Genomic DNA, 144,179 nt, shown 5'->3' with positions numbered 1-144,179 from the left:
AGTGCATTCCGTTCAACTGCTCTTCCAAGTCCTTTGCCGCCTCTGACTGAATTTCAATGTCATCAGCAAACCTCAAGGTTTTTTCTTCTCCCTGGATTTTATTTCCTACTCCAAATTTTTCTTTTGTTTCCTTTATTGCTTGCTTAATATACACATTGAATAACATTGGGAACAGACTACAACGCTGTCTCACTATCTCTTCTCAGCCACTACCTCCCTTTTGTGCCCGTGAACTCTTATAACTGCCATCTGGTTTCTGTACAAATTGAAAATAGCCTTTTGCTCCCTGTATTTTACCCCTACCACCTTCAAAATTTGAAAGAGAGTATTCCAGTCAACATTGTCAAGAGCTTTCTCTAAGTCTACAAATGTTATAAACGTAGGTTTGCCTTTCCTCAAACTATCTTCTAAGATAAGTCATAGAATCAGTATTGCCTCTTTTGTTCCTATATTTCTACGACATCCAAACTGATCTTCCCTAAGGTTGGTATCTACCAGTTTTTCCATTTGTCTGTAAAGAATTCATGACAGTATTTTGCATCCATGACTTTTTAAACTGATAGTTCAGTAAGATATTCCTGTAGGCGGCACCTATTTTGCTCCTAGTGATATAAGTTTCTACATTCTTAAATTTGTTCTCTAGCCATTCCTGCTAACCCATTTTGCACTTCCTGCCGATCTCATTTTTGTGGTTAATAAGACAATAAAATAAATAATGTTAAAACATAAATTTATTCAGCTCTAAAATTACAAAATATAGATTTCTCTATATAAAAGATTTTATTTGTTTATTTTTAGTTTTTCAGCCAGTATTTAGAGATATTTTAGAGTAATGTCAATCATAAAAGGCAGAGGTAAGTCACTGCTTGCTCGAGTCTGCAAAATAAATTGCACTGGAATTGGAAATCTAAAGGTTATTTATGGAATAATGGGAAACACAACATGGTGGTATATAACAGGCAACCACATGTGAGTGGAAAAACTTGGCTTAGGATGGAAATGGTGTTACATGAAGTACTCTCTGCTGCATCCTGTACCATGTGTTAATGCTGTGGCTTTGTCAGCACTCTGGTCAAACCCTGACCAATATGGCTGTGTATTCCTGTTGTTGCAATTCCAAACATTTTTGGCTTTCCAGCTGCTGTTGCAGTAAATTTTGAAGCACCATCTGCATAGTTACTGTTTACTGTTTTTTGTTTTGTAATCTCTAGCTATTTCTAAAATGTATTTTTTTTTGTAGTGGGACCTAAGTTACTGTTTACTGTTTTTGTTTTGTTTTATGTATTACCATAAATTCTGGCCAAAAGCTTGTAAAATTGACACATTCCATATCCTGTGATACTGTCACAACATGGATCACCGGAACAAGAGATAAATAATAAATAAATAGACCTGTCTACTGTCATTGCGTGTTGGCAATGTTCACACGTGAAAGTCCAACTGCCCTCATAATCACTTGTGCAGTACCAGTAATTCCACACACAAAGAACATGCACAAAGCTTTAGCCATATTAATGTGAATACAGTTCTATTATTCCCTACAAGTCCAAGTTCAAGCCAGTCAGAGCCCAAGACACAATTCGTCACGAGACTGGAGTTATAATGTTCCTCTGCTTCTGGGAATAAACTTGAATATTTAAGTTTCATAGCTGTTTTTTGTCAGACAGGTGGTGTCACGTTTCAGAAAATGAATACCCTTCCTTCATGAAACATGCCTAGTATCCAAATTCTTGTGACTTTTGTGATACATTAATTATTAAAATGATGCAGTCAACATGATGGAGTTAGTCCTTCACCAATTTATTTCTACAAAGACATACATCAAATATTATACATGACTAACACAATACTGGTCTAATACTGCACTAAGACTGACAAAATACTGACAAAAAACTAACACATAACTAACTTACCATGGCTACTGCTGCTGCTCCTTATATAACATCCAACAATCACAGAATGTTCTACATATTGTTCAAACTGAACATAATTAAACTTACAAATGAAATTTATGTGTTGTCATAAAACTGGTTACAGCTTTTAGCTTGACAAATTGTAACATCCTTGATGTAATTACTATGTTGAAATAATTCAGTCCTTGCATTTAAATTTCATGAAACATACAATGATAACAATACAGTGACCATTTTCATTAATTACTTCATAATTACACCATTATGTTTGATGTTAACAGGATTTTGGTGTCTTTACATTGGGATCTATTGTTATTACTACTGGTCTTTTGTATATTATTCTTTTAAAGAAGGTTCTCGGTATTTTTACATGCTGGAACTCCGCAGCGTACAGACTCGAACTAAGGAGCGTAACAGATTCGAACTAACTGGCCCTCTGGTCTGCAGCGGTGATCCTACATACTGGTGGTTGAGAGGACGTTGGCGGCATGTTTCCAGTGAGTCGTGTCATTGGTCTCTATTGATTCTCTCATAATCTCTAAGCCATGTGGTGTGCTGGCACTAGTGTATGCCAGCAGTGTCAATTAATACACTGCATTTTTATGTCCTTGACTTAGTTGTAACATTCAATGAAGGAAATCTTGCAATGCGTGAAGTCCAGAAAATACTTCTACAAACGTTGGTTGTTTCACAATGAAACACAATTAATAAGCTATTTAAATAAGTTTCCAATTGCTGTGATACAAGGCTCTTTTCTGTATGGTCCTCATAGCCTCAATGCTGTGGAAGTATAAGTCCGCTATGTTCACCATGACGGTAAGGACAGTGGAATCCCGAGCATACCCCGCCATCTGGAAAACTGCTGCCAGGACACACGTCCAGACCCGAGGGCATGTGCTGGTGCACTGACGGCGATGGCAATGGTGGGTCCTGGTCCATGGGGTCGGCAAGTGGGGATGGCGGGGGCAAGGATGCGTCGTCCTCCTGGGGTGCCCTGGTGGCACCAGAGGCCAGCTGCAAAGGCTGCGCAGTCCCATTAAGCCGTGAATCTGAGGGAAGAAAAGCAGCAGAGTAATGGGGCAAATGACATGTGCGAATTTGGTTCTGGTGGTGGTGCTGCAAATGATCGGGACCTGCAATTAAGTACATGTATGAGCCAATGCATTCCTGGATTACGCCTCTTTCCCAGTGCCCATGGTTGCCGTAAACCCTGAAAAGAACAAGAGACACAATGCAATATTTGTGGACCATTGTTGGTACTATCCGCTGCTGTGGTAGTAGCAAGTGTAGCAGCATCCAATGGCAGCAGCCACACAGAAGTTCTGCTGGTGATGGTCCATCTCGTGGGTGGGAACGATACAAGGTGAGAAAGAGTTGCAGCAACTGTTCCTGTGTGTGGGTGGTGCAAAGCCTGGCAATCTGTTGCTTGAAAGTGTGTACAAAGCGTTCTGCTTCTCTGTTGGACAGCGCGTTTAATGGAGCACTCATTAGATGACGAATGCCATTGCACTGACAAAACTGTTCAGAGTCATGTGAAGTGAACTTTGGTCCGTTGTCTGACACAAATACTTCTGGCAAACCTTCTATGCAAAATATTGAGGACAACACTGGAATGGTGCTACATGATGTGGTAGAGTTCATAGGCACCACAAATAGAAACTTGATGAGAGTCTACTATGAGCCAATGAATGTTCCAAAATGGTCCTGCAAAGTCTATGTGCATTTGTTGCCATGGTGATTGAGTCTTATGCCAAGCTGCAAATGTCTGTGATGGAGCAGATTGGTTCTCTGCACATGCATGACACTGTGACATCATCTGTTCAATGTGGGCGTCTATGCCCTGCCAAGTACAGTGCCAGTGCGAATAATTCCCCAATTTCCTTGATAGAGCAACCGCACCATATCCTTTTGCAACACTTTGGGAATAAGCACACTGGATTGTTCACTGTCATTTTGAATTATAATCATGCACTGTTGAACTGAAAGACTATACCGATGTGCAAAATATGGGATCACAACTGAGTTCTGGGCACTGTTCAATGAACGAGGCCAAGATGTGCGAATATAATGCAACAAAATCTTCAGCTCTGGGCTGCTTCCATCGCCTGTGCTATTTTTCTGTAGTGCAAGAAAAAAGATTCCAGCAATTCAGAGTGTGGGCCAATTGGAAGGCGAGATAGGGTGTCTGCATTGCCATGCTTTGCCATAGGTCTTTAAACAATTTCATACCGATACTGAGAAAGCAACAAAGCCCATTATTGCAATTTCTGAGCAGTGCATGTAGGAACCGGCTTTGATGGATGAAACAAGGACTGCAAAGGCTTGTGATCCATCATTAAATAGAACTTGCGACCATACAAATAGTGACAGAATTTTGTCACATCAAACGCAATAGGAAGAGCTTCTTTCTCAATTTGAGAATAACTGCACTGAGTTTGAGTTAACAACTTTGAGGCAAAAGCAATAGGTTTGTCTTGTGCACCAATTATGTGTGAATGCATAGTGCCGATTCCGTAGGAAGAAGTGTCGATTTGCAAAACTACTGGAAATGCACTAAACATCTGTCACTAAGCAAAGTTTTTTTGACTTTCTGAAATGCATCTTGACAATCTTTAGACCACACAAAAGGCACATTTTTGCAACACAAATGATGTAATGGACCCGTGATCTGAGTGGTATTCTGTATGAACTGAGTGTAGTATGTCATCTTGCATAGTACTGACTACAATTCAGACACATTGCGAGGAACAGGCAGGCCACGGATTGCAAGCAAATGAGATTGGAGGGGATACACACCCTGACTGTTTATTACATGACCTAAATATTGTTGTTCACTTTGAAAAAAAGTCATACTTTCTGGGACGACACTTGAGTCCTGCTTCTGACAACACTCGAAAAGGAGCGCACAAACTGACAATGCGTTCCTCTGGTGTATGACCTGAGACAACAATATCATCAAGATAGTTTGAGCAAAATGGCACTTTTGCAGTCAGCTGTTCCAAGTAACATTGAAAAATGCCAGGTGCAGAAGCACTGCCGAAGGGTAAATGCAAATACTTGAACAATCCTAAATGTGTTTTTACAACAAACACTTTCTGTGATTCTTCATCCAATGGAATTTGCAAATAGATATCATGCAAATCTATCTTAGAGAAGTAACATCCTGCACCAAGCCTGTCCATGAGTTCCTTAGGGTGAGGTAATGAATAAGTGCCAACTACTGTCTGTGGGTTTTAGAATTGAGGTCAGCACAAATGCAAATGTGACCAGAATGCTTAGGCTGAATGGGAGCTATTAATCATTACCTTGCAATTCTTCCAGTTCAGTGGCTTTCTTGTCTCATAAAGCAATTTGAACAGGGTGGGCCCGAAAAAACAGGTTGTGCATTGTCTTTCAATGTAACATGTGTTACAAGTTATTAGCTTTTCCCATTCCTTTGGTAAATAGTTCAGGGAATTCTGTAAGCAAGCTATCTACATTGGCTTTTGGATCAAAAGCCCAGAAGGAAAGTACATTGTCCTGGATGCTAAGGCCAAAGAAATCAAAGGCATCTGAACCGAAAGTGTTCTCACTGTTTTTTGACTTTGACACAGTAAAATTCACTGTCCTGATGTGAGATTTGTAAGTGGCAGGCAAACTACACTGTCCAAGCACTGGAATTTCCTGTCCATTGTAAGCAGTGAGGTGTTTGCTAGATTTGTGTTTACATTTTGCAGTGTGCAGTTGCAGGTGTAACAGTTATAAAGCTAAGCACTGACAAAGTTATTTGTGCCCTGTTATCCAGTTATTAAATTTAATAGTTTTCAGCGGTGTTTCGTGCTGTTTGTGGTGAAATAACGATTCAATAAACTTTCGGGAATGTTCGCTCACTGTCACAGATTTTTTTGTGTGTTGAAGTCCTTTAGTAAATTTCGTGGTTTAGTTTTCAGCTGACATTTCTTACTGTTTATAGTGAAATGTTTCAGTAAAACTTTCATTCAGTGTTTTAACTTCATTGAGTGTTCCAGTGGCTACTTGAATTTTTGGTTTTAGCTAATAATTTTGTGATGTTTTGTTGGTATTGATATTAACTTTGGTGAAGTAGTATTAAAACAAGTAGTTGCTTTCTTAGTAGACAGAATTTTGAGACCGCTATTGTTAGTTCTATTAATAGTTCTACTGGTGTAACTGAACTCAGGTAACATAGACTTATAGTTTTTTTTTCAGTAACTGTGAAATTTTGCCATGAGTGAGAAGTGTGGGCTCTGTCATAGGTTTGTGAGTAGTGTAATCCAGTGTGGGATTTGTTCACAGTATTTTCATTGGGGGGAATGCAGTGAGGAAGCCAGTGGGCATTCTGGTGAGATCCTCTCCTGGGAATGCAGAATCTGTAGTAGAAATAAGTTGATAGAGGAGCAGGAGCATAAGATATGTGCCCTTCAGGTGCAGTTACAATGAGCAAAGGAGGAACTAAATAGGTTGAGGAGGATGAAGGGTGGTGGGAAATGGGAACTGGCAGTTGGTAAGAAGGCAGCTAGGAGGAGGCGGTATTCAGACAGTTATACTTTCCGTACGTGCAATAGATTAGACCAACTGTCAGAGCTGAGTGGAGAGGAGCCTCTTGTAGCTGTGGATGTAGGGAACATGCAGCAGTCCTCGGCAGTTAGGAGGCCTAGCTCAGTTGCAAAGTCTAACAGAAAGAAGAAGGTTCTGCTGCTAGGTAGTTTGCATGGTACAGATGTGGGCCAGCAGTTGCAGGAAGTTTTGGGGAGTGAGTACCAGGTCACCAGCATTGTGAAGCCTAGTGCAGGGTTGGCTCAGGCAACTGACAGCGTAGGGGAGTTATGTAGGAATTTTACAGAGGAGGATAAAATAGATAGTGGGTGGAGCAGTGAACAGTGTTGATAGGAATGAGGAATATGATGTAGATGGTGACCTGGTAAAGATAGCTACTCAAACTGGTGGCACTAATGTGCATTCGTGCAACTGTATCAGCATCATGATCAGCCTCATCTTAATACAGCTGTTGGGCATGTTAACATGGGGCTGGAGAAGGCACTGGTGGCAGAGGGCATGGGTTACATTTCAGTAGTGCCAGTTGAGTTTATCAGTAGATCAAGTTTCACTAGGCATGGCCTGCACCTCAATAGTTATCAGAAGGGGAGGCTGGCAAAGCTTATAGGTGACCGTGTAGTGGGTGATGGGTGATGGTGGGATCACTCATGGAAAAATTCCTGTGGTAGTTGGTGTTCGAGCAGCAGCTTTTTTAGATTGAAGTCAGCTGATAGGTATACCTGCTTCAAGGAAGTGCCTCTAACTAACGGCTCATCTTCAGAGGACGTCATCTTTCCAAGCAGAGAAGGAATTGGCATTTTTCATGAAAATATAAGAGGTATTAGAGTTAAAGTTAGTGAACTGCTTATAGATGCTGACCCCCGAAATTATTAGTATATCGAAGCAACACTTAAATAATTTGACAATTCAGAGGCTTCCTTTACCAGGATTCAGATTAGCTGGCTGTTTCTTCAAGGAGTTCCTTGCAGGGTGGGGGAGTGGGGAGTGGTTATGCAAAAAAAGAGGTATTCCATTTAAGTCTACAGACGTATTATGGCACTGCACTGAACATGAATGTTGTGCAGGGGCAGTTGAATTTAGTGAAACTAAACCTCTTATTGTTGTTGTTTATAGGTCCCCTAACTCTGATTTCAGAGCATTTTTACTCAAGCTAGAGAAGGTTCTTGATTCACTTTGTAGGAAGTACCAGAAACTAGTTATATGTGGTGACTTCAGTATGAATTTTATATATTACGGCACAAGAGAAAGGATGTTGGTAGTCCTCCTAAATTCATATGATCTGATGCAGATTGTGTTTTTTCCAACTAGGGTGCAGGGGAACAACAGCACATCCATAGACAATAATTTTATTCATTCTTCATTCTGTTAGTAAAATGGTGAATGGCCCTTCAGACCATGACGCACAAATATTAACACTAAAAGGCTTTTGTACTCAAACAAGTGTCACATGTAATTACAAGCTATGTAGGAAAGTTAATCCAGCAGAAATAGAGAGTTTTTTAATCCTTGTCAAGGAACAAGAGTGACAGGATATTTATAGTGCCGATAAAATAGATGATAAATATAATGCTTTCCTTAACACATTTCTCATGCTCTTTGAGAGTTGCTTTCCATTAGAACATTCTAAATTGGGTACTAGCAGTAAAAGGTAGCTCGAGTGGCTGACTAGTGGGATAAGGATATCATGTAGAACAAAGCGGGAATTACATCGAAATGTTAGAAGTAGTCACAATCAAGCTACAGTAGCCCATTACAAACAGTATTGTAAGGTGCTTAAAATGTTATTAGGAAGGCAAAGAGTATGTGGTATGCAAATTGAGTAGCTAATTCCCAGGGTAAAATTAAAACCATATGGTCAGTTGCGAAGGAAGTGTCTGATCAGCAGCACAAGGTCGACGATATAAAGTCAGTTCGTAGTAAAAATATTTCTGTTACTGATAAATCAGATATATGTACAGTATTTAACAATCATTTTATGAGGATTGCTGTTGAATTAAATAAAAATTTAGTTTCTACAGAGGGTGACTGAGTCAATAATTAAATCACTGAAGACTAAGGATTCTCATGGATCTGATGGTGTCCCTAGCCGAATATTAAAGTACTGTGCTGCACATGTTAGCCCTGTATTTAGCCATATTTGTAATTTTTCTTCAGGAATGGTCAGTTTCCTGAACGATTAAAGTACTCAGTAGTACAGCCGTTTTATAAAAAGGGAGAGAAATATAATGTAGACAATTTTATACCTATTTCTATGCCACCAGTGTTTGCTAAAGTTATTGGAAAGGCTGTGTACAGAAGGATAATTGATCATATTATACCACATAATTTGTTATCAAATGTACAGTTCAGCTTTAGAAGTCACTTAACAACTGAAAATGCTGTATTCTCTTTCCTCTGTGAGGTACTGGATGGATTAAACAAAAGTTTTTGAACGCTAGACATATTTTTTGATTTAACTAAGGTGTTTGATTGTGTTACTCACAAAACATTGCTCCAGTAGTTGGACCATTACGGAATATGGGGAGTAGCTCACAATTGGTTCACCTCTTACTTTAGCAACATACTGAAAAAGGTCATTATTCATAATGTTAAGAATGGCTGTGATGTGGAGTCTGAGTGGGGTACTGTCAAGTGGGGGGGGGGGGGGGGGGGGGGTGCCCCAGGGATCAGTGTTGGGGCCACTCCTGTGTATTATGGGTAACTCTAAAATATTTCTGATTGCTGATGACACTAGCTTGGTAGTAAAGGATGTGTGTGCAACACTGGCTCAGTTTCAAATAGTGCAGCTCATGACCTAAGTTCATGGCTCGTAGAAAATAAACTAAAGCTAAATCAGAATAAGACTCAGTTTTTACAGCTTCTAACACACAATTCAACAAAACCTGACATTTTAATTTCACAGAATGGGCATATGATTAGTGAAACTGAACAGTTCAAATTTCTAGGTGTTCAGATAGATAGTAAACTGTCATGGAAAGCCCATGTTCAGGACCTTGTCCAAAGACTTAATGCTGCCGTTTTTACTATTTGAACGGCATCTGAAGTGAGTGATCGTTCAACATGAAAATTAGTCTACTTTGCTTATTTTCATTCGCTTGTGCCATATGATATTATTTTTTGTGGTGATACTTCCCATTCTAAAAGGATATTTTTGGCTCAGAAATGGGCGGTTCAGGCAATAAGTGGTGTAAGTTAACGAACCTCTTGTCGACCCCTGTTCATAGGGTTGCCATAATCCAAGGAAGAATATCAAGGACAAAATTCGGTGATTATAATGGTGTGGTTGAAACACGGACCGATATGTTGTGCAAGTGACCATTGGTTTGCATTTCAGCTGAATCTTCATCATTACTTTACAGTGATAATTATGAAGATGTGGTTGAAACCTGGATCACACAATGTCCTTTCACCTTTCTGCACATCAGCCAAATCTTCAAATCTTCATAATTACCATAATTCAAACAGTAATTCTGTCAGCAAAGAAGTTGTGATTAACAAGGAAAATTAATCCAAGCATTAATGGTATCTATAAAGGAGTGGTCAATGATGAAGAAAATTGACATTAAATAAGTTTTTAATTAAAGCACTGAACACAAATTATTAACATGTACACAATCATGCTGCTACAATTGATATATATCTTTCACTTTATGCTTTAAACCAGTCATATTTCTCTGAGCCCTGGACAGAAGAAAGAAACCGTTTCTGAATCAGTCTATGAAAATCTGTGCAGTTTGTGTTTTTCATGTTATATAGGATTTGGAGCATTGTACTGACTGATGTTAAAGCTAGCCTGTTTCTTTCTTCTGTCCACTGTACATTCACTACGGAAAACACTCTCTCCACATTGGCATTATGCCCTGGAATGGAGAAATAGTACTGCACAATAGCAAGCAGTTCTGAATACTGCTCTTTAGAAACACATTCCTCAAAAAATTTAACCCACTTTTTGGGTCGACAGAAGCGTCCGATCACAAGCGTCGGCTTTGACCCGTGACATAAGGGTGTTGTGGTGTGTGATGTCATAACAGCGCGGAGTTTGGTTTGTGACTGTGGCATCTTTGTAGATGTTGTCGTGTTGTGGTTTGTTGTGCCCTATGGTGGTACGTTCAGGGTTTTCGTTTGTGTGGTGTAATGGGCTGTTTGCTCTTGCTCATTATCCAGAATTGTTAGAGTGTCAGCTGTGTTTGTAGTGGAATTCGTTTCAGTGAGTTAATGATTTTGTGTGAAGGTTAATTTAGTGTTGTTCACTGTACGTCATGTGATAATTTTAGTAAAATTAATCGGTTGTTGTTTTTGTTCAGGAATGGATATGACAGATAAAATTAATAGTGCGCATCTGAGGGATATGATGGGGAACACTCCTTTGGAACTGATCAAGTTTTTGCAGCTTTTCGGTTTAATTATCGAGGTTGTGAAATGCTCTATTTGTGGTGAAGAAATGAAATTGGCTAAAGTTCCGGCGTCTCGGACCAGGGATGGTTATATGTGGCGCTGTCAAAAAGACGACATTTGGCGTTCCATACGGCACAGTTCCTGGTTTGAGAAGTCTAGGTTGGGCATGCGCGAGATTGTACTGGTGACTTATTATGTTTGTTATAGATCCCCACACAGTTTTTGCACGCATGAGACTGGTGTGAGTGAGAGGAGTGTGCTCGATTGGTTTTCTTTTTGCCGTGAAGTGTGTTCCGAGTTCATTAAATACAGGGGTAAGCTGGGGGGGGGGGGGGGGGGGGCCTGTTGTTCCGGGGTGTGGGTGTTCTGAATGTGTTTTTTGGGTTCTGGAAGGGAGGTCTAAGGCGGAATTAGTGGGGTTAATTGAGGAGTACATAGAATCGGGGCCCACAGTAGTTTCAGATGCATTTTCTTCGCATAGAAATTTGGGTGTGAGGGGATTCCATCATTTAGTCGCTAACCATAGCTTACAAGAGTTCAAAAATTATGAGACGGGGGCTTGGACAAATACAATAGAGGGGATGTGGGGGGTGGGGGCTGTTAAGTCAGTTCTTGGGAGGGGGAAGAGGCTTTCTTCCAACCTTCAGTCTCATTTAGATGAGTACTGTTGGTGGAAGAGTGTCCCTGAGGGCTATTGTATTTTTCGGGTTTTCTTAAGAGCTGTTAGTAAAACATGTTGGCCGAAAGTAGTTGGTTAGGGTCGTTTGGGTATGTGGGTGGGTGGCTGCGGCTCAGGGTATGGTGGGTGGTTTTTTCCGTGTTAGAGTGTTGTGGGGGGGGGGGGGGGGGGGGAGGGTGAGAGTGTTGGTTTGTGTTTTCGTTGTGGAGGATCTGTTTTGTTAAGTTTTTGTTGAGTTGTAGTGTGTGATTGAGATTTTTTATGTTTCATTTGGTTTTTGTTTGTGGGTATTTTATTTTGGGGTGAGGGGGGAGGTTGGTAGGTTGGGGGGAGGCTGAGGTGTGGGTGGGTCAGGTCTTTCTTTTGGTTGAGTATTTTTTCGTTGGTTTGTGTGTGTGTGTGAGATTGTGGTGGCCAACCTAGTTTGTAGCACCGGGACTTTTTTGTTGTAAGTTTTTATTGTTTTCTTTTCAGTGTGTGTGTTGTGGTCTAGGGAAGTGTTTTATTGAAATGTGTGACTGTGAATGTTGGTATTGGTATCGGGAGATGTTTTTGAGCTATATAGGCCACAGGAAGTGTTTGATCCTAATTTATGAGATCGGGAGCTGCTGTTGAGCTATATAGGTCAAGGGAAGTGTTCGATCCCAATTTATGGGATCGGGAGCTGCTGTAGAGCTATATAGGTCAAGGGAAGTATCCGATTCCAGATATTGTGTTTAGTGGTATTTGGGGAGTTTTGTGATGTCGTTTTTTTTTTGTCGTTTTGTGTGTGGTTTTGTATGGGGGTGGGTGTCTAAATTTGTTTATATTTAGTTTGTCCCCACCCAAGCCCCCCCCCCTTTCCGCGCTTGTGTCATTAGGCTTTTTGTGGAAAGTGTGTGTTTGTTTGTTTTCCGACGTATTTTCGTCCTCATAATGTGTACGTAACGACTTTATATGTCCCATATTGGAATCGTGGTTTATGGTCGTTTCCGCCATATTTGTGACGTCATGGGTCAAAGCAATAAATTACTTTGAACACCTTGTGTAATTTCAAAGTATTGGATCAGAACAGGGAACATTCTTGTGATTACTAGCATCTGTACTGATCCCAACATAGTTAACTTTTGACAGACTATTTTTAACATTGTCTTTCATGATATGTGATATAACATTATTAACAACTGCTTCAGTTTTAGTTTTTGCACTTGAAAACTGAACTGCTACCTTTGAATCACTAAAAATTTCACTAATGATTTTTAATGTACAATACGAAGAATTGTATGAATGATGATGTTTCACAGCATGAAACGCGAATGTTGCTTCTGCTGCAGCAACCTTTTTGGTTTCTGTCTGATTAACATTAAAAAAACTGGTCAGATGTTTGGAAGTTGAAGCAGAATTCACAGCTCTTGTGTGTTTCTTGTTTGTTATATGGCCATTGATGGCTCGTTTCCCTATATTGGCGATTAAAATGTAGCAACTGTAATGAAATAATTTAGGATTAGTTGCCATTTAACCAAAAGCACGCGAATTAATATTTTAGTTTATGTAAGGTATTGCGTAAAAGTGCACAATCTATTGTGCTATGTTTCGATGTGTCACAACTACTAAATTTTTACGCCTCAGGTGTTTGACAGCTCACCCTGAAAACTAAATTTGATGGCACGGTGAAAATATTTTTTTTCAATAACTGAAAACTATCGCCAGAAAATAAAATTGCGGGAGACTTGGTTTTTAAACACTTACAGTTCTGTAATCTGATCAATTATAATACTCATTTGTATGCTTTCTACAAATGATAGGCATTGATTACTGTTACATACCTACAATGCATTGTACTTACCCACACACTTTGCAAATAGCCTCATGTTCGTTTCTTCCACGTTTAATACTTGGAAACGCATCAATATATTTCTCTCGAAAATGTGCTTTTCGTTTTGACATAAGGCGCGTTTATACTGCGTTCGCAACATCGTTCGTGCACTACCAATGTCCGCAGCACAAAATCAATAATCAATGTTCCACATTGATTTCATATTCGACGCCGTGAGCCATCTGTTGGCCGAATTTCGTACTGCACTCTGCGATTTCAGTGACAAGTCGCCGTTAGAAGTCGCAAGTGCAGTTAACAGTGCCATCTATTGGCCAAAGTTCGTACTACTCTCCTTCCCTGATTTGCTATCGAGTCCAACTGCGATTTCTGTGAAAAGTAGCAAATAATAAGCGCAGTTAACAGGGCCATCACTTGGCCAAAGTTCGTACTACGCTCATCTCTGCGATACGCTATTTGGTCCAGCTGCGATTTGCGTGACACGTCACAACTAAAAAGCGCGGTTAACAGTGTCATTTGTTGGCCAAAGTTTGTTCTACGCTCTTGCTCTGCGATTTGCTATGGAGTCCTACTGCGATTTCTGTGACAAATCGCAACTAGGAGTCGCAAGTAGCAACTGAAAAGCGCAGGTAACATACTTTTCCTAGTGCCATCTGTTGACCGACGTTCGTACTTCGTTACGAGATCCTTCTCCCTCACGAGATCGATGTCCTGTGTTGAATGTGTGTGCATATTATATGACGACATGCACATTCGGCACCATTTACGGTGTGACTCTGAATGTATTATATTAATAAATGTAACATTGCCGTTTTCTCCTGGAAATATCATTTAGAGACAAGTAACCAAAAAAATGTGTTTGATTCTGTTTCTAATATGACAGTTTTGGTTAATACTCCACATTCCTACAGGACTTTGCAATGTTGACACAGCAGAACTCAGACATCTGTAGAAGTGTAATCAAATGAAAACAGTAGTATTGAGTCATATGAATGCCTCACTCTTGTTCCGACGCAGTTCAAATCTCCGGAGAAAAGTTTTACACCTGGTGTTCTGCATTGCAACTGCACACACAAGAACTTTTTGTCGACACTACAACCACCTACACAAGTAAGCTTTTCCTGTGTTACTTTCAAGTCCTGTACTTAAATTATTCCTGATTTAACTGGAAGATATGTATTTCCCACTTTCATATCAACAGCCTCAAAATGCATGTTCTAGATCCCGGGCTATGTTACAGGTCAGTGTCACATCAAGATTGTGTGGTCGGGGGAGGGGGGGGGGGGGGGGGCGGTTTCACTCACTCTCCAACGAGTGATTATCAATAAATAAGTGGCAGAAAATTTACGGGTATAGGACGGCTTAACATATGGAAAATGAGATTTTCATTATTCACTCACTGTATTTAACATTTATAATTCCTTTAAAATCACATAACAACTTCAATTAAACACAGTTTAATGCCTAATTCTGCACACTGATTTCATAATTATGGCACTTTTAAACTGCAAATCCTTAAGAGCTATCTTGAATCTTCAAGATTCTCTCTCAAGAGCTTTGTGGATAGATTCGTACAGCAATCAGTAATCTGAGTCGAAACTGCGTCTGCAAAATCACAAGGATTATTTAACATTTTTGCTGTCACTAATTACAAGCAATGTAATTGACAGAGTAGTATTGCTAATATTTGCTGTAATGAAAGCCACTCAATGGGGTATATTTCACATTTGCAAGAACGATCTCACTAATTAAGTTCATCCAAACACTTAGAAACTAACCTCTCGTCTGACGAAGACAGTCTAAAGACGAAGTGGAAATTTCTCCAGATCTGTTGACAATGATATTTTGAATTATCACTTTACTGAGTGACTGAAATATAGTTCGGGTACCTGTGAACATAACAGTATGTTAGAATTCATTTTCTAAACACTAACTATTATGGTACTGTATGGCTACTTACATATTAATTACACTATCAACATTTTCATAGTTGTTTCTTTAATACAAAAATAAAGCTAACGGAAGAACAAATGTAAAACATACTAATGACAGTTTTGTTGAGATGCAGTTTTCTGTGTGGACAAATGTAACTTTTTCATACGGTGGTAAGTCACAGAAATCGCAGGAGTCACAGAATTCGCAGAAATAGCAGTGATAGAGTGCGGAGGGATACACGACCTGGATTCCTGAACTGCGACAAATCACAGTTACGAATAACAGATACTGAAAATTAGCATTCACAGAAATCACCGATATCGGAAAATCTTAGCCCATCAATGCGTTCCTCCACTTCCACTGCTGCGTCGGTAGAGATCAAAGAAACATTGTTCGTGGCCTACTACCATTAAATTCCGCTAAGCAGCGCTAGTGTTCGTTTGCTCTGAGTGAGTGTTTTCAGTTTTGGTCTTTGTTTCCCTGGAGTGTAGTGGTGCGTTTATCTTACGCCCCTTCATTTTTAGGTGAAATGGAGTGGTCACGAGACAAAATTTTCCAATTCATATCGCTCTACGAGGCAGAGGAGTGCCTGTGGAATGTACGTTGCGCAGGTTACAAAAATACTAAAATCAAACATGATTCATTACAAAAAGTCGCTGCGGTGCTTGGCACCAGCAGCAGTGGCGTGGAAAAAAAATTAAATCTCTGTTGTCTCAGTACTGACGACAGAAAAGAAAAATAGAGGAAAGTAAAAAATCTGGATGTGATACTGACACACTTGACGAAACGAAGTGGTTTGGATTTAAATATCTATGTTTTCTGGATGATATCCAGGAACCAAAGGAGACCCGGGACACAAATGAAGAGGTAAACAAGGTTGTCAGGTTCAGCTAAACTGGTGGCTGTCCGACCTTTGCTTAACATGATTCAGAAGAATAAAGACCTTCAGTTCAGCAACAATAACGTCATTGTGAGCGCGTATCTGATGACGCCCGGCATGCATGGACTGATCGGAGTTAACAAAATTTGCTTCCGGCTTCTACAGAAGGATCCTTAATCCTGGGAAAACTTCCGTAGTTATTGGAGAGAAAACAGTACTCATTCACCCAAGCCAGGAGGCACGGAACTACTAATTAACTCAAAAAACAAGGAATAATAATAGTAAACAGAATGTATATAAAAGCTAGAAAACACAGCGCCTCTAGAGGTTGGGCGCAGAACTACACAGATGTCGTGTACAGTAATTACGACCTCGCAGCACTGCACTGACACACGCGCATCACACACACACACACACACACACACACACACACACACACACACACACACACACCGGCGAGCTTGAATTAGCGCGCGGCAGCGTTGCTACATCAGCCCTCCGGGCGGAAACGGAGCGTCGGCGTCGAGATACCGCGTCGGAAAGTGCACCCGATGTCGAGAACAGGTCGTCCGCATCGGAGGAGGAGGAGGGACAACGTCAGGAGGCAGATGTTGTGCTGCGTTGGGCGGCGGATGTTGAAGAGCCGGCGCCGGAGATGTGGCGTCAGTGTCTGGAACAGCGGTAGGTGGATGCCTACGAAGAGGTGCCGCTAGTGGGGTGTCAGGAAAAACATACGCAGGTTTAACCCGATTCAACGCAACAGTTGTGGTTTTGCCATTCACTAGGACAGGGCTTCACAACATACATGCTCGCGGAGCAAGCTGTGAGCAGCAAGGCATGAGCACGAAGCAGCACAAGCAAGCTACCCCCACTACCGGACCAGAGCGGAGAGTGGGGAGAGTCACGTGGGGCACACAACAGCTGCCGCCAGTCAACGTAAAACCGTGGATACCTGCAGGGATATCACTCACGAATTATTACTGTGACAAATGAAACAAATGAAGGAGAATGTAAAAGTGCTTAGTATATGCCTCTACATTCGTATTAATTTGTGAACTGTTACACAATAAAAGGTGTCACTGAAGTGTGGGATTCTCGGTTATCTTGTACTTTTTGCCCTTTACAGTTGCGTCTGTGTTCAGAGTAATTGTTCTTGTGCATTGTAGGTGCAGCGTGCAGTTTAAATTTCGATCAGACAATGCGTTTCTCAGGCACATCTTGTTACATTTCATTGCAGAGAACTGTTGTTCACAAACATACGTGGGACCGAACATTGATATTATTGTAGCCGCCAGTTTGTGCAAACAAGGAAATCTATCCTGAGCGAAGTGTCTGTACAATTCCAAAATGTTTTTCTTGTTCTGAAATTTGTCTCTGTATTCTCTGTGACACTGCAGGTCAATAATTTCTAGTTGTGGCTCAGGACGAATCTCTTCAATATTCGCTGAATATGGAGAGGAGAACAGATCAAAACCACTGTCTAGTGCTGTCAGGTCTTGAAAGCGTTGATCAAATTCTTCCTTAAGGGCAACTAAACTATGTGAATAACGTTCACAGTCTTTGTGAACATCTTGCATGGATGATAATTTACGAAAGTGAGCTAGATTTTCTGTTTCCAGCTGACTCACCCAAAGTGTCAATTTCATTTTAAAAGCTCGTATTCGATCTATGAAATGAGTAATTAGCAGATCTTTACCTTGTAGTGAAATGTTCAAAGCATTCAGATGGCTAGTTAAATCCGCTAAGAACGTGAGATCACATATCCATGAAGGCTCTTTCAATTCAGGAACACACATGTTATTTATTTCCATGAACATATTTACCTCATCTAATAGGCAAAAAAGTCGATTTAATAATTCGCCACGACTAAGCCAGCAGACCTTGCTGTAATAAGGCAGGCTACCATACTGGCTTTCTACATCCTCAAGAAAGCTTTTAAATTGCCTGCTTCCTCATATAATTGGTTGTATGAACAACAACATTCACCACATTTTTAGAGTGATACTCTTTGCACATTCATTTTCCTGGTGGATCACACAGTGAACGCCCCTTATTTCATTCGGCACGGTCAGTTTTTGCATTTTCTCCTTCAACAGCGCAACGAAACCTGATTTTTTTCCCTGTCATCGCTGGCGCACCGTCTGTAGACACTGAAACTAAAGAATTCCAAGACAATCCTATATTTTCAACACTTATCGAGGAGCTCCTCCCTCACCTGAAGATCTCTATTAACACCTCTAATAAATATGGCAAGCTGCGCTGTTCCAGTAATATCAACACTTTCGTCCAGAGCTAGAGAATACGCCATAAAATCTTTACAGATATTTGCAAGCTGGCTCTGGACGTCGTCTGCCATGTCCTGTATGCGACGCATAATGGTCATGTTAGATAATGGCACAATCCGAAACTGTTCAACTTGAGATGGACAAAATATTCCGCGGCAACTACCAAATATTCTTTTATTAAATTGCCATCAGTGAAGGGGCGCAGGGATTTTGCTAAAAGCAAAGCAATTTTGTAACTCACTCTGAGAGCTGCCTCAGTTGATTTTTCTTCATCGTCCAGATTTTCTTTGGATAGCTTCCTTTTAGGTTTAATAACTTCCTGTGCACGATCTGGTCCATCACATTTTCCACTTTCGTAGTTGTTCGCGTGGTATGACATAAAATGTCGCTGCAAATTAAATTTCCTAAAAGAATTCAGCGTTTTGTGACATACTAAACATTTTGCAACACCATCTTCTTCTGTAAACAGATACAATTCCTCCCAGTGGGGGTTGAACTGCGAAAGCATGGTTGGGGTTACACAACGGCGACTTGACATGATTCTTAACCAGCAAAGTGACTGTTAGAGCTGATCGTAGTACTTTAAACGTTACAAAGTCAGCGCGAATTCAATAGGCACGCTGCAGCCCTATTCAAACGTGCGCGCGCATTTCCCCATCCTCCCCTCCCTCCCTACTCTGCAACCTTGCACCTGCTCGCGAGCACGTGCCTGAGCAGACGCGAGTACTCGCGCTTAAATCCGGCCAGTTGTTGAGCCCTGCACTAGGATATCCATCATGTGGGCACTGTGCCGTAGCACTTCATATGGACCAGAATAAGGAGCTTGTGGAGGCGGTTTAACGCCCTCAGTGTGGAGCATGACATGACGACATTGTTCCAGGTCCTGGTGCCCGAAAGTGGACGGCTTGCGATAACGTGACGACATTGTCCAGGTCCTAGTGCCCGAAAGTGGATGGCTTGCCATGACGTGTGGCTTTCGGAGGGCGAATCTTTGATACATGGTTCCTCAAGCATCGCAAGAAATCTGGCTGGCCAGTTGCAACTGTCTCTATGGCATCAGCGTCTACAAAGTCACCAGGAAGGCGCAGTGTTTCTCCATAAACCAGTTCTGCCGCTGACGACCCCAGGTCTGGTTTGAAAGTCGTCCGTAAGCCTAACAAGACCACTGCTAGTGTGGTTGTCCAGGTTTCTTCGTGGTACATCAGCACGGCCTTCAAACAACGGTGCCAGCATTTGATCATTCTGTTGCTTGCTGGGTGATAGCTTGTGGTTTTATGGTGGGTGTAACCACAGAACTTGGCCAGCTCTGAGAACAGGTCTGATTCAAATTGCCATCCGCGGTCAGTGGTAATATGTAGTGGGCACCCAAATCTTGCCAACCAAGTCAATGCAAAAGGAAGGTAATGTGTCTGCTGTGACATTATCCACCGGCACTGCCTCCGGCCATCGTGTAAAACGGTTGATCATTGTAAACAGATATCTTTGTCTGTTCGAAGGTGGAAGTGGTCCGACTACATCCAAATGAACGTGGGCAAAGCGGACGGTGGTATCAGGAAAATCGCCGATCGGTGCATGCACATGGCGGTTAATCTTGCAGCGTTGGCACTGAAGAGAAGATCGGACCCGCTCGCGGCAGTCTTTTTGTATGCCCGGCCACACGAAACGTTGCGATACTAGGCGGAATGTCGGGCGTACCCCTGGATGGCACAATCCATGTACTGTATCAAAGGCTTGTCTTCTAAAAGCCGGCGTCAGAAAGGGATGAGGTCGGCCGCGAGAAACGTCGCAGTATAGCTGTGTATCTTGCCCCGGAACATCAACGAGTTTCAGTTGCAATGTGGAAGCCGTATCTTTAACATAGGCAAGGAGTTCTTCGTCGTCTCTCTGTGCCTGTGCCAGTGCAGGAAAGTCTATGGTACTGGAAACACTGCTGATCCGTGATATGCAATCCACAACAATGTTGTCGATCCCAGAAATATGTCTAATGTCGGTAGTAAACTGGGCCATGAACTCACGGTGATGGAAGTGACGGGGGAAGCAGTTGACACTATTCTGACGGAAGGCGAACGTGAGTGGCTTGTGGTCTGTATATATCGTGAAAGTTCGCGCTTCCACTTGGGAGCTGAAATACTTCACTGCTTGGTATACCGCCAGGAGCTCACGGTCATATGTGCTCCATTTTCTCTGTGCAGGCGAAAGCTTGTGGGAATAATACGCCAGTGGCTGCCATGCGTTGTCCGACCATTGTTGTAGCGCAGCTCCGATCGCCGTCTGGCTCGCGTCTACAACAATTGCTAATGGCGCATCAAGCCATGGCTGTGCGAGAAGCGCCGCGTCGGCTATGCTCTTCTTTGTTGCCTCGAACGCAGAACACATGTCCTTTGTCCACTGTATCAGAGACTTGCTATTTACTTTAGGGCCTGATAATGCCGCCATCAAAGGTTCCTGCAGCTCCGCAGCGTGGGGAAGGTGTCGTCGATAAAAATTGAGCATCCCCAAAAAACGACATAATTCTTTGATTGTAGTTGGTTGGGGTAGCTGCAAGATAGCGTCCACCTTCTCGGACAGAGGAAGAGAGCCTTCAGCAGAAATCTTATGGCCAAGAAATGTCACCTCTGACCGCCAAAAACACAGTTGTCCACGTTCAAGATGACACTGTAACGCTCCAATCGCTCGAAAATCTCACGCAGATGTTGTCAGTGTTGTTCATGGTTAGCAGAGAACACTAACACAACGTCCAGGTAGGCGAAACAAAACGGCAGCCCCTGGAGAACCGAGTCTATAAACCTTTGCCAGGTCTGAGCGGCATTGCGTAAACCGAAAGTCATAAATTTGCTTTCAAATAAACCGAAAGGCGTTATTATTGCAGTCTTTGGAATGTCGTTATTGGCCACCGGAATCTGTGTATACGCCTTAGCGCAGTCCAGAACTGTGAACACAATGGCACCATGTAAAGCGTGATTATAATCCCTCAGTAACGGAACGGGTTATCTGTCTGGCACTGTTCGCGCGTTAAGCACACGGTAGTCACCGCATGGGCGCCAAGCTCCACCCTTCTTCGGAATAAGATGTAATGCAGAGGACCACGGGCTCTTAGATGGCCGCATTATGCCCTCGCGAATCATGGCATCAAATTCTGCCTTCGCTATCGACAATCGGTCCGGAGCGAGACGCCTAGGTCGGCATGCTACTGGAGGACCATCAGTTGTTTGAATGTGATGCATCGTGTCATGTGGTATGAACCTGGGAGCACTGGGCGGCCTGGTCGAGTTCGGATAGTTAAGCAGTAATTCAGTGTACTCAGCCTCCGTAGCATGGACCAACTTGGCACCGTGCGTTGCGGTGCTGCGACGGAAACCCGTGACTGCTAAGCCAGTGACGCTGTCCACCAAGCGTGCGTTCGCGACGTCCGGCAGCAGGTGGCAGTGCGCCAGGAGGTCAGCCCCGACGATCGCCTCCGTGACGTCAGCCACTGTAAGATTCCACTAGTACGGGCGACGTTGGCCGAGATTAAGCTCCGTCCTCTGTGTGCCATATGTTGCGATGGAAGAATTGTTGGCAGCCGACAGACGGAAGGCAGTTGGCGGCCGGCAACGATGTACGGCTGTTCGTGGTATGATACTCAGGTCCGATCCAGTGACAATTAAAAACTTTACGCCGGAACTCCTATCGGTAACGAACAGGCGCTTGGAGGATAACTGGCAGTCAGTTGCCCCTATTGTCGACCGCCAGTGGTGTTTGGTTGCGAGCATGGCGATGTGCACTTCCTTGCCTGATCGCCGAATCGTCGGTGGTACCAGCACAACAGTACCTCGCCTTGCGGAGTGGTGGTGCTGCCGGAAGATCTGCTTCTCGAACGCCGCCGTCTGTATCGGCTTCTTCTCTTGTTGTCGTCATCACGTGCCAGCTGCACACTGACCTGGGCGCACAAAAGCTCAACCTTGGCCGCGAGTGAATCACGGTCGGCCCGTGCTACAGACGCGGTACTCTTTGTACTGTTGTCCAACTTTGCTGCGTAGATGTCTCAGGTATTGAGAAGACTTCCTGTCGCCAATTACTTCCTGTGTCAGAACCTGACGTATCCGGTCTTCTTGTGACGCGGCCACCCGTCGAATCAACTCTGATTTTAGCCTGGCATAAGCTCCAGTCTCAGGCGGTGCTGTGATTATGTCCTGCATCTCGGCTGCGTAACGTTGGTCGAGCTGGCTCACAATCAGCGCAAATTTAGTTGCTTCGGCCGTGATTCCAGCGCAGCAAAAACTTGCCTCTGCCTGCGCAAACCAGAATACCGGGTTGTCGGGCCAGAACGGCGGCAAACGGACTGCAATCCTGGAGACGGTCTGCTGTTTGGTCATTATGTGCTCGTTACTTACGTAGCTCACGCCTGCTTCTTCTTAATCACGTCGGTTTCTGCTTGGATCACGTCGTAGTCACCACTTGTTGGGTTCAGCTAAACTGGTGGCTGTCCGACCTGTGCTTATCGTGAGTTAGAAGAATAAAGACCTTCAGTTCAGCAACAATAACTTTATTGCGAGCACGTATCTGACGACGCCCGGCATGCATGGGCTGATCGGAGTTACAAAATTTGTTTCCTGCCTCTACAGAGGGATCCTTAATCCTGGTAAAACTTCCGTAGTTATTGGAGAGAAAACAGTACTCGTCCACTCAAGCCGGGAGGCACGGAACTACTAATTAACTCAAAAAACAAGGAATAATAATGATAAACAGAAAGTATATAAAAGCTAGAAAACACAGCGCCTCTAGAGGTTGGGCGCGGAACTACACAGATGTCGTGTACAGTAATTACGACCGCGCAGCACTGCACTGACGCACGCGCACACACCACACACACACACACACACACACACACACCGGCGAGCTTGAATTAGCGCGCGGCAGCGTCGCTACAAGGTTATACTTGCGTATGATCAATTTTATTCACGTGTACAACAATTTTAACTGTAATTATTTTGCCATGGAACAGCTCCTTGTGGGCTCATAAAGTATCTGGCAAATTCGTCGCGAATTTCCTTGAATGTTTGAGATGTTCTCCATGGTGTATTTCAAAGTGCAGTAATAGAGGATGCATTAGCATCTCGTCTCCATGCCCCTGGAATGACTTCACCTGTTTGTGGACAAAAAGAATCGAAGCTTACTGGTGGGCTGTTATAACTTCTTGACTCCGAATTTCTTCTTAAATAATTGTGCAGACATACTGCTGTCATTGTGATGGTTTGTGCCTTTTGTGGTTGTAATAGCATCAGTTTGCCGAAGACACGAAACACTGAAGCCATAATACCAAATGTGTTTTCCACACACATCCTTTCCCTTGACAATCTGTAGCTATAGACTCTCTTTTTCCAGCCTCTGTTGTGCCTACTGGGATACGACTTCATGGTGTTTTCCTGTAATGGGAAAGCTCATCTGCCGTGAAAACGTATGGTAGTGGCTTTGTACCTCCAGGTAAACACTCGTGACGTGGCAAGTTCAGTTTGTTTTTGTGAATTAGCTCACTTATGGAGGCATTCTTGAAAACACCTCCATCAGAAATCCTCCCTTGGCAGCCAACGTCAGCATATAAAAAGTTGTAGTTGGCGTCAACTACAGCAAGCAACACAATGATAAGCGATCCTTTATAGTTACAAAACTCGCTCCCACTAGCAACAGGGCACTGTAGAACAATGTGCTTCCCATCAATTGCTCCCACGCAATTGATGGGAATGCCATTCGTCTTCAGTAGCTGGCATCTGAAACAAGTAAATTTGGCTTCAGGTTTCGCAAGAGGTACCTCAACATGCAGCATCTGAAACAGAGAAACCTGCAGAGAAAGATGACGAGGACAGCACACCACCTCCACAAAAACGGGCCAAGAGGGGAGGGTGGGGGGGGGGGGGGGGGAGGGAAGAAGCGACCCCATACTTAATGCAGCAGAAAAGTTGCATAATATTATGCAGCAGCAACATCAACGCCGACAACAACAGGACTCGGCAACAGATTTCGGAAAACTTGTTGTCACTAAGTTGAAAGAGCTTCCGTCCTATGAAAGGACGGTGCTACAAAACGAATACGTGATGTGCTGTACGAGAAAGAACTGAATGCTCTGAGGAAGCAGCAGCATACAGTAATAAGCATAGACACTGTAGGATCATCAGTGTTAACTTCAACTGCAGATTCCCCTGTCACATTGATTGGCTTCATATCTGATTTGGATTCTGAAGAAATTATATTCATGGAATGATGCAAATATGTAAATGCTAATATAAAAATAAATATCTAAACAATTAAATACGTCGCAACCTGACAAGAACAGTGACACAACTCAAAAATGCAATATTTGAGAAAATACTTTTAAAGAATTATACGAAACTTATAGTGAAGTATAACAAGCTTATTTTACATTTTAAGTGAGTGTTTAACGGCATTATATTCTGTTATATTATATACAAAAGTAATACTGTAATTGTATCCATATTTTTCAGTGACATAAACTCAAAACTGCCATTTTCGAGTTGTGTCACTTTTCTTGCTGGGGTATGTGTTTCAGTGCTGCTAACGTAGCTTAATTACCTTCACATAATCCTTCAATCCTTCAACCAAAGCTTCACTAACTTCCGGAGCTATATGAGATATGGCTGGTTTTGAAATGTGGAATAAATATGAAAGGCTGTGATAGGAGTCTCTTGATGCCAGAAAACGAAGAGTAACAGCGAAAGAGTAACAGCAAGTCTTTGCTTCACAGGGATTGCTTTTCTGAAATTTGTGTCTTTCTTTGAAACAACTCGTCCTGTAACATTCAACATCATTTCAAAATCTGACGGCGACATCCTAGTGAAGTTACGAAAGCCAGAACCGTCTTTCAAATTCAGCTCACAAAGCATGTCATTCCCGCCACGTCTTCTATAGTATGTTTTTGGTCCACCAACGACGACTAAGTCGTTTTTCTTCGTCTGTTCATTTCGTTAAGTATTATTTATGCAGCACCAAATGCCATTAATTCTTCCTCTTCACTTGACATTGATTACTTTGTGTATTCACATCAGGAGATACGCTATCAGTTCGCCTTTACACGACCTAAGTACATCAGATACCGACAGCAGAGATGTTGTAAACCAACAGCGGAAAACTGAAACAATCACAAAGAATCGATTATTGCACTGCTTCCACAGTCTGTTCTGAAAATAGCCGAGCGATTCTAAAGTGACACGGAATATCAGCACAGGTTTCAACGGCTATCGTCACGTTTTCAGGAGTTATGAAACACTTGATCGGTGCCAAGTGGCAAAACTTGCGTAAAAAAAAATTTTTTTTTCTTGCTATCCACTTTTTTCATTGACATTTTCCTCTTCGTCCAGGACACCCGTCTTCGAGCATGAAATCGCGGACTGTCCGCCAAATCCACGACGTATGGTAACCCTACCTGTTCACAAGTCTGGGTATTTTGACATTGGCCACTCAATATATATATTCCTTACTGTCATTTCTTGTTAACAATATTCCCAAGAATAAGCAGATTTCACTCAGTTAATACCTGGCAGAAATCAAACCTGCATTTGGATCAGACTTCCTTAAATCTTGTGCAGAAAGGTGTGCAGTATCCATTTTCAATAAACTACCACTCGAATTCAAAAATTTTAGCAGTAATCCAGGCCCTTTCAAATTGAAACTGAAGAATTTCCTCATGGGTTCAAATGGTGCAAATGGCTATGAGCACTATGGGACTTAACCTCTGAGGTCATCAGTCCCGTAGAACTTAGAACTACTTAAACCTAACTAACCTAAGGACATCACACACATCCATGCCCGAAGCAGGATTCGAACCTGCGACCGTAGCGATCGCGCTGTTCCAGACTGTAGCGCCTAGAACCGCTCGACCACCCCAGCCGGCCTTTCCTCATGGGTCATTTCTATTCTGTCGAGGATTTCGTTCAAAAATCAAGCTTATTCTTGTTGTATTGTTGATTGCGTTTACTTAACCTTATTGCTTGACTTTTTTCAGGTTCATAAAGACTTTATTTTTATCTGTTATTACTATCATGTGGTAATTTCATGTACTGACATGTTTCATGACCTTGGAGATTTGTTCCTCAATTTGGTCTTATGGAACTATGTAATGCCTCTAGCATTTCGGGGTAAATTCTAGAGACACTCGTATTTCACCGTCTCTAACACACGATATTTTAAGGATGAGTGTGTGAGAGTGGTAATGTGTCTACTGCGCCACGGTTTATGTGTGTGCAGGATGGGTGTGTGTTACAAGAAGACTTAAGTTGTAGCGGTCTATCGACGCTGACAAGTGGTGGCCATGCATGCCTTGGAAGCAGTACAAGGAGTAATCAAGGGTTACTCTTTGGCAGCGAAATATAGTGACTGTTGGGAACAAATGAAATATGTTTTATCTAGAGACTCATATACTCTGTCGTTTGACTTGCTAGGAGCAAGGACTGTTTTGACAAGTTTTATTAAAACCAAAAGAGACTGTAATGGTAATGTTAAGTACTAATGTTTTCCAGATGGGGTTGATTTGTGAGACTTGAAAGTGCATGTGAAATTTGTGTTGTTGTTTTATTGTGAAGAAGAAAATATGGCGAAATTGGTAAGAAAATATTCTGAGAGTAAGAAATCATTTCAAAAGTAAAGAAGTAGTTCAGTATCATTTCCCTAACCAGTACGAAATCTTTGGAGAAGGAGCATTTTGAAGATCACATTACGTAAATCACCCATGAGAGACGTGTGAGTCTTGCACTCCAGTACCACACAGTCTCCGGTCATCCGGAAAATGTTAGAACTTGATGTGTAAATAAATAAATAAATTTAGAAAGACTTGGTGAGCCTAACTGTTCATATATGGCACGATTAAGCAAAGTGACTGATGCACCTGTGTCTAACTGAAGGTTCACACGATGGCCAGCAATGCATAATGGGACAAATAGTTTGTTAGAATGTTGTTGCACAGCACTAGGACCACCTTAATCTTATGTTTGTAAGAACTTGTTGTATGTTTGGAAAACAGAATGTTCACTGCATGTACACGAGCCTGTTTTTTTCTGGGATTGGGCAAAATTGGTGTGTTTGTGCCATTGCAAACAAACTGTTTGGACATGGCCTTTTTTTCCACACATATAACATGTGTTACGTGATGGGCAATCTTACCTTTTATCATGAGCAAAACATCTAGGGCAAGACTTCACTAAGGTCACAGGTCTGTTTACATTTTACAAGGCTGTCCACACGGCTGTGTTCGTTCTCACTGTTGTGGCTGCCGGGGACGGTTCCGAGCAAGGGGCGACTTGACCCAACAAATTGGAGCCCGATCAAATTTATTAGCCTCTATGGTACCTGAATCATATTTCTCTAAGATTCGCAACATTTGAGGAAGTGAAGGATCAGAGTATTTTAGGATCTGTTTCCCATTGGGGACACTGATTTTATAGCACCTCGAATTATCAGATCACTGTAAAAGTTGCCACAACTACACTTAAATTTACACTTCCTAGTCAGGCATGTTAATTCTGTATACCACTGACAGTATGTCTGTTCCAGCTTTTTCTGCAAATGAAAAAACTGGTATCTGGCTGCAGCTACTTGAACTTGCTGGTCATAGTACTTGGTTAATGCAGCAATGACTTCGTCATAACTGAGTTCGTCAGGAGATGCAGTTGGGAATAGTTTTTGCACTAACCTCACACTGGTAACCCCACAATTGAAAGGAAGTATTGAAGCTTCACAGTACCTTTAATGTAATGAACTGCACAATGAACTTGGGACAGTATCAGATATTCATGCCATTCCTGTTCCGTGTCGTTAAATTGCTGGAATGTAGGAATGATGGTTGGTGGCACTTGTTGGGTGTATGGTTCAGTCTGTGGGGCAGCCACCGTTGTTTGTGCAGCCAGAAGTTGTACTGTCATCAGCAAGGCAACAATTTATTGGTTCTGCAACTGAAAAGCTTGTGTTGGATCCATGACATTGGCTGTCTGTGGCTGAGGCGCAGGGGCATGGTAGCCATGGTTTACACAAATATGTTATAGCAAGAAGCAAGCAAAGTCTCTGAAAAGAGGAATTTGATTAGTTCTGCGGTCCCCACCCTGGAATACATGCAAGAACACAATAACAAATTTGCAATTAGGTACACCTGCAATCTGAAGCACAAGAGATGCAAGCAAATTTCTTCTTCACTTAAGGATTCTCATCACCTCTGTTGTATTCTCTTTAGCCACTTTCATGTCATCTCATTGTCTCTGTTGAGATGTACCATGGGAAGCAAGGAGAAGACAGTGGTTGGTGGCCAGAATCCTCGATCTATAACACAAACTGCACGCAATTAATAACTGGGCTCTTTATTCATAAACAAAGAGCTACTTAACTTTAAGTTTCCATGTGCTGTGTTATAAGCTCTCTTCTGTATAGTCCTCATACCCTCAATGCTGTGAAGTAGAAGTCTGCTATGTGCACTATAAGGTTGCTATGTGCTGGCTGTCTCTGTGCTAGAGGCTAAATCTGCGGCTCTGTCTTGGTGACACGCTGGAACTCCACGGCGTACAGACTTGAACTAAGGAGCATAACAGGATTAAACTAACTGGCTAAACTGACTGGCTAAACTGGCCCTCTGGTCCGCAGCAGTGATCCTAAATACTGGTGGTTGAGAGGGCGTTGGCGGCGTGTTTCCAGTGAATCTTGTCATTGGCCTCTATTGATTCTCTCATAATGTCTATGCCACATGGTGTGCTGGCACCAGTGTATGCCAGCAGTGTCAATTAATGCACTGCATTTTTGTGTCCTTGACTTAGTTGTAACATTCAATGAATGAAATCTCGCTATGTGTGAAGTTCATAAAATACTGCTACAAACTGTTAGTTGTTTCACAATGAAACAAATGTTAAATTTAGATAAAGAAAGATTAGGCCTTCGGGGAGAACTGTTAGAGACCCTGAAAGATGGGGAAGACAGTGCTGATGAGCAGGAAAAAGGAAACTGCAAGATGAGATGGAAGAGGCAGTGCTCAGACAAGCCATAATATGGAGCAGGGATGCACTGCCAACTTTATTGACTGTTTCTCATAAGTGGTATTTCTTAAGAATAGAATGCACTTTTTCTTGGCTCCTACTTGCCAGAACTTGTTCAAAATTACAGAGTGTACTCTTTGGCGTATTGTGCCTATATTAACATAGGGATTTTATTATTTTGAAAATATTAAAGAAGTTAGTCTTACATACATAGAAAAATGTAGATTTACGTTGTTTAATATACTGAAAGTGAGGTTATAAGGCACAACTTGTGACGAAAAACATCAAAGAATAGTATTGGAATTGGGGTACTAACAATAATAAATTTTATTAATAGCCAAAGGAAACTTCAGATGTTCTTGATTAATTTTATGTGCTAAATTGCTGAAAAGTGGAACAACATTTCTTCTCTAGTGAAAATATATAGGCACTGCATACAAACACATCAAACAATATTTATAAGGGAATAAGAAGAGTCTATTTACCATACCCTGTACATTTGTTCTTGCATAACTAATAACATCATAAATAACTGCATTTTTCTCCATTGTTAGAACTGGCATTTTCACTTGAAAATGTTATTTAATCAAAAGTCCTTAATCAACCTTTGTTATTATTTATACACAGTGTATGTAACAGCTCTGTTCTGTTATTATAAAACTGAAACAATTTTACAAAAAATATTTGTTGCACAGATTTTGTGTCACGTTTTCATTTACATGGTGGTGTGCATTTTCGTGGGTCCTTACCAAATTTGACGTGATACCAGCAGCTGTTTGATGCTGTAGGCGAATGGTCACAACTTCTTGACAAACGTTGATGCTGTCATTGTTTGGTGATTGCTGTTTGCAATGTGGGAACTTGTGTAGTTCGTTCTGCTGACTGAGACTGCAACAATGCTAAATCACAGCTGATGTGTTATCCTGTTGCAACATCAGTGTTGCAACTCACTTTGAGGGATACTTCTGTGCTATCTTATCTGTTGTTTGTGCTAATGCATTCAGATCTCCTGGACACTCTATTAATACACTCTGTGCATCGGCAGGTAACTTCAACAACCAGATACTATGTAACACATCATCACTGTCTAGTGTGCGTAGGTGCTGTAGGAGCTACCACAGAATGCAGTCTCCTAGTTCTTCCACCCATTGAAGTTTCTCAAGATGCATTGCTTCAACAGAGACAGACATTTGATCAGAACATTCCTTATAGCAGCATACCGTTCAATTTCTGGTGATGTCATGAGGATATCTTGCACCTCAATAGCCAAGTCTTCCATTAGTGCTGCAACCATGTAATTATACTTCATTTCACTAAAATGAACTGGCTCTCTAGCTACACAGACCATAATAGTGGACTGTGCTGCCAGAAGGGCGGTGGTTTTATTGTCTCTTCCAGTCGTCCTACTACTCTGGGATGCCTCATTTGCATACAAAAATAAACCCAATGCGGCTGGTACAGAAGTAACATGCTTATATGGTAGTACTAATCTATCCACATCACTTCAGGGTCACCAAATATTTGGTAGTCTGCTCAAATATAGATTTATTCCATTGGTTGAATAACTAAATACAGATTTCTGCATTATTTTGGTTAGATATAACATTATCCATTGGTTAGCTATACCATTTAGCCCATAAAACGTCATTTTATCTAGGACAATACTGTGATTCATACAGTCAAATGCCTTACATAGACCACAGAAAATACCATTTGGCACTCTTTTTATTATTTAACGCATGTAAAATTTAATGTGTAAATGACATTCCCAGTACAGCAACTCTTCTTATATCCAAACTATGATATGCTGAGGATATTGTTGTTGATTAGGTGAAATTCTATTTTATGATCAGGGGCAGTAAATGAAGCAAGAAAATAAGCCTGTTTCTGCAGGCTATATATGAAGTTAGTATCTGTTCCTGAAAGAACAGATACCATTGATGACCGTGCAGCTTCTCTAGAATGAGATGATAATGAAATCGACACCCTAGCTGCAAACATGCATTGATATACATGTATATCAATGCCTGTTTGCAGCTATGGTGTCGATTTAATTATCATATCGAAGTATTCTTTACAAAACATAAGAATGAAATTAAAGGTTTGATTAGGAATTTTATTGCAACAACTGGGAGAGAAACTGGTCTGATGTCCTTAGCTTAGTTAGGTTTAAGTAGTTCCAAGTTCTAGGGGACTGATGACCTCAGAAGTTAAGTCCAGTAGTGCTCAGAGCCGTTTGAAACATTTGAAACTGGCCTGAAGATTAAAATTCTAAGGAGTGATAATGGACTAAAGTTTATGAACTCTGGCTTAGGTACATTTTTGAGTGAAAATAGCATAACCGATCAAAGAAGCATTGTGTAAACACCACAGAAAAATGGAACAGATGAAAGGCAAGTGCACATCTTGGTTGAAGCTGCTCATTCAATGATTTCAGGAATGGACAAACATTTCTGGGCTGAAGCAGTTAACACAGCGGCTTATGTACTAAATCGTACTGGTCCAAATCCTGTAGAAGTTAAACCTCGTTTTGCAGCTTTTTACGGCAGAGAATTATCCGTAGCAGATTTGAAAATATTTGGAACTCATGTGTCTGTCCTTTTACCCAAAGAAACGAGACTGAAACTAGACCCTAAAAACAAGATCGGTTTATTTATGGTTTATGGTAATGATGTGAAGGGGAACAGAATATTTATACCTTCCATGAAGAACATTGAGGTGCATTGAGATGTAATTTTTTTGCCACCAGCAGTATCTGAAAGGAAGAAGAAAACTGATGTTCACATTAGAGAATAAAATACCATTTGTTGTGATGAAGAGAACATATATTAAGCTTCAGATTCAGAGGAACAGAAAGAAGTAACAAGGACTGAGATTGTGGAAGAAAATAAAAGTCAGCCTAGAGAAGAACAAGAAATTGATGAAGACAGTTAAAACAGAGACATTTCTTTTGAAGATACAGAGGAAGATGTAGTTTTTGATGACAACAAGACATAGAATATTAGATTCTGGAGGAAAATTCAATACCCGAATTAGTTGGATGATTATGAGTTAACAGCGGTGAATGATGAAGACCCCAGCACCTACACTGAAGCAACGTTTTGTAGTTAAGCTAAAAATTAGAAAGATGCATAGTGAGGAGCTGCAAGCCCTGGAAGAACACAACACACGGGATTATGCACGCAACTCAAATGATAATGTTATTGACACAAAGTCCAGTTTTAGGTGAAAAAGAGATGGAAAAAGTAATGCTGGTTCTTATAAAGCTCATCTTGTTACAAAAGATTTCCAACAAAGCTTGTCTTATTCAGAGATATAGACTCCAGTAGCAAAACTAATTTCCGTGAGAGGTTTTTTTTTTTTTGTAATGATAATAACTTTCCCATCCACCGACTGGTTGTTAGTAGTGCATTTCTCTATGGAGAGAAAGTTGGAGACGTTTATGTTAAATTACTTACTGGATGTTGCAGTAAAATGAATGGTTAAGTTTGTAAACTTAGAAAGGCTCTATATGGTTTAAAGGGCTCACCCAAAAATTGGATTGTTAAATTTCACACATTAATAACTGGCTTAGGATTTGTAAGAAGTGATTTTGAATATTGCTCGTATGTAAAGAGAGAAAATAGCTGCAAAGCATACATACATGTTTACATAGATGATCTGCTGATAGCTTCAATTTCCCTGAGTGAAATTGATAATTTGAAGCTGTTATTAAGTGGTAACTTTAAAATAAAAGATTTGGGTATGGTTAGGAACTATTTGGGTATGAATACTGATGAAAATTTAAGGGAGGGTACTATTACTGTTTGCCAAAGTATCCATCTTGAAAAAAATGTTGAAAGTTTTTGGAATATTTGAATGTGTGGCGTCTCTGGCGCAGAGCGCTATACCTTTGGGAACCTTTTTCTTTGGAATAGCTAGTCTGGCTTGAACTTTCTGCTCATGTAATGTGTAACAGCCATAATTGTCATATGTACAAGTGTTCAATAACTGTATATTTCATATCGAAGTGAGTTATCTCTCGACTAATCTCCCATGATAACCACAGTGGTGACCCCAACACCTTTGACGTCTCATCGACTGTTATTTGTGCTTGTTTTCGTCATTCACTCACATTGTATGCCAGACTGCATTGTTTACGCCACAATGCATCTACCTGTGGCTTTGGTGCCCCATTAACTCTGCCGATTGTGACCATAAGTGGACAAGTGTACCTCCTTCGAACTTGGTTAAAACTGAAGAGTTATTTCTGCCCATCCATGCCGGTGGCCACCCAACATCCACAACTTGGGGAATGTTCCAGTTAAAGACACTGCAGTCTTTTTCCTTCATGTACATCATTACCTCCTGGATGGCTTGTAGCGCCAGCAAATTTTCAGGACTGTGAGTCGAACATTACAGTGCATGGTGTAGCACATTCTCTTTAACATAGTGTCACAGCACCCTCCCCCCCCCCCCCCCCCCGCTCACTTTTGTAATTTTGTAATGGCTCTGGCCATTCCAGCCGTGCCAGTTCCTGGGTCTGCTGGCCCATGGCTCCACCACAACCCGCCCCCCCCCCCACCTCCCCCGGCCACTGTTGCAATGGCACCGGCCATTACACCACCTGCACCGTGTTCTTCATCAGGTTTGCCAGCTGGACAAACCTTGCTGGCTTATATGCCTGCCGCTGCCTCCACTCCCTCCGTATCGTGTGCTGTATGCGGCCACCAACCCACCCATACCTTGGGCGCTGCACCGTTCACTGCTACCGCACTTTCGGCGTCGGAGACATCCTGTTCCGCCCACACTGAAATCCAGCTGCTGGTGCAGACTCAACATGTGTTACCAGGCAGGATCCCTAAGCTACCTACATTGCGAAAAGACAACCCAAAATCTTGGTTTGCCATAGTGGACCACCTCCTGGACATCCACGGCATTTCCGACGATGGCGCCCGTTTTGTCTGCCTGGTGAGCCATCTCCACACACATACGGATCTCATTAGCGACTTGCTCCTCTCACCACTCGCCTCGCACAAATAATTGACAGCCAAATCACTGCTCATTGAGCTGTCCGTCACATTATACACAAGGAGCATCTTGATGATCCACCCCTTTGCAACTTTGGCGGCATATACTTGCTTTAATTGACAATGATGCTTTGCCTGACGCCGCAGTTTGCACGCTGTGGATGGTTAAAATGCCTTCAGATCTGCAGCTTCATCTCCTGTCTCACGCCACTGACCCACTCGAGGTGTGATTACGTATAGCGGATCAGGCTTACGCCACCATTCATCACTGACACCATCTGTCATGAACGACATCTCCACCTCCGCCTCCCACGCCCAGCTGGCAGAGGCCGGGGCGCTCGCCTCAGCTGCCTGTCAGTAGCTGCCACCTAGCAGCCTACAGGATGTCTGCCAGCGGGCTCCCGACACCCACAGACCTCATCCGAGCAGCGGTTCGATCGGCTACTGGCCCCACCGCAGCCATCCACTACTCCTGCCCATACCACGCCGGCCCATCACCCGGCCTACCCACTGTGCTGGTTCCACACTACTTACGGTGACGCCGCCCACAACTGCCGCATGCCATATGCCTACCCAAATGAGACTGGCGGGTATGTTTTGGTGCCACGTCCCACCATTTACCTTCATGGCGCCTATCTGCCGACACTGCACCACCTGCTTCAGCGACACGATGCTTCTATGCCATAGATATCTCGACTGGCATCTGCTTTCTCATTGACACTGACGCCGATGTTAGTATCATCCTGGCCAAGCACGCTGTCGACGTGGTATCCCCCACTACCCTCTCCTTGATCGCTGCCAACCAGTCTCCCGTCGCAGTCCACGGCTCCGTCAAGACGTCGCTTCACCTCTCACCAGTTCACACCTTCCCTTGAACCTCCCATGCTGCCGACGTGGATGAACCTGTGATTGGGTTGGATTTTCCACATCATAACGATATTTCACCAGAACTGCAGGCCGCTGTGCTCCACCAAGCGTCTGGCTCTACAGTTCCATGCACACCCTTGTTCGGCACCACTCCACTCTCTGTCTCCTTGGCTGCGCTTTTCCACATGTGCTTCCTTGGTCGAGTGCATAACCTCATGGCTCTCTGATCTGTGAGACATGTCCTCTCAGACCGATGAACCCCGCACTCTGAATGATGACTTACACACATGCATTGCCCCTACCTCTGCAGAATTGTCACATGCACAGTGTACCATACATCGCCTATCTGCAGCCCACAGCCAGGCAGCCCAGCACTCGTCCCTGCAGAGTCTTCTCACCATCGTACTTCAGTGTTGAGCGTCCCACCGCCTGCTTTGTTTTTTTACATCACTGTGGACAAAAGATGTAGCTGCATGCACCTCTCCAGATTATTCACTCCTCTTCATTTTTGCTTCACGCTTTCACCAATTACAGCCAGTGCCTTGCCTACGTCGGTCTAGTTCATCAAGGTCAGTGAACCGACGTTACCAGTGGATACCTTCTTGACCCCTCATGCCAACTCCCCTACGATATTATTGGCCATCAGTAATGGCATTTGCCATAAGATTCCCATCACCTGTTCATTATAAGGCCAGACGCCTTAACGCTTCCAAACTTCTGCGCATCAAGGATATCGTTCAGGATCTGTTGGCTTCGGGCGTCCTCCGCCTCTTCAATAGCAACTGGTCTTTCCCTACTTACTTTGTTCCCAAAAAGGATGGCACGTTACGCATCTGCGATGACTACAGGTTCTTTAACGCCCACACCATTATCAATAACTACCCCATACCACATATCCAAGATTTCACGCAGTTGCTTCATGGTTCTACCTACTTCTCCTTATTAGATTGTTCCAAAGCGTATCATCAGATTCCTATGCATCCACTGGATATTCCAAAGACAGCCATCATCACAACCTTCAGCCTATTTGAATACTGTTACATGCCTTATGAATTGAAAAATGCTGCACAGACAAGGCAATGGTTCATTGATTCCATTTTGCTTTCCCTGCCTTTTGCTTATGCTTATTTAGACGATACCCTTATCTTCCCTTCTTCCACTGAGTTGCATCAAGTTCACCTCACTACAGTCTGTTTGGCCCTAACTTCCTCTCCCCCAGGATTATGCTTAGCTCCGTCATTTTCTGGGTATGGCAAACTTTTACCATCACCGTTTTCCTTAAGCTGCCTCCGTCCAAATGGCCCTCACCGATGCTATCTCCAGTAAGAACACCACTGAAAAACGGACGTTGGATTGGACCTAACCAATACTCAGTGCTTTTGGTGACCTTATAACTGCCCTAGCAAAAGCCGTCACACTCACCCATCCTGACCCTGAGGTCATGTCTCGATCACGACTGATGCCAGTGATTCAGCTGTGTGCGCCGTTTTACAGCAGCACACTGCCGACTCCATCCAGCCCCTCTGCTTCTTTTCCAAGAAACTGACTAAGAGCCAGTGCATTTGACCATGAGCTGCTCACAGTGTATGGGGCGATTAAACATTTTCGTAGTAACCTCTATGCCAATCACAAGCCACTTATGGACGCTATTCATAATCTGGCTAAAGACCTTTCGCCAATGTGTTTCCGCCATATGGCCTACATCTGTCTACACTCTTCCGATGCATGCTATATCCACAGTGTGGAGAACGTTGTGGCAGACTACCTTTCCCGCTTCTGTGTGCTAACTGCACCACTGAATCTGAAGTAGCTCGCCCGACTACAAGTCAATGATGATGATATACAGCAACTAAATTCAGACACTGGTTCATCGCTGTCTGTCCAGCCCCTGAAACCACCTGGTTCCGCAGTCCCTGTTCTTTGTGACACCTCTATGGGTGCACTTTGCCCCTGGTCCCTGCTGCTCTTCGCCATAGGGTGTTTACCATGTTGCATGGCTAAGCTCACCCTGGGACATGAGCTACAAAGTGGCTGGTTATGGAGTGCTTTGTCTGGCTTGGTGTCAACCACGACTGTCACACTTGGAGCTGTGTGTGCATTCCGTGCCAGGGCAGCAGTGTCGACAGGCACCTCCTCTGGGCAAGTTTGACGTCTCTAAGGGGCGTTTCCGGCACATCCATATCAACATCGTTGGTCACCTTCCTCCATCCGAGGGCTACAGATATACCTTGTCTATCATCGACTGTGTGAACGACTGCGTCGAGGCGCTCCCCCTTACTGACATCACGGCCTAGACCATCGTCCATTCCTTTGTCTTGGTGTGGGTTGCTTCCTTTGGCTGTCCCCTATCTCTAACTACCAACCAGAACGCCAATTTGAGTTTGCACTCTTTGCATGACTGTGCAAACTCTGTGGTGTCGCCAACTTAAATACCACAGCTTACCACCTGCAGGTGAATGGACTCATCAAGTGGTGGCACCACATGTCCAAGGCCACTCTAATGTGCCATGGAGGCCTGGTTGGAGGCCCTCCTGTGGGTCCTACTAGGTATTCGCTCGGCTCATAAGGAAGTTGTTAATGCCTTGTTCACTGAGGTTCTGTATGGCGAGCCACTTCTCCCCTCCAAGTTAGTTGAGGATTCACCTCCCACCACATCTGAGGATCTCCCTGCCCTGGTCGGGTGTGTCCGCATGCACGTTGTGCACCTCCACACCGCCCTGCCCAGCCCCTCCACTGCCTCCCCCCCCCCCCCCCAGTCTGTTCGTCCATGAGGACCTAGCTATTGCTATGTGCGACTTTGTTATGCTGTGGCATGACATTGTGCGGATAGCCCTTCATCCACCCTATTTGGGCCCTTGCTGTTTGCTACATTGTGGTACCAACGCATTTGTAATCCACCTCCAAGGACGGCCCAGACAGTCTCAGTTAATAGACTTAAATCGGCGTGGTCCCTCAAGAACAACATTCCTCTCAACACAGCCACCCTGCCTTTGGCCGACTCGTCACCACCCTCTGTCACCTCTCACAAGCAGCCATTGGAATCCCCAGGCTGCAGCACCACCGACACTGCTGCTCCACTTTCCGTGCCAGCAGCCGCCACCTACGCCCACTGTGTTGGCACTGAGATTACGACTTCATCCCGTGAACCTTCCCTCCACTGTGCTCTGCACTACCTTGGTGGGTGGGGGGTGGAGCTCTGTGGCGTCTCTGACACAGAGTGCCCTATCTTTGGGAGCCTTTTTCTTTGGACTAGGTAGTCTGTCATCAACTTTCTGCTCGTGATAAGTATAGCAGCCATAATTGTCGTATGTACAAGTGTTCAATAAATGTATGTTTCACATACAAGTGAGTTATCTATCGACTAATCTCCTGTGATAACCATAAATGTAATTCTGTTTCGACTCTCATGGAGGAAAATTTTGATCACAGTATGTAACAAGAGAAAAACCTGAAAATGAAGACATTCACAAAAGGCATAGAAAATTAATAGGGTCAGTGATGTATGCTATGTTATGTTCCAGACCAGATATTTGCACAGCTATAAGTATTCTACACAGGTGCCAATCATTTGCAAGTCTGGTTTTATGGAATGCTATACAATGTGTCTTGTGTTACATTTAGCACTCCGTCTTCAGACCACGAGTGGCCTACCGGGACCATCCGACCGCCGTGTCATCCTTGGTGGAGAATATGGATAGGAGGGGCATGGGGTCAGCACACTGCTCTCCCGGTCGTACGATGGTATCCTTGACTGAAGCTGCTACTATTCGGTAGAGTAGCTCCTCAATTGGCATCACGAGGCTGAGTGCACCACGAAAAATGGCAATAGCACATGGTTACGCATCCAAGTGCCGACCATGCTCGACAGCGTGTAACTTTGGTCATCTCACAGGAACCGGTGTAGCCACTGCAACAAGGCCGTTGCCTTTGTGTTACATTAAGGGAATCCTAAAACTGAGTCTGTTATCTGCTAGGGATGAAAAGTGTACTGATCCTGCGTTTATGTGGACTCTGACTGGGCTGGTGACAGAGTAGACAGAAAGTCCAGAAGTGGGTATCTTTTCAAAGTTTTGGGTTTTAGTGTTTCATGGGCATCTAAGAAGCAGCCTACAGTGTCTCTGTCATCAACAAAACCTGAATTTGTAGTCTTAAGAATGGCAATTAGTGAACCCTGTTGGCTCAGTAATTTGTATCACAGTCTTTCTGGCAGTCGAAGAGCTGTTGTACTTTATGAAGACAATATGCCAGTAATAAGCCTTTGCAAGTACCTACAGTTCCATCATAAATTAAAGCATATAGATGTGAAGATCTTATTTGTGAGAGTGAAAGTTTTCACTAGGAAAGTTCTGTTAAAGCACATTAGCAAAAATGACCGACAAGCTGATGTTCTAGCTAAGCCACTAGGTAAAATAAAATTTGAAAAATTTAGTCTTGTTAGAGCTACTTAGAGCTTGTTTGTTTTTGTGACACTGGGAAATAACATTGAGAGATGGTGTTAATAATACAATATTAATTTTATCTTAAAGAAGTAACACTGTTTTTCTTTGATTTGTGTTGTCCTCCATTCGTTAGATGCTTTGGCTTTTGCTTTTTATTGTGTGTGTCGTTGCCTGCCATTAGTTGTAAGCTGTTACACGTTATAATAAACTTCGCACAAACAGGCTTATTTTCGTGTTTCATTTATTGCGCTTGATCACATTAACCTTAAACAAACCAATTTTTCATATAGTGTGATTGGAGCTCATAACACTGTGTTCGTTTCAGTAATTCTGGTTGTAATTTGACGGACCAAATTTTAAAAAATTGGTGCTTCAATACTGTAAAATATTTATAAAATGCGGATTCCTCTTCCTTGCGCTTCTAGCGGTACCGTTCTCGCTTCCCGTGCACAGGGCCCCGGGTTCGATTCCCGGCGGGGTCAGGGATTTTTCCTGCCTCGAGATGACTGGGTGTTGTTGTGTTGTCTGCATCATCATCATTCATTCCCATTCCTGTCAGAGGAAGGCAATGGCAAACCACCTCCACTAGGACCTTGCCTAGTACGGTGGTGTGGGTCTCTCGCATCGTCCCCTACACTCCTCGGAGTATGGTACCTCATCATCATCATCTTGTAAAATGAGTGAAATTCCCCTTCTATACCACGTAATGACAGCATTTTTCGAACCCACAGTTTTTTAATTTTTTTTGCATTCGCAATTCTTATTTCCTCTTCTAAAATACGAACTACCTCTACAAGCAGCAAACCGTATTAGTCCAATAAATGTCATTTACGCACAAATATGCACTCCTGCATCCGCATATATAAGCTACCACACTGCATACGCATATGCGCATTTTCTGTTTAAAAACAGTTGATCATCTCAACAGACAAGGGCAGCGTAAGTTCTCAGAAAAATAAAAAGCAAAGTTCTTTGTATATGGACGAAACGAAAATGTACAGTGAGTGTTAGTTACATTAATATGGGATATATAGGTGCTACGGACTCATAAAGACAGCTTGGCGAAGAACATAATTCCCGCGACAAAACAGTTTTTAACAGCCGTGCAACTTGACGTGTCAGTGTGAATATACCTTGACGGCTTGACGTGACAGTGATGTGATGTGATGGTGCTACGATGGCCAGTGTGAATTTGCCTTTAATCGTCTGAAGTCGGAGTTGTCGAATGTTATCATGCTTAGTGCTTATTCATTGAGAATCTTACTGTTGTACTGTTGTTGTATACAGCTGCATCCTAATAATTAGAAATATGTCCTCTATACAGGTACACAGTAGCGAAAGGCGGAAAGGGCAGGGCAAGTTCTCAGACAAATAAAAAGCATATTGCTTTGTATACGGACGAAATGAAAATGTCCAATGTGCTATAGTTATGTTAATATGGGATATAAGGGTGCTGTGGTCTTTCAAAGACATTGTGGGGACATAGAACATTGGCTCTGCCATGGAGGTAGGATAAGGGGAGATGGCGCTACAGACTTGCGCTGCACATTGTTTTGAAGCCAGTGGACGGGGCCTGCCGCCATCTTGGTTCCCCCAAAACATCAGCAGACGAGTGTTTACAATTGCTTCTTGTTCGTTATTTATGTCGTGTGCACGTGATATTTGTTTTATATAGTAAATGTTACTCGGTTTTATTGAACAACACAGCATAAGGAATGCAACTTCAAACATTTTTCTGGTCTTAAATGCGTATTCGATACAGTAATACGTAAAAATATTACGCTTCTTGCCTCAGTACTGTAATTCCTTTTTGTTTACACACTTAGAATAACCGAGAAGAGACGTATGTGCTATGAAAAGCGTGCTTTTGTAATCCATTTCTGTTCACTTTCATTGTGTTTGTGTCGATAATTGATAAAGCCAGAGCTCCAAAAACAATGATTGATAGTTTAGAGGCACCGATTTGTATTCGTTGCATTTTCAAGTCAAATGCAAATTTTAAATGTTCACGTTTGCAAGAAACTTACCTTATTTCCTTTGGTGTCCCATAGATGTATGCAGGGATGATATAAACAAGCCAGCTGTCATGTCAACAAAGTGAAAAATACGTTAAATTACGAAGGAACAGAACTGAATTTAAGGTTGTCAGGCCCATTGCAATTTCCACATCTGCTTTCTTTTTAAATTGTACCTACCAAATGACATTCAGTGTGGCAAAGAACAGAAATTTACAGGGTAATACAACAACACAGTGATTAATGTAATGATCTAAGCCTGGACTTCGATAGGGGACTTTGCTTTAACAAATATGTAACCATTTAAGTACTTATAATTTAACCACTGTAACAGGTGTTCCACACATTTTACTGAAGATTTAATTAACTACATGTAGTTACATTAGTTTTATATTAAATTATTGCATTTTAAAACATTAGTCCCCATTTCCAGGATATTTCTTGCCAGGACTTTTCAGTTACTTCAGAATAACCACACAGTGAAAACCAAGTGTAATGCTCACTTCCAGGCAGCTCTTCGCCTTGGATTGATAGGAAATCTAAAGTTAAATCACAGAAATAAAACCATACTGTAAAACTTTACAGTGCATCAGAATTTCAAGTATATATAAGAAAATAGCGCTTAAATAAGTCCACTTACGAATGAAATGTGATTTGTTTAAACTTTAGACTACAATCAGAACGATTAGTACACCCGTAAGCGACGCAGCCGGCATTTTTTTATCAAAACACTTCACGACTACACGGAATCAAACCACCAGAAGCGAATGTTTTGGGGTAGCTAACATGGCGGACCTTCTCTTGGGTGGGCTTCAAGTTTGTGACGTCATGACAACTCCTCTTATTTTTACCTCCATGGGCTCTGCCCTCCAATAATATCGCTGCCCTACTGCAGCTAGAATAACTGTATCTTTGCCAGATCAGTTCTCTGTAGTAGGCGCTCTATGCTAAACGCATTTAAAAAAAATAAAAGTATCTGTAGTAAGCGATGGAAGTGCGAGTGATTATTTATCGTTGTAATTGCCACTCCCTACATCTTAGCACAGAAAAACATCAAGGGATGATATGATCAAGTCCCACATCTGGCTTCATGCTAGATTAAGTGTCCAAAAAGATTCTGATGTATTTTTAAAGTTTGGCAGTTTTTCTTTGTGGTTCCTGTTCGCAATGCATATCTAATGAACTTGCGTTTCCTCTTGTAATTATTAAATGAACAAAAGAAAAGGAGCATTTGTTGGTAAACTTAGCCAAAGAAATTTTACAGACCTAGTGCAGTATCAAGAATATGTTTTGTGAGGAATTTTATAGCTTTGTTCTTCAAGATAACAATTCATCTTTTTTCTCAGCAGTACAATCTATTAACAAAATACGCTTTCAAAGGAAATACTACTGGAGAGGGCTGAAAATTACTTCACTGTAGTTGCATCATATTTGTAACAATTAAATACCGTTGCTTAGTACTACAGTAGATTTTCAATGTATTGTCTTCTGCTCATACTGAGATTAAAGCCTGCTTATTACACCATTGTGTAAAACATAAAAAGTTTATTGATTCTGAAATAAATTGTCAGACTTCCTCAAAATATCACAACGAACAGGGGAGCAAGTAGTGTGTCAGAATCTCTTTGGAACTAGGTGACGGATGAAAAAGAGAGTCTTTGTTGTTGTTTTGCAACGTAGTAATTTTATAATTATGTGGATTCACTACTTGGAGATATCGGAAGTGATTGAAATGAAAAAAATATAGTTACAGAAACTTTTAATAGGTTACAGAGTGTAGTACCCACAAGTAGTGACTCCAACTACAGTAGAAGATAAATCAATTAAGAGTGAAATCAGTTCGCCTAACGAGGCAGAACGCATATCAAGTGTGAGGAAAGAACATCAGACTGTTGCACAACCAAAATTAACGTCCGAACTAGTCATGGACATTCCGCCAAGTGGCTGCATTGCATCTTCTGCGTCATGTAGTAAACTCATTGGTCCGACGTGTATGCCGCAGGAGTCATAGATACTTGGTTCTGAATTTTTGAGCTCTCTTTCAAAACCTACAAAATCGTGGACAATACCATGCAATTCCTCATCACCGTGGGAACATTGGACTCGCAAACGTTATTGTTACTAGTGCACATGGTGCACAATACGTCCCCAGAAGCAAAATATACACACATCAAAACCAATGTACCCCAATGAGTGCGCAAACTGATGCACATTCGCATTCAGCAAGTACATCAAAGAGTAACATTGGGAGGCAAGGTTCCTTCGGTCTTTTAGCAACGCCTATGATCTCTGGTTTCCGCAACTAAGGTTTTTGACGCTACACTTAGAAAAGTTTGGATTGGTCAGTTACCTTCTGCATTTCTGGCGCCTCCTCTTCGTTCGACTCACAACTGCTAATCACAAACAAACTTTATCATGCGCTGATGCTCCCAGACACAAGAGGAATTCCACATAGTTTACTGAGTATATACACAGACGTTGAGGACTACGATCAACAATTCCCACTAGAGGAACAGGTGGGTGTGCTGTGATGGAACTTTGATACTCTCCAGCAGCATGTCTGTACAGTTCCAAACCCTTTGACTGGCTCCCAACCTGAAAGACGGTAGAGAACTTGAGTTGACAGTAGCCAAAAGGGGAAACTGTGCTGGTAAAATGTATGCTTTGGGCAGCTGGCATGCAAATGTAATCAGTCATGTGCTTATTTAAATGAGTAAAGCGACCAGACTTAGACATGGCCTGTCACGCCAATGGACAGTGCCTGATATGTGATAATAGCGCTCCATTATGCCAAAACCATGTGGTTCCTAGCATTAGCAGTGTATCTGTGTTGAGGTGGACAAGTAAGCACTTTCGACTTCACAGTATCCTCACATTACATGGACTTTATGTCAAAGACAGATACTACCGTCTCATGTATTTAGTTGACACAGGCTTGGATGTCAACTTCCTTCTGGCAATGGCAATTAATCATTTTGCCATACAACCATGGCTAACGGCAGCAAATAAATCAAGGATTTCTATATATGACAATGAAGAGTCAGCTGCAAGTCTAGGTTTTTCACGAAAATTAAGATGGACTTTCCTGTTGCTGACGTCTTGAAGCTGATTTACTAATACTGCCATCATATCACAGTATTTATATGAGATGCTACATTGCAGATGAACAGTGAAGTGGTACATTGGCATTTGAGGACGCTGCGAAATTCTACAGCGTCAACAACTACCAAAACACAAGTTCATATAATTGCAACAGGGTTTATCAGACTTTCTGACAGCCCTTGGGCAACACCCCAACGTCCAGTAAGGAAGAAAAGTGGGTCGTGGTGTCCATGTGGAGATTGCCATGCCCTGAATGCAAGTTCCACAACAGACCGTCAGCGAGAGCGCACCGCTAGTTCCTGCTACTAATAAGGCGAGTACACCATTCGCTTATTACATATTTTACGAGCTACATACAGGAGCGACTTATTTTCAGTTATCTGGGTAGTTACTAGTTTATTTTTGTAATTTATTGTGTATGTGACTGCACACTAGGCACAACCATTTATTTCAATAGCAGTGTAGTGTACAGTACCGCCGTTGCTATCGACCCTCGTATCGTACAGGCTTTTGATTGTTTGGTTGGAACAGCTCAGTGTCGGTTAGACCGTCGGTGAGAGAGTACTTCGATTTCCCGCTGCTAATAAGGAATGTACACCATTGGTTTGTTGCATATTTTTATGAGCTTCAAACAGGAGTGGATAGGAACTGTGATTGTTGTGTACAGATGCTAGCTGAGTTGGCGACCCTTCACTCACAGCTCCAGGCTGCTTTGGCTTCCATCACACAGCTTGAGGCTGCTGCCAAGGGGCGTCACTGTGGGGGATCAAGCGCAGGGATGTGAGGGACATCGAGTATGTCCCATGTGTCCTCCAATCAGTCCACTGCTGTGGCCACCCCAGGTACTGCCTGAACTGAGGTTGACACCTCACCTGTGTTCGCGTGGGAGATCATTCCAAAGTCTGGCAGGCAGCAAAAAACAATCTGAGGGGCTGATCGTAGGGCCTCCTCAGTTCATTTGACAAACAGGTTTCGGGCGTTATCTGTGGCTGATGATGTTTCTGAGTCAGATGCAGTCGTCCCTGTCCCAGAGGGAGCTTCTCAGCCCACAAGTTCTGGGCATTCACAGAGGGTGGGTCTGCTGGTAATTGGTAGCTCCAATGTTAGGCGCGTAATGGGGCTCCTTAGGAACATGGCTGCCAAGGAGGGGAAGGAAGCCAGTGTGCACTTCGTGTGCATTCCTGGAGGAGTCATTCCGGATGTGGAAAGAGTGCTTCCGGATGCCATGAACAGTACAGCGTGCAGCCAACTGTAGGTGGTGGCTCATGTTGGTACCAATGACGTGTGTCGCTTTGGATCAGAACAGATTCTGTCTGGTTTTGGGCGGCTAGCGGGAATGGTAAAGACTGTCAGTCTTGCTTCCGAGATCAAGGTGGAGCTCACCATCTGCAGCATCGTCGATAGAACCGACTGTGGCCCTTTGGTGCAGAGTTGAGTGGAGGGTCTGAATCAGAGGCTCAGACGGTTCTGTGACCTTGTAGGCCGCAGATTCCTTGACTTGCGCCATCGGCTGGTGGGTTTCTGGGTTCCGCTTAATAGGTCAGGTGTCCACTACACACAGGAGGTGGTTACATGGGTAGCGGGAGCTGTGTGAAAGGGACTGGGCGGTTTATTATGTTAGAGGGTCTCAAGGAACCACAGAAGGAACGTCCGTCTAAAAGTGGGCAGGTAAAACACAGTTAGGTAGTTGTAGAAGCAAATTGGTATTGTAGTTGTAAATTGGTGTAGCTGTGTTGGGAAAGAACCAGAGCTCCAAGCCTTAATAGAAAGCAATGAAGCTCAAATAGTTGTAGGTACGGAGAGCTGGCTAAAGCCAGAAATAAGTTCAGCCGAATTTTTTTCAAACGATCTAACAGTGTTCGGAAAGGATAGATTAAATACGGTTGGTGATGGAGTATTTATTGCTGTCAGAGGTAGTTTGCCTTGAAGAGAAATTGAAGTAGATAGTTGGTGTGAAATAGTATAGGTAGAGGCTATACCTGACAATCGGACTAAACTATTAATTGGATCGTTTTACCGACCATCTCCCCCCCTTCCCTCCCGACTCGGAGGATATAGTTGCTGAACAGTTCAAAGACAACTTGAGTCTCATTTCAAATAAGGACCCACTCATACAATTATAGTCGGTGGTGAATTCAAGCTACCCTCGATATGCTGGAAAAATTATGCTTTTGAAGCTGGCAGCAGGCATAAAACGTCGTCCGAAATTGTACTGAATGCTTTCTCAGAAAATTATTTTGAACAATTAGTTCATGGTTACAAAAGCATACTTGACCTTTTAGCAACAAATAATCCTGGATAAAGCGTGGGTATTGTGGCGAACACAGAGATTAGCGACCACAAGGCAGCTGCTACTAGGCTGAATACCATACCACCCACAACCATCAAAAAGAAATTCAAAGTATATCTATTTGAAAAAGCTGATAAAAATGCTCTTAACGCCCTTTTAAGAGACAGTCGTCACTCCATCCGATCTCATCATATAAGTGTAGAAAAGTTGTGGAATGTTTTCAAAGAGATAGTATCGACAGCAGTTGAGAGATATATAACATATAAATTAATAAGTGATGGTACTGATCCCCCATGGTACATAAAACGGGTACATCGTTGTTGCAGAAACAACGAAAAAATCATGCCAAATTTAAAAGAATGCAAAATCCCCAAGATTGGCAAAGTTTTACAGAAGTTCGAAATATGGCGCGCACTTCAATGCGAGATGCTTTTAATAATTCCACAACGAAACTCTGTCTCGGAATATGGCAGAAAACCCAAAGAGATTCTGGTCATATATAAAGCACATTAGTAGCAAGACGCAATCAATACCTTCACTGTCCGATAACAACGGTGAAGTCACTGATGACAGTGCCGCTAAAACAGAGTTATTAAACACGGTTTTCCGAAACTCCTTCACCAAAGAATACGAAGTAAATATTCCTGAATTCCAATCAAGAACAACTGCCAAGATGAGAAACATAGAAGTAGATACCTTCGATGTAACGAAGCAGCTTAAATCACTTAATAAAGGCAAGGCCTCCAGTCGAGATTGTATACCAGTCAGGTTTCTCTCAGAGTATGCTGATAAAATAGCTCCATATTTAGCAATTGTATTGAGCCACTTGGTCACAGAAAGATCTGTACCTAAAGACTGGAAAATTGAAAATTGCTCAAGTCACACCAATACCCAAAAAGGGAAGTAGGAGTAATCCGTTGAATTACAGGCCTATAACACTAATGTCGATTTGCAGTAGGGTTTTGGAACATTTACTGCATTCGAACATCATGATGTACCTCGAAGAAAACGATTTACTGACACATAATTGGCACGGTTTCAGAAAATATTGTTCTTGTGAAACACAACTGGCTCTTTATACTCATGAAGTAATAAGTGATATCGACAGGGGATGTCTAATGAATTCCATATTTTTAGATTTCCAGAAGGCTTTCGACACTGTTCCTCACAAGCGTCTTCTAACCAAACTGCATGCGTAGGGAGTATCACCTCAGTTGTGCGACTGGATTCGTGATTTCCTGTCAGAAAGGTCACAGTTCGCAGTAATAGACGAAAAGTCCTCGAGTAAAACAGAAGTAATATCTGGCGGTCACCAAGGAAATGATATAGACCCTCTATTGTTCCTGACCTATATTAACGACATAGGAGACAGTCTGCGTAACCATCTTAGATTGTTTACAGATGATGCTGTCATTTACAATCTTGTAAAGTCATCAGATGATCAAAACGATTTGCAAAATGATTTTGATAAGATATCTGTATGGTGCAAAAAGTGGCAATTGACCCTGAATAAGGAAAAGTGTGAAGCTATTCACATGAGTACTAAAAGAAATCAGCTAAATTTCGATTATGCTATAAGTCACACAAAACTGAAGGTTGTAAATTCAACTAAATACTCAGGGATTACAATTAAAAATAACCTAAATTGGAACGATCACATAGATAATATTGTGGATAGAGCAAACCGAAGACTGCGATTCATTGGCGGAACACTTAGAAGGTGCAACAGGTCTACTAAAGAGACTGCTTACACCACGCTTGTCCGCCCTATTCTGGAGTATTGCTGTGTGGTGTGGGATCTGCATCGGGTGGGACTGACAGATGTCATCGAAAAAGTACAAAGAAGGGCAGCTCGTTTTGTATTGTCGTGAAATAGAGGAGATAGTGTCATAGACATGATACATGAATTAGAGTGGCAATCATAAAAACAAAGGAGTTTTTCGTTGCAACGGGATCTTATCATGAAATTTCAATCACCATTTTCCTCCTCCAATCGCGGAAACATTCTGTTGGCACCCACCTACACAGGGAGAAATGTTCATCACGATAAAATAAGAGAAATGAGGGCTTGCAAAGAAAAATTTAAAAACTCGTATTTCCCACGTGCCTTTCGAGAGTGGAACAGTAGAGAGACAGCTTGAAGGTGGTCCACTGAACCCTCTGCCAGACACTTTATTGTGAATATCAGAGTAATCACGTAGATGTAGATGTAGATCGTTATACAATTCCGCACTTGCATGATTTTACCACCACAGCGGCAGGTTACAAGTTGTTCAGTGTTATTGATTTTTAGAAGTCATATCATCAGATTCTGGTAGCACCATAAGATTTGAGAAAGACTGCAGTTATCACACGTTTCAGCCTATTTGGATATGTGTAAATGCCATTTGGTCTTAAGAATGCCACACAGACCTGGAAAAGGTTTGTCGATAAGGTCCTACTTGGCCCAATATTCTGTTTTGCATATCTGGTCGATGTGTTGATATTTTATACTTTTGCTTCCGGGCACTAAAACACCTACAGATGATTTTTGGAAGACTTACTGAATATGTATTGCAGATGAACAAAGGAAATATGTCCTTCACAAAGAAGCAGTGAATATTTTAGGACATTGGATAACCCTGGAAGAAATTAAATCATTTCAGTCTAAAGTAGACTCATTACAGACAGTACTGCTTCTGGAAAGATAAAAAATTATGCTGGTTCATGGGTATGGTCAATTTTAAGAGATGTCATCTATCACAGACATCTGAGGTACAGGTACTGCTTGCAGCAGTGCTTTTGGGCATCAATTTGTTGGGACAGCGAGCTATTGTATGGACTCTGGAAACGTTAGCTGCATTTGAAAAAGTGAAATAATCATTGTGAGAAGCAGTACTTCTAGCTCATCCCATAGCTTTGGCACCACTAGTAATGGTCGTCGACACCAATCAGACTGCTATAGGGACGGTGCTACAGCAGAAGTTAAGCAGATTATGGCAGCTGTTAGATTTTCTTCTCTCGGAAGTTGTCTGAGGCCCAGACGAGATGACGTGTCTTCGACTGGGAACTTATTGTAGTCTATGTAGCAATCACGCATTTCTCAACACAAGTTGAAGTGCGACACTTTACTGCTATCATAGATCATAAGCCTGTTTCCTTGCAGTTCAATAGCCCAAGCAATTCCTTCTCTCCTCGACAGTTTCGCCACCTAGAGTTTGTGGCACAATTGACAACAACCGATATCCATCACCTGAGAGGAACAGACAACATTGTCATGGACTATTTCTCTAGAATCAATACATTCTCAGCAAATGTGGATCTAAAACTGCTGTCTGTGGCACAGGAAATAGTTGGAGGAATGCAGAATTTCCATTCAATACAAATTATGGGGATGCCCCTAGAACAACTACCGTTGGGCTATTTCCTCATTTGGTGTGATGTGTCTCAGAGCCGATCCTGCATCTTCATGCCTCCAAGTTGTAGAGCGTAAGTGTTTGATGCAATTCATTGACTAGCACATGCAGGGGGCAATGCAATCATTTTCACAGTGATGGGCAGATATGTGTGGCTGGGTATACAACGAAATAGCCATCTAAATAGGATGTCGTGCTTATAAGCCACTTGGTTCAGTTTTGGAGCAAACAGGTCGTTTTCGTATGAGCACATAGAACTCATAGGACCACTACCACGGGTGCAAGGACTTAGCTATGTTTCACGGCTATCGACAGGTCTACCCGATGGGTCAAGGTTGCTCCTATTCTGGACATCAAGGCAAGAACATTCTTCACTGCATGACTGTTCAAGGTTTGGGTACCCGGCGGATGAGATGACAGACCAGGGCCATCATTTTGAATCAGCCCTTTTCAACGTGCTGGCCGCACTATGCAGATTTGTTTATCATCATTCCAGTTACTGTGCAGCCATCAGTGGCATGGTGGAATGCTGGCATAGGTCACACACGTCAACATTAATCTGCCACAAGTCTTTCTGGTTGACACTTTACCACTGGAGTTACTGGGATTACACACAGCATTCAAATCTGACCATGGTGCATCAAAAGCATTCAAATGTGACCATGGTGCATAAAGTGTGGAAATGGTGTGTGGTGAAACCGCAAGACTGTCTTTGGATTTTTTTCTCCATGCAACATGGATACCATACATAGGACCCTGGCTCCTTGGTGTTACAGATGAGAAACTGCATTCTGAGCTTTTTGGCCTTTGATGCCGTCCCCCCATGGGCAACCGCCAATATTTGTGCATAAAGACCATGTTCACTGCGTCCATTCCATACTCTACTTGGTTTGCGTAAGAGGGCCCTATTCAGTTTTAGAAAGAGATGCGCACACAAGGATACTCTAGATAAATACCAAACCAAACAATACGTTTACTGAAAGGGATAAATGGTATCTCTCTCGCTGTCAGAAGAGACAGTACACCTAAAACCACTCTGACAGCCAACAACTACCACCAGATCGTGTCTCGATATATCAACCTCTACTACATCAGTAAGATGTTAACATGTGGGTCTGATCTTTTATATTTTACTTCTCTAACCCTCTCGTTATGTGGTGCTCAGATAGGCACAGGATGTCTGTCTTTTCAGAGCTATCTAAATTTTCCAAGTAGACAAGAAGTTAACCTACATTGTTACTAAAGCATTTAATATTCTGTTGAAATAAGTTAACATTACCTTGCAGTGCATTCTGAATCAATTTGTGAGCTCTTGTATTGTTTTACTTCCTTTACAGCAAGGTGCCAGATTCCTGACCCCTTATAGAAAGTTACGCCTATAATAGGATGGAATATTTGCAAATTGTTACGAAAAAAAAGATGAAACGTGGAATTCATTACTATACCTTTAGTGAGTGCAATGAAGATAGGTTAACTTCCAGTGTTAACAGACGACGACATTGTCAACCTTTCTTTTCGAGAAACCTCGACAGTGACATAATGTGAGGTGAGGTGACATGTCGTTATGTAATATGACATGAAGGTCCATTGATGGCCACTTTGAATGCTCCCATTTGTAACTCATAGTGGAATGTTTTGACGTGACGTGATGGCAAGTGTGAAATGTCCCTTACTCACCCACTACCCGCTGGAATCGGTCAACTTATTTAGAAAATTTGACTTAAAACACACTGAATTAGTATCCTATGCCTTCAATTCGCTTTGCTCCTTGTTTGCTTCTATTATGTCGTTCACTTTTTCCCTGATAACGGATCAATGCCAGTCACACTGGCCGTCGCGTCACTTCAGAACGTTTCACAATGTATTTCAAATGGCGACATACACGCAGGTAGAGACTCGTCGAAGTTGAATAAGGTCGTGACACAGTCTGTCTACTCACCGTCACGTCAAAGCTTCTCGGGAATAACGTTTTGATGGTGTCGTCGTTTGTTAAGATCAAAAGTTGATCGATTTCTGCCGCGCTCGTTCGTGGAATAGTAATGGATCTCATGCTTTTGTTTCTTTTTAATATTCATTTTATTATGGTGCTTATTTTCGCAGCAAATTGCAAATGTTCCATGACACCTTGGACAGTTTTTCGAATGAATTTTTGTTCCAAAAGCGTGATTACATATCTGAATGCGAGAAACAATGACGTGCGTCTCGCGGGCCCCGAGGAATCGCTTCATGACGTCATCAGTAAGGCTGAAAGCGTGACAGCGCTGCCTGGTGACTAGACCTGTAAACAACTGTGTTGACGTATGTGACGTCACACGTTGGCCACAGCGTTTATACAGACTTGCCATCAGCTGTCGTTTTGGAACGTCAAATCAATCCAGATTGTTTGAATGAAGCTTCCATTAACATAATTAAATGTAGAAAGAAGTTTTGAATGCGAATAATCTGGATTATAGTGACATGATAAATCCGCAGCATAGTCAAGTTACATATTAGAGTCGTACGTGATAACAACTGATAACAAATTATTGGTCGAAAGGCAAAACACATATTACGCATTGAGGACAATGTGTATAAATGTTTTTAACGCATTAACTGCAGCTTTCCAATGTAGGCTAACTACCACTGAGACGTTTGCAGCACGAATTTGTCTTTGAATATGTAGTGGAACGCCCATTCCATTTTTCCAGTTTGTGTACGATATCTGTAAGTAATATGCATCAAAACACGTCGGATGATTGTTCATTTTCTAATATATGTTTTTTGGGGATGACCCAATAGTTTTATTTTTTTATTATGAGAAATGCATTAAATGTGGGAAAGTGCATTTAAATACGCCGCAAACAAATATTAGGCAAAGCCACACGTCTGTCTGTTATCACAACCGTTATTTCTCATTCGCTGTGTTCCACAACTGTCGACGAAATTATCGCTTTTCAACCTAATGTAGACCTCAGACTATGCTACAAATAGTTATTACTCCAGCCAAGGTTTCTAGGGAAAGGGGGGGGGAAGGGGGCGAAATCCAGTATACTGCTCTAGCCCAGATATGTGCTCTTGCCCAGTGTGTGTTACCGATATGCTGTTTTTCTGTAAACAAACAGCTATATGCCAATCACATCTCCCTGTAAGTAGTTTCTCAAAAATCCAGTTTATGTGATCTTAAGATAAAAAGAGCTCAATGAGGGAATATTAATAGATCCAAGCAGTAAGCCTACTGACATCTCCAAATTGTAAGACTGCTATAAATGCAAGTCACTGATTGTCAGAGTGTATCAGTGGGACAAAACATTTGAAGTAAATCACAAAGCTTAGGTTAGTTCAACTATTACTTCTTAATGTAGTAGGCAGTCACAATTTTCTTCTGTATTTTGATGTACATACATACTACACAAGCAACCAAATGGTACCTGGTGGAGGGTACCTTGTACCACTACAAATCATTTTCTTTCCTGTTCCACTCGCAAACAGAGAGAGGGAAGAAAGGCTATCTACCATCCGAACCCAGATTTCTCATGCCTTCTAAATTTTCTCAATAGTGTTGTACAAAAAGAACATTATTTTCCCTCCAGGGATTCTCATTATACTCGCACATAGTTTGAAACTACTGGTAACTTATATAGCATCCAGACTCTGAGTTGCTTCAATGTGTTGCTTAAATCTGACCTGGATCTCAAACATTGGAGCAGTACTCATGAATGTGTCACATAATTGTTCTGTGTTGTTGTTGTTGTGATCTTCAGTCCTGAGACTGGTTTGATGCAGCTCTCCATGCTACTCTATCCTGTGCAAGCTTTTTCATCTCCCAGTACCTACTGCAACCTACATCCTTCTGAATCTGCTTAGTGTATTCATCTCTTGGTCTCCCTCTACGATTTTTACCCTCCACGCTGCCCTCCAATACTAAATTGGTGATCCCTTGATGCCTCAGAACATGTCCTACCAACCGGTCCCTTCTTCTGGTCAAGTTGTCCCACAAACTTCTCTTCTCCCCAATCCTATTCAATACTTCCTCATTAGTTATGTGATCTACCCATCTAATCTTCAGCATTCTTCTGTAGCACCACATTTCGAAAGCTTCTATTCTCCTCCTGTCCAAACTATTTATCGTCCATGTTTCACTTCCATACATGGCTACACTCCATACGAATACTTTCAGAAATGACTTCCTGACACTCAAATCAATACTGGATGGTAACAAATTTCTCTTCTTCAGAAACCCTTTCCTTGCCATTGCCAGCCTACATTTTATATCCTCTCTACTTCGACCATCATCAGTTATTTTGCTCCCCAAATAGCAAAACTCCTTTACTACTTTAAGTGCCTCATTTCCTAATCTAATTCCCTCAGCATCACCCGACTTAATTAGACTACATTCCATTATCCTTGTTTTGCTTTTGTTGATGTTCATCTTATATCCTCCTTTCAAGACACTGTCCATTCCATTCAACTGCTCTTCCAAGTCCTTTGCTGTCTCTGACAGAATTACAATGTCATCGGCGAACCTCAAAGTTTTTATTTCTTCTCCATGTATTTTAATACCTACTCCGAATATTTCTTTTGTTTCCTTTACTGCTTGCTCAATATACAGCTTGAACAACATCGGGGAGAGGCTACAACCCTGTCTTTCTCCCTTCCCAACCACTGCTTCCCTTTCATGCCCCTCGACTCTTATAACTGCCATCTGGTTTCTGTACAAATTGTAAATAGCCTTTCGCTCCCTGTATTTTACCCCTGCCACCTTTAGAATTTGAAAGAGAGTATTCCAGTCAACATTGTCAAAAGCTTTCTCTAAGTCTACAAATGCTAGAAACATAGGTTTACCTTTCCTTAATCTTTCTTCTAAGATAAGTTGTAAGGTCAGTATTGCCTCACGTGTTCCAGTGTTTCTACGGAATCTAAACTGATCTTCCCCGAGGTTGGCTTCTACTAGTTTTTCCATCCGTCTGTAAAGAATTCGTGTTAGTATTTTGCAGCTGTGACTTATTAAACTGATAGTTCGGTAATTTTCACATCTGTCAACACCTGCTTTCTTTGGAATTGGAATTATTATATTCTTCTTGAAGTCTGAGGGTATTTCGCCTGTTTCATACATCTTGCTCACCAGATGGTAGAGTTTTGTCAGGACTGGCTCTCCCACGGCTGTCAGTAGTTCCAATGGAATGTTGTCTACTCCGGGGGCCTTGTTTCGACTCAGGTCTTTCAGTGGTCTGTCAAACTCTTCACGCAGTATCATATCTCCCATTTCATCTTCATCTACATCCTCATCCATTTCCATAATAATGTGCTCAAGGACATCGCCCTTGTATAGACCCTCTATATACTCCTTCCACCTTTCTGCTTTCCCTTCTTTGCTTAGAACTGGGTTTCCATCTGAGCTCTTGATATTCATACAAGTCGTTCTCTTATCTCCAAAGGTCTCTTTAATTTTCCTGCAGGTGGTATCTATCTTACCCCTAGTGAGATAGGCCTCTACATCCTTACATTTGTCCTCTAGCCATCCCTGCTTAGCCATTTTGCACTTCCTGTCGATCTCATTTTTGAGACATTTGTATTCTTTTTTGCCTGCTTCACTTACTGCATTTTTATATTTTCTCCTTTCATCAATTAAATTCAATATTTCTTCTGTTACCCAAGGATTTCTACTAGCCCTCGTCTTTTTACCTACTTGATCCTCTGCTGCCTTCACTACTTCATCCCTCAAAGCTACCCATTCTTCCTCTACTGTATTTATTTCCCCCATTCCTGTCAATTGCTCCCTTATGCTCTCCCTGGATCTCTGTACAACCTCTGGTTCTTTTAGTTTATCCAGGTCCCATCTCCTTAAATTCCCACCTTTTTGCAGTTTCTTCAGTTTTAATCTACAGGTCATAACCAATAGATTGTGGTCAGAGTCCACATCTGCCCCTGGAAATGTCTTACAATTTAAAACCTGGTTCCTAAATCTCTGTCTTACCATTAAATAATCTATCTGATACCTTTTAGTATCTCCAGGGTTCTTCCATGTATACAACCTTCTTTCATGATTCTTAAACCAAGTGTTAGTTATGATTATGTTGTGTTCTGTGCAAAATTCTACCAGGCGGCTTCCTCTTTCATTTCTTAGCCCCAATCCATATTCACCTACTATGTTTCCTTCTCTCCCTTTTCCTACACTCGAATTCCAGTCACCCACGACTATTAAATTTTCGTCTCCCTTCACAATCTGAATAATTTCTTTTATTTCATCATACATTTCTTCAATTTCTTCGTCATCTGCAGAGCTAGTTGGCATATAAACTTGTACTACTGTAGTAGGTGTGGGCTTCGTATCTATCTTGGCCACAATAATGCGTTCACTATGCTGTTTGTAGTAGCTTACCCGCATTCCTATTTTCCTATTCATTATTAAACCTACTCCTGCATTACCCCTATTTGATTTTGTGTTTATAACCCTGTAGTCACCTGACCAGAAGTCTTGTTCCTCCTGCCACCGAACTTCACTAATTCCCACTATATCTAACTTCAACCTATCCATTTCCCTTTTTAAATTTTCTAACCTACCTGCCCGATTAAGGGATCTGACATTCCACGCTCCGATCCGTCGAACACCAGTTTTCTTTCTCCTGATAACGACATCCTCTTGAGTAGTCCCCGCCCGGAGATCCGAATGGGGTACTATTTTACCTCCGGAATATTTTACCTAAGAGGACGCCATCATCATGTAATCATACAGTAAAGCTGCATGCCCTCGGGAAAAATTGTTCTATACGGGTGGTGTAAGTGATCTTCCCCTCATTTCCAGTCACAAACTATATTCATCTTCCCAGAGGAAAGAAGTAACAACCCTGAAAGCTAGAAAGGTTTTTTTTTTTTTTTTAAGTGCTGTTTTTCTGTCATACTTTATACAAGTCATTTCATAATTTTACAATGAGTACTGTCAGCTGTTCATATAATGGTAACATTAAAATCCTGTTAATTTGAACCTTAGTGTTAACATTAACTAGCAATTGCAGTCGTGAGTCGAAACATTATGTTTAATTATATTTATAGAAGGAGAAGCTAATAAAATATTTTTTTTACTTTGTATTTTTTTATTACCTTAGGATTTTCAGTTTTCTGCCTGATGTCTAGCAGCAACCTGTTAAAGACTTTCAATCAGAATGTGATATTCCATTCTGAATCGTAGGCAGGGATGTATAGCCTACATGGACATTGTTTTTACTTCCAGTATTTTGCAAGTTCACCTCACTGAACAGAGTAAAATTACCCCTATTATGAACAACAAATACTTTTAGGGAGTAAATATGTTACATGTAAGTGAAAGACTCCGAAGGGCTCTGAAAAGACTTTTGTAAGAAGCTGCGCTATCAATTTTACACAATAAGTTTACTCACATGGATAAAAAGTTTTGTTAACTTGCCACATCAGATTTGAATAAAATCGCAAGCTTTTCATAGCAGCCACCATCATCGTCACCAGTAATGGTACTGGTGTGGTGTACTGTAGCAGCACATTAAAAGTGAAACTTCCTGGCAGATTAAAACTGTGTGCCCGACCGAGACTCGAACTCGGGACCTTTGCCTTTCGCGGGCAAGTGCTCTACCATCTGAGCTACTGAAGAACGACTCACGCTCGGTACTCACAGCTTTACTTCTGCCAGTATCTCGTCTCCTACCGTCCAAACTTTACAGAAGCTCTCCTGCGAACCTTGCAGAACTAGCACTCCTGAAAGAAAGGATATAGCGGAGACATGGCTTAGCCACAGCCTGGGGGATGTTTCTCATTCTGGAAACATTAAAAGTGTTTCAATTGAATTGATTCTGCATTATTTCTCGGGTCTAGTGCAGCAGGGGATACAACTTTGTCGGCTTTGAACAACGACGTCATTCCTTAGTCATAGATAGTAATGTCTTCACTTCGAGGCATTGATAATAAAGCAGTTCTGTGTTCTAATAAGCGCTATCATTAAAATAATTGAATGTGAATCTAAAAGCTATCGCTTGATATTAGATACAGATGCTGCAGTAGCTGATAAGTGTTTTTTGGCTTTAAAAAAAATCTCACGAGACAGAATAAACTGATCAATCAATAAAAAAACTAAACTAAAACATAACAGCAAAAGACAAGTGAAACACAAAGGTTAAATAAACAATCAAAACATATAAAACGAAACAGGTTGCAAATGTAACGTACGTGTATTTCCACCTATTCGTAAGTAGGATCAGTTTATTCTATCTCGTGAGATTTTTTTTTAAAGCCAAAAAAACACTTATCAGCTACTGAAGCATCTGTATCTTCTAATGGGTGCGGGAGTTCCGACTCCTTGGGAGGTGGGTGGGTGTGAGTCGGAACTCCCGCACCCATTAGAAGATACAGTTGCTTCAGTAGCTGATAAGTGTTTTTTGGCTTTTTTTAAAAAAAATCTCACGAGATAGAATAAACTGATCCTAAGATACAGATGCTTCAAAAATCTCACGAGATAGAATAAACTGATACTACTTTATGTTAGTAATAGCGCAGACCAATTAAACAGCACATCTACAATTTGTATCCCGTGTTCCACTTAGGGTTTACTGAAGCGGAGGATACATCGTTCAGGTGAAGAACAGGACAGTAATGCTAGTGAAAACGAAGAAATCGCCTTACGACAAACTCGTATTCCGGACTGTACTTAAGCAACACACTTCGAATGAGCTTTTAATTTGTATCGGGTTTCATTTGCGGTTTAGTGAAGCAGGGGATACATAGTTCAAGTGAACAACAGGACAGCAATGCTGGTTGAAACTAAGAAATCGACTACGCTGAACTTGTATCCCGTACTGCACTTAAGCAATACAGTTCGAAAGACTTTCGAGATACAACTGACATACACGTAACGTGATGTATTCTTTGCTAGTAATTTCATTCATTTCTTTCCATTGTATTTTGCGGAGAAATACTAAGATACAAACACGCGATATCGTTAACGTGAAAATACTACTGGCCCTTACATATGTGAAATAAAGCTTATCTCTCTCGCATTCCTTTGTTATTCAACATTCTCCTCAGCTCTTTCATCTTTCTAATACATGCTCTCTGGCGACTTGTGACGTCATTGTTCAAAGCCGACGGGTTGTATCCCCTGCTGCACTAGACCCGAAATTTCATTCTTTGTGCCTATAGTATTCTGATGCATTATGTTACTCAGTAAAGTTTCTTTCAATGCATCTATGTGGATTATTTGTGGTAACGGCGTATTCTCATAACAAATGGCTTCGGTATTTAAGTTGCAATCATCGTAACTTTTTCCTGATCAAAAATTGTGTAGTAACTGTATTCTAACAGTAACCTGCACATTTGAAAACTTTTGAATGTTCACAATTAATCATTGTTCATAGTCAGTATTTTTGACAGTAAAATAGATATGAATTGCAGTGACTGAATCCAGGTTTGTGCGTGGTGTAATGTGTTTTTGTAATGGATGTTTCAGAGTTTCTGAAGTGAAAGTCCAAGGAAGAGAAGACAACACAACGAGAAGTAGCTTTTTTTGTCTGTTTCATGGTTTATAGGCCTACTGGGGAAACTCGCCATGTAAAAAAACGAGTAACGCATCCAGCTTGGTACCTCCATGGTGATGTGGAAATCCGAGCATTGTTAATAAAGAAATTAAATCTGTATGTGTCTTTCTTTTGATTCCTTTATCATGTAGCTGCTTCTCACAGGCAAAGTATAAATATTCACCATCCTATGGCATGCGTGTTCACTAGTCAGTTATGGCAAAAGAAATCACTGACTCAAAGCATAATTTGCTTGGTAGACATAATTGGAAATGGCCTTTTTAGTTATAAGTTTACATTATTAGATTATAGTACTCCCTGAGAGATTATCTTCTGCATTTCTTGGCCCTGACATAATTGGGTCTGGAATACAGCATTAAGTGTGCTGCTCTGCTGTCAGCAGCATGGTAGCCAATGTGTTAAGCAGTCGTTTAGGAACTAGTGTGAAGTATATGCATCTGTACAGCCTTGGCTAAAAAGATACAGCTAGAATGCTAATTACTGTTTCAGGAATTATCCTTTACACAGTTAAATATATTATGTTAAATATGTATCTAAAACTGAATTCATGAATAACTTTGTAGTCATTTAAATAAAAATACCGCAAACCGAAAAATTGTCTTGAAATGGTAAGGAATATCAAATATAAGTAAATATTTTTCCTTGGTAAGATTAAAGTGTAAAATTGCTGATACGTGGTTGTTACCATGAGATCAGTGCTGGCCCCGGCAGAGCAATCTGCTGTGACCACCGGCACCTTCATGCCAGCCAACGGGTTAATACACAAAACAGGGCAGTGCAAGACTTGGTCCGTAATTGTCACTGGTTCAAGCAACTAAAATTAAATTTCTGAGGTATGCTGCAACTGTGTTATTGGTATATTCCCCAGCATGATTTAAAATCTTTGCATTGAAATGGCACTGACAGTGTGTAATATATTTTGCAACCGACAATAGATAAAAATTTATGTGGGAATATATTTCAAGAACCCCTTTCAAACCAAACCTGACAATTATATTGACACACCAGTAAACCCACCTGAATGGCACATTGGGTTACACTAGCATTAGCTGTAGAATAGGTAATTTACACAGAAAACTTTTCATACAAATTTTATTGTAAAGCACACTGAAGTTAAGGGAAAGATGCAATGCCTAGATGAGATAAATATGGACACACAATAACTCGTTTTGCTCAGATATATGGAAAATTAACTGTAGTATTATATGATGTATAACACATATATGACATATAACACATCTGAGGTGCAAATTTGTGTAGAGGAGAGATTACATTGAACCTGTTGTGTATGGTGCATATTTTGTTGCAGTGCTGGGATGATGTCACCCAGATTTCAAATTTAGGGGCCTTGTAATGAAACTCTCATCAGTTTTAATATTTAAAAATAAACACGCCTGAAAAAGGAAGCTGAATAGGACTTTAAATTAAATAGCAAAAATTTTCTTGTTTTGGACATTCACTGCAGCTGACACTTAAAAGCTCTTATTGACCTTTGTGTCAGCCACAGTGAACATGTTGAAGATTTTGAAGTAACAAAGTAGTTGTTGACATTCTGATATTAATGGATGGCAGCAGGAAACACAGCAACGAAATAATGTGAATGACTTAAACCAGGAATTAAACAAGTCTACATAGCTTTGAACACAGTCATTTCACACTTCTTAGTCACTGCATATTTGTGTGCTATAACTAATACAGCAACCTTTCATTTTCTCATCTTTGATCTGGGACACATGTCACATCTTACTTATTTTCCTAGAGCAACTCTAGGTTTACTAGATCCACATTTCAGAATTCTGGTAATTGTAATCCTACTTCATGCTGAAAGTGTGGGTTCATAGCTGTCTCTTCAGATATGATCTCATCAACTGCCATTTCAGAAACTTGAAGGAAAAATGTGATTATTAAATTTTCTGTCAGTGATGAATATATCACTAATGTATATACCACACAAATATTCATGATGCTATAGAATAGTGCAGGGCCATCTTCTGGAACACCTGCTGGGTAGACTAAACAGTGCACTTCGCATCCAGTGCATCAATTTCTTCATAGTACACTATCATCTCAGGCTTGATTGTTGCGATGCTCAGTGAAACAGCATTATGCCTTGAAGACACTAAACTAACAGCCTTCTTAAGTTTTTGAATGAAGGATATAAGTAAGTAATATATCCAAAAACAATTAAGTTTTACATTTTGCTTTAAGAAACTCGTTTTGAATCTTTCCTTTTATTATTTTGTACATGTGTGACCTTTTTGTGTCCTCTTCCCAGTTTGACAAGTACATCTGATTTACTTAATGAGGATATTTATGGTTACAAACAAAAAAAAGAAAAAACATGTGGTGACAATGCAACCTGCGACCAAAGATCATCTTCCAAAACTTTACGAGCCTCCTGCGAACAAAGATCATCTACCAAAACTTTACGAGCCTAGGAAGTAAGCACAATGATTTGGACATAATAGCATGTTTTAATAAACCAGATGTTTCAGTTATTACTGAGCACTGGTGTACCAAAAAAGAACCTTATTATGCACCAATTAACAAAAAATTTCTGCTCGTCTTTCAGTAGGGATATCAAACCTTATGGTGATGTTGCAAAAGTGCCAATAGTTGGTGCTCAATTCCTTACATGTTGAAGGTGTTACTGAACTTTCTGCGATAAGCTATAGATGGGAAAGCTAATCTCTATCAATTGCTTGTAGAGAGAGATAGTAAATACTCTGGGAAAACGGCTGGGTAATAATGCTGACAATTGTTCACAGTTTAATAAAACCTTATCTAACACAAATCAGTTTTCACTCTTAAGAATGGCGAGTGGCATACACTGGATCTAAAATTACTGACATGTAATACAGGGTATCCAGGACTTTGTACTGAGATACTTTCTTTTGTCGATTTATGTAAATGACAAAATACTGCTCCCCAAATTCAAGGATAGTTCTGTATGCTGATGCTACATATATTGCACGCAAGTGTAAAAGTCATGAGCAACTACAAAAACTATGAAACTGTATTACAAATGAAATAATTCAGTATTTCTATGAAAGTCATCTCATTGTCAGCACAAGATAGCAGCAGTAATGGATTTTCACCCCACAAGACAGATTTTGAAATTCAGTTTTGCACTGGAACTGATATTGTCATCAAAGAAAACTACTGCTTGGTTACAGTTAAACTTTCTATATTTAACATGTTATTACATGGAAACTAATTACTGTACAAGAACACAACTTGGTAGCATTAATGTCAAGAACATGAGCAAGAGAAATAGGGTCTAGTGCAGCAGGGGATACAACCCGTCGGCTTTGAACAATGACGTCACGAGTCGCCAGAGAGCATGTATTAGAAAGATGAAAGAGCTGAGGAGAATGTTGAATAACAAAGGAATGCGAGAGAGATAAGCTTTATTTCACATATGTAAGGGCCAGTAGTATTTTCACGTTAACGATATCGCGTGTTTGTATCTTAGTATTTCTCCGCAAAATACAATGGAAAGAAATGAATGAAATTACTAGCAAAGAATACATCACGTTACATGTATGTCAGTTGTATCTCGAAAGTCTTTCGAACTGTATTGCTTAAGTGCAGTACGGGATACAAGTTCAGCGTAGTCGATTTCTTAGTTTCAACCAGCATTGCTGTCCTGTTGTTCACTTGAACTATGTATCCCCTGCTTCACTAAACCGCAAATGAAACCCGATACAAATTAAAAGCTCATTCGAAGTGTGTTGCTTAAGTACAGTCCGGAATACGAGTTTGTCGTAAGGCGATTTCTTCGTTTTCACTAGCATTACTGTCCTGTTCTTCACCTGAACGATGTATCCTCCGCTTCAGTAAACCCTAAGTGGAACACGGGATACAAATTGTAGATGTGCTGTTTAATTGGTCTGCGCTATTACTAACATAAAGTAGTATCAGTTTATTCTATCTCGTGAGATTTTTGAAGCATCTGTATCTTAGGATCAGTTTATTCTATCTCGTGAGATTTTTTTTAAAAAAAGCCAAAAAACACTTATCAGCTACTGAAGCAACTGTATCTTCTAATGGGTGCGGGAGTTCCGACTCACACCCACCCACCTCCCAAGGAGTCGGAACTCCCGCACCCATTAGAAGATACAGATGCTTCAGTAGCTGATAAGTGTTTTTTTGGCTTTAAAAAAAAATCTCACGAGATAGAATAAACTGATCCTACTTACGAATAGGTGGAAATACACGTACGTTACATTTGCAACCTGTTTCGTTTTATATGTTTTGATTGTTTATTTAACCTTTGTGTTTCACTTGTCTTTTGCTGTTATGTTTTAGTTTAGTTTTTTTATTGATTGATCAGTTTATTCTGTCTCGTGAGATTTTTTTTAAAGCCAAAAAACACTTATCAGCTACTGCAGCATCTGTATCTAATATCAAGCGATAGCTTTTAGATTCACATTCAATTATTTTAATGATAGCGCTTATTAGAACACAGAACTGCTTTATTATCAATGCCTCGAAGTGAAGACATTACTATCTATGACTAAGGAATGACGTCGTTGTTCAAAGCCGACAAAGTTGTATCCCCTGCTGCACTAGACCCGATTTTCATGTGCAAGTTTTCAATGCACGTGGGAACGTGTATTTCTCTCATGAAATGTGGTTTCGTTCAACTTGATGATCTTTGATGTAGTGTTGACATGTTGTTAGTAACCATGTGGGTTGTGTGAGCGTGTGTTTAGTAGGTTAATCGTGAGCTTTGAATTGTGTAACTTCAGATTTCATTGATAAACTGCGCTTACAGGTGGAGTCGTATTTTACGTGATGCAGCACGACGACGTAAGTGTTTAAGAATGTGTGCTGTCATCTGTTTAATAATAAATATTTATTACTTCAGTTGGGTTCAATTAAGGTTTGGTTGTCGGTTTTTCACTGTTCCAGGTTGTGTGGAGTGTTATAAATAAATCTTTCTGCTCATTCAAAGTTAAGTAAGTACATTACCGTACACACTCAGGCCTTACTGTTATGTTCATATAATTTTTCAGTCCAAACGAATGACTATTTTAAAGTGAAAGGTGTAAACATGAAGTTCGTAGAGCCAGTTTCATATCGTATGATACAGGTCATTTATGAGTCTGTCACATGTTTTCACTATTTCAAAGTTGCTAATAAAATTATAGATGAAGGTACATTTGTAGCTTAAATATTTACTTTTTCTGTTTATTTGTATAAATGAGGACATTTGTGAAAATTTCATAATGGAAAGGAAAATAAAAATTTGTAAATAAGAGAGTTAGTAATATGAAATTATTTTTAGTCGTAACATTGTTCACAATACTGGCCTGTAAGAAATGATTAACAGACAGACTTTTGAGCTTTATTTTCGTTTATAATTTGGGGAACTGAAGGATGTAAGTAACTTTTACAAACTTAAGAATTTGTTTGAAAATACCAATAGTTATAGGATGTTAACCATCCTGAGAAATAATAACGTGGAAACTCGACAAACTGCCAGCAATGATGCTAAAGTCGTAGGTTCTTAAAATATCGAAATATTTCTTAATAAGAATTAAAGTATCGGAATTTTTTGATTCTTTGTAAATTTTTCTCCAAACCATTCTAAATATTTCAAAAATTGCGTGGTAAATTATTTGGTCATTGTACTTGCAGAAGCTACAGTTAGCATGGCCAATATTTAGCATTATGGAAGCGTTCTATTCCCCTGCCTGCTTTGACCCAAGATGTCATCAATATTGTGGAAACGGATACTTACAGCGTGTACGAAATGACTATTATTTAACTACATACATACGTCAAAAAACACGAACAAATATAAAAATGACAACATCTCACTACAAAAATAAAATGAAACTAACAGGACAACAGCGGAAAATTGGGGGTTTAGGGCGGGAACAAGCTATATTGACAGCAATGAAAAACGCTGCATTATAACCCAACAAATAATTTAAAAAAATGTAATTACAGCAATCTGCTACACCAACACAACCACAAGAATTGAACATTTCCATTCACGTGTATAGATCTACCGCAGCTACCGATGGCAAAAAATCAATCACGCAACACCACAACTGTGAAAAGTGTAACGAAAACCCAAACAACTCAAAAACCGAAATACCCCACATTCACTACATCAGTTAAAATATAACTGACCTACCATAACCATTCAACACACAAAACATCACAATTACTATAGAATAAAACAAAACAAAAATTACTTACCAATAAAAGCTTTCAGCAATGCCACCCACGTCAACCGCCACTTGCACGTGCTACGCCACACACACACACACACACACACACACACACACACACACACACACACCACCAAATGTACATGTTTATGCTTTGAGCTGCTGGAATTCTCGTCAACCACATGTTGTTGTCACATATGTGATACCTAACATTCAGCAATAAGACCAAACATGTGCAGAAACTGTATGACAGACATCATATCGTCAACCATCTCGGAGTGTAATGATACACTTGTGAACTTCACTGTCATATCCATACCCGACAGAAAGAAATAAAAGAATTAAATGGCTACCCGCACAACAAACTAATCAGATCTGGTTTTAAATGAAATTAATAACCCACTGAAAACACTTCCACAAGCCACATTACCGCACCAACTACCTAATTGCAAAACCATATCAGCATGATAACCAAAACTCAATTGAACCCAGTATCACACGTTAAACTCAGCACATCCACATCCATCAATCACCAGAAGGCACCATCAAATACAACACATCTGCAAACACAATCAACTCGAAAGCTCTGCGCCACAGTGACGTTGCGCGCACCACCACCGATATGTCATAGGTCAAAGCAGATCAGTGGAATCGGATGCTTCTGTTCACTCCAATCTTTTTCTGTACAAAATGTGAGAAAGGCTTGAGTTGGCTTAACTGCACTCAAGATCAAAAACAATTGAGTAAATCTAAACAATACACTGCTAAAATGAGTTCATGTGTCTTTTATCATCTGCTTCTCATTGAACTTGGGTAGCCAGGTTGAATTTACATGTGAATAAGAATGATCCAACAAGAGCAGCACTTGAGAAATGGAAACTACACTGATTAGCAGATGACTATTTGGAAGCATTTATCGGACTATGAGGTGCGTAAGTGGACTGCTACACGTTGTAGCTTGTGAGACACTAGTTGTTTTTTCCCCACCCATCGCTGATTATCTCTCTCTCTCTCTCTCTCACACACACACACACACACACACACACACACACACACACGTGAAAAGAAGTTGCTCAGAATGAAGCCTTCTAAGGTGTACTGCTTTTCATGCTCAGTAACAGGAATTTCTACTACTTTGCTTCAAAGAGGAACACTATTGTCTCTTCTGTAAACAGAATTCCCCTAATGTACGTTTATTGCGAATTAAGCGTTTTATGGTTTGTAGTAATTTTGTTGTGGTCTGTGCAAATCCAGTAGCATCTTTTATAGCATCAACAGCTTTGTTCTCGAAGTTAAATTTTGTTGCAAGATGTTTACAGAGACTTCCTCCCCCATCACAGCATTTTTACCATGTCCAGTTGCTGAAAGTATCTGTTTTCTTGGCTTATTTTCTGAACGGTATTTTCCTAGATCATGAAACCAGTTTTTAAAATGTGATGCTGCACCATCTATGCTACTTCTTCAGTCTTGTTGACAGTGTAGTTTGCATGTATTCTGTCATGGGGTCAAGAGGAATATTCGGTATGAGTCGTCAGCTTTAACCGCTGCCACGATGTTAATGGCTGCTGTGACGTCATCTTTTGGTGTTTATATTCACAGATTTGTTGTTTGTTGGTGAATCCAACAAATGTGGAAGTTAAAAATTCTGGTTGTGCGACAGACTGTTGTGTAGCTTAGTCCAAGGTTTATGTTAGGTTGGAAGGTGGCAATTTGATTGTGAGTTATCTGTAGAACATTTGGGTTGGTGGTTGTTTATGGTATTTGTTGCACTTTTCTTACACTGCTGGTCAAAGCTGAGGACTCGTAATGAATATTACACTTTATACATGTCAGTCAGGAAAGAGGTTATCACTAATAGAGGTTCGAAGGAAAAGAGCAACTTGTGAACATTTACACTTCTGATGATTGCAAGTGGTAACTTCGAACTTCATTTTGCTAAGCAACAGAATACTTCTCAGCGAACTCAAAAAGAAGCCTGTGGCTGATTTTACTTCTGCTGTGGCTTGTCTCAGAATGCTGTGGATATGAAGGGAAACTAATCCTGTCATGACTCAATGGTTAACTTCTGTTTAACTCAAATTCGTGGCTCCATTGTCTGCATTGCCAACTCTCCTCTTTCTGACAGTGCATAGGTTGTGTCGTCGTCAGTATCCTGAAGGTGTAATGCTCCAGTGGTGATCTCTTCAGCATCAAGACACATTGCACACTCGTGCAACCAACATTTTTCTTGTGACTTTAGATGTATACACAAAAGCGTCAGGTATGGCTCTATGTACTTCTTCCCTGTGATATGACTTTTGATGAAACAAGGTATGTTTCAAATTAGTGCAGCACATGTGTATGCATATTTCCTTGGCTGAAGTGTAGATCAGGGCCGGGGATAGTCACGACTGTGCTTAACTACTGCTCATAGGTTGACAGTGTGTCAGTTTTGCGTAGCCACTAAGGTAAGACTGACATAACAAGTGAGAGGTGAGAACAGAGGCAATTTATTTCTAGAGTGGAAACTGAAACCATTGTCTTGTTTGCTGTTTTGTGTATTCAAGAGCTTTTAGAGGAGTACTTTGTGATTATGGCAGTGAGCGCTATGAAGTGAAGTGGATTGATTTAAGTGATTTAGTTCTGCACGGTGACATTGCCTGTTGGTCCATGTTTCATGGATTAGTTTCAGAGACATGAAAATGTGTCAGATGTGGTGGTGAAATGACTTTTAAAGAATCAAAGGTTTGTGTGGATGGAATCATGTGGAACTGCAGCATATGCTGCTACTGTGAGTAATAGGATCAATATTTGTTAATGATAGAATCGCAGGTTCGATATATTAACAAACAATGAGCCACCTACCTTCTCCCATGATTTAATTAAAAAACACTGATCCATGTATGTTTTCCCTCGATTTAATTTAAAAACATTTATTCACGTACTGTGCTCTTGCAGATCAGTTGTGTGGCAACACAGGAGCAGAGAAATATTTGACTGCTTCTTCGAACATATCATGGGTTGCGACACTGTCCTTGGTTTGCAGGTACTAGCACAGTTCAAAAAGCTATGATTCAAACAAGGAACAATAAATTTCTGATCACTATTTACAGCAGTGTTTCATCCTTACGTTGGCTGTGTAACACAAACAGCTGACACCTACATTTGTTCCCATCATACATTATGGCAAGTGCCGACAATGTTCCTTCACAAAACACACAAATATGCCACTAGCCTTATTCCAGACATAATGTTTCAGAGCAACATGAAATGTATCATCCAGAAATGGATTTTCATAGCAGGAATGTCTGGGTGTGTCCAAATAACTTTTTCCTTCTGCTATTTCACCTACTTTTGAAGTTAAGTGTTGTGAGGAAATGGGTATTTATTTCTGTAACTGCTGCTTGAATAGCTGTCTAATACCAGTATCAGTAATTGTACGAGGGTAAGTCAATTATTATCCGTAATTTAGTTATATTTTTGTTTATTTTGGCAGTACTGTCATTTTATATTGATGACACATGCTTTGTTTATTTGTTGTTTTATCTTTGCAATTTTCAAGCTGCTAAGCTAGTTTTGTGCTCTGCCATGCTGTTAATCATGGCTGCTCTCCTATCTATTTGCACCAAAGAAGAGCAGTGTTCAATGATACGTATTTTGTGGTTGGAAGGTGTATCAGGGGCCGAAATTCATCAAAGACTTTCGGTACAGTACGGCAACAGTGTTTTGCCACAACGGAGTGTCTACAAATGGATTGAAAAATTCTGAAATGGTCGCACAAGTGTTACGCACAATGAAGGAGCCGGACGACCGTTTACCGCCACAAATGAAGAAACTATTGAGCGTTCACATTAAATGATTGTCTTGGACAGACGATTAACTATTGATGAAGTGGCACATCGTCTGCAAATTAGTCACTTTTCTACCTGTGAAATCATCCACAAAAGATAGGGGTTTCATAAAGTTTGTGTGCAAGATGGGTCCCAAAACAACTCACACAGTTGCATAAACAAACATTCTTGGACATCTGCAAAAAGCATTTGGATCACTATGGTAATGATGGGAGCAACTTCTTGGACAGGATCATTACTGATGACAAAACATGGATCCATCATTATGAGCCGGAGAGTAAACGGCAGACTATGGGATGGAAACATCCAAATTCGCCGTGCAAGAAAAAGTTCAAGACCCAACCATCTGCAGGAAAACGGATGCTTACCGTATTTTGGGACGCACAAGGTCCAGTACTGGAACATTACGGGGAAAGGCTCACAACAATAAACAGTGGATGTTATAGTGAGATGTTTGCTGCCAGGCTAAAGCCTGCAATTCGAAGCAAACACCGAAGATTGCTGTCGAAAGGTGTTGTGTTGTTGCACGACAATACCCTTCCGCATACTGCTGCCCACACTGCTGAAACACTCCAGAAGCTCAAATTTGAAGTACTGGATCATCCTTCATATAGTCCCGATCTTGCCCCTTCTGTACTTTGGCAACTGGCAGCTGGTGAAATTGGAAACACACAGTAAACAACCCCCATTGTCCTGTGGAGTTGGCCAGGCAACCATGCCTACCACTAAGCCAACATATGACAACACCTGCAGTGATTTGAGTGCAGTGACATCATACCACTCCCTATCTTCAGCCTTATTGAGCTTAGTATATACAGGTCAAATACCCTGCTTGCAATGTTTTTCAGGCTCTTGGCATCACTCCCCTTCTGCATCAGTTTCTACTCAATGCGCAAGTTGGCAGTTCTGCCCAGATTCTCAAGTGGTCCATATTAGACAAGATTACCCATATGCAGACACCACGTCTGGAGTATGCCAAAAAACAGGTCATTTGGCATTACACTGTGGCAGACCCAAATAAGGTGAATGTTGAAGGCTGCATGTGGCAAGTTTTGCGTTGAGGAATAGGGCCAGGCAATGGAAAATTTTGTATGAGAAATTATGCACTTGAGAGGAGTAAGGAGTTCCTGAGACCCTATAAGATGGTGCAGGCATTGTAAGTAAAAGTTACGTATAAACAGAAAATTCTTCACACATTACACATTGGCATGGAAAAACTATATTCAGTGTTATAGAAAGTGAAGCTTTACATGAAAATGAATAACAAGAATTTCTATACTGTAGCAAAGAAATAGGAAAATCTTATGACATCCTAGAGATATGACACAGCTTAAGATATTTAATTTGTCTTTTGAAAGGAAAGGATACTACTAGCAAAATATATCTGCAGTCCACACTTTTTATATCTGCATCAGTTATCTATCCTACTTCTTCATCCGTGATGTTACACATAGTTTCCATTCTGTTATAAATGATTTACAATTTGTTGCAGTACCAAGACTCAGAGATTCTGCAGAAATGAGTATAATGTCTCAGGGTTGTGCAGTAGATCAGCCTGTCCTCTTGCCAACAGTCAGTATGCAACTGTCAGAGAAGAAAAAGGAATTGTCTATTTGTACATGAAAACAGCTGAAAGGTTTGTATTCTTTTTTAAAAATGGACTGTTAATGTGTTTATTCATGTATTGGAGCATGTTTTGTTTTCTTATAGGTCAGCATTTCCAAAAAAGACATGGGAGAAAGTGAAACTTTCAAGAAATTATGAGAAAGCAATCCATCAGATAAAAGAGAACTTGTTATACTGGCCAGGGTTCATTAGGACGAAATGTAAGCAGAGATTCACCAAAATAACACAGTATCTCATTCGTATGAGGAAACTGACTTTACGGAGACAGTAAGTATTTTTAGCCATAAAATTTTTCATTGTCATTGTTAATCCTATGAAATACAAGAAGATACACTGATGAGCCAAAACATTTTGACCACCTGCTTAGCAGGGTGTTGGAACTCAATAAGGTAGCATATCTGCATGGCATAGGTTCGATCAGGTAGGTGTCTGGAGTTATGTAGCATCAGATATGTACATTTACGGGCCATGCAATTACATTAAACTCTAGATTATCCTCAGGTGAATTATCTGATTTGCAGGTTATTTGTGGCCCGTTTCTCCCACTTCTTTTTCCCCGCTGAAAATTTTTCTTTAACCTGTGAATGGTTTTGGTTGAGCAGTAGTAATCTTGTGTTACAATACTAGTGCAGTAAACAATGTGCTGCACGAACATTTCAAGTGCTGGACTGTATTTTGTTTCAAAGTAGTGTAAGATGGTGTGAAATTGGCTTGTGGTGTACCAAATTTTCGCATATACTGTGCTGATTAAAGTATAAGGGGCGTTCAAAAAGAAACAAGCCAGAGGCATAATTACAGATATATTGACCCTGGCTGTTGAGACACTTGTCCCACAGTGCCGCAAGGCGGTGAATAGCTTTCTCATAAAATTCCCAGGGCTACCATGTTAACCAGTTGCGCATGTACCGCTGGATGTCGTCATCCAAGGTGAATTGTTTGCCCCTCAGAGCAAGAAATGGTGTAATCACAGGGAGAGAGAGGTCTGGACTGTATGGAGAGTGATCAAGAACCTCCCATTTGAAATTTTTGCAGGAGTGCCGTGACTGTGTTGGCCATATGAGGCTTTGCATTGTCATGGAGCAGAATGACCCCACGGGTGAGATTGCCTGGTAATTTTGATTTGATTGCTTGGTGAAGGGTGGTCAAGGTTTGCGAGTAACGCTGGGCATTCACTGTTGTCCCGTGCTGCAGGAAGTGAATCAGTGGGGTCCATCTTGGTTAAAGAACAACATCAGTGTAACCTTTACTGCACTCGTGTGGATGGCCTTACCATTTTTTTTTTTTTTTTTTTTTTTTTTTTTTTTTTTTTTTTTGGTGATGTGACCCTGGGTGCTTCCACTGGAGACTTTGTTGTTTTGATTCTGGTTCGAAGTGATGACACCATGTCTTGGCTCAAGCCACCACTCGTGCCAGGAACGCATTCCCTTCCCGAGCATAGCGTGGGTCATTCGACGTGCCTCCTGGTGTGGTTGAAGACCGTGGAGCATCCATTGGGCGCACACTTTGCACATGTGCAGTCCTTCCTTCATGATGGTGTGAACACTTCTGATGCTCAATCTGACCACGGTGGCTATGGCTTTCACCGTCACTTGGCGGTCCTGGGTAATGAGTGCATCCACCAGCTGGATGATGTCATCAGTAATGCAGTGTGGTGCTCCGGACCATGCATCATCAGCTAATGACACCTGTCCTTCCCTGAAGTGCTTGTGCCATGCCTTGACCCTTGCAAGGGACATTCAGTGTACGCTGTACGCTTGTGACATCCGTTGATGAATGTCCGTTCCTCCTCGTCCTTCCGCTGTCAGAAAACGAACACCACCTCTTTGCTCTTCTGTTGATACCTCCATGTCACTGTTTGCATTGCAACTAGTGTTGGATGATTGATGCATGCTGCTGCTAGCTCTGTATGGTCACGTGACATGCACGTGTGCCTTCTAGCGACGGGCTGTGGACTTCCATGCTCTGGTCGGAACCACACCTCGTTACACATGCTATGGTACTACCATCTTGTCTTTCGACGCGCAGGTCGCCGAAGTGGCGTCAAATCGAAAGACCTGCACCAGGCGAACGGTCTACCCGATGGGAGGCCCTAGCCACACGACATTTCCATTTTTTACCGGTCTGCGTATTCCAGACTCCGGCTCGTTTCTTTTTCAATGCCCCTTATAGATTATTGTGGATAATCTAGAGTTTACTGTACCCTAAATTGTGGGCCAGTGTTTGGTGGACTATCGGATTCAAATTAGAGATGGGCAAACTAGTTCATCCTTGGGAACTAGTTCACTGCTGATAGTTCTTTTTTGGGATCCATTCATTTTTACTCGTTCACCGTTCATTTGTGCTTGGTATATGGATCTTATGAAAAACTGAAAACTAGTAGTGTAGGTGACTGAAGGATGAAGGGCACCAAGAGGTGGCACGTGCCTACCCCCTGGAGTTTATTCATTACAGAATTCTTATACACTTTTAGTAGTAATTTCTGTGATTCTGCAGAACCTCTCGTGTAGCCAACTGTAGCCTTGTGTGGCTGATTGCAGGGAAATAATATAGGGTGGCGCACCGAAAACCGGCCCCGAGTACAGACTGTTTGCCAATTACGGACAATGTGTTTCCCGTTACGAGCAGATACAACAAACAGACAAACATGTAATAATTAAACAGTGAAGAAATAACTAGCTAATGCAAGCAACAATTGTGAAGAAATAACTAGCTAATGCAAGCATCAATTGCGAAACAATCGATGACGATGTGTAGAGAACTGGAGAAGAGAACATGAAAGACTCACGCGACGCGCATGGGCTATAGCTCATGTAGTCTTGTAAACCTGTTGATGGCTGTTTCCCAACTTAATAGACCACAAGTGTCTTGTATAAAATTCTTTGTTTCGACTTCCACTACATAGCTATGCTACGCTGTTAACAATAATCGTTTATACCCTATATATACTTCACATTGTCTCTGAGTTCGTAGGGGAAGTAGAGACTTAATGGAAGCATAAAATAAAATGTGGTTTTCTCATACTTGCATCACACGCTTAGTAAAAATTAGGTTTTTACGTTGCATTATTAAAGTTAATGCAGCAATAATAATAATAATTCCCGTGGAGGCCTGGGAAAAGAATAGGCCTCCGGTATGTTCTGCCAGTCGTAAAAGGCGACAAAAAGAACAAACCACTAATAGGGCTAACCCCCCTTTTAGTGTGATTAGTTGGTTCAGGACAGAACTAAAGAAGCCCCGGACAAGTGCCGTCATGGTCGGGGACGACGCTTGAACCCTATGCCCGCCCACAATGGTAACGACACTGCTAGCCAGCTGGAAAATGATTTAAATCCAAATAGAGGTGTTTTGCAGGATATGCTTCCTGCAACCATTCTAGAAGGAAAACAAAGACAGAGGATGAGATGGTCAGATGAAGTTAACCGACACCTCATGTTCTGTTATTACCAATCAACAAACCTAGGAACCAACACAACTGGATACAGATCACAAGTATACACAACATTTATTACCAGATACCCAGAATAAAAATTTTTAACAGGACAACGACTAGGTGATCAGAGCCGTGTAATAATAAAAAATAACAGGATACCCCAGTCAGAATTAGAAAACATCAAACAACAAATACGGGAACAAAATAATGTGCAATCAGAAGAAGAAGAAAATACAGTAATGGACTCAAACATCCCAGAGCAAACAAACAAAGAACGACACGCATCAATTAAACAATCAGAGGAAAACGAAATCTTAAGACAGCCACCAGAACAAGCACAAATAGAACACGAAGTGACACACATTTTAGATATAGAAAAAAAATTTCAGCTGACATATATAGAATACAAAGACACAAATACAGACATTAGACCATTCTTGCATAGACCACCAAATAACGCACAAGTCGAAACAACAATAAAAACTATCAACACAATCATACACAACAAAATAAAACACAACTATGGAAGAGTTACAACTACTGGTTTATATAGGAGCACTCACTACACTAAATATACGCACCAGGCAGAGATCAGAACCAACCAACACACAGAAGAAACCCACAAAACCAGCATGGCAACACAGGCTACAGATCAGAATAGAAAAACTGAGAAAAGACATCGGACAGCTGACACAATTTATAAGAAATGAAATGTCAGAAAAAAAAACGAAAAAGGTTAGGTACAATCTCACAACAAGAAGTGATAGAGCAATTAGATGCAAAGAAGCAGAAATTACAAGCATTGGCCAAACGACTTCGAAGATACAAAAAAGTGAAAATAGAAGGAAACAAAACCAAACATTCAACACAAACCAAAAGAAATTTTACCAGACAATAGATAACACACACATTAAAATAGACAATCCACCTAACATAACAGACATGGAACACTTCTGGAGCAACATGTGGTCAAACCCGGTACAACATAACAGGCATGCACGATGGATACAAGCAGAAACAGATACATACAAGATGATACCACAAATGCCTGAAGTGATAATTTTGCAACATGAAGTCACCCAAGCAATTAATTCTACTCACAGTTGGAAAGCCCCTGGAAAAGATAAAATAGCAAATTTCTGGCTAAAGAAGTTCACCTCAACACATTCACATCCAACTAAATTATTTAACAGTTACATTGCAGACCCATACGCATTCCCTGATACACTTACACATGGAATAACTTGTCTGAAACCTGAAGATGAAGCAGACACAGCAAACCCAGCTAAATATCGCCCCATAACATGCCTACCAACAATATACAAAATATTAACTTCAGTCATTACACAGAAATTAATGACACATACAACACAGAACAAAATTATAAATGAAGAACAAAAAGGCTGTTGCAAAGGGGCACGAGGATGTAAAGAGCAACTGATAATAGATGCAGAGGTGACATATCAAGCTAAAACTAAACAAAGGTCGCTACACTACGCATACATTGATTACCAAAAAGCTTTTGATAGTGTACCCCACTCATGGTTACTACAGGTATGGGAAATATACAAAGTATGGATCTGCCAAAGGCTTTTGACACTGTTGACCACAAAATATTACTGGAAAAATTAGAACACTACGGTATCAGAGGAATTGCAAACAACTGGATTGCTACATTCCTAACCAATCGGATGCAGAGAGTCAGCATGAAATATACTAATAGACAAAGTAACTCAATAACCGAAATACTATCAAGTAATAAAACTGTAAAGCAAGGTGTTCCACAGGGCTCAGTATTGGGACCCCTACTTTTCCTCCTGTATATTAATGACTTGAGCCTGAATGTTGATGCACACAAAACAATAATATTTGCTGATGACACAACTGTACTCCTCAAAGGGGAGAATACAAAGGCTGTTCAAAAAGCTGTGAACTTGGCTACTGATCAACTCAGCAACTGGGCAAAAATCAACAGATTAACTATCAACACCAAAAAGACAGCTTCCATGAACTTCCACACAACACAAAATGCGAATTCCTCTCAGCCATCTATCACTATAAATAACCAGTCAATAGATACCGACACTGTTTTCAAATTCCTAGGTCTGTGGGTTCAAGATAACCTGAAATGGAATACACATACAGGAAAGGTAAATGCCAGGATTTGTACTGGCTGTTATGCATTGAGTGTACTGAAAACATGTGCTAGCCTGAAAACATTAACCAGTGCATACTAAGCTTATATACAAGCCCACCTAAAATATGGTGTAATATTCTGGGGAAATGCTCCAACTGCTCTGAGCACATTCAGAATCCAGAAGAGAGCAATGAGGATTATTACTGGGAGCAAACCCAGAGACTCCTGCAAACGCATCTTCAGAAAGTTGGAAATCCTTACACTGCCTTGCCTCTACATTCTTGAGACTCTAAAATTCTTCAGGAAACACATAGTGCCAACTGACCCCAGAGTCGTAAAAAATAGTGAAATACATGAACACAACACCAGGAAAAACGCAAACCTGCATGTTATACGTACAAACACTCAACTGTGTAAAAAGGGAGTTTTCCACATGGGCCTCCAACTGTTCAACAATCTTCCCACTAGTATTAAGTCCATCGAAGACAACATAAAATTTAGCAAAGCCGTGAAGTCATATTTGTTGTGTCACTGTTTTTACTCTGTAAATGAATACTTAGAACAATAATCTTGCTGTTTGTGTTAAATTGAAAACATTGAGCAATATAATGGATCAGGATACTTTAGGCTTACGTTAATACATGTTAACAATGTTAAATGATTATTTTCCGACATCTGCAACACACTGTGTACCATCAGATCACATGGAATAAATAAATGTAGATCCTAAATTGATACAGTTCCTAAACATAGTAATGAAAAATTGGAAAACCACACTTAATATCCAAACAAATACAAATTTTATCTCATCACAGCCAATACAGATTAAGCGTGGAATATACCAAGGAGACTCATTAAGTCCTTTCTGGTTCTGCCTTGCTCTGAACCCACTATCCAACATGCTGAATAATACAAATTGTGGATGCAATATTACTGGAACATACCCACACAAAATCACACATCTGCTATACATGGATGATCTAAAACTACTGGCAGCAACAAATCAACAACTCAAAACAATTACTAAAGATAACAGAAGTATTCAGCAATGATATAAATATGGCTTTTGGACCAGACAAATGTAAGAAAAATAGCATAGTCAAGGGAACACACACTAAACAAGAAGATTACATATTGAATAACCACAGCGACTGCATAGAAGCGATGGAAAAAACAGATGCCTATAAATATCTAGGATACAGACAAAAAATAGGAATAGATAATACAAATATTAAAGAAGAACTAAAAGAAAAATATAGACGAAAACTAACAAAAATACTGAAAACAGAATTGACAGCAAAAGCTATAAATACTTATGCTATACCAATATTGACCTACTCATTTGGAGTAGTGGAATGGAGTAACACAGACCTAGAAGCACTCAATACACTTACACGATCACAATGCCACAAATATAGAATACATCACATACATTCAGCAACAGAAAGATTAGCATTAAGCAGAAAGGAAGGAGGAAGGGGATTTATCGACATAAAAAACCGACATTATGGACAGGTAGACAATTTAAGAAAATGGTCTCTAGAACGAGCAGAAACTAGCAAAATACACAAAGCAATCACTCATATAAATACATCGGCTACACCACTGCAATTTCATAACCACTTCTACAACCCTTTAGATCACGTAACATCAACAGATACGAAGAAAGTAAATTGGAAAAAGAAAACACTACATGGCAAGCACCCGTATCATTCCCCCCAGAGGGTCCCCAACTCATTTGCGGATACGTGCGTAGTGAGCATGGTACCCCGAGCTAATGTGGCCTTCCTTCCTTTCTGGGCTGCATACCTTTCCTTTCCGCATCCTTCCCCAACCCCCCTCTTCGCCCCCCTCCCCTCACCTCTGCCTCTTTCTTTCCCTTTCTCCCCCTCTGGGAGTATGTTTTGTGCCTACGTCCGGAGACGGACGCTCGAAACTGTCACAAATTCTTTGCTTTCTCCGCTTGCAAGTCTTCGTCCTTCCTTTGTCCTTCTCTTTTCCTTACTCCTTCTCTTTGCCCTTTTCTCCGCTGCGGCGTTTGAGACATCTCTGCTCTCCTTTCCCTTTCTCTTTTTTCGTCCCTGTGCGTGTCTGAAGGCCGACCCACGCATTTCCATGCGTAGCCGGTGACGGGGTAATGCATAATTCCCCGCCCCGGGTAGACAGGTAGGACACGTACGTACCCCCTGGTAACGGCCAGGCCCAGGGAGGGGTGATTACCCGAGCTGATGCCTTCCGAAAGTGCCGATTGGTCCCTCCGTCCGTTTCTCGGGAGGTGTGACCTGAGGTGTGAACAATCACCTAAGGCGGGAGTGCCCTCAGAGAGGGCACCCACAAGGAAGGAGCGCGCCATCGGAGACGCCGGTAATCATGGGGGATACTTTCGCAATGGTTTCCTCATCTTCTACTATGTCAGCTCACAAGCGTAAGTTCAATGAGTCTCAGCCACAGACAGTCCTTCCATCGTTGCCACAGTTCCTTGTTGTTTCTCGGTCTGACAAAGGTCACGACTTCTCCACGGTCAACCCTTTCATTATTCAGAAAGGTGTTGATGCAATTGCAGGTCCTGTAAAGTCTTGTTCCAGACTATGAAATGGCACCTTGTTGTTAGAAACAGTCAGTGCCCTCCAGGCACAAAAATTGCTGCGTACTTCACTGCTACACACCTTCCCTGTCCGGGTGGAACCGCACCTTACTTTAAATTCGTCACGTGGGGTCGTTTATACACGCTCCCTCCACGGATTGTCTGACGAGGAAATTCAACACTACCTGTCTGACTAGGGCGTAACGGCAGTTCATAGAGTCATGAAAAGGGTTGACACGTACATCATTCCAACCCGTACTGTCTTCTTGACATTTGATAAAGTTAAACTCCCATCGAAAATCAAAGCAGGCTATGAGATAATTTCTGTTCGCCCTTACACCCCAAACCCTATGCGTTGCTATCGGTGTCAGCGGTTCAATCACACCAGCCAGTCATGTTCCAATCTGGCCAAATGTGTTACGTGTGGCAAGGATGCCCATGAGGGTGCTTGTCCACCTCCATCCCCTCGTTGCATCAACTGTATGGGTGACCACGCTGCTTCCTCTCGAGTTTGCCCCATTTTTAAAGGCGAAAAGCTCATTCAGGAAATCAGAGTGAAGCCCACCGTGCCACAGACAGGAAAATACAGCACTGTCCTTGCCTCTCCTCGGCCAACAAATGAGGCGGCCACGCAGACTTGTGGCCTTACCTTTAGTGCCACGGTCGTCAGATCGGCCAGCGCAAAGATCGCCCGTTCAACCTCCCCACTTTCGCCTGCCCATTCTATGGCTCACCCTTCATCGGGTTCTGCTAAATCTCGAGCCCAAAAGTCAGACACCAAGACTTCGAAAAAAGTGCATACTAGTGAAGATTTTTTACGTACCCCACCTTAACAACCATCGGTTCCTCCTTCATCTAAACATCATGTTTCCAAGAAGGCTAGTAAGAAACCCAGTTCCTGTCCTCCGCCAAGGCGTGTCTCATCTACAGCACCACCTGGCGGTAATCGCCCTCGGCCGTCTTCTGTGTCACCGAGGCGCACTGCTGGCGGCCGATCGCTGGTGGCAGGAGCTGCTCCTGAACAACCTATGGATCAGGATCTTCTGCCTTCGGCTGAATGCCATTCCATGCTGTCGGTCGCAAGCTCTGAGCAGTCGCTGAGTTGACAGCAACCTTGGTCACATTCCTCCATTTTCTGTTCACCCTATGTCCATTATCCACTGGAATATCCACGGCCTTAGAGCCAATCGGGATGAATTGTCGATCCTCTTACGATCCTACTCGCCGGTGATCTTCTGTCTTCAGGAAACAAAGCTGCGTCCCCATGACCGCTTTGTTCTCCTCTATTTTCAGTCCGTCTGATTTTATCTCCCCTCTGTTGAAGGCACTCCAGCACATGGAGGACTCATGATTCTTCTCCATGATACTCTCCATTATCACCCAATCCCCTTAAACACTTCCTTCCAAGCTGTCGCTGTCCGTCTTTCCCTTTCTGGATATACCTTTTCTCTTTGTACTCTATACATTCCATCGTCCACACCAATGGCACGAGCTGATCTCCTTCATCTTCTTGGTCAGCTTCCACCCCCTATTTGCTGGTTGGGGACTTCAATGCCCACCACCCGCTTTGGGGATCTCCACATCCTTGTCCGCGTGGCTCACTATTGCTAGACGTCTTCCACCAAGCGGATTTAGTTTGCTTCAACACTGGGGACCCTACATTTTTGTCTGCCTCCACAACAAAATTCTCTCATTTGGACCTTTCGGTCGGTACTGTTCCGATAGCTCGGCGCTTCGAATGGTTCGCCCTTGATGATACACACTCGAGTGACCACTTTCCATGTGTCCTTAGACTGCAGCCTCAACAGCCATATATGCGCCTACAACGCTGGAAGTTTGGCCAAGCCGATTGCTCACTTTTTTTGTCTCTAGCGACATTCGATGACCGTCACTTTCCTAGCGTCGACGATGAGGTCACACATATTACAGACGTTATTCTTACAGCTGCGGAACGTTCAATACCACGCACCTCCGCATTGCCCCGGCGCCCCCCAGTTCCTTGGTGGAACGTGGCATGCCGTGACGCAATATGTGAGCGGCAACGTGCTCTTCGCGTTTTCCGCCACCATCCTACTTTTGACAACTGTATCCGCAATAAGCAGTTCCGAGCGCGATGCCGTCGCTTCATCTGCGATAGCAAGAAGGAAATCTGGAAATTCTTTACTAGCTCATTTAACACCTTCACTCCCTCCTCGGAAGTTTGGAGTCGGATTCGACGGTTCTGAGGCGCGCCTAGTTTCTCCCCGGTCTCTGGGCTCACTGTCGCGCATGATATATTAGTGGACCCCGTCACAATTTCTAACTCATTGGGTCAACACCTTGCTGAGATTTCGAGCTCTTCAAATTATCTGCCAGCGTTTCTCCCGAAGAAACGTGCAGCGGAAGTGTGACCTCTTGCTTTCTCCTCTCAAAATCGTGAAAGCTACAATACTGTTTTCTCGATGTGGGAACTCCAACATGCACTCTCTTCTTCTCGCTCCTCCGCCCCAGGACCGGATGGTATCCACATCCAAATGTTGCTGCATTTATCATACCATAGTCTGCTTTACCTCCTTCGCCTTCATAATCGAATTTGGACCGACAGTACTTTTCCCAGACGATGGCGGGAAGCTAGCGTCGTTCCTGTTCCAAAACCTGGAAAGGACAAACATCTCCCCTCGAGCTATCGCCCCATTTCTCTCACTAGTAGTGTATGCAAGGTTTTGGAGCGTATGGTGAATTGCCGTTTAGCTTCGTGGCTTGAGTCCCGCAGTCTTTTAACACCTGCCCAATGCGGTTTCCGAAAGCATCGTTCTGCAGTTGACCATCTTGTTGCTCTCTCCACTTATATCGTGAACAATTTTCTCCGGAAATGCCAAACAGTAGCAATATTTTTTGATCTGGAGAGAGCATACGATACCTGTTGGAGGACAGGCATCCTCTGCACACTGTTCTCTTGGGGCTTTTGAGGCCAGCTGCCCCTTCTTCTTCACGAATTTATGGCAGAGCGCACATTTAGAGTGTGGGTGAACACCACTCTCTCCCGTACTTTCTCCCAAGAAAACGGGGTACCCCAGGGCTCCGTGCTGAGTGTTGTACTGTTTGCCATTGCCATAAATCCGATTATGGATTGTCTCCTTCCTGATGTCTCGGGCTCCCTCTTTGTGGACGATTTTGCGATCTACTACAGCTCTCAACGGACCAGCCTTCTTGAACGATGTCTTCAAGGATGTCTTGATCGCCTCCACTCTTGGAGCATCGAAACTGGCTTCCGATTTTCTCCCAGTAAGACCGTTTGTGTTAATTTTTGGCAACGTAAGGAGTTTCTTCCACCCTCCTTACATCTAGGACCTGTCAACCTTCGGTTTTCGGACGTCGCTAAATTCTTGGGTCTTATGTTTGACAGAAAACTGTGCTGGGCCTCTCACGTTTCCTATCTTTTGGCTCGCTGTCTGCGATCCCTCAACACCCTCCGTGTCCTGAATGGTACCTCCTGGGGAGCGGACCGAGTGGTTCTTCTCCGCCTCTATCGCGCCTTAGTGCGCTCGAAATTGGACTATGGAAGCATAGTTTACTCCTCTGCTCGGCCGTCTATTCTTCGGCGTCTCGACTCTATCCACCACTGTGGATTACGTTTAATGTCTGGAGCTTTTTACACCAGCCCTGTGGAAAGCCTTTATGCTGAGACTGATGAACCTCCGCTGTCCAATTGGAGAGCTGTCCTTTTGAGTCGTTATGCTAGCCATCTGTCTTCCATGCCTGCTAATCCGGCCCATGACATTTTTTTTGACGCCTCCTTGGATGTAGGGTATGCAGGCTGCCCTTCCTCCCTATAACCATCGGGAGTCCACTTCCGTCAACTGCTCCATTCTCTTTCCTTCCGCTTTCCTAAAACCTTCTTGACAACTTGGGGTACAGCACCGCCTTGGCTCCGTCCCCGGATCTGCCTGCTCCGTGACCTTTGTCAATTTCTCAAGGATGGTACCCCTTCACTTGTTTATCATCGGGCATTTGATGCTCTGTGTGCACAAATGAAGGAAGCCACATTTATTTACACTGATGGCTCGAAAACATTGTTAGGTGTAGGGAGTGCCTATATTGTTGGCTACACCCCCATTCGATTTCGGCTTCCCGACCAGTGTTCGGTTTATACTGTGGAGCTTTACGCTGCTCTCCCGGCTGTCCAATACATCCGCTGCCATCAGCGGATACAGTATGTTATCTGTTCAGATTCTCTCAGCTCTCTCCTCAGTCTCCAAGCTCTCCACCCTGCCCACCTTCTGGTCCACCGGATTCAGGACTGCCTGCGCTTGCTCCATTTGGGGGGCGTCTCTGTGGCGTTCCTCTGGCTCCCAGGACACGTTGGTATCTGTGGCAATGAGGCGGCCGATATAACGGCCAAGGCTGCAGTCTCTCTTCTTCGGCCAGCTATTCGATCGATTCCCTTCGCCGATCTTCGGAGCGTTTTATGTCGTCATGTTATTCTTTTATGGCACGCACATTGGTTGACACTTCCCCATAATAAATTGCGGGACGTGAAAGCTCTTCCCTGTGCTTGGACCTCTTCCTCCCGAACGCATTGTCGGGAGGAGGTAATTTTAACTAGACTCCGGGTAGGGCACTGTCTTTTTAGCCATCGACATCTTTTAAGCGGCGATCCTCCCCCACTCTGTCCCCACTGCTCTCAGCTGTGGACGGTAAGACGCCTTTTAATTGAGTGCCCCTATTTTACTCCGTTACGCGCCCGTCTACAGCTGTCACCTGATATATCTTCCATTTTAGCAGATGACACGCACTCGGCCGATTGCGTTCTCGAGTTTATTAGTGCCAGTGAGATGACGTCAGTCATTTGAAGCTCTTTTTGGGGACAACCAACCCCTTTCTGTAGTGGATTTTTAAGCTTTTCTTCTCCTTTTAGTTTCTCCGATTTTTTGAGTTTCGTTCCCATTGCTGCTGCTTTCCATTTTCGTTTATTCCCGTTTCCTAAGTCACAGACCGGGCGCTAATGACCATAGTAGTTTTGCGCCCTAAAAAAAAAAAGTATCATCTAACACAGCTACACATCGATCAAGACGCATCCAACACATGGCTAAGAAAAGGCAATATATACAGTGAGAGAGAAGGATTCATGATTGCAATACAGGATCAAACAATAAACACCAGATATTACAGCAAGCATATTATTAAAGATCCCAATACCACAACAGATAAATGCAGACTTTGCAAACAACAAATAGAAACAGTAGATCACATCACAAGCGGATGTACAATACTAACAAATACAGAATACCCCAGAAGACATGACAATGTAGCAAAAATAATACATCAACAGCTTGCCTTACAACATAAACTTGTAAAACAACACGTTCCCACATACAAGTATGCACCACAAAATGTACTGGAGAATGATGAATACTAATTACACTGGAATGGAACCATTATAACAGATAAAACAACACCACATAACAAACCTGACATCATACTCACCAATAAAAAGAAGAAATTAACACAACTTATCGAAATATCCATACCCAATACAACAAATATACAAAAGAAAACAGGAGAAAAAATTGAAAAATACATCCAACTGGCTGAGGAAGTCAAGGACATGTGGCATCAGGATAAAGTTGACATTATACCAACTATACTATCAACTACAGGAGTCATACCACACAATATCCACCAGTACATCAATGCAATACAGCTACATCCAAACTTATACATACAACTACAGAAATCCGTAATTATTGATACATGTTCAGTTACCCGAAAGTTCCTAAATGCAATAAACATATACCGTACAGTTAAAAGGAAGTCACGCTTGATCAAGGTCCGCGTCACTTTCCATTTTTGACCAGACATAACGTCTGAGAAAAGAAAGAATAATAATAATAATTAAGTTCGCGGTAATAAAGTTTTTGGTTTGAAAGCTCCTTATGAACAAATATTTTTGAGATAATAAGTAAATACGATTTTATGGCAATCTGTCTTTTCAAATGGAGAGGCACTGCTTTTCCTAATGAGCCAAAATGACTTTTTTTTTCCAAATACACCAAACTAGCAGGTAATGCAAATTGGAAACAACCAAACTTAAAAATAATTAGAGCCTTCCTGAATGTAATGTTTTGTATATGAAAGATACACAAAAATCGTTTTATATGAGTTTTCGTACACTAAAAATTAAGCAAATTATTGAAAGTTAGCTGCTAAATCAAGTCGATGAAACCAAAAAAATGTGAATATCAAAAAATCTTTTCTTGTTATAAGTATGTCTTCTGCTGTTCATAGATATAATGAAGTGAGCTGATATGCCCTTTTGTTACCTGAAAAGACGTACCTATTACATACAACGTAATTTTTATGTAATTTATGTAACTATAAAATACTTTTTGATTACCGGTCGTGGATGCTGAATAGCCAGAACCAAGTGCAAGAACAGTTTGGAACACATGTAAAACAGGCGAGCGCAGTGAACGAAATGAGTGAATTTACTAGGAGCAGTTGGCAGTGGAAATGAGACAGGTGGTCATGCGAAGAACAACGAGTGTGGCCGAGGGAGACAGAGACTGAGATGAGCACGCGATCGAGGCTGGAACGAGAACTGCCAAAGTGACCGCCGCGACCGAAGTGAACTATGAACCGATAGTTCCTTGGAATTCGTTCCTCGGTCCTTTCGTTCATCTTGGTGAACCGTTCCTTTGCACCCGTTCGTTCGCAAACTACCCATCTCTAATTCAAATTAGTAAATTTGGTGGCCAAGTCATCACTGTGAATTAACTACATTGCTCCTGCAACCACTGTAGCATGAAGGGACTCGTGATATGCAGCGATGTTCACATAGGGTCCTGGATGATGGTGTATTTGGACATTTCCACCAACACTGTGTTCGAGAAGTATGGTTCAACCAACCAAGTGATACATTTCCATTAAGGGTGGCTAAATCTCTATGATCGCATGCCCTCTGCAATTTGGTTAACATGTGAAGACGTAGGTGACGTGTGCTGTGAAGCTCAATGTTCAACAATACAGTGAATAGTACTCTCAGAAACACTTGCACGTGCACCACTTTTGTTCTCTGTCAGATCTGCCACAAATTGCAACCTATTGTAAATGACAGAGAAAGTAAGCCTCCAACAATCTCTGTGTTCAGTGATGGGATTTGGACATTCTACACCTTGTCACCTTATCATTCTTTCACTATCCTTCAACTTTAGTTGTCCCTGACAGTAGCACGTGACAGCCAACCAGATTTGCCATTTCAGAGATGCTCATGCTCTGGAATCAGGCCATAACAGCATGCCCTTCGTCATAGCTGCTCAGTGTATTTTCCTGTTGGTGTCTTTTATCATCACTGGAATAATCTACCCATTTGTCTCTGCTCTGCTTATATACTTCCCGTGTCATGTGCCTACGTCACCACCATGTGGCATTCGATCTCGCAGTGGGCAATGGTCATAATGTTCTGGCTCATCAGTGTATGTAACATTGTGGTGTCTGACACTCATATTGTGCTCTTGCAACTGCACTGGAATCACTTAATGATTTTTCAAAAATTTGTGTTGTGTGGGAACCACAATGTATTTATTTATTTTGATAGCAAATTAATTTCATATCTTTTTGAACTAAAGAATATTACTTTTTATCAGTGCTGGTGGAAAGAAATAATGTTACCTTGATGATTTAAAGGCTTCACATTTTTAACAGTGAAACCTTAAAATATCTTCTGTCATATGAGGTGAGGTGATACAGTGTTTAAAGCACTGGACTCACTCTTGTTTGAGTGGGATTCATCCAGATTTAGGTGGTCCATGGTTCATCTAAACTGCTTAAAACAGATGCTAGGATCTTTGAATTCCTTCCCTGTCCTTGTTCACAGACAAGTATAAGTATAAGAAAGGTTGCTGTAATCTAGAGCCCGAAGACTAGTGTGATGCGTCTATCTACATTAACTATCTTGTGCAAGCCTCTTCATATCTCTGCAACTATTGCAACCTAAACTCATTTGAACCTGCTTACTGTAGTTGAGCCTTAGTCAGCCTCTAAAAATTTTTATCCCCATCCCCAGTTTCCTCCATTAACAAATTGATGATACTATGATGCCTCGGATGCGGTCCTATCAACTTTTCACTTCTTTTAGTCAAGTTGTACCCTGAATTTCATTTCTCCCCAGTTCAGTTCCTTTTCATTGGCTATCTGCCCTACCAATCTCATCTTCAGCATTCATACTTAGCTTCCACTGTCTTTTTGTGTGAACTGTTTGTATTTTTCATGTCTGTTCAATGCTACAACCAGGGTAGATACCTACAGAAGACATCACCTAATATGTAAATTTATATTCACTGTTAACAGACTTTTTTTATAAATGATTTTGTTGCTATTGCTTGTCTGGGTTTTATATCCTCCATGCTTCAGTTACTGTCACTTATTTTGCTGCCCAAATAACAAAACTCAATTACTTCTAATACTTCACATTTCCTAATTTATTTTTCCTCTACATCGCCTTGTTAAATTTGACTGCACCCCACTACTCTTGTTTACTTTTGTTGTTGTTCATCTTACAATCTTCTTTCCAATACACTATCCATTCTGTTCAGCTAGTGTTCCAAGCCCTTTGCTGTCTCTGATGGGATTGGCAAACCTCAAAGTTGTATTCTTTCCCTATGAATTTTAATTCTATTTCAAGATTTTTCCTTGGTTTCTGTGATATCTTGCTTGTGCAGATTGAATTACATTGGCGTAAGCTACAACACATTGTAGATAACCATGCACTCGCTGTGCTTTATACGAGGGTGAGTCAACTGGAAACATTAAATTTTTTTTTTAAATGTTAGTTATTGTGCAGAAGTGGTACAAGGCTGTATCACTTTTCAACTAATCTCCCCCACACTCAATGCAAGTCCTCCAGCACTTACAAAGTGCATAAATTCCTTTAGAAAAAAATTCTGTTGGTGGACTGCGCAACCACTCACGCACTGCGTGGCATACCTCTTCATCAGAATGGAACTTCTTTCCTCCCATTGCGTCTTTGAGGGATCCAGACATATGGAAATCATTTGGGGCAAGGTTTGATGAGTATGGTGGATGAGGAAGACACTCAAAATACAGGTCTGTGATTGTTGCAACTGTTGTATGGGCAGTGTGGGGCCTTGCATTGTCATGTTGCAAAAGGACACCTGCTGACAGCAATCCACCTTGTTTTGATTTGATAGCAGGCTGTAGATGATTTTTTAGGAGATCTGTGTATGATGCACTGGTGGCAGTGGTCCCTCTAGGCATGTAATGCTCCAAAATGACGCCTTTTTCATCCCAAAAGAGAGTCAGCGTAACCTTCCCTGCTGATGGTTCTGTTTGATACTTCCTTGGGTTTGGTGATTAAGAATGGCACCATTCCTTGCTTACGCTCTTCATTTCCGGTTGGTGGAAGTGAACCCAGGTTTCATACCCAGTAACAATTCTTGCAAGGAAGCCATCACCTTCTCGTTCAAAGTGCTGAAGAAGTTCTTCACAAGCATCAACATGTCGTTCTCTCATGTCAGGAGTTAGCTGTCGTGGCACCCACCTTGCACACACTTTGTGAAACTGGAGCACATCACGCACAATGTGGAGTGCTGACCCATGACTAATCTGTAGACATGCTGCAATCTAATTCAGTGTCACTCGGCAGTTTTCCTTCACTATGGCTTCAACAGCTGCAATGTTCTGTGGAGTCACAACTCATTGTGCCTGACCTGGACGAGGAGCATCTTCCACTGAAGTCATACCATTTGCAAACTTCCTACTCCATTCATAAACTTGCTGCTGTGACAAACATGCATCACTGTACTGAACCTTCATTCGTCAATGAATTTCAATAGGTTTCACACCATCACTACGCAAAAACCAAATAACAGAATGCTGTTCTTCCCTGGTGCAAGTTGCAAGTGGGGCGGTCATCTTTATACTGATACTGTGACGGTATGTCTGCATCTGCACTATGCTGCCACCTACAGGCCATTCTGCACACAGCTTGTAGCACGCTTACCAACTTACAGGATAACGGCATAAAATTTTGATTTGTTATTACAAATTTAAGGTTTTCATTTGACTCACCCTCGTATGAGCTCCCTTCATTATTTCAAAGAGTATATTCCTGTCAGTATTATTGAAAGCTGAAACTTCATGGTAGATGAAAACTGTTTACCAGACTGGGCCTTGAGCTGGGAACTTCGCCTATCACAGGCAAGTGCACTACTGACTTAGCTATCCAGGCGCAACTCACAACTTGTCCTCACAGCTCTACTTCTGCCAATACCTTTTCTTGTACCTCCCACACTTCAAAAAGTTCTCCTGCACAACAGTTGGTAATGGAACTCCTGGCTGAAAGAATATTGCAGAGAATTAGCTTAGCTACAGTGTAGGGTATTCTTTCTAGATTGTATTTTCATTCAGCAGTGCAGTGTGCACCGATATGAAACTTCCAGGCAGATTCTATAAAGTTTGGGAGGTAGGAGGAAAGTTTCTGGCAAAAGTGAAGCATCGAGGGTGGGTCATGAGTCGTGCTTGGATAGGTCAGTCGGTAAAGCATTTTCTCACAAAAAGCAAGGTTTCCAGGCTTGAGTCCTGGTATGGCACACACTTTTAATCTGTCAGGAAGTTTTGTATCAGCAGCACACTGCGCTGCAGAGTGAAAATCCGAACTTGTCAAAAGCTTTCTCTATATCTAAAAATACTATTAGTCTGGGTTTACCTTTAATAAATCTACCTTCAAAGATAAGTTGTAGGGGCAGTATTACCTCACATGTTCCTACATTTCACTGGGACCTTTTTTAAAGGGTGGGGCCTCTGCATGCCCACACCAACGCGGTGACTATTACAAAAGTTCTACTGTCACTTCCGTATTTGTTAGTTACTAATCGATGACTTCATGGGATGTAAGGCTGCGATGTTATCTGTACATCTGGGTATGGCTACCCACAATACGGTCGCATTGAGGAGACAGATAGTGGACAAAAAGTGAATGAAGAGTACCAGTTTCAGGGGCATAGAGGAAAAAAAGTGCCAAGGCAAGTGCCAAGGGGAAAAACGTCTGTGATAGTCTGGTGGGGTAGTAAGAGCAGTAGTGTTTTTCTTGCTATCTGTGACAGATCATGCAAGGGTGTGATTGTTGTTAGTTTTGGGTATTGTGCAATGCTAGGTACTGTTGTCACAGCTTAGGTCATCATCGAGAGTGCCAGCCCTATCAAGAAAAGGAGAGGTACTGCTGGGCTGGGCACCTGTGAGTCTCCTGAGCCAGATGCAGCGTCTATACCTATAACAAGCCAAGGTCGTTAAGTTTGGTCAATTGGTCATAAATCGATTGCACTGTGTAAGGGTTTCAGTTGGTTTGTTTGCATTTTAGTGTGCAGTACTGTTTCCCTCTATTGCCAGTTGATCAGCAAGTTTACAGCTGGCAATTCAGATTTGCTTTGTTGTGCTGCAGGTGTTCACCAGTATTTTCTCTGTCTGTGTATTGGTGCTACCCATAGGTGATTAATTATCCCTGATTAGTAGTGTTTTTAGACGGTTATGTTCCCACCTATGGCTGTGATCGTAGTTTCCCATGTTAATGATGAAAGGGTTGTTCGAATGTCTCATTTTACTGTAAAGTTGTGTGGCTAGTTTTCTTAATACCTGTGTTAAGAGTCTCAAGGCGGTATTATCTGTGAAGGTCTGCAGTGTGTGTGTATTGTGAAGTGTTGCTTATGATAAGTAGCACTTTGTCCTGCATGATCTGCAGGCAGTGCAGACATGTGTGAGCCACACATTCCAAGACTGGAGCCGCATCCATAATCAGTGGTCTAATTAGTGTTGTGTGCACAGACTACGACACCCTCCTATATCTGTTAAGCTTGGGGTAAAGCTGTTTGAGCCTCAGTTGGTCACGTGTTCAGTGTGGTGCCACCATGTAAGTTTCTTGACCAGCCTGACACTGTAGTATCTGACTTCCTTACAGAAACATATTTGACGTGTGTGTAGCCTTATTGGTCTGCAGTTTTGGTGTTTGTGTAAATGTTTCGGTTTGTGTGTGAACAGAACAGCTCACACTTAATCAACGTTTACTTAACACGCGATTGTGATGTCTGTATTTCTGAGTTAATGTTTGATGATTTCCAATCTTGTGCTAGGATGGCAGTATCATCTGCATAGATGGCTACCTTCATGTTTTGTGTAGCTGGGAAGTCATAGATGTTAAATCAGTGGAGCCCTGGGATACTGCTTTGGGGTTCTCACGCTTGTGTACTGTGTTGTGTTGATTGTTTGCCCTGAACATCAGTATAGAAGCATGAAACCAGCATTGCTGAGTTTGCGAGTGAGACTGTTGTGCCTTAGACGATCAAAGGCCTCTCCGATGTCCAGGAACACAGCACCTGTAGCTTTGTTGGTGTTTTAGCTGTCTATGATGTTCCACTACACGGAGTTGTTGTTTTGTTGTGGCGTGGTGATTCCAGAGCTCCAGCTTCAGTGTGTTGTTGGTGATACAGTGCCTAGTGACGCATTTGAGAATTACCTTCTCAGCAACCTTGCTGAGCGAGCACAGCAGGTTGATGGGTCAGTAATTTTGTGGGAGGGAGTGGTGTTCCCCTGGCTTCCTGAATCTCAGGACCTTGGCTGCCTTCCAATAGGCAGGGAAGGGTTGGTGCTGAAAGATGGAATTTGTTGTGGTGTGTGTGTGTGTGTGTGTGTGTGTGTGTGTGTGTGTGTGTGTGTGTGTGTTAGGTACTCTGTAGCTTTATCCGTGAACTTCTGGAGGACACAGTTTTGAGTGCCATCGGGACCAGGCGCCTTTCTAGCTGTGGTATGCTCGATGACCCATGTGATTTCATGTGTGCTAGTTCATTTTATTATGTCTCATTTTGGCTGGATAACAAGTCATGTGACCTGGTCCATTTCAAGTGTGAGGGAGGTCGGAAGGAACCAGATTCCATGTGAATGACACTGCTAGTATCCTGGTTATCTGTTCAGCCTTCTACTCCATGGTCATTGTAGAATTGATGTGTAGTGTTTCTCCTTGGTGAAGTGATGAGCTAGTTTCCATGCACCCTGCTGCGTGGCATCTAACTCTGCGAGTTTGCTGTCCCGCTTTGTGGTTTTAAATGTTTGTATTTTTCCCTGTATGATATCCCAGGTCCTGTTAATGTGCTGTTTGTACAGTGGGTGCCTGATGTGCTGCCAGTATCTCCTGAGATGGTTTCTCGTTTAGGCCAGTCCTTGTATTTCTGGGGGCAGTGCCACTGAATGCTGTTGTGGTGTAAGTACTGGAATGGAGTCAGATATTGTGCCCTGAACCCATAATGGTGAATGCTTTGACAGCTTCATCAATTTGTGCAGTTAGCATAATCGTGTGAGGCTTTGGGATACAACTATCAAGTGTTTCGTTGAGCAGTACCCAATTTGCACGCTTGTAGTTGAGTATCCTGCGTGGTTCATTGTACTGCAGTCTCTCTTGTGTGTGTGTGTGTGTGTGTGTGTGTGTGTGTGTGTGTAATATTAGAGGGGTGTGGTTTGAGGCCAGAGCATTTACAACTTCAACATTGAGAGTGAATGTGACTCCCTTGAAGAGGGCCATGTCTATCACGTCTGGCCTTTGTTCCCTGCAGTAGCGAATGTGCGTCGGCTCGGCCTGTGCTAGTGTAAAGTAGTTTCAGCCTAGTGTGTGTTCATACAACTTTTTGCTGTTGGTGTTTTGTATGCATGAATTCCAGTCAGGTTGTTTAGCATTAAGATTGCCAGTGACTGTAATGCGCGCTACTGTGTTGAGTATTGTGCTGATATCACATGTTATGATGTTAACCAGGAGGATTGTATACCAGTATTTGTGTAGTGTTGGCACCGATGAACTTGACTGTAACAGTTGTGGCCTTGAATCTTTCAAGTGCTGGGAGATCAATGTTTGTGTGTTGTATGTCTTCGTGTGTGGTGATTGCTGTTCCACCTGCAGCTGTGCTGTTTGGTCGATCGGTATGGTAGATGCAGTCGACTGAGAAGCATAGTTGTCTGTTTGGCTGGAGTTTAGTTTTGTTCATGAGAATGATCTGGATTCCCTTCTCCATGAATACGGCTAGTTCAGCCCTTTTGTTACTGATCTCACCTGCATTTCAGAACAGGACCTGTGTCAGTGCATTGTTGTTTGTGTGTTGGAGCGAGTGTGGTGTATTATCCATGGAAGAGTGTAGGGAGCATGGTGAGAGCTGTTTTTATGGCAGCCAAACGCTGGCCAGGTGTGGTTGTGAAGAGCTGTGTGATGATGAAGTTTAAGATCCTCAGGAGGGTCTTAAACCACATGTGAGTGGGGAGTAGTGTCTCCACTGGTCATTGTGAGGATGTTTAAGTTGGCTGCTGTGTTGACTGCAGTATTGGTGGTCGCTGGTTCTTATGTTGGAATTCTGAATGGGCTGTCTTGAGTGTTCGTGTTTTGTATCTCATTTTTGGTCACCTGTGTTGTTGGTATGGTTGGGGGGGGGGGGGGGGGGAGGAGTAATTGGTTTGTGGTTTGGCTGTCTCTTTGACTCTGCACCTGAGTTTCCCAGTTTTGTTGTTGGTTTCTTTTTTGTGCTGTGGAAGTGTTTGCCCTTTTTGTTTTTCAGGTTCCTTTGCTTCCTTCCTTTCCTTGTGGTGGTGCGTCGTCTTTGGTTTTGTGTGTGTCGCTGTCTGGCGTGGTCGGAGCTTACTTGGTGTGATATGGGGGCAAGTAGTGTTACTACCAGTGTTTGTTGTAGTTCTGTTGCTGTGGAAATGTTTTGTGTGCTTGTGGAGCTCTGAGCCTCCTCGGCCCATCCCCTGCCACTTACAATGCCAGCAAAGGAGATTGTGCTCCTCACTGTGTGCGGAGGACCTTGGACATGTTCTAGCAGCTGGTTGGTTTTCTTTGGCATTTTTATGCCACAGAGCTTCTTTGTATGCATTGCACATTCTGTGGTTCACATGGGCACTACCACAGTTGGTGCATATTACAGCTGTCCCAGGTTTGTAGAGTTGTGCTTCGTGGTTGCCAGCACACTTGCAGAATCCATGAATTCAGCTCTTGGCTGCATTCACAAACTGCTAGCAAATGTGGCATTGTTGGGGGGCCCACAATGGTGTGTATATTTCTACCACGATGACCATATGAAGCAGGAGCTACTTCAGAAAGCCCCAGGAGAGAGCCGTATCGGCTAGCTCCACGAGCTAGTTTGGCTGTGACTTGCATGTGAAGAAATTGGTGCACGATCATGCAATCCCAGCCAGGGGCTTCCTATAGTATGTGTTTAGGGGTTATAATGTTTCACAACATACATTGGTGTCTTTTCATCCAGGGTCCTCTAATCCCTCAGCTTTGAGGAAGCTGAGAAGGTTGGTGTAGTCAGTTTTATTTCCCACATACACTGATGTGTGGTCCCCTAATAGTTGTATGTGATATGTTGTAGGGGAATGTTTTTCTACAAATGATGTGTTTAGCTTGCTGAGGCAAGTGCAGCTGCGTATTGTGACTGGTGGGAAGCCTATTGAGATGTTTCTCTGCATAGCTGCTTGTGTAGAGCTATAAAGAAAGATGATGAGACTTACCAAACAAAAGCGCTGGCAGGTCGATAGACACACAAACATACACACAAAATTCTAACTTTCGCAACCAACGGTTGCCTCGTCAGGAAAGAGGGAAGGAGAGGGAAAGACGAAAGGATTTGGGTTTTAAGGGAGAGGGTAAGGAGTCATTCCAATCCCGGGAGTGGAAAGACTTACCTTAGGGGGAAAAAAGGACGGGTATACACTCGCGCGCGCGCGCGCGCGCGCGCGCGCACACACACACATATCCATCCACACATATACAGGCACAAGCAGACATATACATGTACTCTTTGCCTCTGTATATGTCTGCTTGTGCCTGTATATGTGTGTGTGTGTGTGTGTGTGTGTGTGTGTGTGTGCGCGAGTGTATACCTGTCCTTTTTTCCCCCTAAGGTAAGTCTTTCCACTCCCGGGATTGGAATGACTCCTTACCCTCTCCCTTAAAACCCAAATCCTTTCGTCTTTCACTCTCCTTCCCTCTTTCCTGACGAGGCAACCATTGGTTGCGAAAGCTAGAATTTTGTGTGTATGTTTGTGTTTGTTTGTGTGTGTATCAACGTGCCAGCGCTTTCGTTTGGTAAGTCAAATCATCTTTGTTTTTAAATATATTTTTTCCCATGTGGAATGTTTCCATATATATATATATATATATATATATATATATATATATATATAAAACAAAGATGATGTGACTTACCAAACGAAAGTGCTGGCAGGTCGATAGATACACAAACACACACACAAAATTCAAGCTTTCGCAACAAACGGTTGCTTCATCAGGAAAGAGGGAAGGAGAGGGAAAGACGAAAGGATGTGGGTTTTAAGGGAGAGGGTAAGGAGTCATTCCAATCCCGGGAGCGGAAAGACTTACCTTAGGGGGAAAAAAGGACAGGTATACACTCGCGCGCGCGCTTACCTTCTCCCTTAAAACCCACATCCTTTCGTCTTTCCCTCTCCTACCCTCTTTCCTGATGAAGCAACCGTTTGTTGCGAAAGCTTGAATTTTGTGTGTTTGTTTGTGTATCTATCGACCTTCCAGCACTTTCGTTTGGTAAGTCACATCATCTGTTATAACAGAGGGAAACATTCCACGTAGGAAATATATATCCAAAAACAAAGATGATGCGACCCACCAAATGAAAGTGCTGGCAGGTCGACGGACACACAAACATACACACAAAATTCAAGCTTTTGCAACAAACTGTTGCCTCATCAGGAAAGAGAGAAGGAGAGGGAAAGACGAAAGGATGTGGGTTTTAAGGGAGAGGGTAAGGAGTCATTCCAATCCCGGGAGCGGAAAGACTTACCTTAGGGGGAAAAAAGGACGGGTATACACTCGCGCGCGCACAGACATCTGTCTGCTTGTGTCTGTATATGTGTGGATGGATATGTGTGTGTGTGTGTGTGCGCGCACGAGTGTATACCCGTCCTTTTTTCCCCCTAAGGTAAGTCTTTCCGCTCCCGGGATTGGAATGACTCCTTACTCTCTCCCTTAAAACCCACATCCTTTCGTCTTTCCCTCTCCTTCCCTCTTTCCTGATGAGGCAACAGTTTGTTGCGAAAGCTTGAATTTTTGTGTGTTTGTTTGTGTGTCTGTCGACCTGCCAGCGCTTTCATTTGGTGGGTCGCATCATCTTATATATATATATATATATATATATATATATATATATATATATATATATATATAAAAGAATGAATGGATAAAAATGGGGAAGAAATGGCTTTAAATATTTTTCTTATTTATTCTTTCAGTACGAACTTTATTTACGTGTGATAATAAAAATTCATTTAGACAGAATTAAGCACATTTAAAATTACGTGAACCTTAGCAACCCTCTCATGCTGACAAATTCAAACTAACTGACTAATAACATTTATGACTTTGAAAATTATTTAAATTAAGTTTTTTACGTATTTCGGCCTTTTGGCGCACATTTTCTAAATGCAGTGGTTTTTTTAAGTATTTACTGAATTCTTTCCTGGCGTTAGCTATGGAACACAAGACTGTCTCTGTTAGCATAAAATGGTTAAATATTGCCAAGCCGACCTGGACGTTTAATTATCATTGACAAAACACACTTCACTATAAGTTTGTTATTTGCTTTAGAAATTGAAAGAACCAACAGATCAACAACTTCAACGTTAATTATCCGCCTATGAATGCACAAATGTAAAACCAGTAATAAATTCAGTCAGCCTCAGGATCGCTATAAAAGAAAAATATTTCGTAATTCACTGCTAATTTTACCTGCTCCTGATTTACGGGTTTGGTTAATTTTATAGCGGAACAATTTTTTAAATGTGCCGCCGCTGCAAATCGTTCGGTCGTGGCACAGCCCAGCAACACCAATGATAATCGCTAAAAGTGCTGAAAGTTCTTTAAAGAAATATTATAGATGACATAGGCAAGCTAATTTACATTAGTAATACACAATTTTGATAAATTATAATGTATTTAGACCATAACAATAATTAAAATTACATACCTTTATAATTTCTCCTCTAATGGCGGCTAAAGATAGATACAGATAAAGATAGATACAGAGAAAAGAAGTCTACTCATTCATATCATTCATATAATGCTACGTCACAGGTTCCTGTCTCTCTCTCTCTCTCTCTCTCTCTCTCTCTCTCTCTCTCTCTCTCTCTCAGAGCTCTCGAGGGAGACGACAAAGAATGCACATGATATAGATCGCTACATTCTAGTAAGATGCAATACACAGGATTGTGTATGGTTATTATCAATACAAGGAGTAATCCATGTTAAAAAGGTGTGTTTTTTTTCTTTTTTTTTAAGCGTTAAGTGAAGCACAGTTATTTAATGGGAGTGTCCGCCCCGATTGCAGAGTGGTCAGCGTGACGGATTGCCGTCCTATGGACCCGGGTTTGATTTCCGGCTAGGTCAGAGATTTTCTCCACTCTGGGACCGGGTGTTGTGTGGTCTTCATCATCATCACTTCATCCCCATCCAGCGCGCAGGTCGCCCAATGTGGCGTCGAATGTAATAAGACCTGCACCAAGGTGGTCAGACCTGCGCCGCAAGAGACCTCCCGGTCAATGATGCCAAATGCTCATTTCCATTTAATGGGAGTAAGTCAGCTCCTCTAAACTGTTTTTTCGGTATGATTTCTGGCACAAAACATTTTTATGGTGGATGGTTATCATTGAGGGAAGTGATATAGTGTCCTAGATTTGCCAGTATGTGCATGTTGTAGAGGCATTTCATTGTTACAATATTGTTTGGTGTGATGGGACATGGGTTAATGCATATCTCACAAGGCAGTAAGCTGGGTGGACTGCACAGCTGAAGGAACAACTAAAGTCCGATAAGAAACGAAAGGGGGCAGGATAATTGTCCTTCACATTGGCTTGCCTCTTAGCTTTGCTCCAGATCCTTTATTGCTGTTTTGTTCCTGAAAGCGAGGTGGCTACCACGAGAACTCAAGAGTTTTTATGCAAAGGTTATCCATTTCAATACAAAATATTCCCTGAATTAAGAGTAATGCTTGAGGCACCATACTACTTCATTGTGTTAGAGCTCTGAAAATGCAGTAGCGGAAATAAGATATTTTGCTTTGGAGGCAGAGAAATATTCTAGAGGAGAAAACTGAAATTGTCATGAATAAAAGGCTGAGTTAATGAGAGTTTGTAAAACTGTACAGGTAAAGAAACTAATTCTACCAGGTCAATGAATCTGGTGTAGCTTTCTCGATACTACACTTGTTTCAATCCTTTTGAACTTAATGAGCCTATGAAAAGCTATGTGCCAAGGAACAATAAAAAGTTCATTCTCAGTGAGTTGCAAATGGCAATGAAATGTTATTGCAGGAGCTACGCCCCCAGGACTGAGCTTGTGTTGTGAAGCTACACCAGGAGTGTATTCAAGGAAACAGGTCTGGGAAGTGTTGTTGGAGGAACAAATCAAAGATATGGAGATTTCTATCAGCTCCAACACCAATTCTAGGTCAAAGAAAGAGGAAATGATGATTCTTCCCTTCCAAACTGATTACTCCATAATTGTTTGTATTTATAAAATATTCATTGACATAAGTACGCAGTTAGGTATTATTGTTTTTATTACTTAACAAGGCTTCTGCGATTGCTGTTTAATGACCATATGCTTGCTGAAAGTGGGCTTGGCACACTCAGTTTGGTCTGGCAACAGCACTCCCTTGCACTGTAATCAGAATTGTGAAAAGTCTCATGTTATTTTAACTGCGCAGTAGCAAACACATTTCTGAAGTGAAATTAACTAGTATGCATCTGTAACTTCATACTTTTTTCTTATTATTACAGGAAGAAGTTAATCCCTCTGCAGCGCAAGATTGAACGAAGAGAGCGAAGGAAAGAAGTTAAAGCACTTGTTGCAGCAAGACTTGATACTGCAATAGAGAAAGAACTTATAAATAGACTGAGGCAGGGTGTGGTAAGAATCAGAACTTTTTTATTTATGTTTTTTTTTTTTATTGTGTAGTGACAAATAAATCCAATTATTATAAAAGATAACATTCAATTTCATAGTTTTTACTCATAAAACGCACATGGCAGTACTAAACAGAAATAAATTAATGTTAATTTTACTCTGTTTTGGAAAATACAGGCTAATTATAGCTAAAGTTCCTGTTTTAAAACACTGTATTAAACAGGAACAATGCTAAGAATGATGTCAATTTTGAACAGAATATTATTGAAGAAGGGGGGGGGGGGGGGAGAGTGATGAGGGGGTGGGGAGGAAGGTAATGAAAATTTTAGCACTAAATGGCTCCGTATGTGTCATAACGTAAATGGGTTCAGCTACAACTAATAGATGAATCACAATACAATGGCGGTGGTGTGAGATGCACATAGAACCAACTGTGCTGTGCAACATACATGATGGCATCAGTTTGGCATTCATCAGTTGTGGCACTGTTAATTAGGTAAGCCCATCCACTATGGCAAGGTTGTACCACATTGAATGAGAAAAATCCTTTTTTAGTTGTACTGAGGCAAATACCACATAAAAAGCGACAATGAAATCAGTTTTTAACTGGCCTGAGTCTAAAAATCACATAAAAAGTGGGAATAATATCAGTTTTAACTGTCATGAAGCTGGCACAAGACATATTCAATATGCTGTACAGTTTTCTGCCACAAGTGGAAATTGAGAAACAGCATGATGCAAAAGAGATCATAATGGCTTGGGTGTCAAGTTAAGAATGCATTGCTCAGTGTTTGCCTTCAATTGAAATGTGTTTGTGATCAGATCGCTGAATACAGCATTTTTAAGTTTACACAGCTGCCAGAAGTCAACAGGTTTAAGATCAGGTGATTTTGATGGCCAGGCTGTAAGGAAATGACAGCTGATCATTGTAGCATTTTCAAAATGCTGTTTGCAGCAGCTGCTTCACTGGCTGTACCAAGTGCAGAGCAGTACCACTTTGGATAAAAATGATCCTACAAAATCAACCACACCGTTGAAGGGTTTGAATGACTTTGGTGCACAAAAGACTCTCATTGCGTTTACCAGAGATGGTGCAGGTAACAGGACCCGTAGGACCCATAGCTCTACGGTAAACAGTGCTATCAGCCCACACCGTAGAGTTATCTTTGTAGAATGAAACGGTACCAGTTGATGTGCAAGCAGAGTTTCCTAGCCCATATTCTGTAATTTTGTATATTGACTTGTCCTTCGAGATGGAAATGGACTTTGTGTGCCCACGGAAAGTTCCGTGGCTATTCGTTGTGTACTTCCATGTGAGCAAGAAACTCCAGAGCATACTTTTGTCTTACTGGCTGGTCAGCACAAAGCAACTCCTGAACATGGGTAATTTTGTAAGGATAGCAATGCAGGATGTTTCTTAGCATTTTATGTGCTGTGCTCACAGGTGTGTCCAAAGCTCCAGTAATTCCCTATGCACTGCATGTTTGCACACCACCACTAAACCCCTCCTAAAGTGCTGTGGCCATATCTTATACTGACAGTGGATCAGTTGTTTTCCTCCCTCTGCAACATTGTACTTGAAAAGAACCTGTCACTTTGAATTTCATAATCATTCTCCCAAAAACCATGGCAGACATCTGACCAGCACCTTTTTTCATACCATTGAGTGTCCAGAACTTTTACAGGGCTACTGGTGCACAGTCACATTTCTTGTAAAAGAGCTTACCAAGCAGCACCTGATCTTGTATTGAGACTGTTATGACAAGCATCTCAGATGCAAACTGAGGAACATTCGTGCACCCTGCCTCTTATATTTTGTGTATTCTGCCACTTACAGCACCATCTAGTGGTAATATTTTCATAAAATTTTTGTGTTTCTGTAATGTTTCTTCCCTCCTCAATTACACTGTGTTCAAATTTACTGTCATTCTGAGCAGCAGATCTCGTTTTACAGTATTTTGAAATTGCAACTGAATTATATATGCCCATTGTAATTGTTTCCACTTCTTTACTACATTAACGTGTTGATATTGTATTTGGGAAAGAGGTGTTTTTGCTGTTTATTTTGTTATACTGCCCTTTCCAATTTTGTTGGCAATAATGTACTAATAGTAAGTGATTCAGATTGCTGAATGATTAGTATATACTCCAGTGTGTAACCAAAATGGGTGGCCTCAGATGAGGTGAAAAAATGAAAGCAGTATAAAGGGTGGTGCAAAGAACACATAAATTTGACTTGTATATTATTAGTGGTGGGAATGGAATGTCGCAGTGAGGGATGTGTTGTTTTGGAGTGTCCTGTTTCAGTAGCAATGGCACAGTGGACCATGCATCGTAGCATTTTCACTGTTGAACATTTCTTCAAAGGTAATGACCCTGTCATCACATTTGAATGGCTTTTCCGTATGTGCTTCAGTGCTCCGCGATATAGTTAGGTACCTGATCGCAACATGATATTGCGGGGGGGTCTCTCTTTTTTGCATGACTGGATCAGTTGCCTGATCATCCTCGCATGGTGCAAATGCAGGGAAATGTTGATAGAGTAAGAGCATCTGTTCTTCAAAGTCCTCATTGCTCCACTAGGCAGCATATTCCAACTCTGGACTTGTTTTGTCGCTCGCTGCAGTGTCCTGAAGGATGAGTTACATTTTCATTCTTACAGTATTTTGATCATGCAGAAGATTCACAATTGTGATTATTATGAATAGAGACAGTTTTGTGAGAGAATGCTTGATGATGATTGATGATGATGATGATGATTATGATTAGTGAGGAAGCATTCTTTCACTTAGACGGTTATGTAAAGAAACAAAACTGTCACTATTGGGCAGCAGACAACCCACAAGAAATGTGTGAAAAACCACTGCACGGTGCAAAAGTGAGTGTGGTGTGGAGTGTCCAAAGTAGGAATCGTTGGGCCTTATTAAAATTTTTTTTTTTTTTTTGGAAGAAGGTGGTGGTAGTGTAACAGTGAGTCCTGCATGTTATTTTGCAATGCTGTGCAATTTCATACGGCCACAACTGGACACTATAGGGATGGACATGGCAGACATTGAGTTCCAACAAGATGCATCCACGGCCCACATGGTTAATGGTTCCATGGCAGTTGTTTGAGAAATGGTTCCCCAACATGTGATCTCACATTTCAGCGATGTCCACTTGCCAGCATGCTTGCCAGATTTGTCGGTTTGTGACTTCTTCTTACAGGGTTACCTAAAAAGTAAAGAGTACTGCAATAAACTTCATACACTCAAAAAGACCAGGAAGCTGCATTATGTCAAGAAATTGCTGCTGTTTCATGTGACGTCTTGACGAAAGTGATGACGAACTTCAAACAAAGACTTTTAATGTGTGTTCATGAAGAAGGCTGCTAACTGCCTGACGTTATCTTTAAAAAATCGAATACATGACAGCTCATAAATTGGATACATTACCAATTGTAGTGATGTGACTACATTTTGCACGTGAACAAATCAGAGCCAGTTATACTAGTTTGAAATCCATGCATTCTTTTTGAAATCCATGCATTCTTTTTGAGCCTCCATGTGCTTCCTTTGACAAGAGGTATTATAATAACTCTGTGTTATTTAAAGGGGTTTTTCATGTGAAGACATTTCAGCTCTCAAGCTAACAAACACCAAGTGTGATAGTCTGGGTTGCGGTGCTTTGATGACATTGTAACAGCAGGCATGTTCTATTGCCCAAGGTACTTGCCTTCATTCAGGTAACTCAAAATGCAGTATTTTACCAATACAATGCCCAGACAATTGAACACACAAGCATGTTTCAAACTACATTGGGCATATCGCGTCTTGTCTAACTGTATATTTGCTTGACATTATTGGATGTTTTTTGTCACAGTCCTCCAATTGTTGTTAATGCTTCGTTACTTCGAAAAAAAAAAGTTATGTTAATGGAAATTTCACACGAACATTTCCAGGCCTTCTTTTTATTCCATACTGCAAGGATTAGAGGCTTTCATTGTTGTGTTATGTCAGGTGGAACATTCACTATTCCTGATTTGTAGCAGCTCTGTTGTAGTAGTAAATCCTATCAACAAAGTCTTCACTTTTGGAAATGATGAACTTGCACGGTGTAAAATTAGGGATGATGAGCAGGTGCTCAAGAACTTTTAAGCCTGTTGAACTTAACTAGTTGTATTTAAAAAAAAATAATGAACTAGAGCATTGCTATGCTGTAGGAACTAGAACAGATGGTTTTAAATAGGGGACCTATGGTTTGACGTAGAATCTGAACCATGTGTTGCTTCTAGCAACTCCTCATATCATTGAGATGTGAAGGCTAGGTTAAAACGAAGATTAGAAAATCTGTTGTTCAACTGAGAATTAATCCTGTAACCTCATTGGTTCCCAGGCATCTGCATTACTGCTAGCCCACCAGGCCCAACATGTATGGAGATAATTCATCTATAGGTTTTGATGAGAGATATAGCGAGGATGTGACACATTTCGCTGTATCTCTGTTTGCATTGACTTAGAAGCTTAAATTTTGACTTAGAAGCTTAAATTTTTTACATTGCCAAAGTACAGTAGACCTTGCTATTTGGCATAAATTTCAACTTGATATCCCTACCTGTTCCTGAGAAAAAGAAGTCTTAACAGCTGGACAGACACACAATGAAGTGATTCAGTAAGGGTTCCATTATAACTGATGGAGATATGGAACCAAAAAAATGAAGTTTTTTCTTGACAAAGATTTTTGCTCAACAGCATCTGTAGAATGTCATTTCAAACACACTTGATTGAAAAATCACTGTCATGTGCCTGCAGCAGTAATATTCTGTTACAAGGGAACTGTGTCCCATCACCATCCATTTTGTCCAGGTTTTTGGTATAAGTAGGAGTTCGCACAGCTGCTGGGGGAAAAAAAGAGTCAGCTGAGGTACGAGCAGTTTGTTAGCAATTTCTTGGCAGCAGGTAGCACAGTGAAAAGACTTCACAATGGCAATCCAAGGGTCTTGGGGTCAAGCCACTGTACTGGTACAATCCTCACTCCCCTTACCTACACTGCAAATAAACAGAAATAATGCTCAATATGTTGTATATATGAGGATTGGAACTTAAATAGTGGCAACTATTTATTCACAACCGGTACAAAAGAGTTACATTCTTTTACTGTCCTTCAGAGTAGTCACCATCATTGTGTAGAACCCGTTGCCAGCAATGTGGAAGGCGTAGTATATCTTTAGCAGAGCCTGTTGTGTTGATGGTGCGATTGGAGCAGTCTACTGCCTGGTGACTCTCTGGAACAGTTCTGAAGCGAATGCCACATAGTGGTTCCTTCATCTTTGGAATCAAGCCAAAGTCACAAGGACTTAAGTCTGGGGAGTATGGTGGATGGTACGGTACTTCCCAGTCCCATCGGCCGAACAGAGCAGCCACAGCTTGCGCTGTATGCACCCGTGCATTGTCATGCAAAATGATGGGTGGGTTGCGCAGAAAGTGTTGCCACTTCTTTCGCAAAGCAGGTTGCAGGTGATGCTCCAAAAATGAATGGTAATAAGACTTAAGTCCTTGTGACTTTGATTTGATTCTGAAGATGAAGGAAAAACTTCATGGCATTCACTTCAGAACTGTTCCAGAGATTCAACAGGCAGTGGACCTCTCCATTCGCACCGTCAACAGAACAGACTCTGCTAACGGTATACTAAGCCTTCCCCGTTGCTGGCAATGGGTTCTACACAATGCTGGTGACTACTTTGAAGGACAGTAACAGGTGCAAACATGTAACTCTTTTGTATCAGTTATGAATAAATAGTTGCCACTATTTAAGTTCCAACCCTCGTATTAATATCTTCATAAAAGGCACAGAAAGGAAAGGCAAAAGAAAATTGGACTTGCAAGTAATTTCCAACAAAGGATAGTATTTACAATGTCCATGAGGACTCTGCAAATAAATTTCCAGGTATGGATAGTAATTAAAGCATATGTGATTTTGTATTCTGTTAGTTTCAATCTGACTTTCGAGCAACCCTCGGCTGCTGCACATGAACAATAGATTTCCCTGTTTTTATGATGAATATCACTTCAATACATGTAAATCATCATCTGTAATACAATGAAAAAATCTAATTTTACGTATGAAGGTCTCATGTATGCTTTACACTCCCTGCCTGGAAATTTATTTGCAATTCCAAATTTTTCTTTTCCTTCGCTTTTCATACTGTTAATGAACGTATCAGTGATTACAATATAAGTAACATAATAATTTAAAATTAAAAAATAAGAGGTTCTGCCAAGGGACTTCACTCCACAACCCTTGGATTACCAATCTGAAGTCTTTTCGCTGTGCCAACCACTGACTGGAATCTGCTCTAACATAAATGACTCATGTGTTGTCTGATCCCTGTCAAAAATACTATTTTATCTAAATGCTCGGATATCAGGAGCTCCCACTTCTGTCACCTTCACTTCTGGCCAAGCCATGTATATACCGTAAGTTTGGATGAAATCAGTGACGATGACTAGGTGCGATTCCATTGTTAGCCAAATACATTATTAACAAAAATTTTTGGCGTGTCATTACTTCATAAGACACATTGTGCTACTTGCTTGTCAGAAAGTAGGGCTCAAACAAAAACAAATAATCTTTTCCTTAGTGTAGTCTTGCAGAATGATGTCAGTTACAAATGCAGGCTGGTCCATAGATTGATTCTTCTATGCAATGGTATTATCATAGCAGTCATTGTGCACTAGTTTCCGTACTGCAGGAACTTTTCAGTGATTCATGGCATGAGCAGAGAGATTAAAGGTATTGATTTGATTGATTTGATTTCAACAGGGGAGCTAAAACAGCTTAGATCTAACCTGCCACTGCCCACACCGAAACTAGGTTTATTGTGCAGTATCGCTCCCTGTATATCTAGTAAAGCCAACCAGTGCCCTTGAATAGTGCAAGGAGTCCCTCTACCAGTTTTTTATTAGACACAATTTTTTCAGGTGTAGTTGTCCCGAAGATTCTGTGTCTTTTACTCTCCAATGCCATGCATTCAAAATTAGGTGTGATGCAGTTTCTTCACCCTTATCACAGATCCTACATTTAGGGTCCTCTTCCATTATACCCATTTTTTGTAGGTGTCTTTTGAAGTTCCCATGGCCGGTCATCAGTCCAGTCGTGAGTTTGCTCTCTTTCCTGTTCAATCCCAGGATTACAGAGCTTCTTTTAAAACATGACTTGGGCATCATTACCTTACCATGTTTTTGTTTATGGACCTTGGTCCAATATCCTATGTACTGTTCCTTAAGCCAGTTCCGTAGTTCTAATTCGATCATAGCCTTGGTGATTGTCAAGACAGGTTCCGGTCCAATAAATGGAGTTGTTGCCCCCATCCTAGCCAATCTATCGGCTTGTTCATTGCCACAGATACCTGAGTGGCCAGGGACCCACACTAGGTACACCCTATTGCTTCTCCCTAGCTCCACCAGAACCCTGTGGCAATCTGCAACAATCTTAGATCTTGTTGCAGGAGCTGCCAATGATTTCAGGGCTGCCTGGCTGTCTGAATAGATGTAGATGCTACGATCATTGTAGCGCCCACTCATATTCTCCTCCACACATGCCCTGATCGCAGTAATTTTGGCTTGGAATACAGAGGCCATTTTCCCTAGAGAGATGCTGCTCTCCAGTCTTGGCTGAACCCTGTGCAACCCTGCCCCAACGCCTTGATCTGTTTTCAGTGAACCAGATGATGTCCCCCGTACAGTGTCGAACTGTTTTCTCCCACTGCTCCCTACTTCCAATTATTATGTTGTACGGCTTGTCGAAGCAGTTAGGAGTTGTTATATAGTCAGCGGGCATTTCCCCAGCCATACTTATATTTACCTCATTCACTATGTTAGTGTGTGATTCTGGATATCCAAATGAGACCCAGTTTTGGCCAGTTTTAAGTCTGTATGCCCCAGCTGCTGCCTCCATCTTAACCCAAAGGTGAAGTGGAGGCATGTCCAGCATGGCTTCCATTCCAGCGGTTGGTGTGCTGTTAATTTCGCCCGTTATGGCTAAGCAGGCCAATCTCTGCACCTTAGCAAGCTCTTTAGCAGCAACCCACTGTTGTACCTTCTTCCACCACACTACAGCCCCATAGGAAATCCTGGGTCTAACCACTGTGGTGTATACCCAGTACATACCCCTGGGGCTTTGGGCCCTGTTTTTGCCACAAGCCCTCCTAGTACTAACTAAAGTGCTTTTCGCCTTGGAGCAGGTGATCTTAATATGAGGGGTCCAAGTTAGCTTCTCATCCAAGGTTACCCCTAGATATTTCATTGTCCTCTTCACAGGTCGAGTTTCATCGAAGAGCTTTAGATTCCAACTTGCATACTGAATATGTCTCTTTGTAAATGGCACCATGACAGTCTTCTTAGGATTAACTCTCAGATCCTGTTTAATGCACCATTTTTGCACAATGTCCAACCCTCCTTGTGCCATATTCCTGACTGTGTCAGTGAATTTGCCAAGGTCATCTGCTTATCCTTGGCAGAAGCATTGTCTGGAATTTAGTTTCTCAATAAGTTTGTTCACCACACTAGAGGAGACGAAACTCCTCCATGTGGGCAACCTCTAGTTGTCTTCCATAAAAACACGGGAGAACTGCCGGATATCAGTAACGTCCTGCCACGATATTTCGGCGCAGAGTCGTCTGGCCATCTTCAGGTGAGTGCCACTGTAGTAGTACTGGCGAGTATGCGCTGAGCTCCGCTATTTAAAGCCTTCTGAGGTGACATTGCGCATGCGCTGCTCAGCGTGCGTGTTCATAACGGCTCCGTGCACTGCGCCTCGCGCTCTCCACTGTGAAAGCTAGGTGTGCCGGTATCAGGTCGATCTCCATCTTTATGCAGATAACTACGTCGGCTACGAAGTTTCTGTATAACAGGATTCCAAGCAGAGTTTAGCTGATAACCGCTATCTTGATTGATGAGGTCTCGTTGTCAGACAATCTTATTTCCACAGATTCATTGATAATCGAGCTCCAAAAGTTTGATGTGTGGGCCAAAAGTTTTGTGTCATTGTAATTCATGGAATGGTCTGTGGAATTACGTGGCAGGACGTTACTGATATCCGGCAGTTCTCCTGTGTTTTTATGGAACAATCAGTATGCCGGGAAAGCTTTAAACATCACCTCTAGTTGTCTTAATTACCATGTTTTCATTCATCATGGTAGCCTCTACCTTCCTTCCACTTAGCATGGCTCTGGTCTACCTACATATAGTGGTCCCCAGATCATGCACCTCTGCTGCCCTTACCATGGAATCGAAGGTCGTGCTACTAAAGGCCCCCTCGATATCCAGGAAGATGCAGAGGGCTATTTCTTGGAAGTGAAGTGCTTTTTCCACCTTCCCAACAAGTTGGTGGAGAGCTGTTTCACATGATTTACCTTGTTGGTATGCGTGTTGGTTCAGGTGTAGAGGGACCCTGCATAGCCTCCTCTCCCCAACATATACATAACCAGTTTTTCCAGTGTTTTGAGAATGAAGGAGTACATACTGATTGGTCTCATATCCTTGGCCTTGGTATGATCAATTCTCCCTGGCTTTGGAATGAAGGCAACCTTCACTGCCATCGAAGCATTGGGAATGATTCCTACTGCTAGGCTAACCCTGAATAGCCTATGTTGGACTCTTATAAGCTTTCCTCCTGCCTATTACAGGAGAACTGGCAAAATTACATCTGGGCCAGGAACTTGAATGGCTGGAATGTTCCCACTGCCCACTGGATTTTGTTGAAGTTCACACACTCCTTGGCCGATTCCCAGTCCTCTCTTCGAGTGTCTGAGAACCATTGTCTCTCTGGGGTCACATACTGGTCTGTGTTATCCGGCAGAGCATATTGAGGAAAGTGAGTTTTGAGGAGAAATTCCAGCATCTCATGTGCTGTCTTTGTATATTCCCCATCCTCCTTCCTCAACGTACCTCCTGGATTAGTTGGTACTCTAGTGAGAATCTTGTGAAGTCTGGATTGTGCAGCCATGCCTTCCACTTCCTCACAGAATGCCTTCCTGGATGCCTCATTTGCTTGTCTTATTGCAAGGTTGTAACTGACAAGGGCCTCACGATATTTAGCCCATTGTTCCTTGCGTCTCGCAATATTAAACAGTCTCCGTACCTGTTTTCTTTGCATTTCCAATTTGTTATTCCACCAAGGAACATTACTATTTGTGCACTTCCTGGTGATTGTGCAGTTGTCTTGATATGAGGTCACTATGGCACGCGTAACAGCCTCTGCTACTTCCTCAAATTCTAATGGCTTCCTTATCGTGGTTTTAATTTCTGATAAGCCTAAGTCAAGGTCCCTCCTATATGTCTCCCAGTCTGTTTTCCTGGGATTTCTGTAAGTCATGGTCTGTCTGATTCCCATTTCAACCTTGAATTTAATGTACATGTGGTCCGATGAGGATGGTTCCAACACCACATGCCATTGTTTGACATAGCTACCCATCGTCAGGGAACCAAATGTTATGTCAATTACTTCTTCCCTTCTGCTATTTCTGAATGTAGGTTCATTGCCTCTGTTCAGGACGCTAAGTTGTTAGCTAAGAGGAATTCAAGAAGGTACTCACCTCTGCTGTTGGTGTCCTTGCTGCCCCACACTAGGTTGTGGGCATTGGCGTCGCACCCCACCAGCAGTTGGTCACCTTGCCGATGGCAAGTCTCTACCAGTCTCCTCACCTCCAAGGGAGGGGGAGAACTGTCTTCGTAGGGAAGGTATGCTGAGGCCAAGACAATTTCCCTCGTGATACCTTCCTCACATTGCTGCATTTTGATAGTCACCAAGTCCCTAGAGCAGAAATCCATCATTGGCAGGAAAGAAATGCTGTTTCTAACATAGATGCATGTTCTGGAGTTTCTTAGATTTCTAGCATAGATCAGTTTACCTCCAGTGCCTCCGAGGCCCGATACACCCCCTTTGTATAAACAGGGTTCTTGTGTCCGGGCCACGTCCACTTCCTGTCGCCCCAGGCAGCGGTTCAGGGCAGCAGAGGCCTCTTTACTGTGCTGCAGATTAATCTGCAGCACCTCCAGGCTCTGTCTTACTGCCATCTTTGAGGTCTTTGAGAACCCTGATGGTGACCTGCAAGAACCCTAAAATCAGTTTAAGTTCCTGCTCCCACATCACCTTCAGGGGCTTCTCACATAACTCCACCACCAGGGTTTGTCCTTCTGGAGCAACCTTCTGGTTAATCACTCTCCAGTCTTCTGTCGGGACTTTTGGGTTCTGGGCCCCCTATTTTCCTGAACAGTATCTTTGGAGAGACTTCCTTAAGGATCTTGGGTACCCATAATGATATCTTTGCGGTCTTAAGAGGCTCCTCTGCCGCCTTGACCAGCAGCTTCGCATCTTCTCATGGGGATATCATGGGCACCTTGTCCTTGAGTGATTCTACTGTGTGCACCCCCTCACAGACAAAAATGAGTGCACCATGGTCTAGATAGACCCTCCTGAAGTTGGGACCTGGGCCAGCGTCCCCTCCAATCTTTTCAAAGAGGGCCATCTGTACTAGTTCCTCCTGCTGCGAGGTAATGGCCACCAGTGGATAACCTTCCTGGATAACTGCCATCCTAAAAAGTGAGACTGCAGTACTATAGGTCTATTTCCCTATTTCTTGCCCCAGTTTTTTCTGGACTCGCTTATCCAGGGAGGAGGGAGTCTTTGATTCCTCCCTTATCCGCTTACTACCTGTCTCTGACATTGTGGGGGTCTGCGTGTCCCCTTCAACCTGAGACAGTTTTTCCCTGGGGGTCTTGGGTTCTAGTCCCTTTACTTCTCTCCATTTGTGTTTAGGAAGCCATTCTTTTCCTTCCTTTTCCCTCTGTTCCCTGAGTAGCTTCCTCCTTTGGGCCCCAGACAAGCCTTTGATCTTAATCTGGTCTAGCTTCTCGGTTACAGTTCCCACTTCTGGCTCAGGTCTAGACCCTGATTCAGTAGTGGAAGTGCCTTCCATTGGTTCAGTCCCCGAAGTTTGGGTTTCTGAGGTCTCAATTTGCCCCTCAGTTTCTTTTTCTGTAATTGATTTGTGGATCTAGAAGGTTCACACCACAAATATCCCATGCGGTGTAAGGCTAATTACTCAGGGAGGTCGCCCGGTATCCCTGAGGCTCTGTTTGCGACACATCTTCCCATGTGCCACGCACCCCTCAGCACGGATCGCATCACACCTTGGGTTGGGTCAGGGAATAGGGTAGGACTAGGAGTGGATAGGGAAGAGGGGACGTTATGGGACCCTCTTACTCTGATCCATCGGCTGAGGCCTTTCCGGCAGTAGGTCCTCTACCTTCGGCATAGCTCTCAGCTCCCCGCGGATACGCAAGCCTCTCCACCCGCACGGACAGTGCTTCGTCAAGGTGGTGTCCCCCAGAGAGGGATTAAAGGTATTACTCTAAATTTCTCTGAAGCATTTGAATATTGTAGATTGATGTGTGGGTGACTAATTTTTTCAAAGCAAAATTGTATTGAATAACTGTTCACACTCATCTTTCTTATACTGTGACATTTCGTGATGCTAACCGATCTAAAAGTGTGGCAAAACTAAAGATATTTTGAGTAGAAGTGGTAAAGTAGCATTTTATTTACTTTTTTTTTTAGTTTGTAACGGAGTTCCTATTTTCTTTAACTATCAGGGAATTGTATATAAAAACTATATGTAATTGTTTTGGAGTTCCTTATGGAAGATCCTAGAAATGAAAAAAGTCGACAAGGTAATTGCTACTCTTATATTCATACACTGATGTCTTACAGCATTTTGAGGAAAAAGGTATTCATTGCACAGAAGCAGGTAATAAACACACATGATGACCATGCTTGAACCTGTAGTAAACAGTTCTTCTAACAGTAGGACTTGTTGACAACAGCTTTATAGTACATTTGATCCTGTATGGAGTTTGTCAGTGTGACACAGAAAGGTGTAATATAATGTAACTGAATAGACAAAAAAAAAATCCATTTACCAAGCGGCACCAGGAGAACATGCACAAAAGTTAACAAAATGTGCAAGCTTTTGGAGTCAGTTGTTCCTTTTTCTAGTGGCAGGGTTGAAGGGCGGAGAAGAGGGATGAAGCGAAAGGACCGGCATGAGGTTTAGGAACTGAGGAGAATTATGGAAAAGTCGTCCAGAACCCCACCCATAGGAGACTTACTGAGCGCTGGGCGGGGAGGGGGGGGGGCAGGTATAAGAGGAGGAGAAACCAATTGTTGGGGACTGTACTGGATGAATCTTGAAAACATGAGAGCTTAAAGGTTGAAGTGGGGGTAATAAGCAAGACAGAGGTTACTTGCAAGATATTGTGCAAGAGAAGAGCAGAAAGGTAAGTATGTAATACATAGTAGAGGTGGGGATGGGGAAAAATAGACAAATTAGAAAATAAAAGATATGGAAAACTAAAAGGGAGTGAAGAAAAGAATAGTTACTGAGAAGAAATGTTGACATAGAAGAAATTAACATAAATGAAGGCCACTTTAGTGGCGAGAACCAAGGGCATGTAACACCAATTCTCATGTGCGTAGTTTGAGAAACTGGTGTCGGAGCTGTCACGTTGTAGAGCCGGCCCTGCAACAAGATATTGTGTGTTGCCAGTATACACCCTCTGTCTATGCTCATTCATCCAAACTGATAACAACTTGGTGGTAGTCATACCAATGTGCACTGAAGAGCCAAAGAAACTGGTGCACCTGCTTAATATTGTGTAGGTTCCAAGCAGGCTTGCAGAAGTGCTGGAACACGAAGTGGCATGGACTCAACTAATGTCTAAAGTAGTGCTGGAGGGAACTGACACCATTAATCCTGCTGGGCTGTCCATAAATCCCTAAGAGTACGAGGGGTGGAGATCTCTTCTGAACAGCACTTTATAAGGCATACTAGATATGTTCAATAATGTTCATGTCTGGGGAGTTCGGTGGCCAGTGGAAGTGTTTAAAGTCAGCTGGAGCCACTCTATAGCAATTCTGGACTTGTGGGGTGTTGTATTGTCTTGCTGGAATTGCCCAAGTCTGTCAAAATGCACAACAGACATGAACAGATGCAGGTGGTCAGACAGGATGCTTACGTGTGTGTCATCTGTTAGTCGTATTTAGACATATCAGGGGTCCCACATCAGTCGAACTGCACACACCCCATACCATTACAGAGCCTCCACCAGCTTGAACAGTCCCCTGTTGTCTCCATACCTGTACATATCCATCCGCTCGTTACAACTTAAATTGAGGCTAGTCCGACCAGGTAACATGTTTCCAGTCATCAACAGTCCAATGTTTGTGTTGACAGGCCCAGTCGAAGCATAAAGCTTTGTGTCGTACAGTCATCAGTGGTACGAGTCGGTCTTCAGCTCCGAAAGCCCATATCGATGATATTTTGTTAAGTGGTTCGCACACTGTCACTTGTTGATGACCCAGCATAGAAATCTGTAGCAATTTGCGGAAGAGTTGCACTTCCGTCATGTTGAACATTTCTCTTCAGTTGTCATTGGTCTCATTCTTGCAGGATCTTTTTCCGACTGCAGCGATGTCAGATATTCAATGTTTTGCCAGATTCCTGATACTCACAGTACACTCATCAAATGATTATATAGGAAAGTCCACACTTGATCGCTACCTCAGAGATGCTGTGTCCCACTGCTCATGCACTGACTGTAACACCATAACTTGCCATTTTAGCAGCAGTCACCAATCTATCAGCTGCGCCAGACACTTGTCTTACATAGCCGTTGCTGTCAGCATCGCTGTATTCTGCCTTTTTACATATCTCTGTATTTGAATACCTCACATGCTGTACTAGTTTCTTTGGCGCTTCAGTGTAGAAGGCCAAACAGTGTTTACATAATAGCTGGTATAGGAAATGCGTCTTTTTACAAATGGCTCTCAGTTCGACAGTACATGTTTTGCCAGTTACAGGGCCGGTATATGTGTTGGTAGGAGGCTTAAAGAGGGCAAGTCTTACCTTAGGGACAGTAACAGGTGTAGGAGCCATATGGGAGAAAAATGGATGCAGGAGGATCATAAGGTTTGATAAGGGTATTGTGGAAATCAGGGGATGTGATGAAAAGCTGTTCTAGATGTGATGGGCAGAATATCAGGCAGAATGGACTTCATTTAAAGACATGATTTTAGGAAGTCATAGCTTTGTCAAAGTAGGTGATTAATACATTGAAGACCAGGATAGTACTGAGTGACAAGAGGTATACTCCTAAGTTATTTTTTGGAGGTATCAGCGGTACCAGGATTGAATGTGATGGCCTTGGAAATCTGCTTTTGTACATCTACATCTACATTTATACTCTGCAAGCCACCCAACGGTGTGTGGCGGAGGGCACTTTACGTGCCACTGTCATTACCTCCCTTTCCTGTTCCAGTCGTGTATGGTTCGCGGGAAGAACGACTGTCTGAAAGCCTCCGTGCGCGCTCTAATCTCTCTAATTTTACAATCGTGATCTCCTCGGGAGGTATAAGTAGGGGGAAGCAATATATTCGATACCTCATCCAGAAACGCACCCTCTCGAAACCTGGCGAGCAAACTACACTGCGATGCAGAGCGCCTCTCTTGCAGAGTCTGCCACTTGAGTTCGCTAAACATCTCCGTAACGCTATCACGGTTACCAAATAACCCTGTGACAAAACGCGCCGCTCTTCTTTGGATCTTCTCTATCTCCTCCGTCAACCCGATCTGGCACGGATCCCACACTGATGAGCAATACTCAAGTATAGGTCGAACGAGTGCTTTGTAAGCCACCTCTTTTGCTGATGGACTACATTTTCTAAGGACTCTCCCAATGAATCTCAACCTGGTACCCACCTTACCAACAATTAATTTTATATGATCATCCCACTTCAAATCGTTCTGCACGCATACTCCCAGATATTTTACAGAAGTAACTGCTACCAGTGTTTGTTCCGCTATCATATAATCGTGCAATAAAGGATCCTTCTTTCTATGTATTCGCAATACATTACATTTGTCTATGTTAAGGGTCAGTTGCCACTCCCTGCAACAAGTGCCTATCCGCTGCAGATCTTCCTGCATTTCGCTACAATTTTCTAATGCTGCAACTTCTCTGTATACTACAGCATCATCCGCGAAAAGCCGCATGGAACTTCCGACACTATCTACTAGGTCATTTGTATATATTGTGAAAAGCAATGGTCCCATAACACTCCCCTGTGGCACGCCAGAGGTTACTTTAACATCTGTAGACGTCTCTCCATTGATAACAACATGCTGTGTTCTGTTTGCTAAAAACTCTTCAATCCAGCCACACAGCTGGTCTGATATTCCGTAGGCTCTTACTTTATCAGGCGACAGTGCGGAACTGTATCGAACGCCTTCCGGAAGTCAAGAAAAATAGCATCTACCTGGGAGGGTGTATCTAATATTTTCTGGGTCTCATGAACAAATAAAGCGAGTTGGGTCTCACACGATCGCTGTTTCCGGAATCCATGTTGATTCTTCCATAGTAGATTCTGGGTTTCCAAAAACGACATGATACTCGAGCAAAAAACATGTTTTAAAATTCTACAACAGATCGACGTCAGAGATATAGGTCTATAGTTTTGCGCATCTGCTCGACGACCCTTCTTGAAGACTGGGACTACCTGTGCTCTTTTCCAATCATTTGGAACCTTCCGTTCCTCTAGAGACTTGCGGTACACGGCTGTTAGAAGGGGGGCAAATTCTTTCACGTACTCTGTGTAGAATCGAATTGGTATCCCGTCAGGTCCAGCGGACTTTCCTCTGTTGAGTGATCCCAGTTGCTTTTCTATTCCTTGGACACTTATTTCGATGTCAGCCATTTTTTCGTTTGTGCGAGAATTTAGAGAAGGAAGTGCAGTGCGGTCTTCCTCTGTGAAACAGCTTTGGAAAAAGGTGTTTAGTATTTCAGCTTTACGCGTGTCATCCTCTGTTTCAATGCCTTCATCATCCCGGAGTGTCTGGATATGCTGTTTCGAGCCACTTACTGATTTAACATAAGACCAGAACTTCCTAGGATTTTCTGTCAAGTCAGTTCATAGAATTTTACTTTCGAATTCACTGAACGCTTCACGCATAGCCCTCCTTACGCTAACTTTGACATCGTTTAGCTTCTGTTTGTCTGAGAGGTTTTGGCTGCGTTTAAACTTGGAGTGAAGCTCTCTTTGCTTTTGCAGTAGTTTCCTAACTTTGTTGTTGTACCACGGTGGGTTTTTCCCGTCCCTCACAGTTTTACTCGGCACGTACCTGTCTAAAACGCATTTTACGATTGCCTTGAACTTTTTCCATAAACACTCAACATTGTCAGTGTCGGAACAGAAATTTTCGTTTTGATCTGTTAGGTAGTCTGAAATATGCCTTCTATTACTCTTGCTAAACAGATAAACCTTCCTCCCTTTTTTTATGTTCCTACTAACTTCCATATTCAGGGATGCTGCAACGGCCTTATGATCACTGATTCCCTGTTCTGTACATACAGAGTCGAAAAGTTCGGGTCTGTTTGTTATCAGTAGGTCCAAGATGTTATCTCCACGAGTCGGTTCTCTGTTTAATTGCTCGAGGTAATTTTCGGATAGTGCACTCAGTATAATGTCACTCGATGTTCTGTCTCTACCACCCGTCCTAAACATCTGAGTGTCCCAGTCTATATCTGGTAAATTGAAATCTCCACCTAAGACTATAACATGCTGAGAAAATTTATGTGAAATGTATTCCAAATTTTCTCTCAGTTGTTCTGCCACTAATGCTGCTGAGTCGGGAGGTCGGTAAAAGGAGCCAATTATTAACCTAGCTCGGTTGTTGAGTGTAACCTCCACCCATAATAATTCACAGGAACTATCCACTTCTACTTCACTACAGGATAAACTACCACTAACAGCGACGAACACTCCACCACCGGTTGCATGCAATCTATCCTTTCTAAACACCGTCTGTACCTTTGTAAAAATTTCGACAGAATTTATCTCTGGCTTCAGCCAGCTTTCTGTACCTATAACGATTTCAGCTTCGGTGCTTTCTATCAGCGATTGAAGTTCCGGCACTTTACCGACTGCTGCTTGGTCCCCGCATGTCCTGACTTTGCCCCGCACCTGTTAAGGCTGTTGCCCTTTCTGTACTTGCCCAAGGCCATCTAACCTAAAAAACCGCCCAGCCCACGCCACACAACCCCTGCTACCCGTGTAGCCGCTTGTTGCGTGTAGTGGACTCCTGACCTATCCAGCGGAACCCGAAACCCCACCACCCTATGGCGCAAGTTGAGGAATCTGCAGCCCACACAGTCGCAGAACCGTCTCAGCCTCTGATTCAGACCCTCCACTCGGCTCTGTACCAAAGGTCCGCAGTCAGTCCTGTCGACGATGCTGCAGATGGTGAGCTCTGCTTTCATCCCGCTAGCGAGACTGGCAGTCTTCACCAAATCAGATAGCCGCCGGAAGCCAGAGAGGATTTCCTCCGATCCATAGCGACACACATCATTGGTGCCGACATGAGCGACCACCTGCAGATGGGTGCACCCTGTACCCTTCATGGGATCCGGAAGGACCCTTTCCCCATCTGGAATGACTCCCCCCGGTATGCACACGGAGTGCACATTGGTTTTCTTCCCCTCTCTTGCTGCCATATCCCTAAGGGGCCCCATTACGCGCCTGACGTTGGAGCTCCCAACTACCAGTAAGCCCACCCTCTGTGACCGCCCGGATCTTGCAGACTGAGGGGCAACCTCTGGAACAGGACAAGCAGCCATGTCAGGCCGAAGATCAGTATCAGCCTGAGACAGAACCTGAAACCGGTTCGTCAGACAAACTGGAGAGACCTTTCGTTCAGCCCTCCGGAATGTCTTTCGCCCCCTGCCACACCTTGAGATGACCTCTCACTCTACCACAGGTGAGGGATCAGCCTCAATGCAGGCAGTATCCCGGGCAACCACAGTCGTAGTTCGAACGGGGGATACGTGGGACGAGCTGGCCGTCCCCGACAAACCCCCATCTGGACCCCCACAGTGATGCCCATTGGCAACAGCCTCAAGCTGTGTGACCGAAGCCAACACTGCCTGAAGCTGGGAGCGAAGGGATGCCAACTCAGCCTGCATCCGAACACAGCAGTTGCAATCCCTATCCATGCTAAAAACTGTTGTGTGAAGAACGTCTGAACTAATCCACAGAGAGCACAAACAAATCGACACAAAATTTAAATGGTTATTAAAATACAAGATTGCCTAGTAAATGCAGTAATGCTGCTACTTGTGCACTGCTGACACACTGCTCGGTGGCGGAAGGAGACTACGCGATTTTACACTATTCAGGTACTAAAACGCGATGCTACAACTATCAAATACTATAATACGCTCGAAATTTATAAATTAAACAATGCAAGTACCAAAAACACGCAAAGAAATTAAGAATTAAACTATGTAACAAATGCGTGAGCTAGGAGTATACGACTTGCTGCTGCAGCTGCTTATCCAACGGCGGTAGGGAGCACACTGGGCTGACGGGATAATTACATCCAAGGAAGACTATGGGGAGAATTATGTTTTGTCAGTAGTCTCTGTTGTGCTTATTACCCTATCTTCTACTCTTTAAGCTCTGAGGTTTTCATATCTTGCCTAGTGCAGCCTCTAACAACCAGTCTTTCCTTCTCATCCCATCCGGTAAGTCTCCCTTGACCCAGTGTTCTGGGCAACTTTCCCATAGTTTTCCCCATTTCCTAAACCTCACCAGTCCTTTTCCTTCATCCCTCTTCCTTACACTTCAACCTTTCCACAAAAAGGGAGCCACTGGCTCTGAAATCTTGCCCATTTAAATAACTCTGATGCATTTGCTCCTGCTGCTACATGAGTAATTTTTGTTTGTCTATAGAGTTGCGTTATATTTTCAGAAATTGATTATTTTCATTGACAGATAGGAATAAGGTATTCACCCACAAAAATGTTGACCATGTACCCATTGATATAAAGAACTTAATAAATAGTAAAACTAACTTCAAACACAAACTGAAGTCATATCTGCTTGAAAATTCCTTTTACTTCATGTATTAATTTCTGAATGTTCAGATATGTAGTAGAATGAATGTGTGCTCTGAGAAAGTGTGCTATATTGGAAAACTGACTTGTTCCATGTCATAGTGATAGGTAACAATTATGATCCATAAAGCATGAAAATAACTAAGTAGTACCTGTGTCTAACTTCTCGTATGTGGAGGATCTGTCTGATTTCTTTTTCAGATGTAGTATGTATCTGCTTTGCATATAAGATACTAAGACCTTTTTATCCTTGCAGCATGGTGATATATACAATTTCCCCCAGACTGCATTTGATAAGGCATTAGAGAGAGAAGAAGTTGAGGAAGAGCGAGATGAAGAGGAAGAAGAAATTGAGGTAAGTCAAGAGCTTTTTGAAGTATTTCTGTTAACAGGTCTGTTAAAAAATGGATAAGCAGCTTGTTTATGTTTCATCTTGATCCAATTCAGAGGACTTCTGCCCTCTATTTATGTACCTGTGAGTGCGGTGTTTCCAATCATCTGTGCAGCTCTGGAAAGGTTCTCTTGGAATGTCCTTCAGGACATGTGTTGAATTCTTATTACTGTTATGGATAGTGTCCAGATTAAAATCTCTTAGAACTGTTTTTAACTCTGGAATCAAGAAAGTCACACGGAGCAATGAGTGAGCAGAGTGTTGGTTGTGAGAGAATAATCGTACAATTCTTGCTTATTGACAAAGCTAAGTGGGAAGCTATGGTGAAGAAACGATGAGTTGTCTTTTCACAGCTGTGGTCTCTTCATGTGAGTTTTATCACATAAGTTTTGCAAAACACTTGCATCATGACAATTATTGGCCATTTGACCTTGAGGGGAAAAAATTCTAAATGCGTAATGGATTGAAGCAAAAACTCAAAAACAAACATAAGTCACTAGGAACTGTTTGGTTCTTTAGAGTACAGAGATCCTTTGTCAGTCCATGATATAATGACTGAACATTTGTCTCAGTGTTGTGGCCAGACGCAACAGTCTTCTGTTCTCTGATGATAATGCTGTGCATTTCTGTTTTGTCATCTTCATTTGATTGAACTAGTTTGTCGCAAACAACAGTCTTCTGTTCTCTGATGATAATGCTGTGCATTTCTGTTTTGTCATCTTCATTTGATTGAACTAGTTTGTCGCAAACATTCCTGTTGCTCCGTGGTCATTGTGCAAGGAGCAAGCTTTGCTGCCACTCAATACATTTTCAAATATCTTATAACATGGATCAGTTGTCATTTCAGTCAATTTTTCTAATGGACAAGAATTACTATACTTCAGATCCTTGACTTTGTCAGGGTGAGCTCTACTAACTGATGTCAAAATATTCCTTGTCAAGGATCATTTTCAAATGATGGATAGACAGTTTTGAATTGGGAGAACTGTTTGTATCCCTGCATTTGATCTGCTTGCCTGACAGCTCCTTTCCAAACTTTAGTTGTTTCTGTATTTGTTTTCCCCATTTGTGCATAAAATATTATAGTGCAATATTCCTTCCATAAATCTTTCCTCCCTTTGAAATTTGGTCTTTTGTTCACATAAATAATAAAAAATAATTTCAGTTTTGCATCTCTCCTAATTTACTAATGAAGAAATTTTATAAGGCTGATTTCTTTAGTCACATCTGGTGCCATAAGGAAACAGTCTCACTTTGCTGTGTATTTTGTGATATTTCTCATTTACTTTTAGAATAATTATTAAAACTAAACAGAGATGATTATAGCTCATTTAAAAAGGTTGCGAATTTTGACAGTTTGGTATGGATTGAATGGAGGGAAGTGTAGTTGTGAGCATGTGCTGCGAGCACCAGAGGGTAGCGATAATGCCAAATGTACCTTAACTCACAGCCATTAGCTAGCCACCAGGCAAAAATTCTTTTGTGATAAAGGAATGACAGTTCTGAACAGAGCAGTTACATCATTGAATCTTTTATACATACAGTTACAGCGTAAAGGGAGCAAACCTCTTCCTTGGATGTAGAACTGGAGCCAATTGAAATGATCCTCTCTTAAATGTGTTCTTCCAGCAGCCCTCACGAATCCATGCCTCATAAACTGTCTTTGTGGTATGGCTGACAATTTGAGACCAGTCCTGTGGAGTAACCGTTGCAATGGCTTCTTATGTTAGCATTTCAACCTCACCGAGCATGAACTTCTTGTTATTTTTTGCCACATTACCTTTCACGTGGGACCATAGATTTTCAGTTGGATTTAAATGCGTGTGACGTAAAGCAAGCCAGATTACACTATTCCCTTTAGCATTTTGCCAGTTCACCAACCTGGTTACATGGTGTTTTTGGCTTGTACAGTGCTGCGAACTCCATTAACTCTGCATTATTCAATCCAGGTTCATCTTATCCAGTGGAACAATCCTTTGTGCCCGGAGCAAAATATCTGCTTTCCTCCACTGCATTGTTGGAGCTTTATCCATCATAACAGAGTAGTATGACACATTGTCCTTTTCTGTTGTCAGATTCAGAGGAATATTTTGCAGCAGAACATTAGCAAACCTCTCCATGAAAACTTTGCCATTCATTTCCTGGTGATAGTTGTCTTAATTCCTGGAACGGAAGAGCAATAAACAGTTCGGAATGAAGCTGCAAGCAGAGCCAGTGTGAACGATGATGACCCTGCAAAGCCTAAACACAACTTTCATTGTTCCTTGTGCTGTGTGGTCCATTCCCCCTTTGTCAATGTGTACACGAAATGCTCCTGATGGTGCATAGATATTGGCATCTCCAGGCCACCATGTAACTTCTCTTGCATTGAATGTCACAGACAGAAACTTTTTGAGCTGAATCCAAGCTCATGAAGACAATTTCAAAGTGATGAGCTATTGCCATTGAACAGCTCTGCTTCTTTGAGGCTGTAAAGAAGTTTATGTAGAGTAGAGTACTCCTTGTGTTGATAATAGACACACATATATTTGCACATTGCATCCTGTTTGAATGCATCCGTCTTGGGTACACATATGTCGTAACTACGTTTGTTGCTCAGAGTTTCTTATAAAGAATGAACTGGTGTTGCTTCATCATACACGCCTTCCCTTCTTTCTCCTTCCCAGTTCTCAAATCCATAGATTGGTGAATGTTAAATGCCACTGCTGGTCTTTCCACCACTCATGTAACATCTAAAATCAGTCAGTCACTATTGCGTTCAAGTCCAGAATAACTTTGCACAGACCACGCAAATTCATGGCCGTGACCATGGATTGGAATTCCCCTTCTAACACTTGATATCTTCACAACTGGTGAAAATGCCCTTGGACACCTTCTTTTATTGTGAATCTCATGTTCAGATGTGCTGCACTGTTGTTTTTAATGCAACGCCAATAAAAAAACTCTTGTTCACAACACCTTAAGACTGCAGAACACTTCAGCACCAAAGAATACCGCTTTACAACTAGAGGTGATGAACATAGATGCATGTAACGTGTGACACCACACGATATTGTTTATCCATGGTGTGGAAACGGACATGCTATACCGACAGAACTCCTGGTGGCATGGTAGGAAAAGCTGGCTCGCCATTCTCTCATGTGGACCAAAAGTCAAAAGTTGCAACTAATTTTAAATGCACTGTAGGCATACGTGTTTCATTCCTGTCAGTGCCGAAATCATAGAAATTTCCTGATAACACAGGTTGCATGGACTCTGCTTCATGAAAGTTCAAGAGACTTTCAGTGGAATTCACATCTACATCTACATTGATACTCCGCAAGCCACCCAACGGTGTGTGGTGGAGGGCACTTTACGTGCCACTGTCATTACCTCCCTTTCCTGTTCCAGTCGCGTATGGTTCGCGGGAAGAACGACTGTCTGAAAGCCTCCGTGCGCGCTCTAATCTCTCTAATTTTACATTCGTGATCTCCTCGGGAAGTATAAGTAGGGGGAAGCAATATATTCGATACCTCATCCAGAAACGCACCCTCTCGAAACCTGGCGAGCAAGCTACACCGCGATGCAGACCGCCTCTCTTGCAGAGTCTGCCACTTGAGTTTATTAAACATCTCCGTAACGCTATCACGGTTACCAAATAACCCAGTGACGAAACGCGCCGCTCTTCTTTGGATCTTCTCTATCTCCTCCGTCAACCCGACCTGGTACAGATCCCACACTGATGAGCAATACTCAAGTATAGGTCGAACGAGTGTTTTGTAAGCCACCTCCTTTGTTGATGGACTACATTTTCTAAGCACTCTCCCAATGAATCTCAACCTGGTACCCGCCTTACCAACAATTAGTTTTATATGATCATTCCACTTCAAATCGTTCCGTACGCATACTCCCAGATATTTTACAGAAGTAACTGCTACCAGTGTTTGTTCCGCTATCATATAATCATACAATAAAGGATCCTTCTTTCTATGTATTCGCAATACATTACATTTGTCTATGTTAAGGGTCAGTTGCCACTCCCTGCACCAAGTGCCTATCCGCTGCAGATCTTCCTGTATTTCGCTACAATTTTCTAATGCAGCAACTTCTCTGTATACTACAGCATCATCCGCGAAAAGCCGCATGGAACTTCCGACACTATCTACTAAGTCATTTATATATATTGTGAAAAGCAATGGTCCCATAACACTCCCCTGTGGCACGCCAGAGGTTACTTTAACGTCTGTAGACGTCTCTCCATTGATAACAACATGCTGTGTTCTGTTTGCCAAAAACTCCTCAATCCAGCCACACAGCTGGTCTGATATTCCGTAGGCTCTTACTTTGCTTATCAGGCGACAGTGCGGAACTGTATCGAACGCCTTCCGGAAGTCAAGAAAAATAGCATCTACCTGGGAGCCTGTATCTAATATTTTCTGGGTCTCATGAACAAATAAGGCGAGTTGGGTCTCACACGATCGCTGTTTCCGGAATCCATGTTGATTCCTACATAGTAGATTCTGGGTTTCCAGAAATGACATGATACGCGAGCAAAAAACATGTTCTAAAATTCTACAAGAGATCGACGTAAGAGATATAGGTCTATAGTTTTGCGCATCTGCTCGACGACCCTTCTTGAAGACTGGGACTATCTGTGCTCTTTTCCAATCATTTGGAACCCTCCGTTCCTCTAGAGACTTGCGGTACACGGCTGTTAGAAGGGGGGCAAGTTCTTTCGCGTACTCTGTGTAGAATCGAATTGGTATCCCGTCAGGTCCAGTGGACTTTCCTCTATTGAGTGATTCCAGTTGCTTTTCTATTCCTTGGACACTTATTTCGATGTCAGCCATTTTTTCGTTTGTGCGAGGATTTAGAGAAGGAACTGCAGTGCGGTCTTCCTCTGTGAAACAGCTTTGGAAAAAGGTGTTTAGTATTTCAGCTTTACGCGTGTCATCCTCTGTTTCAATGCCATCATCATCCCGTAGTGTCTGGATATGCAATTGTGATAGTTTGTAACCATAAATAAATTGTAATAATGTTTCATCCTCAACACTAAAAGATTAATTCAGAGTAGAAACATCTGATGCTGATAAATCTTCACTTCCTTAGAAGTTTTGAATACAAGAGAATTGCTGAAATCGAAACAGGGGGAATCTGTTGGTTTAATCTGGTGCAACTCTGAAGAAAAAAAAATATATAATATAATTTAGATGTGTGGAAATCTATTTGTAAGTAGCAAGTAGTATATAGTCATGGTGTTTGATGAGGTGTTTCAGGCTTTGTGAAATTGATGATTTACAAGTTTTTTGGTTTTTAGTAGAGTATCTTTGTAGAATATTTAAAGAAAAGTCCCTAATTGTCTCTGTCAGTGGTTTAATGCAGATTTTGTTGCTTGCTGTTTGGACTCCAGCCAAACTGAACTATTCAGTTTGGGTAGAGTAAAAACAATGAGCAATGAAATCTGCATATGATAACTGCAAAAACAAGGGAAGATATCGAAATATTGTGCAAAAATAAAGTTAAGACTTGGCTGCAAACCCAAAAACTAGTAAACTAACACCATACATGTTTCTTTTCTAGATCAGTAAACAGTTACTATTGTCATAGTCGAATTTGGTTTAATCCACACTCAAAGATTTATGGTCAAAATTAAATTGTATACACACATATTAAATTAGATGGATACTTACCAGTGAGATCAATTGTTTCCTGTTCTTAGGCTGAAGTAGAGTACGAAAATGAATTGGATAAAGAATTGGAAAATGATCAAGAATATGTCATGGCTGGTAGCAGTGATGAGTATGAAAGTGAAGGCAATGACGACATGAATGATGAAGTGGTAAGTACAGTAAGCATTCTGTTTCATAAGTAGCTACTTTCTCAAAAATTGAGCATTAGAAGACTACATATATTACATTTTATATGTATGCTGTACGTTCATGTTTGTTTTTGGCATGTATACAGTGTAATCTATGGCATATTCACCATTGTTAACAATGCATTTGTACGCTTTTATGATAAATTTAATGATAGTCACAATCTTCTTTGTTCCTTCACTTGCTGAAAGGCATTGCATTTTTCCCTTCAAGCAATTACTTCCCAAGTTAAATATGGGAATGGAAAGTTATTTGTGGAATATTAAGACAGTAATAGAAAAACTAGTGGTAATAACTTACATAATAGTTCACCGCATATCAACACGCACATTAACGAAACGGAGATCTTCAGTAACTTTTGGTCAGACCTTCTACAGATCTGTAGTGTGTGGACATGCCACCCTCCCCCCTCTTGCCTACCTGCTGCCAGAATGAGCTCACCACTGCTACGTTTCTATTCCCTGCACCTCCTGCCTCTTCAAATAAGCCGTTTACCATCATTCCCCAGCATCTCCTCCTCCTCTCTCTCCTCACCCTGGTTGCGCTGCAATGCAGGCACAATTCAGCTGTGCAGGTGCGTATGTGTGTTTCTATTGCGTGTGTATCCTATAGCTCTGAAGAAGGATTTATCTGAAAGTTAGCTGTGTCCTCAGTCTTGATTATGTTTCCATAATTGACTTAGTACGTCTCACTATTCAGTGAATTGTTTTTTTACTCTTTCCATTACTTACTTTCCAACTTTATAGGGACAGTATTAACAAACTAGTCAAAACCTTACATGGAAAATAAAACAAGTGAATGACCACTCTCTGTACAGAGGTGGAAATGGGCAGTGGACAGCACATAAAACATGGAGATTATTGTTAATCAGCTATCGAAATTACATTCATCACAGCAAATAGATACAGATAAAGAATGTATAAAAATGCAAGTTTGATAGCCAAGTGACAATAACCTCCTCCTACTTACGTATGTCTGTGCAACCCTACAGTTCGTCTGTATTGTCAGTCACTGTCTGATTCTCCTCCTTCTTTTTAAAGTGTGGTCTGTTCCGAAATACTTGCATATGTTTCTGAATATTTTATTTTATCGGCTTGTTCTCTTAAAGTACGTGGACATTGTATCTTGTCCAGAGACTCTCCTAATAATTTTAGACCAATGATGGTCATGATGGTTGTTTTTATAATTAATTATTGAAGGATGTATAAAATTGTTTGGTAAACAATGGATTGAATAAAAATATGAATTAGGATTGTGAATGAAACAAGAAGTTTACTGTAGAAAGTCACTGTTTGTTTATTTCCGCAACACAATTTCAGAACAATGCTTTGTGGAGCAGTTTGACTAAAGATGAACATAAATGTAAATGTGAAAGTAAAGTAACAAATATAGAATACAGTCAATGGTCACAGGCTCCTTCCTCTGTCATGATAAATCACATATAAACCATCGCTGCAAACATTGGTTGATCACAAATTGCGTTTAGAACTAAGAAGTGCAAAGAATGCATAGCAAAATGAAAACACAATTTTGGAGCAAGATTGTGGATATTTTTGTCTGTGTAGATGAGTAGGTCTGTCAGTGTAAATGTCCCCCGTGTTACATAAATTCTTTTCTGCCAATATACTGTATGCATATCTACAAGGGCTGTTGAAAAAGTATCTGACATTTTCACACAGATGAGAGTGTGTTAAAACTACTTTAAAGATGGTCACTCATCAGTGAAGAGTGGAGCACATTCAGGTAGGCCCTCAGCATCCACAGATGAGGTTGTCACTAATCACGTAAGGATCCTCGTGATGAAGGATAGATGACTCACGATCAGAGAACTTGCACACAAGGTTAAAATTAGTATTGGGTCCATTCATTCCATTTCATAGGAACATTTTTACCTCAGGAGGATCCCAGCAAAATCTGTGCCACAGTTGCTAACAACTGAGCTGAAGCAGCATTGTTTGGAGATTGCATGGGACAGGCTGGATACTGTGAACCGTAATGCCAACATTCTTAACACAGTGATTACTGTGATGAGTCTTGGGTCGATAGGTATGACCCAGAAGCAAAGTTCCAGTCTGTGCAATGGAAGCATCCATTGTATCTGAGATGAGAAAGGTGAGCCAGGTCTGCAGCAGTGTGAAAGTCGTGCTTGACCATCTTCTTTCACCCCAGTGGCATAGTCCATCATGAGTATGCCTACAGAGTACTCTTGGCAATAAGAAGTAATACCAAGATGGGCTGCACTACTTTTGTGAAACAGTGAGATGCAAATGGCTGGACTTTGGGGTAGGAGGCATTTGGCATCTTCACGAAGATGTCCATAAACAGAGTGTGTAGTGATTGCACTTACCTTTCATTGCACACCAACTGGAGCTCTAAAATGTTCCATTCAGTGAGTTGGAATTCAATGCCCTATCCCTTTGCCCTGTTACAGCCCCGGGGTCAGACCACATTGACAACCAGATCAGTGGATTGTCAGCGTCATCTGCTTACCATCTCCAATCGTATGTGGAGCGAGGGTGAATTCACATCCCAGTGGTGAGAAAGCATCATTGTCCTGGTACTGAAACGGGGTATGCGTCCCCTAGAGATAGACAGGTATCGTCCAATTACTCTCACCAATATTCTCTTAAAGTTGCTCGAATGCATGGCGAGCCACTGGCTGTGTTGGCTCCTCGAGTCTCTGGGCCTTCTGGCTCATTCCCAGACTGATTTTTGCCCAGGTTTTCTGCTTCTGTTAATTTTGTTTGGATTAAGTCTGCCATCTGAACAGCTTCTGACTGACGGCAACACCTTATTGCTCTAGTCTTCAACCTACAAAAGGCTTATGAGGCAACATGGTAACACCACATTCTCACTACCTTGCATTAGTGGTGTCACCGGGGCCCACTTCCACTTTTTGTCTAGAACTTCTTGTCACACTTTACTTTCTTGGGTTCAAATTGATGCTTCCCACAGTAGCCCGCTCCCCCAACTGAAGAGAATGGGGTCTTGCAGGCCACTGTGTCAAGTGTCCCTCACTTTCGAGAGACCATAAATGATCTGTGACAGCAGAAGTGGGGTCTTCAGTATCACAGTAGTACAGCCGTGTTGTTCTTGCTTCATGTTCCTCTCCTTTATTTTTGTTCACTGTGAGATATTGAGGACAGTTGGGGGAAAAATTGATGGCACAGATTCAACTCGAAAGTTATGCCATTGTTTTTCATCCAGATTTTGCATCGAAGCATTTGGTACATTTCAAAATATCTTTGTTTGGAAAATGTAGTTCGCAGACCTGAAAACCATTTAAAACATAATGGTTAGTTAAATGCTCATTCCAATGCATTACCTCTGCAGCTCATCGTCTTATGGTAGCGTTCTCGCTTCACGTGCAGGGGTCCCTGGTTCGATTCCAGGCATGGTCAGGGATTTTCGCTGCCTTGAGATGACTGGGTGGTGTTCCGTCTTCATCATCATCATTCATCCCCATTACGGTCAGAGAAAGGCAATGGCAAACCACCTCCACTAGGACGTTGCCTAGTCAGCGGTGCGGGTCTCCTGCATCGTCCCCTACGCTCCTTGGAGTATGGGACCCCATCATCATCATCATCATCATCATCATCATCATCATCATGAAGATGGTGTACTTGCTCATCATTCTCCATTAATTCAGAGTTTTTTAGTCAAACACAACGTGGCTGTGGTTTGTCAGTCTTCCTGTTTCCCTGGCCTAGCACCAAGTGACTTCTGGCTTTTCCCTAAACTGAAAAATACTCTGAAAGAAACAAGATTTCAGAATGGTGAAGACTGCAGATTTCGATGGAGCAGCTGCCCGCTATACCAAAAGAGGCTTTCAAAAGATGCTTCCTGCAGTGGCAGCAGTGTTGGGAGAGGTGTGTAGGAGCTGAATAGGACTACTTTGAAGGTGACTAGTGTCAGACAGTTGTATCTAAATAAAGATTGATTTTACAAATAAGTTAGATACTTTTTGAGCAGCACTCACATGTGACCAAGCGATGTGTTGAAAGTCAATTAGCATGGACTCACACTCTTTACTTTGGTGGTGGTATGCTTGGAGCGTTCCAAGGGTGTTTAGTTTTTTGCTTTTAGACAGAATATATATATATAGGATGTTGGTACTTAATGTTATTAGCATGGTGTTTAGTTTCAAGCAAGTGGTTGGCTCCTGCTGATGCATAATTTTTTTGTTTGAGGACATTGGCAATCTGACGTGAAGTACTACACAGAAATGGAATTGTACTGAAGATATTACTTTCCATTTGTTTTTTGTGCTGCGGTTGTTTTACCATTACTGTGGAACTGTTATAGCGATTTTCAATGGCCGTTTGTTTTATTATTTCCTTCTACAAAGAAATTATACATAAATAAAAAATATCCTATCCTAAGACGATAATATCTAATGAGTCCCAATCGTCTTGTGGTGTTGCAGTTCTGGATAAAACAAAGCTGTAAAGGTGTCTTGCATAAGGCGAAATTCCTTGTCCTATAATGAGTCACAGTGTAAATCTGCCAACTCGTACAATATCTGGGTATAACACTTTGTAGACATATGAAAAGGAATGATCACTTAGGCTCTGTCATGGGTAAAGCAGGTAGTAGATGTAATTTTATTGGTAGAATACTGGGAAAATGAAATCAGTCTACAAAGGATGGTGCTTACAGATCACTCGTGTAACACATTCTGGAATGTTGCTCAAGAGTGTGGAACCTGCACTGAATAGCACTAACAGGGATATTGAACATATACAGAGAAGGGCAGCCTGAATGGTCACAGGCTTGTTTGACCTGCAGGAGAGTGTCACAGTGATATTGAAGGAACTGAACTGGCAGACTCTTGAAGATATACATAAACTATACCGAGAAACCCTACACTTACATAGTTTTAAGAAACGGCTTTAAATGATGATTTTAGGAATGTACAATAACCCCCACTTATTGCGCCCATGGAGATTGTGAGGATGAGATTAGACTAATCACAGCACGCACAGAAGTATTTAAATAATCATTCTACCTGTGCTCCATATGTGACTTGAATGGGAAAATACTCCAATAACTGATACAATGGGACATATCCTGTGCTGTGGCCTTCAGTGGTTTGTAGAGAATAGATGTAGATTTATTTAACTTCAGACGTGGTAGTTGAACTACTCTGTTGACCATATAGCGGAATTCTGCCATTTTGGGGGTTGTGGGGTGATGAGAGGTGTTGTGGATAGTAGTGTGGTCCTCCGCTTGTGGTCGTGCAGTAGCGTTCTCGCTTCCCACGCCCGGGTTCCTGGGTTCGATTCCCGGCGGGGTCAGGGATTTTCTCTGCCTCGTGATGACTGGGTGTTGTGTGATGTCCTTAGGTTAGTTAGGTTTAAGTAGTTCTAAGCTCTAGGGGACTGATGGCCATAGATGTTAAGTCCCATAGTGCTCAGAGCTATTTAAACCATTTTTGATGGTAGTGTGAGTTGTGGTAGGTAGTGTTTGTTGTGGTAGGCTTTTCAAAAAATTTCAAATTGCTGTCTATTATTCATTACTCTAACATTCAGGTCTATAAAGTTTATACTGTCATTTACTTGGTACTCAACTGCAAACTTTATATTTTCATGGAAGTTGTTGAACAAATGGTTTAACTCATTGATGTCATCTTTTGTGACATTAATTGAAATGATGATTACTACTACTTATCTGTAGCTGTTAGTAACGTTTTTGAGGATGATAGTGGTCGGAATTCAGAATGCTGTCTTCTAAGTTGTTTGTAAATATTTCAGCTACTAATTTAGACACGTTTGATCCCATTGCCAGGGCATTGGTTTGTTTGTAGAGTGTATTGTTGAATTTGAAATAATTTGTGTGTGTGTGTGTGTGTGTGTGTGTGTGTGTGTGTGTGTGTGTGTGTGAGAGAGAGAGAGAGAGAGAGAGAGAGATAGAATTCTGGCAGGGTGGAATTACACATCATTAGACTGAGGGGCGTTAACTCTGTACTTGTCCTTCTTGACTATATTTTTACAGTAACTTTTTGTAGGGATAATATCATTCTCCATTCATGTTTCTACTTGTATTGAGAGAGATAGGTAGGATGGATTTCAGTTCATTTGCCATCTGGCAGGATCACTCATTTTCAGTCATTAAAAGAGAATTCATATTTAGTGAACCAATTTAGTGCCACATTTAATTTAATAATGTTGCAAAAAGTACTAGTCACAGTCTAATCCTAAAGCTTTTCTCCTGTTCAATAAAAGATTTTAGAATGTTTTGCGATGGTGAATACAAAAGATCCTCCATGTGAAGTTTTGAGGATTAGAAACACATCTCAATTGTGTTAATGTGTGGTAGGCACTAAGGTGGCTTCAAGCAAGAAATTTCATCTGAACACAAGCAATTTGGATGTGGAAAACAATTTGAATAGGTACAAGTTTTTTAGTTTTGCAGAAGTTGAATCCAGTTTTGAAATATTGAGTGTTGACTATGACTCTTGCTTGCATGATTAAATTACAGAGTGTGCACAGGGAAGTAAAGAAGACAAACCACGAAATAAGACTTTTATTTGTGAAAATATAATTAATGAAGGGTTTTGTAAAAAGGGATTGTATGACAGATGCATTTGCAAACATTTCCATCAGACTGTAAAGAAGGTTTTAATTCTGTATGTCTGTTATTCACAAGCTTTAATGACAAAAAACATTTGTATTTGATAAGCTTATTATTGTTATTGATCATAGTGTATTGTTTCCAAATATGGAAAGATTATATATGTACACATTCAGTGTCTCAGTATGAACTGAAGCTGAAATTTAACTGCTTTCTTCTAAGAACCCGCATGGATGTTTTTTCACTGACAATATGACTTTCAGTAATGTATATTTCACTTATTTTGTAGATTGAGGTAATAGTTACTATTCTGTAGGTTGACGTAATATCTGCACTTGGAAGAGACAGGTTCCTGCAGTTATTAATAATTCAGATTTTATACCATTTCCTATGGCATCCTGCAGTTTAATTTGTTTGTGTGCTACCTTTCTCCAGACAGCTTTAGAAATTTGTAGCAATAAATTATTTAAATGATTTACTTTCAGTGTAAACCATTAGATCAGGCATTGCAATGATTTGACAGTTGATGCACATTTGAGAGACACAGAATAGAAATACAGTATACTTCTGATCACTTGTGCAGAATATGCACGGTATTTTTGGTAAGGCAGTTGTCTGGATTGACCTTTTGTGATCTCGTACACTAATGCATTTGTGTAAATATTGAGTGTGTGTAAGGGCAAGCACAGGGATAAACAGACAGTAGTGCCAGAGTTACAGCAGCACGATAAAAGCATGTAATTGTAGTTTGTACAATAATATTTAATGTGTAATTGCCAGTAGTGCTACAAAAATTGGATTTGTTTATTTATCCTGTTTATTTCTTCTTCTTCTTCTTAGGATTCAGACTCTGGACATGTTGAAGTGGTAGAAAGCGACATTGATATATCTGATACATCAGATATTGAGGCAAGTATTGACCAGAAACTTAGTTTCTGTAGTGCAGTTTTCAAAATTTGTTTAGCCAATTTTTTTATTAATGATGATCTTCTTTGCAGGATTTGTCAGCTAAACACAAAAAAAGTGGTGAGCCATCAACTGCCAGTAAAAAATCGTCCAAACGCCGTGTTAAAAAGTCTAGAAAGCCTCATGTTGAAATTGAATATGAGCATGAAATGGCTACACCCCTTAGGACAAGCTGATGTGTAATGTCCACACACTTACTATTTAAATGATCTGTAATTTTTGAATTGTAAATAAACATTTAATTTTTCACAATTTTCTTCATTATTGAATCTTGTTTAAATGACACAAGTAGCCAAGTGAATGCCTCTAATGCTGTGAGCTGAGTAAAGCTTGGATAGTATCACTATGCTGAATTGAATGAAGCTTGATGGGGCGGCATATCATCTGGCAAGACTTTGGAGCAATTTTTCTCTTTAAATTAAAAAGCATGAAGGACATAAAATGATGTTGCCTTGTGTTTGGGTGAGATGGCTGGCACTTCCAAATAGTGCGAGTTAAGGAGTCACTATTAAAAACACTAAGAAAATGGTACAGGAAGAAGAAAGCATCTCAAGAGTAAAAGAAAAGGTGTATGTATATAAGGTGCCAAGATGATTGTGAAGTCCGAATGCGTTAGTACAATGAGGGTCAGCATAGTTAAGTCTAAGACAGCGCTAAGGGGATTCGAGGCCATGAATGTTAAACGAGTGAAGGATGTGATTCAGTTAAAACGAACTCATAGATTGATTGACCTTGACTTTTAATTTTTTTTTTTTGAAATAATTATTATGGCTCCACTTGTATGGAACTTGCATTCATTTTCAAGTAACAGATTTGTAGAAAATATAACATTCAGTTATGTGAAGCCAACACTATTCATGCCATTTAAACTGTATCTATACAATGTGGTGTGCTGAAATACATCCAGGTTGTAAACATCAATGACTTGTTTGTAGGTTATGCATAACATTAAAGCATCAGTTGCCTCACTCCTTGATGCCATAGTGTATATGTGCAATTTAAATACAGTGAAACCTCTTTATAACATTCCCCCATATAATGTTTTCCTCTATATTACGTCCGTTTTTTTCGGTCTCGACTAAAAGCCCATATAAACAATGTTAAACTTTCCTCTTTACTGAGTTTCCTCTATATTACAATTTCCTCCATGTAACGCTAATATTTTTGGAACCCTGGTCAATTATTTACCTCTTTATAACGTTTAAGTGACTGGATGTAGACACACAGTTTTCCGCTCTGTGGATTCACAATTTGCTCTGGCTCAGAAAGCTCGCGCTCAGCATGTTTCATATGTCAGTGGCAGAACCTGGTCGCATGACATGTGACGCACATTCTGCTTGCTATCTTTTTGGTGCCATTTCAGTTGATGCTTTGTATTCGTAGCGTGTTGTGTGAGCTGAGCAGCAAACAGTTTGTGTGTCTAGTGAGAGTGTGTCTTCGATATAACTTATTTTTTAAGCTTTCATCAGTGGACATGAGTGAAAAGTGGAAGAACATTTCTCTGGAAGAGAAGTTTTCTGTTGTTAAAAAAGTGGAGGTATCTCCTGGTGTGAGTCACGTGGAGCTAATGAAGCAATTTGAACTGGCCCCCTCAACACTCAACACTTCTTCTTCTTCTTCTTCTTCTTCTGCTTTTACGGCCTCATTGGACCACTTCAGTCAATCATTTCTGGTCCTCTTCTTTGGTATTTTCCCCTTCCGAGTGGCCCAGTATCTCTTCATTCGTTCCGATGCTTTTCGTCGTTCCTTATCTGTAAATACCCTTTTCATTGTATGTCGTTTGTCAATTTTTGGTTTAAATCTTATTTCTGTGTCCCTCAACTTCTTTAAATTTGGCGTTTTGTTCTGCAAATCATCCAGAGTTATTTCCAGTTCTTCCATATCCTCTCTTATTTCCTTAAGCCATCCTCCTTGTTTCAAATTCCAGAGTTTCTCAATAATTTTCCTTGATAATCTGGTTTCTGGTGTCCTCAGAATGTGATCACAAAAAGAGATCCTTTTCTTTCGTATACACTCCTGGAAATGGAAAAAAGAACACATTGACACCGGTGTGTCAGACCCACCATACTTGCTCCGGACACTGCGAGAGGACTGTACAAGCAATGATCACACGCACGGCACAGCGGACACACCAGGAACCGCGGTGTTGGCCGTCGAATGGCGCTAGCTGCGCAGCATTTGTGCACCGCCGCCTTCAGTGTCAGCCAGTTTGCCGTGGCATACGGAGCTCCATCGCAGTCTTTAACACTGGTAGCATGCCGCGACAGCGTGGACGTGAACCGTATGTGCAGTTGACGGACTTTGAGCGAGGGCGTATAGTGGGCACGCGGGAGGCCGGGTGGACGTACCGCCGAATTGCTCAACGCGTGGGGCGTGAGGTCTCCACAGTACATCGATGTTGTCGCCAGTGGTCGGCGGAAGGTGCACGTGCCCGTCGACCTGGGACCGGGCCGCAGCGACGCACGGATGTACGCCAAGACCGTAGGATCCTACGCAGTGCCGTAGGGGACCGCACCGCCACTTCCCAGCAAATTAGGGACACTGTTGCTCCTGGGGTATCGGCGAGGACCATTCGCAACCGTCTCCATGAAGCTGGGCTACGGTCCCGCACACCGTTAGGCCGTCTTCCGCTCACGCCCCAACATCGTGCAGCCCGCCTCCAGTGGTGTCGCGACAGGCGTGAATGGAGGGACGAATGGAGACGTGTCGTCTTCTGCGATGAGAGTCGCTTCTGCCTTGGTGCCAATGATGGTCGTATGTGTGTTTGGCGCCGTGCAGGTGAGCGCCACAATCAGGACTGCATACGATCGAGGCACACAGGGCCAACACCCGGCATCATGGTGTGGGGAGCGATCTCCTACACTGGCCGTACACCACTGGTGATCGTCGAGGGGACACTGAATAGTGCACGGTACATCCAAACCGTCATCGAACCCATCGTTCTACCATTCCTAGACCGGCAAAGGAACTTGCTGTTCCAACAGGACAATGCACGTCCGCATGTATCCCGTGCCACCCAACGTGCTCTAGAAGGTGTAAGTCAACTACCCTGGCCAGCAAGATCTCCGGATCTGTCCCCCATTGAGCATGTTTGGGACTGGATGAAGCGTCGTCTCACGCGGTCTGCACGTCCAGCACGAACGCTGGTCCAACTGAGGCGCCAGGTGGAAATGGCATGGCAAGCCGTTCCACAGGACTACATCCAGCATCTCTACGATCGTCTCCATGGGAGAATAGCAGCCTGCATTGCTGCGAAAGGTGGATATACACTGTACTAGTGCCGACATTGTGCATGCTCTGTTGCCTGTGTCTATGTGCCTGTGGTTCTGTCAGTGTGATCATGTGATGTATCTGACCCAAGGAATGTGTCAATAAAGTTTCCCCTTCCTGGGACAATGAATTCACGGTGTTCTTATTTCAATTTCCAGGAGTGTAGTATCAGTGATGGGCTCCAGTTCTCTGTATACCACTTCATTTGGAACTATCCGCCATTGCCCAGCTTTTTGATATTTCTTATTTATGCATGTTCTAGCAATTCTTCTCTCTACTTTTAAAATTTGGTCAATTCTGTTTTTCTGGGTGACTTTAAAAAGAGTTTCACTTCCGTATGTAACCTCTGGTTGAACCACCGTCTTGTAATGTTTTAATTTTGTTTTAATTGATAGACATTTTTTATTGTACGTAGACCATGTTAGTTTTTGAGCTTTTATCATTTTATTAGTTCTTGCTCGCCATGCAGGTTTCTCGTCCAATTTATGTGTTATAATTTCACCCAGGTATTTAAATTGTTTCACTATTTTAATTTCCCTATTGTTCACTGTGATGTGATCTATTACAAGTGGATCCGTTACCATTATTTCAGTCTTTTCAAATGATATCTGGAGTTCTAATTTTTGTGCTATATTTTGTACACTTGTTATTTGTTTCGTGGCTTCCTGAATATTATTAGCTAGTAATGCTAGGTCATCAGCAAATCCCAAGCAATTTAGGTTTGTTTTATCTTTCTTAGTTCCAATTTTAATATTCATAGGATTTTCCTTGTACCATTCTCTCATTACATATTCAAGAGAACAATTGAATAGCAATGGTGATAAACAATCTCCCTGTCTCAACCCTGTTTTAATTGTAAATGGTTCAGATATTTCTCCTCTAAATTTTACTTTGGATTTGGTGTTTGTTAAGGTTAACTGTATCGTTTTTATTAATTTAGGATGAAGTCCAAAATTCCTTAATATTTTCATCATTGAAGATCTATGGATGCAATCATACGCCTTTTTGAAATCTACAAAGGTTATGACTAGTTGTTTTTGCCTTCTTTTGTAGACATCCATAACTAACTTCAAGGTGATTATCTGTTCTGGGCAGCTTCTCCAGGATCTAAATCCTCCTTGATATTCTCCCAGTTCCAGTTCTAATTGATCTTTACAGCGGTTGTATAGTATTCTTGACATGATCTTTTATGTGCAGTCCAAAAGGGAAATTCCTCTATAGTTGTCTGGATTTGATTTTTCTCCTTTCTTATGTAATGGATGTATTATAGCAGTAGTCCAATTTTCTGGTAATTTCTCTTCATTCCAGATTTTTACTATGCATTGGTGTAATGCTATCTTTACTGGTTCTGCTGCATATTTCCAAAGTTCAGCAAACGTTTGATCTTCTCCACTTGCTTTGTAGTTTTTGAGTTCTTTCAAAGCTCTGTAGACCTCATTAATTGTAGGTGGATTTATATTTTCTGCTGGTGTTTTAATTGGGGTTTCTGTGTTTATCTGAAGAAGTTCTGGGGGATCTTCACAATTTAGTAACTTGTTAAATGTTTCTGCTAGAATTTCTGTATTTTTACTATTGCTATGGGCTAGGTTATTATCTTTATCTTTTAACATTAATGTTGGAGGATCATATCTTTGTAATTGTCTGCCAAATATTTTGTAATAGTCTCTTGAGTTTGTTTTTTCACTATTTGTTTCTATCATTAGAAGTATATCTTTTTGGTACTGACGTTTAACTCTCATTATTTTTTGTGTTGTCTTCCTTTGTTTTGTGAGTTCCAAATATGATTTTTCTGTTTTTTCATTTTGATGCCTTAACCAGGCTTGGTGTCGATCCAACACTGCTTCATCACATTCATCGTTCCACCACTGGTGTTTTTTCCTTGGATTTATAGGGGCAACTTGTTCAGCTATTTGTTTCAATTTGGGAATTATTTCTTCCAGATCATCTGTTATTTTTATATCCCTGGTTTGTGCTTCGTAATCCTAATTTTGTATCAGTTTATGAGGGTCATAGGTTTTCTTCTTCTTCTGGTGGGATTTTTTCTTTGCTAATGGGGTTAATTTAATTTTAATTTTTATCATGTAATGATCTGATCCAGTATCTGTCCCTCTCAGTACTTTCACATTGTAAATTTCCTTGTGGTAATTCTTATCCATGCAGACATGGTCCAGTTGCCATTCTCGTTTTTTCCAGTCTGGATGTTTCCAAGTTTTTAGTTTACTTGGTCTTCTCTTAAAATACGTCGACTTTGAGATCATGTCATGGTTTCTGCAAAATTCCACTAGTCTTATGCCATTTTTGTTTGTTCTTCTTTGTGCTGTCCATTTCCCTATTATGTCTCTATAACTCTTTTCCCTTCCTAACTGGGCATTGAAGTCTCCAATTAAAATTTTGATGTGATTTTTATTAATGTTATTCGTCGTTTGATCTAAGAGCTCCCAAAATTTTTCTACCTCTTCTCTGTGTTCTTTTTTATTATTTTTATCATTTGTCAACACTACTATGAAAAACAGATCATCGATCATGGAAGGGTTTGAGAACTGTGGAATTCTAAACGTATGCATGTGAAACCATCGTCTTACGACAAAATGGGGGAAGTTTTATTTACTTGGTTTCAGCAAGCACACGCTGCAAACATTCCTATAAACTGAACTATTCTCAAGGAGAAGGTGCTTCAAATATCACTTCAGGTAGGAATGGAAAATTTTAAGGCGTCCAATGGATGGATTGATAAATTTTGACAGCATCATAGCGTTGTATACAAAGTGGAATGTGGAGAAAGTAAAAGTGTGGATGAACCAACTGTAACTCAGTGGATGCAGACTCTCCCTAATCTGATACATGGCAACAAACTGCGTGACATTTGTCACACAGATGAGACAGCATGTTTTTCAGTTTAATGCTGGATAAGACATTTACTTTTCATGGGGAAAATTGCCGTGGTGGTAAGAAGAGCAAGGAATATCTTAACGTTTTGTTGTGTACAAACGCCGATGGCAGTGAAAAATACACAAACAGTGCAAAGGCATGGATGACAAGTGATATATTTTTACATGTTCTCAGAGAATTTGACGTCAAAATGGGGAGTGCTGCAAGGAAAGTGCTGCTGTTTGTGGGTAGATGTGCGGCACATCCACCAAACGTATCCTTTCTGAGAAATGTGAAAGTAATTTTCCTGCCACCCAACTGCATCAGCCAACTGCAACCTTTGGACTTGGGGATAATACACGCCCTTAAGGTTAAATATAGGGCAGCCCTTGTAAAAAAAAGGACTTGAATTTGATGGACCAAAGAATACCAGGAAGCCAGCAGAGCTCACAACTGAAGCTGAATATTTTACAGGCAATGAATTTAACTATGTACTCGTGGAGGGAAGTCAGTGCTGAACCTATTAAAAACTGTTTCACAAAAGTGGATTCTGTGAGAATGAGATGGCAGCTCCTGTGGAAGATGTTGCAAGTGATTTGCAAGAGTTTCAGGAATTAATAGGCAGTGATTCTGTCACTTTTGAGGACTTTGTGGCTGTGGATGACAACACAGGAGTACAAAGTATTGAGGAGCTGACTGCAGAGAGAAGCTTGGAGAATAATAGTGGTAGTGAAAGTGACAGTGACAAGGAAGGTGACCCTGTGCTCTCATATACTAAGGCGGCTGAAGCCTTTGAAACATTCAGGAGATATATGATGGGCCATAGACTTGAGGACAAAATGAGCAAGAAATGATTGCCATAGAGTCAAGGAGAAATAGAAAACAAACATGCTTGCTTGAATTTTTTAAAAATTATAGGTATGTGATTTTCAGATTACATAGGTTCCTAGAGTTTTGTGCAAATTTAAGTTCCATTTTATAATTTAATTATTAAAGTAATTTTTTTGTAACTAATTCTTTTTTAATCTGTACCACTTACTGTGTTTTTATGTAATATGTGCAGTATATCATAAAATTTGGCTCGTATTCTATAATTGGGTCAACTGAAGAATATGGGATACCACCTGTCAGCTTTGGACAGTGATGTCATATCTTAAGAATCTGTTATAACATTTTACAGTACAAACTGATCGATTTACTTTCACCCATCCACCTACCGGGCCCCATGTTTTAATTACAAAAACTTATCATTTGATACATTGATCATTTGCAATGAATATCTTATTACGGTATTGTGAAAATTTAAAATGTCATCTATGGCACCATTTGTCAAAGCTGATTAGTGGTATCCCTATCTTCACTAATGCCCTATAAATATTATTTGGAAGCCTTCCTCTTTATAGTGTTTCCCTCTATACAGTGTTCAGAATTTGTGGTCCCTTGAAAAACGTTATATAGAGGTTTCACTGTAGTATGACTAGTTGTCAATATATTTTTGACATGTAAAATCAAGGTTGAAATATCAGCAGTTATGAAAAAATGTATCCTTTTTGTAATTTTTGTTATTTGTTATCTGTTTGCTGTATGAAAGTAAGCATCACTGATAGTTTTTAAAAAAGGTAAAAAAATCATTGAACTGCTAAGATGTGCCTACTTTGTTGGATTACACTGAGTTACCTTATAACAGGAGCACTCATCATGAGAAAATGCTGTCAATAAAAGATATGGTGGAGGGCAGCAGCATTCTAGAGATGAATAAAAGTGTTACAATGGGTAAGGTGTTCTTCATTCCAGGGGAAGGCCAGACACTGGTGAAACCCTAAAGGAGCAAACATTTCTGTCATTCCAATTTGCGTGGTATTGTTTGATGAGGGGGGGGGACTCCTTTGTATTAACTGCATACCATATGCTTATTCTTCTAATGTGAAGACTTTTGTAGGAGTGAGTTCTTGTTGTTATGTAACAGTTCGACATACTTGCACTGCTGAGCTGTTGGATAACAGCTGACGTGCATGTTAGTTAATTTTGCATAGTTTCTCCCCATGTCATATTATGGAATTATCTTCTAGGGTAATGCAGGTAAAGTCAAAAAATATTCATTGTACAAAGATAAACAAGAATAATGTTGTCTAAAGCAGGTAATGAACTTCATAGATTTCTTTGACCGCCTCTTACTTCATTCTTTTTGTGGTGTCACCGCCAGACACCACACTTGCTAGGTGGTAGCTTTTAAATCGGTCGCGGTCCGGCAGTATACGACGGTCCCGCATGTCGCCACTGTCAGTAATTGCAGACCGAGCGCCGCCACACGGCAGGTCTAGAGAGACTTACTAGCACTCGCCCCAGTTGTACGGACGACTTAGCTAGCGATGCAACACTGACGAAGCCTCGTTTATTTGCAGAGAAGATAGTTAGAATAGCCTTCAGCTAAGTCAATGGCTACGACCTAGCAAGGCGCCATAGCAATTGATAGTTATCGTATGAAGCATGTCTCATCAAGAACGATGTATACAAATGATGGCTTAAAGTTAAGTATTCCAGAAGCTATGTACTTTTCTTTATAGCATTCATTATGTATCCTGTTTCAGACCTCACGCCATCCTGCGTGAGCTTATAGCGTGCATTTCGGCCTTCTCTAGCAACATATCACTTTTACCTAATGTTATATTTATTCTTCTTTGATGTTTTGGGTTTACAATAGTCAATATAAGAGAAATAGTGAAGTTTTCATTTACTTAAAGATTCCCTCGTGTAGTAGTGTTTATAAAGTCATTCTGTGTTGTGGTGTAAAAGGTCAGCTATCCATAGACACAAGGCTGACGTCAACATTAATTATACAGTTGAGGATGGCATCAGGCAGTTCATTGATATTGCTCAGATCTCTTGCATAAATATCACCACACTGTTAATAAGTCCAGGATGAAGCATACTGTGAAACATGATGTGCTGATAGGAAGAGAGGTGTACACACAAGAATACAACCAATGTCACCCCGTCACAGTGTTGTATGATGGACAGCATGGTTTGTATCTGAACACAGCTTGTATGAGTCTGCTTGAGTGGTTAATTGTCAGAAGCTTCCCAATAAGACCAAAACAATATACATTGAATCTCATTTGTTTACCAGTGTTCTCGTTAATCCTTTCAAGGGTAAGTTCTTCCAAAACAGAGCTGAAATGTAAATATAATTACAGATGAAATGGGTACTAGGAAAGCAAAGCACTGTAACTTAGACATAATGTCATTAGGTAGTTGAAAAAAACTACTCACAAGACAGGAGGAGGACACACATATAAACATGTATTGTAATTTTTCCAGAAGATTGAAGGGGAAGGAAGAGGGATGAAGGAAAAGGACTAATGAGGTTTAAGAAATGGTGAGAATTTGGAAAAGTTGACCAGAACCCTGCTTCAGGGGAGACTTTGCAAACTGGATGAGAAGGAAAGATTGATTGTTGGAAATTGCACCTGAGGAGACGTGAAAACCTTAGAGCTTAAACATGGAAGATAGGATAATAAAGAAGATTAATGACTAAATATCATACACCGGCTAATAATTGCATTGTATGCGGTGGTGGTGGTGGTGGTGGTGGTGGTGGTGGTGGTGGTGGTGGGGGGGGGGGGGGGAGGGGGAGGGCGGTGGCACGGAAAAACAGATAGCTCAGAAAATAAGATATAGAAAACTAAACGGGAGTGAAGTAATGAGTAATTACTGAGAAGAAATACTGAAATGGAAGAAATTAATGTAAATTAGGGTTAGGCGGGGGGCAAGAACCACATGTTGTAATGCCAGTTTCCACCTGTGAAGTTCACATAAACTGTTGTCCAAGGGAAGAATCCAGACAACACATATGGCGAAAGAGGTACAATGGTCACAACTGCCATGTTGTAGGGTGTGCTCTGCAACAGGATATTGTGTGTTGGAACTATGCACCACCGAGCAAGGTGGCGCAGTGGTTAGACACTGGACTCGCATTCGGGAGGACGACGGTTCAATCCCGCGTCCGGCCATCCTGATTTAGGTTTTCCGTGATTTCCCTAAATCACTCCAGGCAAATGCCGGGATGGTTCCTCTGAAAGGGCACGGCCGACTTCCTTCCACATCCTTCCCTAAACCGAAGAGACCGATGACCACGCAGTCTGGTCTCCTTGCCCAAACAACCAACCAACCAACTAACTATGCACCTTCTGCTTATACCCATTCATCCTACCTGATAATTTGGTGGTAGTCATGTCAATGTAAAAGACCCGTGTTTAATAGCTGGTACACGAAATGTCGTTTCGCAGGTGCCTCTCCGTTTGGTAGTGTATGTTTTGCCAGTTATAGGGTTGGTACATGTGTTGACAGAAGGGTGCATAGGCCAGGTCTGACATGGGTATGGTAACAGTTGTAGGAGC

General features: G+C 41.7%; 1 protein-coding gene across 1 annotated transcript; it reads left to right on the top strand.

Moving 5' to 3' along the window:
- Window positions 1–64,765: 64,765 nt before the first annotated feature.
- LOC124605810 (protein MAK16 homolog) lies at window positions 64,766–133,897 on the top strand. Its single transcript, XM_047137718.1, has 9 exons — window positions 64,766–64,925; window positions 65,028–65,074; window positions 71,621–71,764; window positions 71,839–72,021; window positions 99,745–99,874; window positions 120,116–120,214; window positions 125,949–126,068; window positions 133,519–133,587; window positions 133,677–133,897. The coding sequence occupies exons 1-9, from the start codon at window positions 64,911–64,913 to the stop codon at window positions 133,818–133,820; spliced, it is 951 nt and encodes a 316-aa protein (XP_046993674.1). The 5' UTR covers window positions 64,766–64,910; the 3' UTR covers window positions 133,821–133,897.
- Window positions 133,898–144,179: the final 10,282 nt, after the last annotated feature.

The sequence above is a fragment of the Schistocerca americana genome, chromosome 3 (assembly GCF_021461395.2).
Source record: "Schistocerca americana isolate TAMUIC-IGC-003095 chromosome 3, iqSchAmer2.1, whole genome shotgun sequence".
Classification (NCBI taxonomy): domain Eukaryota; kingdom Metazoa; phylum Arthropoda; class Insecta; order Orthoptera; family Acrididae; genus Schistocerca; species Schistocerca americana.
This window is presented reverse-complemented; position numbering and strand designations above follow the sequence as displayed.

What these genes read in the sequence shown, in the direction of transcription:
- LOC124605810 (XM_047137718.1), top strand. An exon ending in TTCTGCTCATTCAAAGTTAA is followed by an intron (nt 65,075 to 71,620) that starts GTAAGTACATTA and finishes AATTTGTTGCAG; the next exon opens with TACCAAGACTCAGAGATTCT. An exon ending in ACGACATGAATGATGAAGTG is followed by an intron (nt 126,069 to 133,518) that starts GTAAGTACAGTA and finishes TCTTCTTCTTAG; the next exon opens with GATTCAGACTCTGGACATGT.